This window comes from Molothrus ater, chromosome 9 (genome assembly GCF_012460135.2).
Source record: "Molothrus ater isolate BHLD 08-10-18 breed brown headed cowbird chromosome 9, BPBGC_Mater_1.1, whole genome shotgun sequence".
Lineage (NCBI taxonomy): Eukaryota > Metazoa > Chordata > Aves > Passeriformes > Icteridae > Molothrus > Molothrus ater.
In genome coordinates this window covers 19966086-20077555 of record NC_050486.2, presented here as the reverse complement: position 1 = coordinate 20077555, position 111470 = coordinate 19966086, and the positions used below count along the sequence as shown (strand labels likewise).

General features: G+C 50.1%; 10 protein-coding genes across 14 annotated transcripts; 4 read left to right on the top strand and 6 right to left on the bottom strand.

Annotated features, from left to right (window-relative positions):
- The first annotated feature begins 9271 nt into the window (after positions 1-9271).
- Positions 9272-23332, top strand: ELOVL1 (ELOVL fatty acid elongase 1). Of its 4 annotated transcripts, none has more exons than XM_036388210.2 (8): positions 9272-9296; positions 19571-19632; positions 20068-20258; positions 20418-20498; positions 20705-20761; positions 21089-21194; positions 21347-21483; positions 21888-23332. In XM_036388210.2, exons 2-8 carry the CDS (start codon positions 19587-19589, stop codon positions 22140-22142), a joined length of 873 nt encoding a protein of 290 aa, XP_036244103.1. In that variant the 5' UTR covers positions 9272-9296; positions 19571-19586; the 3' UTR covers positions 22143-23332. The 4 variants fall into 4 exon arrangements, with proteins under 4 accessions (XP_036244103.1, XP_036244104.1, XP_036244102.1 ...); XM_036388211.2 differs by having other exon boundaries at positions 9290-9308; XM_036388209.2 differs by lacking the exon at positions 9272-9296 and adding an exon at positions 12976-13070.
- A 3210-nt stretch (positions 23333-26542) lies between these two features.
- Positions 26543-31424, bottom strand: CDC20 (cell division cycle 20). Its single transcript, XM_036387816.2, has 10 exons — positions 31232-31424; positions 30539-30684; positions 29811-29907; positions 29144-29272; positions 28607-28803; positions 28185-28279; positions 27608-27839; positions 27373-27498; positions 27084-27201; positions 26543-26786 (listed from the first exon to the last, which is right to left on the bottom strand). The coding sequence occupies exons 1-10, from the start codon at positions 31422-31424 to the stop codon at positions 26608-26610; spliced, it is 1512 nt and encodes a 503-aa protein (XP_036243709.1). The 3' UTR covers positions 26543-26607.
- A 638-nt stretch (positions 31425-32062) lies between these two features.
- Positions 32063-37763, bottom strand: MPL (MPL proto-oncogene, thrombopoietin receptor). The gene is made up of 12 exons (XM_054515844.1): positions 37511-37763; positions 35303-35423; positions 34784-34959; positions 34304-34557; positions 34071-34227; positions 33795-33924; positions 33380-33552; positions 33134-33276; positions 32820-32991; positions 32572-32746; positions 32352-32439; positions 32063-32266 (listed from the first exon to the last, which is right to left on the bottom strand). The coding sequence occupies exons 1-12, from the start codon at positions 37761-37763 to the stop codon at positions 32063-32065; spliced, it is 2046 nt and encodes a 681-aa protein (XP_054371819.1).
- A 1190-nt stretch (positions 37764-38953) lies between these two features.
- TIE1 (tyrosine kinase with immunoglobulin like and EGF like domains 1) lies at positions 38954-51961 on the bottom strand. Its single transcript, XM_036388164.2, is given in 24 exon segments — positions 38954-39536; positions 39696-39795; positions 40050-40146; positions 40269-40309; positions 40561-40631; positions 40796-40909; positions 41036-41226; positions 41333-41443; positions 41596-41806; positions 42028-42221; positions 42752-43042; positions 44034-44324; positions 44436-44573; positions 44737-44895; positions 45139-45219; positions 45222-45282; positions 45426-45571; positions 45953-46081; positions 46286-46426; positions 46707-46838; positions 46929-47084; positions 47192-47302; positions 50588-50875; positions 51341-51961. Coding segments are annotated over 24 exon segments (3372 nt in total). The 5' UTR covers positions 51387-51961; the 3' UTR covers positions 38954-39464.
- A 5093-nt stretch (positions 51962-57054) lies between these two features.
- Positions 57055-59014, top strand: C9H1orf210 (chromosome 9 C1orf210 homolog). Its single transcript, XM_036387367.2, has 3 exons — positions 57055-57534; positions 58182-58328; positions 58665-59014. Exons 1-3 carry the CDS (start codon positions 57123-57125, stop codon positions 59012-59014), a joined length of 909 nt encoding a protein of 302 aa, XP_036243260.1. The 5' UTR covers positions 57055-57122.
- TMEM125 (transmembrane protein 125) lies at positions 58935-65246 on the bottom strand. Of its 2 annotated transcripts, XR_004980689.2 has the most exons (3): positions 65088-65246; positions 63759-64978; positions 58935-58972 (listed from the first exon to the last, which is right to left on the bottom strand). XR_004980689.2 is itself a non-coding variant. In XM_036388350.2 (2 exons), exon 2 carries the CDS (start codon positions 64670-64672, stop codon positions 64010-64012), a length of 663 nt encoding a protein of 220 aa, XP_036244243.1. In that variant the 5' UTR covers positions 64673-64978; positions 65088-65246; the 3' UTR covers positions 62157-64009. The 2 variants fall into 2 exon arrangements, 1 of the variants encoding a protein (XP_036244243.1); XM_036388350.2 differs by lacking the exon at positions 58935-58972 and having other exon boundaries at positions 62157-64978.
- Positions 65247-73723: 8477 nt separating this feature from the next.
- CFAP57 (cilia and flagella associated protein 57) lies at positions 73724-96152 on the bottom strand. Its single transcript, XM_036387366.2, has 22 exons — positions 95993-96152; positions 95596-95912; positions 94017-94297; positions 93681-93846; positions 92577-92729; positions 91367-91506; positions 90532-90697; positions 90021-90134; positions 89306-89518; positions 88500-88673; positions 87119-87280; positions 86536-86691; positions 84375-84468; positions 83525-83715; positions 82959-83132; positions 81500-81658; positions 80968-81111; positions 79753-79869; positions 78569-78703; positions 78342-78485; positions 74442-74568; positions 73724-74157 (listed from the first exon to the last, which is right to left on the bottom strand). The coding sequence occupies exons 1-22, from the start codon at positions 96150-96152 to the stop codon at positions 73979-73981; spliced, it is 3666 nt and encodes a 1221-aa protein (XP_036243259.1). The 3' UTR covers positions 73724-73978.
- A 92-nt stretch (positions 96153-96244) lies between these two features.
- On the top strand, positions 96245-101183 carry EBNA1BP2 (EBNA1 binding protein 2). The gene is given in 10 exon segments (XM_036388171.1): positions 96245-96328; positions 96412-96495; positions 96738-96895; positions 97887-98010; positions 99160-99249; positions 99477-99552; positions 99807-99842; positions 99845-99896; positions 100198-100387; positions 100736-101183. Coding segments are annotated over 10 exon segments (942 nt in total). The 5' UTR covers positions 96245-96247; the 3' UTR covers positions 100787-101183.
- A 66-nt stretch (positions 101184-101249) lies between these two features.
- Positions 101250-104765, bottom strand: CFAP144 (cilia and flagella associated protein 144). Its single transcript, XM_036388173.2, has 4 exons — positions 104631-104765; positions 103864-103923; positions 102535-102638; positions 101250-101517 (listed from the first exon to the last, which is right to left on the bottom strand). The coding sequence occupies exons 1-4, from the start codon at positions 104758-104760 to the stop codon at positions 101395-101397; spliced, it is 417 nt and encodes a 138-aa protein (XP_036244066.1). The 5' UTR covers positions 104761-104765; the 3' UTR covers positions 101250-101394.
- Positions 104766-104928: 163 nt separating this feature from the next.
- PIF1 (PIF1 5'-to-3' DNA helicase) lies at positions 104929-110914 on the top strand. The gene is made up of 11 exons (XM_036388017.1): positions 104929-105408; positions 105485-105791; positions 105889-106042; positions 106581-106695; positions 106771-106877; positions 107277-107416; positions 107784-107890; positions 108682-108769; positions 109303-109448; positions 110350-110541; positions 110858-110914. The coding sequence occupies exons 1-11, from the start codon at positions 104935-104937 to the stop codon at positions 110912-110914; spliced, it is 1887 nt and encodes a 628-aa protein (XP_036243910.1). The 5' UTR covers positions 104929-104934.
- Positions 110915-111470: the final 556 nt, after the last annotated feature.

Sequence of the window (111470 nt, the reverse complement as noted above, 5' to 3'; positions counted from 1 at the left end):
TTGGCAGGGAGGAAGCTCAGCCATGGCATGGCAGGTGCTGCTGGGCTGTCCAGGGCTCCAGTTCAGGTGCAGGAGAGTGATGGAAGATGGGCACAGGTTTGTTCTGGCCCCCCAAACCTCCCCTCAGTACCCGTAACCAGCTTTACCCTGCTGCGAACACGTGCTCAGTACCTGCTCCCAGAGAGGAGCAGCTCCTCTCCTGCCTCACACTTGGCCAGGCCACCATGAGCTGGTTCCTTGACTGCACACACTGCTGTACCAGCTCTCTGATACTGAAGATGTACAGTGCCAAAAAATTTATCATGTTAGTCTGACAGACTTATTGTCTGTAATCCTTGTTGATTGGTATTTACATTTCTCTGCTTTAAGTCTTTATCAATATGATCACATATTTTTTGGTCATTATTTTCCATAGGATGTCTCTTGAATAGACACACCTGTTTACTAGGCCATCCTGTTTACTTTTTTAATATGCTGGCATAACATCAACTTGCTTGTTCTCTGAGCTTCTCCAGGTTTCCTTGTGTTACTAGATCTCAGCATTAATAGTTTGGATGTTTAAAAATGGATGTTATTTTTTTAGATGCAGGATACCCAGACTGAAGAGTTTTCAACATTTGCCTTATGCAACTGTTTTTTAATATCCTCCTGAGTTACTGTTAGAGTGGAAAGTGTTTCACCCTCCTGACAGGAATGCTTCATCTGGCCTTCTCCCAAATGCAGGAGAGAGATATTTATTGCCTTTCCTTCCTGCCCAGCTACCCACAGGCCCACTGTTCCCAGTCTGTATCACACATGCAGCCATGCTGGGTCATGCCCACAGCCTGTCCTGCTGCTGCCCTGGGCTGCATCATCCCTGGGAGACATGAAGCTCAGAGTGATGCCACCACTTCCCTGCACCTCTCTGCATCCAGTGATCAGCACGACAAACACCTGCTGCTTGTTTGTTCTCTTGTCCCGTCCCCAAGCAGCAATGTTCACACAGATGTTTTCTGTTTAAACAAGCAAAACATAACATTTTGTTTCTTTAACTTACAGATCTTTTAAGTGGATGTCATTAAGCCTTTATAGCGGAAGTGAAGTGTGTGAGGTGTGAAGGAAGAAGCAACTGAAAAGATAGGGGGACAGAGGAGTGAGGGGAACCTTTTCGGTTCCATACCACAGGTAAGGCAGGGTTTTGGTGTGCGCTGCAGGGTTGGTTTCCATCCTCCTGCTAGGATAGGATCTTTCTGCCAGAAACATCTGGGACCAAAGAAGAAGTCTTGTGGTGGTTGGGTTGAGAAAGCCAGAGCACTTTTTATGCTAAGAAGCAAGATAATGGGGTGAGTGCTGCCAAAGGGTGTTCAGCCAAGTTTTTAATCTGCATTGTTTCCAAAGCAGCTTCACCTGCAGCTGACTGAGGAGAGACAAACACATGGAAACAGCAGCAGAAGATGCATTTTAACTGACCTATGAAAAGCTCAGAGACTGCTTGGAAGTCAAAGGCACAACCACAGGGTAAGTGGTCAAGTGGTGGATGCAGCTCCCCAGTCTGGGTCTTTGCTTTTCCCCAGGCTCCCTGCATGAGCTTGGTGGCCCCAGGAGAGGCAGAGCCTGTCTGTGTGACAGCTGGTGCCTACGAACGAATACACAGCTGTTTTCAAAAAATCCCACGGATCTCCTCCTTCCACACAAGGGCAATAAATCTTCAACTGTCTTAAACATAAAATGTTACCACTTTGTACCTCACAGAGATGCTGGGGTGGTAAAAGCTCGTGCTCAAGAAATGGGATGTTTGGATGTGTTTGTAATACGTGCCATAAAAACAGTTCAAGCTGATGTGATTCCACAGTTTATTTATTGTTCCTATGATATTGCAGCTCTCTGGCTGGATCCAGGAACACTGCCTTGGTGGAAACCTGCACTTAGAAATTAATGAAAACCTCCTGCAGTTTCCCTAGGGGTAACCCTGTACATAAGTATAATGCAAAGCATGCTGTCTGGCTCCTCTGAAGGAGAAGCCTTTGTCCTTTTTATTTTTTGGTGTGTGTTTTTTAAAAAAAGGAAATCACTGCATGTATATTTCTGACTGAGATGCATATTTTCTAAAGTCAGGGGTTCAAGAGCTGTAGTTCCTGCAGCAGCTATCTTATCACTGCTGCTCAGATTCTGTCATTGATTTACCTCCTGATTCTAAGCCTTCTCCCTTTGCTACCATTGTGTCCAAGCAGTCTCTGCACTGAAATAGCAGTGGGTGCTAAGTCCAGCCTGGTATGGCAGCTGCTTTCCTCTGAGTAAAGGCTGTGCCCCAGGGTACTTTTGCATGAAGTTTTTTATTTGCTGGCCATGCATTGGGGTAAAGGCCATGCTTTGGGGCATTGCTGTCTGTGGGTGTTATTTCAAAGCTGCAGCATTTCCCAGGATGTTCCTCTTTTGAAGGCAGACCTGCCCCCTCTATGCCTGTTTGCCAGGTGGCTTTGGTGGGAGGTGTCTGTCTCCCACTGCCACGTGCCAGTCTTGGGCTCTGCCCACCTTGGCCTGCAGCACAGAGGTGTGCTGCTCCCACGGGAATTTGCCTTTGAAACGTGCAGCGGATGTTTATGTGGAGTTTATTTTTGGTACTGAAGTCGGGGTCCTGCTGTGTGATATGAGAGACAGCTCTTGTCTCCTGCTCTGCTGCAGCAGTGTGGCGGGACTTCAAAGCACTGCCCCAAGAGCCTGTGGCAGTAGATAATACAGGAACGGTTTGCATCCCCTGAGAAACATGTTCTGCATAAGTGGGATTGTGGAACCAATTTTGGCTGTCTTGTTTTTGTGTATTTAGGCTCTCAAGGACATCACAGCAGGAGAAACAGCATCAATCATCATCTTCATCATCATCGTTGTCATGATGGCACAGCCTGTTTTGCTCTGTCAGCAGAACAATGCATCAGGTTGTGACTTGATTTCACATGGGGATGTGAGGGAGCTCCCACGTGTGCAGCCCCCCGCAGCTGGGCAGGGAGCCGGGCAGCCCCGGGGCCGCGGCGGGAGGAGCCGGGCAGTCCTGGCTGCGGAAGCCCCACTGCAGCTGCTGGGGAAGTAATGACTCACAGAATGCTTCTGTGGGTGCAACCACCATCCCTCTTAAATGTTGGGATTCACTCACACAGGGAGTAAAACCAATAGGAAATTACAGGAGTGTTCCAACCCACGTTTTGAGCACGCAGCTCCCTCTCCCTTTGCCTCTGTGTCCTGTGCTCTCTGGTATGTCTTGCTGGAGCTCAGGTGTAAGATGCTTGTCCCCTCACACACATTCAGGGAGGCCATCAACAATACTTTTTGGAGAGGTGAGTATACACCTGTTACTGGGAGAAACAGTGCAGCCCCTTGCCATGGGAGCTGCCCTACTCCTACTCTCCCCTTTCCCTGTGCCCCTTGGACCTGCCAGGCAGGTGCAGTGGGCCGTGGCAGACCTGCCACAAGTTTTCTTATCCCTCAATTTCCTTTTTCTCCCTACCCACTTTGGGTCTCACGGCATGTACTTGTGCTGCCGACTGTGTCAGTGGACAACCTCAGAAGCAGAGAAGATGCCAGGCAGGCCAGAGAGGAGAGTATCCCCTGCCAGCCTGCAGCCCAGACAGGCAGGCAAAGCCCAGCCCTGGCTGGAGCTAAACATGGCCTCATTTCATGGCAAAACAATTCTCTTTGTGCAGCCTGTTCTCCCAGAACAATCCTCTGCTCTGACAATATCCTTCTATGGCTTAGTCCCTGTGGAGTGACCAGCAGTGTGCTCAGCCTGACGCCTGGCAGCTCACACCCCGCTGCCCCATGGCCGAGGTGCAGCACCTGCAACCCCTGCCCTGGGCAGCCTCTGCTGAGACTCTGTGACTACTTAAGGTCAAGGCAAAATCTTCTCAGGAAAGTCCCCAGCAGAGCCTGAAGCACTTGGGGGGTCTTTTCTTCTACCTTTGGTCACTCCATGGAGCTGCATGGCACCGCTGTTCCACAAGTTAGGAGGACAGTCCTGGAACACAGCTGTGGAGCGTGACATATGGGTGTCGAGTCACCAAATCTGACTGTGATTCCCACTGCCCGAGTGAAGAAGTCACCCAGCTTCACCAAGCTGCTCCCTCAGGCTCCAGGCAGTCTGGGACAGGTTGCCAGAGATGATCAGCTCCTGTGGGCTTTAAATCACAGAGGTAGTATGAAGTTACTTCGTATGGAAAGGGGACTCTGGGGATGAGCAGGACCATGGCTTTCTCATCACCTGCTTTTTCTCTCTTCAGGAGCATGTGCCCATGTGCCCAGCCTTGAAAGGTCCCTGAGAAGGGGCAGTTTTCATGTCCCTACAAGAGACAGAGCTCCCAGAGTCCCTGTGGTCATCCGCCAAGCTGTGGCCTGTGGCCAGGCACCAATACTTGTATAGTAACCAAGGACTCCTGTTGAGCTGCATGTCCTGAAACCTGCCGACCTCCTGACCCTTTCCAGCCTCCTGCCAGTGCACTCTGGGCCTTGAGATGGTCCTGCCATGCCTGCTGCCATGCAGAGACACTGAAGAATGGGCTTCTCCAGGCTTTTAGGATCCTCTGACACCTTGCTGTGGCTGTGGCTTGTCTTCTTTCCCTCCCCCTGCCCCATGATTTCATGGATTTGAAACAAGCACCTTTATTCCATAAGACTATCTTCTAGGCCACAGGAACAAGTAAGGATGCTTTAACAGGTTCAGAGTGGGCTGAGACTTCTGGCACATCTGTGGAGGACCCCAGGGTGCCCTGTATTGCTGGAGTAATGCTGCCAGCCCATGGAGGTGGGTGGCAGGGCTCACGCTGGAGAGGCTGCTATGCAGCTGACAAAGAATTCTTGTCCCAGTGGGAAACAACAGTCATGTGTGCTGCCCACCCCAGCTGGCAGGCAAAGTCCAGCAATTAAACACACCAGGGTGAAAGTCTGCTGTCAAAGCTCCAGGGCACCACCACAGTGCCAGCAAGATCCCAGGTGATGCTCACACTGCCCTTTCCATCTCAGGGAGTGCCTTTTTGCAGGTGACATTTTAATGTAAATTTTAAGTGTCATGTTACAACAGGGGTTTCAGCAGGGTCATTTCATGCCTGTTGGCTAGAGAAATGTTGTGAGTTGGTTGCTTGCAGCTTGAGGGGCTTATAAGGACCTCAGATTCCAGGAATGCAAGCATTTCTTTTGGCTTAAGGGAAGAGGGCAACAGTGATGGGGTATTTGGCCTTTACTGCCACTACAATGTAATCAGCACAAATAACAAAAATTTTTCACAAGTGGTGAGTCACTTAATCGTGATATCAGCCGTGAAGGAGGCAACACATCAGCCTGAACACATGCCCAGGCATGGCCTACCTGCCCACCTCCACTTACTGAAATGGCAGAGTGACATGATGGCATTTAATGGGCCTTCAGGTGCTGAGAGGTGTCATCTCACCACTTTTAGTGGCCATGAAAACCCTTTTTGATTCTCTCAGTATAGACAGAGGTGTTGTAGGAGCATTTCTTGGATGTGTTGAGATTGTGAGCAAATTCAACTTACCTTTTTTTTCCATGGAGCCACAGAGAAAGTGTGCAGCAATAATTTGTGGTTGATACTACTTTAGAGCCCAACCTCAGGGAAAGGGAGAAGAGTAAAACAACATTAGAGAGCCAATTTACATTCACTGTTTTTATCTGATCAAATGCAAAATTTTTGGTTTTTCAGAATTAAATAGAAAAGGATGGGAGGATCTGTAAATCATCTTCTCACTCCTCAAGTGTATTAAGGTGTGTAAATTTACTAACTATATGTGTCAAGTACATTACTGAAAAATTACAGGGCCAATTGTTTATGTGCTTAATTTCACTGAATTCATTTGAAATTTTTATTTTCTTTTAGATTTTTTTCAAGTTGAATAATGTTAATGTTTTTGCCAAATAAAACTCTCACCATTCAATTGATCAGTATTTAAAAAAATAAATTTATAGCTATAAATTCATTGAACAAGAGAATACAAATTTGCTATATAAACCAGGTATGATAAAAAGGATATTTTAGATTTTTAGAATCTCTAAATTGTCAGAAAACTGAGAAACTTGACACCTGAAGAGACTGAAACGTCCCTTTTCCTACCCAGGTGCATGATGAGGCTAAAACCAGTCTTCAAGACTGGCACCAGGAAAGGTGCAACACTGCACCAGCATCTCTCCTTACAAGCAGAAAAAATGATCATTACTAATCCCTGAGGTCATAACCTCTCAATGAACTTCATTCCTTTTTCATTGCTTAGTTCTTACAGACCTTCCCATCTGATAGTCTGGTAATTGTCTGCACTGAGGATGGCTTCAGTATTTGTGCCTTCAGCAAGTTACATTAGCCTACGCCTGCTTTTTGCACCAGGGCAGAGCTGTGAGGGGAGAGAGAGGCGCCCTTGGGTCTGCAAGGAGCAAGGAGAAAGCAGGAGACAAGGAGCAGTGGAGGGAACAGTGCTAGGGAGGAATGCAGAGGCTCCCACTCACCTCCATCTGACTGGATCCCCACATGAAGAAGGACTGGCAAGACCCTCACTAAAGCTAAAATGAAAATTATTGTTGTTCTCCAGGATAAGAAATGGAGGAAGGAGCTTAAGCTTTTCCAGACTGGGGTCTGGTGCAGCCCAGGCTGCTGGGCTGCAGGTTGTTTCTTGAATTGCAGGTGAAGAATTAATGACTTGTAGGGCTGTGCCAGCTGCAGGAGTGGCTAAAGCAGGCAGGACTCCCTCGTGCAGGCATGTGACAGGATCATCTCTGGTCTGGTGGTCCAGACTGTAGTCAGGGTGACACGCTTGGCTGCCTGCAAACAGCTTCTCTCCCCAGATTTCAGGTCAGATGGGCAGGATTCAAGATGGAAGCAGAAGATTACTCATCTATGAGAGATTCTGTCCCAAGACACCTTGGGAAGATCAGGCTGTACACAACAGGTCACATCACTTGTGTCCCCCACCTCCCTTATTTTTGAGGGATTTTCTTTGCTATGTGTTCTTGTGCTACCTGGCTTCCAAAGAAGCTGGAAGGCAGAAACCCAGATCCACAACATGTACCACATTAATCAAGTCCTTGCTGGAGGCCTGTCCCCAGGGGCTAGGAGGGGTCCCTGCATCACCCCTTGGAGAGCAAAGCACCAAATCTGTGTCCCTGCAGCCAGGGTGCTCCTGCAGCCCAGGGTCCCTGCTCCAGCTGGAGCTCCTGCCCAGGCTGCTGCAGCACTGCCAACGGTGTGGGAAGGGTGAGCACCAAGGAACACAGACACCTGCTGAGCATGGGAAGTAAACAAAGGCCAATGTGCAGACAAAGGGAACCCCTCAAAGCTAGTGAGTGTGAAAAGAAGAACAAACTGATGGAGGAGAAGTAAAATGGTGAAATCTACTAAATGTGCTGGAGAATTAAGGAGTGAAACAGAAGGTGCAGTAGAAATGAAAAAAACTAATGAGCAAATACCATACAGAAATAATGGTGGAGGTGGCAGACACAACAGGGAAGTAGAGTCCAGGACCAAGACAGGAGAAATAAATTGCATTCAGAGCAGAAGAAAAGACAGTGACCTGGAAATTAATTCCAATAGCAGGAAGAGACTGGGCTGTGCAATTTGGGGCTCATTGTTAGAGCCTGACAAGCCTGCCAGCAAGGGTGGATCCAGAGGAGAGAGGAATGCTTGGAGAAAGCTATGTGATGCAGGATACAAGGTGGAAAATAATCCAGTATGAGAGAGTGTGAAGGAATCCACTGATCTCTAATTTCATGACAAACTTTGTAGCAAGGTTTCCATTGAATTGGAACACAAATCAACTAAAAATAATGTTGCAAAATAAAAGAACAAAAAAGAAAAACAGTGAAGAGTAACAAACAAGGCTGATGCCTATACTTAACAAGGAAGAAAAAGTGATCTAGACTGCTTCGGCTCTGCTAGTCTGGTGTTAACAGTATCCAGTTAAAGAGTAACACAGCACACAGGCACGAAATAGAGGATAAAATAAAATTTATTATGTCAACTAACTTGATAGCTTAAAAAAACTTCTTTCTATAAAGCTATAGGCCCTGTGTGTCCTCCAGGGAAGCAGCTCTGAACCTTGGGACCAATTAGGAACCATGTGGTGTTGTAGGTGTTGGGGCAGAAACAAGCACAGGAATTCCATGTGGGAAGGAGTGGTTCGGGTCAAGACAAAAGCAAAGACTGAGGAAAGGGAGCATATCAGGACACACAGATTACTACTGAGGTACTTTGTGGATATTTTTATAAATTATTTTCCTTAAGGACTGGCATAAATATTAGGTGTAATCTGATGAAATCAGAATGTTGTAGTGCATTCACAATGTAGGGTAAAGTAAATGAATGCTGTACCACCAAAAAAGGGCAAGAAAGTCACCAGAAGAGACATTGACCTGCCTCTGCAAATGCAGCCCTGCCTGTGTCCAGGTGGGAAACTCTCACTAGGTGAGCACAAGTCTGTAACTGCTCCTGGTCACCCATCTTCAGGAGAGGAAATGTGAACAGCAGTACAGCAAAAAGAGCTACCATGGCATTAGGTGCAGGAACAGGCAGACTAGTAAGAAAATGCTGGAAGAACTTGTTTAGTCTTCCCTGTAATGGCTGAGAGGGAGATGATTGCAGTCTACAAACACACTGTAGCACGAACACCAAGGCAGGACCGTGGTGAGATAAATTACAACGCTGGCACAGGAACAAGTGTTTATTAACCAGCCGTGCATCAAATTAAGCTGGAAATGAGAAGATGATTCCTAACAATTAGAATAGTGAGTTCTGAAAACGCCTTCAGAGCAGGCGAGCGCGACTCAAGTCCCGGCCACTTTTTAGGATGCAGATTGCCCTGGATGTGGAGGCGCCACAGGACGGAAACACTCTGGAAACTGCCCGCCGTCCGGGCCGGCGTCCCAGGGCTCTGTCCGGTGTCTCCGAAAGCTCGCGGTGCCTGTTGCGGTGTCACGAGGGGGTAAGAGCCCTTGAGCCGCAGGTTTACGGACCTGTACGGGTCTCCCTCATGCCGTCACCACCACCCTCGAGCCAGCCCTCCGCACCGCTCGCTGACCCTGCCGCAAGCCGCATCCGTTCCCAGCCATTTTCCACCCTCCCCTCACACCGCTCGACTCCACAGGCAGAGCCCGCCCGGGCCCTCAAGCACGACCGTGGTGGGCGTGACCATGGAACGGGCGGGACGCGGCGGGCGCGCTGATTGGCAGCGACTCTCCTGAGGGTGTGACTTTGCACTTTCTGCCAATCGGCAGCGATGAAGGGGCGGGGCTTCCCGCTTTAATGGCGGGGGCGGCCGTGGCGGCGGCAGAACGGGGTGCGGCTGGTGGTGAGTGCGGGTGGCCGTGGGGTGGAGGGTGTGGGGCTCGTTCTGGCCTGGCGGGGGCCGGGCTGGGGATGTCTAGTCTGTTCTAGCGGTCGTTTGGGGTGTTTGCGAGGGAGAGTTTGGGTGGAGGTGTCCGAGGTTAGCGGTGGGTCGAGGTGGGTCGTTGGGATGTGCTGAGGGGGCTTCGGAAGGTGGTTGCCGAGCCGGAGGATGCTGAGAAGGCCTTAGCAGGGTTTAGCTGCTTTGGGGAGTTAAGCTTTGCTGCCGGGAATGGTGGGTCCTGCCCCGGGGAAGCCATGTGCTGCTTGGCACCTGTTAACTCGCCTGCTGGAGGAGGCTCGTGTGTGTATGTGTCCATTTTCCCCTCACCTGGGATGCTCACGGTCATGGGAGGAGGTGTGTGGTGTCTCCTCAGCACAGGGGTGGGGAGGCCGTGGCCTGATGGGTGGGATGGGTGTTGTGGTACTGTGACGTGCACTTGGCGGGTGATCACGCTGGGTGCGGCTGTAGAGGCTGTCACCCCTCCGGAAAAGGGGGGCACCCGTAGTACCGTGTGGTAAATCCACCGGTGTGCAAACCTGCCCGTGTCAGACGGAGAGACAGAAGTGGAGTCCGAGTTGAGCTGTTGAAGTGGTTTTTGGGTTTGTGGTTTTTTTTCTCAAAAGCAACAGGGTCCTGTGAGGAGCTGTAGTGCTCCTTGGCTCACAGCCTGGTGCCGCTGTCTCAGCGCACCCATGGTGCCAGGGAAGGGCGCAATTCCCTTCCGCAGTCGGCCGCTCTCCATCGGGGCAGAGCCGGCCCCTCCGTGCGAGGCTGGGATGCCTTCCCGGCCGGCCGAGGGCAAGGACTGTTCCTCCACGCTGTGTTCCGTGGCACAAACACCGGCCTCTGCCAGAGGCCTCGCTGGGTCCCGGCCGTGACGGGGCTGCCTCCCCGCTGCTGGCCGGTGGCCCGAGCCCAGGTTACGCCTGCTTCCCGGCTCAGGGACCGCCGGCTGCGCAGCCTCAGGAGCGAGGTCGCCATCGCCCTGTTGGCGCTTTGGCGGGATTGTCCCAGCTCCACAGGCAGCGGAGTAGCCCCGCGGGCTCGCTGGAAGGTGGCTGAACCCGCACACATCGCGGCGGCGGCGCGGGGCCTCTGTGGGCCCGCTGCGGCCCTTCCCAGCCACGCAGGCCCCGCTTCCGGGCCCGTCCGCGCCACACCCGAGCCGGGCCGGGAACCGCCCGGGCGGGGGGACCCGGCGCTCACTCCGGCGGCAGCGGGGCCGGGGCCTTTGCCAGAGGGACTGGCAGGGATGGCAGCAAGGCTGAGCGGGAAACTGCCCGGCTCCTGCCGTGGGCACCGGGCTGAGCCGCGGGTCCGCTGAGCAGCCAAGGGCTGTGGTCTCCTGGGGCTTCTCTGCAGCGGGACGCGAGCAGCCCCCGGCGGCCGGGCAGCTTTCTTTTACCCAGCCGTCGGCATCAATGTAACCATTCAGAAGGCTCTTCCCTCCTCCCCCGGGCAGGGTGGCAGTACCAGGCCTCCCCCGCTGCTGCGACACAATGTCAGCTTTGAGTGCCGGCTCGTGTAGGTGCTTGGCCTCCCGCTGGCCCTCGCTCTGGAACGCGGCGGCAGCAGGAGGAGGAGGTCACTGTCAGCCCCCTGGTAGCAGCAGGAGGAGGAGGTCACTGTCAGCCCCCTGGTAGCAGCAGGAGGAGGAGGTCACTGTCAGCCCCCTGGTAGCAGCAGTTGCCTGGCCTCGGGCTGGCCTGGCATTGGTGTGGTCGTTCACAGCGGTCTGTGCTTCCTTGACCACTGTGGGCTCGATAACCACTGGCAGTTCAGGGCATGGTGTGTAGATCTCTTTCCGTGGGCCTGCTCCTCTGTTGTAGCGAAGGGGAAGCTGGGAAAGCTACTTATTTTTACGTTGTAACAGACTAAATGAGGCAGCATAAATAGGCATTGCAACAAGAGGCTAAGCTTTGGGGGTGGCAGTCTATGCCTCAGTGCCTGGGCTGCTGCCTGTAGAGGGGCTGTCAGGTGCTTTCCCTGTGACTGATCGTGTTGGTTCTGCCGTCTGAAAGGCAGGGAGGGAAAAGTGGGGTGAATACTCCTTCCTATACTCAGTGGGCAGCATGGAATAACACTGGATGCTTTACCTGCTAGTGCATTTCCTCTGAGCATCTCTTCCCATCCTGGAGGCCAGGATTGTCTGTGCAGCAGTGCATCCATCCTGCTGTGCTGTCCCAAACTGACCACCTTCTCTTCTACCAGAATGCAGCCAGGGCAGATTCCTAGCTGGATGGAGCTGACCTTCCCACCAGACCTGCTGGGCAGCTTCTTGAGGGTAGTTTAGAGTCAAACAGCTGGCTGAGTCCTTGGGGCTTGGCTGAGACTGCTGTGCCTTATCTCTTTCCTAGGAAGCCCCTCTAGCTCATGGGTGTGAGCTGCTGCTAATAGCCAGTTCCTATGAGAAACAGCAAGGTGCCAGTTGTTGCAGCATCTACTTGCTACATCTTGCTGTGGGGATTAAGCTGTGCCACCCACACAGCCTGGGCCTCTGTGGTCCTGCCTTATGTTGTGTTCTTATTTTTGTTTCCTGAAAGCCAGTTGGGGGGGGATTATGTGGTCCTTCAGGGAGGAAGTGTAATATGAAAGTACTGTTAAAACTGAGACTAAGGAGTAAAAGCTCACTCTGACCTAGAGGTGTCTCTTACCATATGTAAGAGACAAGTAAGGGAGCTTATCGAAGTTGGATAGTGTCTCCTTTCTCTCCTGGTGGAGAAAAGCTTTGCATCCTGAGGGACCTCTGAAGCTGGTCTCAGGGGCAGGTGCTTTGCTAGGTGCTGTCCTTGAATGTTACAGGTGAATGCTTTCTTCTTTTCTGCTGGGGGTTACAGCACAGTGAACACTCAGCCTGAGATGCTTATGAGGGACACTGGGAGTGGTGCCTGTGATGGCCCAAGAGATGCTCTGTGTTTCTGTGCTTTTGTATTGGAGTTCTGGTAGTTGTGCCCTGCTGCCTGTCAGATGGTGGGAGTACTTGGGCTGGAAAGTCTGGTTCTTGCCAGTCAAACAGGTGAGGCAGCTTGGGCTCTTACAGGGAGGAGACGGTCCCCAGGAGCCAGGACTCTTCCCTGCAGGAGTTGTGGGGCTGCTGTTGCTCAGAGATGACAAGTTGCAGCTGCCACAGCCTCTTCCCCACCATCAGGCTGTTGTCTGCATTCTGAGCCTTTAGTGGCTTGAGGGTGGTAGAGGTGGTAACTGGGTCTGATGTTTCTTGATTTCATGTGTCATAGGATCGATTCTTTGCTCTGGGATGGGTTGGGGTGGTGAGCTGTCACTGGCAGCAAGTTCTCCAGCTTTGTGGCAAGGAGCTCTCTTACCCTGTGGATCAGACCAGCTAGCTTGCTCTCATAGTTAGTTAAGATTTGCTCTGTGCACACACAGATTTTATAACTCATGCTGCTTCTGTTTAACCCTAAGAGGCTTTCCATGTCTGTACAGCTGTAGAAGCAAGTGCACTGACTTTGAGTGGTCAATCTACACCTGTGTTGAGATAGTCAGGTTTCATACTTCACGTTCTTTGTGCTTGGAAGGCTGTGAACCTCCTCGAATGTAGTAACCATTAAGCCTCAGGCATGTTGGGTTCTAGGTGCATATACTGTGCTACTGGACTATGACATCTTCATACTGTCAGAGAACGTCCTGCTCTCTTGTTAGAAGATTGTGTGACTGCACTGCCTTCTTGGTGTGGAGGGTGCAGGACCCAAAGCTGGTACCATGGTAAGTTCCAGGCAGTGGCCCCTTGTCTTGTTGAGAAGTGTCTCTGGGTTCATACCTGGTCTTCTTGAATAGTCAAAATAAAGCTGTTGGGGGGAATTTGTGAGTCTTTCCTTTCTGCATCTTGCCTTGTAGATTTTAATGTCCATCTTGTCTTGCTGTACCTGTCTAATTAATGTGCTGGCCTGAGTGGGGCAGAGCACACTAATCATTACTGTGTCATGATTACAGCCAGGGCTGTGAGAACAGAGGTGAAACTTTGTATTGGGGCATTTGCATAGTGATTAAAACCAGAGATGAGTGCTGTGGTACAGCCTGTCCCACCTCCAGATAGAGGTACTCTGTTTCTTTGCTAGGTGGCTTTAGAAGGCTGACCTGATTTTGGATGCAGGTGTTAGAAGTTGGCCTAGCTCTGTCCTTCCTGAGCGTGCTCTGTGCACTCTGGGGGGCTGCTGGGTGCTTTCACTTCAGAGAGGGAGCTTAGCCATCCCTACCTTCCCCCTTCACTTGGTACTGTATGAGGGAGTGACAGAGATCAATATGGTTATTCAGAAAGGAAATACCTTTTTTTCCCCATTTCTGTTGGTATCTCATACTGTTTCTTTTTTCCTTCACTTCTTTACTCCTTTGTTCCTTGCTATGTCAGATTTTCTTTCTAATGTTGCCTTTTCTGTTTTTTTTTTTCTCATCTCATCTGCTCTCATCTCTACTGATATTGGTTCTCTGAATATGCAGCCACTGGCTTTGAATGTGATAAGGAGTAAACTTACTCTTTACAGCTTGAGGAGGTGCTGCCCCTGCAAAAAGTATGCTGTGCATATTAAACCTCTTACTGCTCTTGGTGTGCTCTTGTGGGACCTTGAAGTCTGAGATTATCTGCCTTGATTTTTGTACAAGGTTACCAAACCCTATTGCAATGGATGTCCCCCTTTCCCTGAAAACTTGTGAGGTGCCACACTGTCAGTCAGAGCTCTCCTGCTAATGTGGGAGTCTCCTCTTGCTTTCCCTGCTTCCAGTGAGTATGGGAAGGAGAGAGCTTAATCTGTTTGTAGGATGCTATCCAAAGGCCTCAGGGTTTTACAGCCACTGCGTGAGAGAGTGGTAGGGTATTAACACACACTTGGTGAGGATGAGGAAACTGCTCAATGTCAGGCAGGGCACTTCCTGCCACTTGGGTCCTATGTGCCAGGAGCAGCACCCAGCCAGTGTGATTCCCTCACCGGTTGCAATGGCAGCTCTTGCAAGAGCTGTTACATATCACAACTTTGAGAGTTGGCATCCCTTATGTCTCACAGTACCTCCTGTACTGACTTCAGAATATGCTGGTGTAGAGCATACGGTACCAGATTGTCGACCATGTCCTTTGACACTCAGCATGAAGCATGTGAGCCAGAGGAAGTGACTAATGGATAGGATTCAAATGGGAAAACTTATCTGGTGCTGCTAGCATAAAGTTTCCTTGAAATCTTTGTAGTTAAGTTGTGACTGGAGTTCTGGGAGTGGTTGTTCTCAAATTCCAATCAGAGTTTGCCCCAAGTCCTCAAGAGCTGAGGTGCCAGGCTAGCAGAGCTGCTTTACTGCCCATATCTGTTGGTGTGACTTTCCACACTTAAAACATAGAAGCTCTGGTTGTCCTGCCAGACTTGTCTTCTGTGGCTGGTGAGCTGGTGACAGGCATGTCTTTATACTGATTTCTTTTGAGAAAAAACATTACTTTGGAAGCATGTGGACAATGCTATCTTAACTTGAGTCTTCAGTGAATGGCTGAAATTATTAGCAGGAATGCAAGTGTACTTGAATACAGCTCTCCTGTTGAGTGGCCTCTGCTGCATGTGTTTGAGCTGGTGTTAGGAGATGTTGTGTGTGAAATAAGTGTGTACTGCCTGGTTACAAGCCCCTCTCCCTTTCACTGAGCACAGAGCAGCAGACAGTGGGGATCCAAATTCAGTTTTCTGTGCTTCACTGTACACTTGAGTCTTGGAGTGATCCCACTACAGAGTTGATAGAGAACAGGGGTTTGCAGCTTATTGCTGGCTGGGCTCCTTCTCTCTCTTGTCTTGCTCTGACTGCCTTGCTGCCTGTGTGTTGTTTGGGGCAGATAAATTTGCATGTTGCTCATCTTGCTGGATTCGCTTGTGCATAAGCTCAGGAAAGCTGCTGGAGCTGTGGCTGTCAGCCCTTGGTGGTGATGTTTTGTGGTGCCAGCCTTGTGTGTGCAGTACACACCCCTGTCTGTGGCTGGCTTGATCAGTTCCACTCTTCTGCAGGGGAATATAGTCCATGGGCACATGGGGCTGTGTGCAGCCTTTGCTGAACCCCATGGTAACTTTCTGGAATGCCAGGCAATTGGGTAGGTGCCATGGTGGGGAGCTGAGGGAGGAAGATGCCTCTCCTGAGAGGTGGTGGAGCTCAAAGCTGCATCAGGCAGCCAGCCTTGTTGCCAGCCTGTAGGTCAGGGATGTGAGTTAGTTTCACATCTGGCCAACTGATTATCTCCTGACCTTTGAGGGCTGCTACTCCCTGGGAAGCCCTACAGGGCCAGGCCTGCTTCAGCCAGTTCAGCAAGGGCCCTTTGCCAGCTCTCCCTGGGGTGGCAGCTCTGTGGCCACCTAGCAGATGGTTTTGGTGCTGCCTTTAATTAAACTAGTGGGGAGATGAGGGTGTTTGCTTTTGCACTTATTACAGGACTGATTTCTGACCTGAATGCTGAGGAGTAGGAGTGTTCAATGTCTGGGGCAGAGTCTGTTGCTTGCAGATAGTTGTGTGGGGAGATGTGTGCCCTGAAAGGCTGTTAACAAAACTAACTCTGGTCTCTGTCAGTGTCATGGTTCTGACAGTGCTGTGGCCTGACTGGGGCTGGTCATAAAAGACCTTGCTGTTGCTGCTGAAGTTGCATTAATTAGCTCTATAGCTTGCTGGAAATATGCAGTCTACACATTGCTTGGTGTAAGCAAGTATTTAATCCTTGATGTTGGTTACTGGAGCAGATTGTGGCCTGATACCCTAGTTTGCAAATAGTGGGAACTTTTTGTCTGACATGGGGAAGCGACTCCCTGTTGCTGAGAGATAGGAGATGTGTTGCAAGGTTTCTCTGTATCATCTAGGGTGTGTTTGGGCCCCTAGGGTTCCTGCTCATTTGGAATGCTTGGACCTATTTGCTTGATTTCTCTTCAGATGTTCAAGGCTCAGTTTTGGATTCTGCATCTGTTCCCAACTCCTTGCTTAAGAAGGTCAGGATTTAGGAGGAGTTAAAGTGTCCCCCATGTGCAGAGAGGACAGATCCAACCACTGAGCTGTGAACAGCTGCAGTGTGTGATGTGGAGTGCAGTAAGAGCCGATGCCTGTCTGGATGATGAACCCCTCTCAAAGTGTTGAAGGGTGCTGTGCACAGAGGAGAGTTCAGGTTCCTGGACAGTTGGTGCTCTGTGCTGGAAAACCCCTGCCTGCAGCAGAAAGGCTGGCATGGAGCAGTCATGGTTTAGGCAGGCAAGTGCACTTCACACCCCCCTGCCTAGTGAAGGTAACTCTTGAGTGTGCCCTGCAACTCCCACTTTGCTGCTCAACTGTCAACACCCCAAGGTCAGTGGCTGCCCCCTGAGGGGCAGAGGAGGAGGGAAAGACATACCTGCATCTGCTCACTGAGCATAGGCATACTTTGGCTACTTTGATGTAGGATGATGTAGCATGCCAGTGGGGACAGATGCCAGGTCTCCCAAAGACCTGAAGACCTCAGGGGTTTCTCTGGAGATGTGGTTGCTCTGTTAGCTTAATTTAGGAGGATGTTGTTCTGCCTAGAGAAACCAAGGAAAACTTACAGGTCCTTTCCATAAGGGCCTATAATTCTACTAGTAGCATAATTCTATTATTTTTGTCTTGGTAGACATCTTGGTGCTTGCCCAGAGCCTGTGTTCAGGACAAGTCCAATGCCTCCAACTTTCTGTGGCATGTGTGGCTGTAGGAGTGTCAGAGGTGCTTCACAAAACAGCAATAAGACAGACTTGTTACTGTTCACGCTGGTGGGCACTTCTGTGCCAGTCCTGGTTTGAAATGGGCTTCTCCCACTACTTGGGGGAATAGCTGTCATGGACCCTGAATTGTTTTGAGCTGGGGTCCTAGTTGGCCAGTGGTACTGGAGACTGTGGCCCAGGGTAAGGGAAGTGATCCATAGTGTCTGAGCTGAAGTGTGTTCCTGCAGTGTGAGATGTAGCTCTGAGCTCAAAGACAGCCGACACTCTCTTCTCATCCTAGCCTGCTCAAGAGAGGCAAGTACTCGGCAGGACTTTTGTCTCTGCCCTGGACCTGTAGTAAGGCTGACTCATTCACCTTGATAAGATAAACACAGACCTTGAATAGTCAGGTGCCTCTGCTGGGAACTGACTCTTGAGGGCTCCTCAATCTAGCAAATAAAGGTGTAGCTGGATGTAGTGGTTGAAAGCTAAAACTAGACAGACAAGTTTGGAGCTTGCTCTTAGCCATTAGAGCAACATAAAGCTCAGCAGCTTTCCAGACTTGTGCTTACTGTGTTTCCCACAGCTGAGCCTTGAGTGTCTCTTAAGGATGCAATAGTTCCTGCTACACTTTCAGCTGGCCTTTGCTGCACATGGTGAGTGGATTATCTTGGCAGTACCCAGAATTTTAAATATTACTTTGCATCACGGTGATACTACAAGTGAGTATTACTTGCTATTAAACCCTTTGAAACCTTGCTTGGGAGGGTGAACAGGTGTTTTGCTGCTGAGGTGCCCCTGATATGTGGGGGCATCAGTCCTAAATGGGCTTTGCCCTGTTGCTCTATCTGCCTCCAAGATGGCACAAGGAACCACCTTCTCTGCTTTCTGAAACACAGCAAAACTTCTTGGGCTCTGTCCTTGGGCTGCATGGCTTTGCAGAGTGCTCTGGAGCCTTGCTTGGGGGAATGGGTGTTTTGGAGGATCGCGGTGAAGGAGGAGACCTCTTCCTGCCTGCTGCCCTTGCAAAGAGGTTAGGTGGCACTCCCCAGTCTGGAGGAATGCAGAAGGGATGACTGGGCAGGCACAGAGCCAGCACCACTGCTGCACCAAACTGATTTGCAGGGAATGGTGAGCCAGAATGGTGTGTGCCAGGCCCCCCTGAAGATTACTGCTGGCAAAGCCTGCCATGGAGGTGCCTGGTAGCTCTGCACAGGAAGTGTCAGCTGCCACCCTGCCTACAGCAAAGATGGCAGTGAGTTCTTCCTCTTGCTGTGAAGCTGAAGGAGCAGTGCTGGTGTTGGCTGGTGAGGGCTTGAGGTGGCAGTGGCTGCCAAGTACTCAGGGACCTTACTCAGAAGAGGGGTACTCTGGCTTCAGCTTCCTGGCTGCTGGTCTGGAAGAGGCCATGTGCTTCCTGGTGGTGGCAGCAATATACCTCCTGGGAAGACTGGGCTGGGGACCCATTTCCCCAGGCCATGCATGGGCTGTGACTCCAGTGCACCTTCTTGGAGGGAAGGGGTAGGTGGAGTGTCTGGTAGCAGCTGTGGGGAATGCCTCCCTTGCAGATGGATGAGTCAGATGAGGCTGGGCCTATGCTCTGCCTCCCTTCCTGCTGCTCTGGTGTTCTGTGGGCTGGGGAGAGGTTGGGGAGCACAGGGAATGGGTGAGGGTGTTTAAAACTTACCTGCAGCAGTAGAACCCTTCCTGATTTTTCTGGAGAGCATCTGCCCAGATCACTTTCTAGTGTGTGTTCATACTGAGGATCAGCAAGTGTGGGGAGTGCCAGTCCTTCTCTCTGCAGCCTTAGGGCTTTCTCTTGTCTGGAAGGGGAGTGGAAATGCCATTGCCAAGCAGGATGCACCTGGCCTCTGAGGTACTAGGTTATGTGGTAGTAGTTTCTTGTCCAGAGGGTTTTGTGCAAGGATGTGAAACCAGGAACTTTGACATCAGAAAGTGATGTTTGTTTCTGAACCTATGGATTTCCTTCCTCATGTAATGGGCCTGCCAGTGGTGATGTGCTGCTTCTGTGGTGGGAATGAGTTGGCAGGAGCCCAAAGCTGACCATAAAGGCACTGTGCTGTGGAGAGTGGGCCAGCCCTGCATCTCTGCTCCAGGGTCAGACAGAGAAGTGTGCTGAGTGGTATGGCTGCCAATGCTGCTGGCAATGTCATAGTGCTTGTGGATGATAATGCTTGAGCTTGTACAGCAGGAGCAAGATTAAGGGGCTGGAGATACAGTGCTGAGGTTGGAAGCTTTCCTAGCTGGCTTGAAATGTGGGGCTCTTGCCTTGAGTGAAGGGAAGGACTGCTGGCATTTGATGATGGGATTCCCAGCAGAGCTGGGGAAACAGAGCCAGGCTCTGTGAGAAGTGAGGAGGCCTGTAGCTCAGCTGGAAAGTGGATTCTGGTGTGTGATCAGCTGAAAGCAACACTGGCCAGATACATGACTGTTTCTCTGAAATTGGGCTTGGAGTTTACTGATCTGCAGGGCTGTGCTCTGTAGGCTGCTGTCCTGGGAAAACAGCTGCTTGATCTTCCCTGCCTCTTTCCACAGAGACACTGCCACCACCATGGAGGGGATTGTGACTATGTATCAGGACTTCATGAAGAAAGCAGGTCAGTGTTTGGCTCTGCCCAGCTATCAGACAGGTAGCACTACATGCTTTAGTGCCAGAGGCTCTGGGGGGTGGTCTGTCATCCCTGAAGCAGCCCTTGGTGTAACTGCATCCTGCCTTTGCCCTTACACAGATGCAACTCTGGGGGTTTTGTACTGCCTGTTATGAGGCTGTCTTGCATCAGTGCCTGTGTAAATTGTTTTGGGGCACATGTGTTCTCCTGGGCAGATGATCTCCAGGCTGCCCTGCAGCATGGCTTCAGGCTATACTGTGCTGAGTCTGACTTCACCAGCCTCTGCTCCCAGCCTGCTTCCCTACTTGCACTCGTGTCCTAGAGCAGGATTGCTGTGCCCGTGCCTCTGCTGTGGCAGTAGCAGTGCTGGCAGCAGGCTGGGGTGAGGATGCTAACTGCTCTGCACTGTGGCTCTCTCTGCAGACCCCCGCATCGCTGATTATCCACTGATGCAGTCCCCATTCCTTGTGATGGGCATCCTTCTGGGATATGTCTACTTTGTCCTATCCTTGGGTCCCCGGCTAATGGCCAACAGGAAGCCTCTAAACCTGAAGAAGTTCATGGTGCTATACAACTTCTTTCTGGTGGGACTCTCCCTTTACATAGTCTATGAGGTGAGTTATTGGTAGCTTGGTCAGGCATGTGTAAAGCAGCATGTGCAGGCTGTGGGTGATGGGGAACCCTTTTCCTGGCTGTTCCCTGCCCTTCTGTGCAGAACTTGATGTGCAGTGGGTGATGTGTTTGGCCTCACCCTGATGATGCTCTTGTTGCAGTTCCTGATGGCAGGGTGGCTCACTGGGTACACCTGGCGATGCGACCCTGTGGACTTCTCACAGGACCCCAAGGCCCTCAGGGTGAGTTCTCATCCCTCTCCCGATAAGTGGGAGGGCCTTTAGTGCTTCTGTTTGGATGGCAGGGTCACAGCTCCTGCCTTTCCTGAGGCAGATGATGTGTAGTCTCTGGGCCTTGGTTTCATGCCGGGGTAACTGTATGAAGCCCTTCACTCACTGGGCTTGTTCAGGCTGAGGCAGGTCTCTGATGTTAACCTGTTCTGTTACAGATGGTCAGTGTTGCTTGGCTCTTTGTTTTCTCCAAGTTCATCGAACTGACAGACACGGTGAGTTACTGAGAAGGCCTTTTCACCACTTGCTGGGCAGGGAGCTGAGCCCAGTGTATTTGGGGTAGGTGCTTTTGCAGCCCTTCCAGTATGACCTGGTAGTGCTTCTGTCTGGCATCACTGCCAAGGAGGCCACCCTGGATTGTTGGTGCTGAGGCGACTCTTTACATGCTTCAGCTCTGGAAGCTGTGGGGTGACCTAATGGGTGATGACAATGAGTGGGGAGGGAGTAAAGCATCATTGAGAGCACACACTGGATTAGTGGCCCAGCCTGCTCTAGCTGCTCCCAGGCTGCAGGTTCTTAATGCTGTTGGGCTTTCATTGCAGGTGATCTTTGTCCTGCGGAAGAAGAATGAGCAAGTCACATTCCTGCACCTTTTCCACCACTCTGTTCTGCCATGGAGCTGGTGGTGGGGAGCCAAGTTTGGTCCAGGTAAGATGGCAACTGCCTGGGTGCAGGGATTGGGTAGGGTTACCCCAGCATGCTGAGAAGGGGTTTTTGGCCCTGTTGTGCTCTTAGCAGCTCTGTGTAGTGCTGATTGCTGTGGAGTATTGACTTACACTATGGAAAATCTATCCTAACAGGGGGAATGGGCTCATTCCATGCCATGATCAATTCCATGGTGCATGTTGTCATGTATTTCTACTATGGGCTCTCAGCAGCAGGACCTGCCTTTCAGAAGTACCTGTGGTGGAAGAAGCACATCACAGCCATCCAGCTGGTGAGTCTGTATGGTAGAGCAGAGCATGTGCCTGATGTGAAGGGCAGGCCAGCCCTTGTACCTTTGAAAGGTGCAGCCCCAGCAGCAGTTGTCCCCTCTGTAGCGTATTGCTCTGAGTTTTGAGTGGCTCTGCCCCACTGTGGGCCTCTGATAGCCCTACCAGCCTGGTTGGGGTGTGGGTGCTGTTCAGCTCCTGGGCTGTAGCTGTGCTGGGAGGGTGAGAGGCACATGCTGCTCTGAGACTTGTGCCTGCCTCTTCCAGCTGCCGCTGAATGCCTCACCATAAGGAACTCTGCTTTAGACTAGGAAAGGAGTCTAGGTGTTGCCTTTAAAAATAAGGTCTCTAGTGGGTTCCCTGGCCCTGCTCCCATTAATAACTTGTTCTTACTCTGCCTTGCTCCCAGGCACAGTTTGTGATTGTCTCCGTCCACATCTCCCAGTATTACTTCATGCCAAACTGCCAATACCAGTTCCCCATCTTCATTCACCTTATCTGGATTTATGGGACCATCTTCTTCATCCTCTTCTCCAACTTTTGGTACCAGTCCTACACCAAGGGCAAGCGGTTGCCCAGGGTGGCTCAACAAGCAGCCCAGCACAACGGTAGCAGCATCCATGAAAATGGCACTGTCACCAATGGCAAGGTCAAAGCCAACTAGAGGGTAAAGTGCTCCCAGAGCCAATGAGAGCCCCGGGGCAGAGGCAGCTGGGACCTGTCCCTCTGCTCCTGGGTGCTACTAGCCAAGTAAAGTGCCTACAGACTGTTGTACCCTTGTGCCCAGTCCTGCTGTCCCCTGTCTGCATGCTCAGCCCCTCTGCTCTGAGCAGCCATGGGCCACTTCTGCTCCTGGGAGGGCTTGTGCTGTTTCTCAGTGTTGCTGAGCAGAGAGGCAGCTGCCTGCATCACAGCTGTGGGGCTGCAGTCCCATTCCAGTGTTTCCAAAGGAACTTTCCCCAAGTGCCTACATCTGGCTCTTCTGCCTAGGGGCCATTTCCTTCTGAGTAGGACCAAAAGAAGAGACCGCTTCCTGTCCTGGTGCCCTCTCCTCTTCCCTGGCTCACAAGAGCTTGTATGGATGAGCAGATTCATCCCTGGCTGCTTGTTACTGCCAGGCTCATGTGTGAGTGCTCCTGCTCTACGATGCCTTGTGCCACTTTGTTCCATGCCACAGTGCTGCATGTCCCTTCTGGTCCCTGTGTGCCCAGCTTGGGAGTCCTGCCCTGGCATATCTGTGCCCAGGTGTCAGTGGAGAACGTAGGGGCAGTACTTATGGGACTTAAGGGCCCAGACCTGCCCAGTACGGTACCCATGCCCTGTGCCTAGTATACAGCAGGGGCTGTGACAGCCTGAAAGGCTTCCCCCTTGTGATAAGCCCAGGTTGCCTTGCTGTCCTTGTGCCTGGGCTGGGTGCTCAGTGTGTGCTTAAGCCACACTTACCTGATCCTCTAAGGCAGCTGGTGGCTTGCTCCATAGTGGGGGAAGACCAAGCTCAGCCTAGTCTTGGACCACTTCCATTCTTGTAAATTCAAGACTTGAGCAATAACTGCCCCTAAAATCAGCTCCTGGGCTCTCCTGCTTGGGTCCAGCCCTGCTCTGGCCTAGCCTGAGCATAGTAGAGGGTGGTTTTAAGTGAGCACCTCTTGCCTTTGTGGATCTGACTGGGCCTGTGTGAAGACGTGCTCTGTACTTCAGCAAGGCAGTGCAGCAGCTCTCCTGGCCTGGTGCCCGACACCTGCTCTGATTGTAACCAAAACATGCTGATGGCCTCGAGGACGAGGTGAAGGAGCCAGGCCCTGTCAGATTGGGCTGCTCTTCTATCACAAATAAACAAACAGAAGGAGAAATGGCTCTGTTCTCTTGTTTTCTTGGCTCACTATAAGCAAAAGCTCTTCCAGGTGCTTGGTCCTGCCCAGCGTGGTTGAAGGCAGGGCTGGGAGAAACAGCTGGTGTAGCAGGTTTGTGCTGGGGGAAGAGGGTGATAGTTGTGTGCTGATGAAGCAGATGGCAGATTGTTTCCAACTGTTTTGGTAGAGCAGTGCTCAGGGCTGGATGTGTGTCAAGGCTTCTGTTGTGAAAGTGACTCCACCCTGTCAAAAAATGGCTGGGGTGGAGTGTGGGTGTGGGCTGGGCCCTGGGCCACCTGCCCAGGAAGAACTGCTGCTTTTCAGAAATTATGGGGATTTGAGGTATGGCAGAGCAGGGAATAGAGACTTTGGAAACCTGAGTTTGTTGCTTTCTGAATCTGTCAAAGCAAAAACTGCTCCTATCTGTAAATGCCCCTGCAGCATGGTTCTGTGCACAATGTAGCTCAGGCTGGTCAGAGGAATGTTAATGTTGCTGTCTGCTTTTGCTGCAGAAGTGCATCTTTGCCTGGCTGGGCTTTGTTATTTTTCCAACTGTCTCATTCTGGTATCCCTTTGGTACTGTTGGGGGTGTAGGGCTGCCTTCCCCATCACCCTATGACTGGGGCCCTCTTGAGCAGAAGGCAGCCTGGGTGCTGACTCAAGCCTGGGAAGAAGAGTGGGGAGCTAGCTGGGCAGCATGTGGCTGGGAGGAATGTGTTAGATCAGCAGCCTCCAGATGCTGAGTTTCACTGTAGGGTTGGGTTGTGGGGTGGGAGGGCTTTGGTGGATGCCCAGCTAAAGCCCTGGAGCAGAGCTTGGTGTGAGAGAGCTCTGCTCATCTGACCTGGACTGCTGTACACCTCAAGGCCATGCTCTGAAATGTAGGAAAGCATCTTGAAGTGCCCTGAACTGGTGTGGCTAATATGCCTAAACAGCACACAGCCATCACCCTCTTCTACAGCACTGAATGTCCTTGTATGTAAGAAGTCAGGCAGTATTTTTGCAGTTGTTGATGCTTCTCTGGGAGTAAAGACTTGGATGAGAATTTGTTCTTGTCCATGCTGAAGTGGTGTGTAATGTTAGGTCAGTGCTCAGAAGTCACCACTTCAGGAGCTGTAGGTTGATGGTCCAGCTGACATGGACCTTTTCCTGTCAAGCCTCCTTCTCCCCTCCCGCTGGCTCTTGCTAAGGACAGGATTGTCTTTGCTTTTGCCCAAAATAGTAACAATGCTTTAAACTACTTATGCTTGGTATTTTAGAATGGGCTGTTCCCTGCATGTGTTCTGCTCTCCCTTCCTCCAATTGTTCCTGTTAGCTGTGCTCTTCTATGGGCTGGCCATGGCACTTGGTAATTAATATGCTGTCATGCTGTGAACTGAATTCACACCTTATAGGGCTGTGTTTACTGGGCCTGCTGGATCAGTGCCCACTTCCTTCCTCTGCTCTTACTCCAGGACTGTAAGAGACCAGCATGGGGTCAAAGACCCTGCATTATCATTACCCTCTAGTAATGCTCAGAGGTCCACTAAGGGCTATGTAATGCACAGCATCTGGCTGTGGGGCATGTGCTAAGGAGAAAGAGTCTGTGAGAGAAAGCTGAGCTGCTCTTACATGGGACTGAAAAAATGACAGTAACTTTTTGGCATATAAAACTTTCCTTCCAGGTCAGGGACCAGGGAAGGCCTAATCAGCTGTGGCCTTACAGGGCAAGTCTGTGCTAACTCCTAGCACCAAGTGCAGGGGTGTGGGGCAGGGCTCCTACAACAGCAGCACAGCTCTGTGGAAGAGCCCAACCTTGCATCTGAGTTCCTGCCTGCTTCCCCTTTAGAGGCAGCTGTGGTCCTAGGATTTGTGTCTGAGGGAGAGCTCCTTGTTTGGACCTCCTGTGATCTTTCCCAAGTGGCCAAGTGGGGATGCACCAGCAGCACAGCACTTCTGGGAAGGTGCTGGGCTCAGTGGTTGTTTTTTGAGACTGTGCCCCCCATATCAGCTTTGTGTGTGTGTGGGGGGGGGGGGGGGGGTGCTCTGGTGGGTGTGGTTACACACTCACTGGCCTTGGCAGAGCACAAGTTGGAACCTTTGAAGGTTCCAGCTGGTGTAAGGCTCAGGAGGCAGAGCTGGTGCTAGGCACAGTGTGGTACTGTGCTAAGGGAAAGGTGAAAACAGTTAATAATCCACCCTCAGCTAATCACTGAGGGCTGATGGGAGGCACAGGCTTGGTGGAGCTGCTTTGCACAAGTCAAGGTGCTTATCAGCTGTGCAGTGTCCCCAGCAGCCCCTGGCAGTGCTGGTGCAGCTGAAGGACAGGCTTGATGGGTCTGGTGCAGCCCCACAACCTCAGACACCATGGCTCCACCATGCAGAGCAGCATGCCTGAGCTGGCTGTTGGTCAGGTAAGGGCTCAAATATGTTTCCTGCCACTTGCCCCTGCACAGTTCAGCATGGAAAAAAGGCATTTTTCCAAGTGTAGGGGAGTCAAGCTCCAATAAATGTCAGCTGAGCCCTGGTGCCTGCTCCCCTGCATGAAGCCTCAGCAAGGCACCAGGGCTTCATGTCAGCAGGAGGGGAAGAGAGATCAGAGTTGTTGGAAGAATACATGACTGAAGGCTGAGTACAGGGTTGGTGGTGCTTTGTGTGGCTCTTGCATGACATCCAGGCTGGCTGTGGCAGTGTAAGCTAACCTTTTGTTTTGTATCAGGCTTTATGCCAGTGCCAGCCCCTTTCCAGCCTTTGGGGTGATTACAGCTGTTGCTGTATGTTTCCCCCCCTCCTTTTTTTTTCCAATAGCTATTCTACTCCAGAGCACCATAAGCAGGCAGTGACGGCTGCCTGTAGCTAACAAGACAAACTGAGATCTGCCTGCAGAGCCACAGTAAGGTCTGTGGTTGTGAGATAGGCCAGGACAACACTAACTGAGGCCACAGCCATGCTGTGCTTTCAGTTGAGCCTGTGGTGGAGCTGCTGTGCTTGTAGTCAGCATCTAGATGGGGCAGGCGACATATCTGTCTTCGCTAGGACAGAAACAGAAGTACAGCCCTTGCACAGCCTCCTTCAGCGCTGTGCAAGGCTCAAGGGCCTGTCAACTAGCCCTTAAGACCTAGGTCTCCACCCCTTGCCCAGATCCCCAGCCTCAGGGAGAAGGACTTGGGTTTAGGAGCCATGGCTTTTTCTTCCATCAGCCTCCATTAAGAAAAAGTCAAGTTAAGCAGTTTATTAACATTTAAAATACTGTACAGTGTGTAAACCAAATATCCCCCTCCCCACAACAACCCTGTGCTCTCAGCGGATGCTCTGGTGAATAATACTGCTTTTGGCACTGTTTGCCTTCTCTTTCTCCTTCTTCTTTATGGGGTCCATCTCAAAACAGCGCCAGAGCCGCAGTGTTTCATCAGCAGCTGCTGAGGCCACTGTTGTACCATCAGGGCTCATGGTCAGGTTCAAGATTCTAGCAGTATGCCCTGAGGAGGAGAAGGAGTGTGCAGTCAGGGCTGAGCTGATCAGCACATGCTCCTGTATGCTCCCATGAGCCCTGCCTGCTTGCATAGCTGTCCCCCCACTGGCTGTGCATGATTTCAGACCCCAAGCATACACTTGGAGCAATGGTATCTCTTCCACAGCCCCGTGGGCATGCTTTACTCCTAGCAGCATGGCCCTGGATACTGTCCTGCATCAGAGATGCTGCAGGCTCAAACCAAGGAGTGCAGCTGTCTTCAACCTCTAACAGGCCCCCCCCCACTTAGGCTCTGTCCACCTACCTTGCAGCTCTGCAACCTTGGTCATTGTTGGATACTTCCATATAACCAGCTGATTCTGTGCAAAGCCATGGCCTGAAATGAACTCCTTGTAGTTTGTTGACCACAGGATAGAACAGACCTGCAAAGAGGCAGTAACACAGGTGAGACAAGATGCTTGTGCTGATGCTCACCACTTGGAGGCGAGCATGGTCCCCTTCCTTCCCTGTGCCTCTGGGCCTGAGGAGCCAGCAGCTCTGTGTAGGTGTGCTGCCAGAAGGTGTTTGTCTCCAGGCTGATGTTCATCTCTCACCTGGGAATGGGCATCAACAGTACTGAGGCAGGCGCCAGAACACACGTTCCAGATGCGGATATGTCTGTCACTAGTGCCACCTCCAGTGGCTAGAACATTCATCTGCCATGGGCACCACGCCACAGCCTGAGAGAGGAGAGTTCATTTCAAGACATACAAGAGGCAACCTGCACCCAGCCAGTGCTGCATGCCTGCCTTGCACACACATATCTGCCCGTGGCAGCTCTGTGCTCACCTTGACAGCACCCTGGTGCTGAGTGAAGGTCTGTACAGGAGCAAAGTCTCCACCCCCACCTTGGGTGCACGGCCAGACGTTCACCAGATTGTCATTGCCACCACTGGCCAGGTAGCGGCCATCTAGAGACCATTTGAGTCCGCACACCTCCTGTGTGTGGCCAGCAAGGGTGGCCACGTGATGCTCAGCCACTCGGACATCATGGTGATGGATGTGCCCAGTCCGTGCACCACTGCAGAGAGAAGAGAAGGCTTGCAGGGTCAAGCTGCCTATTTTCACCCAAATAAATCCATTTTTGTTGTTGCAAGACTGCTATACCTGCCACTGGGTTTCAACCAGTGTTACCAGCAACACTGGTCTGTTGGTGTGAGTGAAACACCCACACAAGCTCTTTACAACTTCAGCACAAATTGCAATACAGGAAAGAGGCCTTCTCCTCACAGCCCCAACAGATAAGGCTGAGTAAGAATCCCAAGCCAGGACAAACTTCTCTCTGCCATCCCTAACCCATGCCACACATAGATTGAGGGATAGGAGTTTGCAACAACTGGAAACTGCCCTTGACTCTCTACTTTACCTGGAGAGGATGTAGCTGTTCCAGCTGAGGGTTCCCACACGGGCACAATGGCTGGTCATGTTTCGGAGACGTTTCTGCTGCTGAATGTCCCATAGCTAGAGAGGCAAAGCAAAAAGTTCTTCAGAAGAAACCAAATCCTGTTTCTATGCCCTAGGAACCTCACTGCACAGGCTCTGGCATTCAGCTTTCTCAGTAAGGGAACAGAGAAAATGTGTATCTCATGACTATAGCACAGAAGGTAATGCTATGTATCAGAAAACCCCCAAACCAAACCCTGCCTTGCACACTGGGCAGTTCCACCCAATACCAGGGAAGACAAGTCAGGTGCATGGCATCCTTCCTTTGCCAGCCAAGGTTTTGTCCTCAGGCCCCACAGTTCTGTCAATCCTTAGAAAACACCTCCAGTTTTCTCCTGCATTCACCTGAACCTCAGCATTACTTGTGCCAACAGCAAGGTAGTTTCCTTCTTTAATCCATGACACAGAGGAAATGTAAACATCTGGATTCTCCATCTGCAGCAGCTGGATAATCTCCCCAGTAGCGTGATTCCACAGATAAACAGAGTTGTCCAGAGCCACCGCCAGGAAGTTCTGGGAGCTCCAGTCTATGAGATTCAGATCTACAATTTGAAAGAGCAATGCAGGTCACACCATGCTCAGCTAGAGAGCCCTGCCCTTCACCCATGCTGATGCAGCAGGTGTGGGTGCACATGTGCACACACACACATACAGGTGAGGGGCAGCCCTCTGAGTGTCACTATGCCCAGCTGCTGGGGCCAGGTACCCTGCTCCAAGGCATCTACACAGTGCCCTGTAAGGCTCATAGGGACACTTCAGAAGTGGTCTGTGCTAGCCTGGGTACATAAAATAATACAGGCAGCCCAGTTACACTGTCCTAGGAACAGCAATCCAGTGCAGAATGTTCTGGATGCCCAGCACTCAACCCTGTAGCCTACTTACAGTAGTCATTGCGGATCTCTGGTGCATCCAAGATCCGGTCTGGCATTGAAGGAATATATCTGCTATTCTTCCTGCTGGATCCAGGTGTCATTTTCTGACTGTAGAGCACTTTCAGGTTATTCTGATAGCCTGTGTGCAGAGGAACAGGTTTGTTAACCTGAGTTAGTTTCCTCCCAGCTGAGTGCTGCTCACCCAACTAGGAATCCCTTGGAGTGAAAATAAAGTCCTAAGAGAAACGCTCACAAGAGTACAGTGCGCTAAAATCACTGGCAGTACGAACTGCTGAACAGGGGTGAGCTACAATTTCCTCATTCATAGAAACAAATTTAACAAATACTTGGGTTTTTGAATCCCATTATATTTAGTTGCAGTTTAAGCTAGAAAGTGCACAGCAGAAAGTTTGATGCTCTTACAGACTTCATGAAGGTTTGGAACCTGCAGTACAACTGCAGTGACCAACTGGCAGTCATAGCAACTTTCCTAAATAAATTCACTGTAACTGTTATGCCCTCCCTTGACCTCAGGAATCTTAAGAAAGGAGACTCCAGGCCTGCACAGCTCTCAGAAACCAGTTGATTTCTCCTGTGATCACACAGAGCCTCTGTGTTGCTGTTTCCCTGACCTGATCTCTCCTGCTGATTCAGCTCACACAGACCCTGTATCATACCTTCTGGAGCATTTTGTGGTTTTCCACTGAGGCGGAGGATCTTTGCCTCTTCTACATCAAAACCATTCAGATTCACTGCCCAGGCTTTCTGTTGCTCCTACGGAGACAAATCACCCTCAGTGCAATGCATTTAAAACAACTCCCACACTGCAATTTAAATAGACACCTAAGTCCCCTTCTCTTAGAATCCAAAGATGTTTGACTGTGCTGCAAGGGTCAGTCACACACAGCCAGGTCAAAGCAGTTTTTCCTCAGACTTTCATGCATTGTCTGCTCACATTTTCACACAATGGCAAATTCAGTGTCATTGACAGTGGGAAAAGCCACAGCCACAAAGCGACCAAATGCTTCATAAACAGATTTTCAGAGCACAGTGTAAAACATTCCAGAAGTGTTCCCTGTGGAGACATTGTCCTAGAATAGCTACCACCAGCAGTTTCACTTTGCATAGGCTCACAGCTTTGTGTTTTTGTTGCCTGCTACATTTTAAAGCCTCATTAGTCAAAAGCTAAATTTTGCTACCAGAAGCAGCATAGGCTTAGAGTGCATGGCAGTCTCTACAGCTTCAATCTCATCCTAGGCTCCTGAAGCCCAGAGCTGCAAGTAGTGATGGCTGGGACTTGTCAGTCTCATGTGTCCACTCGATAGAACCTATAGTTAACTGCTCTGTAAAGGGGCAGGAAGGAGTAGTGGTTGTTGAAGTAATTGTAACTTAGCAACACGCTCACCTTCTTGGTAGGGGAATCCTCAGCAGGATCATTCTCTTTGGTTAGGAGGAAATTTGCCATCTCCATCTGCATAGTGCTGCGGTTGGGAATGTAGCGATCACCCCCAGCCTTTGTGGGGGTGCTTTGAATTTTGGATCCAGATTTACCTGCATTCGCATATGAAAATATTGTCTTACAGCTATTTAACAGCCTGTATTAGAGCTTTCACGAGAGCAAACCCAGCACTCTTTCATATCACACCCACCAGACAAGTAGGACTCTGAGATCTCATGCCACCCAGTCACAACTAACTTATATTTTCCTCCCTGCCACCAAGTTGGTTAGGGACTGTGCGGAGCAACTCCTTGGGTCTAGTGCAACAATTCCAGAGTCCAGAGATAAGGGGAAGATACAAAAACGCTTACAGGATGTAAAGCTGTCAGCTGACAGTCCCGCCCACACTCGTCCCAGCATGCAGCTGTGCCAGCAAGGCTCAGCTGGGCGATCAGCAGCTCGCCAGCCCCAGCGCTCAGAGCTCTGCCCCTCCTGCTGGGAAGGAGGTGGGTGGCTGTCAGGAGCACAGCCCACCTCCTCCTGCCTGAGCAGCATGCCGGTAGGGCAGCGTGGCAGGGAGCCCAGAGCCCCATGGCTACAGACAAGCAGCCTGGGCGAGGCTCCCGCACTCAACCTCTGCCGCTGGTAGCCGGCGCTCACCGGGTGTCTTGGACGGCGTCTTGCTGGAGCTGTGGGAGCGATTGGCCGGCTTCATGGGCGACACGCCGACGGGGCTGGGCCCGGGGCCGCTCTCCTTGGCCTTGCGCTGCCATCGCGCAGGCGGCGCGTTCGGGATCGGCGTGTCCAGCTTCAGCAGCCCGTGCAGGTCCGCCTCGAACAGGAACTGCGCCATGGTCCTGCGGGCGGGCGGCGTTAGCCGTGCCCACCGGCCGGACTGAGCTTGCTCCGATAGGCCCCGCCGGCCTCCCCACCACCGGACCTTGCAAGCGCTCCGGCCGCTCCTCCCCACCAGCGGACACCCCCCACTCTCCCCAACCGCTCCTCGGGACGCTTTCCATCAGCCGACACGCCCTCTCTCCGCTCCTCGGGGGTCCTTTCTAGCAGCCGACACCCCTTCAAGCAGCTCTTTGGGGCTCTCTCCGATAAGCGACATTCTCCCTTTACCCTCGCCCGCCTCACCACAGCCTCCCCCGTTCGGGACTGCGCCTCCAGGCCGCCTCCCCGGCCCCGTGGCACGCTCACCTCCGCCGCGCCGCCGCCGCTCGCCCACCCCGCCTGCGCCGCAGCATTTTAAACGGCGCGCGGACGGGGCCCCGGTTGGCCGCTTCAAACCCAACGGCCGCGCGCTGCCAGGCGACGGCCGCGCGACGCAACGCGATTGGCTGAGTCGCGGGACGGGGCGGGGCGCTCGGCGCGTGCGGCGAGGGGGCGGGATCGGGGGCGGGGCGTTCTTGCTAGGGCGGGGCTATCCGGGCTGGGGGCGGGGCGAAGAAGGAGGGACCAGGCGGGTGCTCGGGGAGGGAGCAGAGTTTATGGAGGGATGGGGGCGGTTGTGGCTGCCCGCGGCTCCCAGCCGCTCATGAGCAGGTAGGACTGGTTGGCGATGTCGGTGCTGGACAGGCGGCCCCCAGCATGCTCCGGCGGCGGGCCCGCCTCGCGCCGCGGGCCGGGCAGCACCTCCAGCAGGCAGGGCAGGACGGCCTCCTCCGGCGGCTGCTTGTCGAAGGCGCTGGCCTGGGGGGACACGGAGTGGACGCGGTAGGGGCTGCCCTTCGAGCTGCCCCCGGGAGCTGCTGAGCCGCCCTGCCCGCCCCCTCACCTGGCCGTGCTTGCTGCTTTCCTGGAGGAAGCTGCCCAGAGCACGGTGCAGGTCAGGAACGGGCGGCCAGAGTTTCTGTTTCACGTTGCTGGGTACGGAGGAAGGGGCATCGAATTTACCTTCAGACTTGAGGTGCCCTAATGCCCCGTGCAAGGTGCCCAGACTTGGTGCTGGACCCCCCCCCCCCCCCCCCCCGCCTGCCCCCGGCACAGCCTTTTACCTGTAGAGGGAGGGGAAGGTGCAGCGCAGCCCCAGGAGCACTGCTGAGAAGAGCAGCGGCACCACCGTAACACTGGGGATGAGCCAGCCTGCATCTGCATCGGAGGAGGAACGCTGGAACTGTAGCCCTTCCCAGCCCCACCACCTCTGAGCCCCTCGCAGCCCCCTGCCCCGTGCTCCCCACCCCATTTCCAGCACTCTCGGCCTCTTGCTGTCAGCCGTGTGGCTCCTGTGGCCTCAGCCTCCAGCCCTGCCCCTTACCCACATCAGCCACGGCATCAACCACAACAGGTTTGGACCAGGCGCTCCAGCTACCCTGGTACCACGGCCCGCTGGGCTGGGCCCGCACCTGCGCGTGGTAGCGGGACCCTGGCCGCAGGTCCAGGACCTCTTTCCTAGCTGCTCGTGGAACCTGCAGGACCTGCGGGGCAGAGCCGAGCTGGAGGCATGGCTGCTGGGGGGTGGCACCAAGAGGCGGGTCCCGCTTTACCCGACCCCGTGCCTGCCATGTGTCAGCAGCGGAGGTGGGCAGCGCTGCTCGGGGTATCCTGGGCAGGCCTTACCTTCCAGTCATGGCTGTTCTCCGTGGCATAGCGGACCTGGTAGTCCAGCTGCTCTGCCAGCAGCTCCAGGGGCGGCAGCCACTGCAGGCTCAGCCGGCCCTGCGACACTGTTGCCTGCACAAGCTGTGGGGCATCTGTGAGCACTGTTGGTGTTGGGGACAGGCATGTGTCGCTCCTGTGAAAAGGAGCATGGGACACTGTGTCCCCTGTGAGCCAGGCAGGGGCTGTGATGGCACTGGGACTCACCAGCCTGATGCAGCCAAAAGGGCTCCTTGAAGTAGCTCAGTGTGGGCAGCATGTGGGTCCTGGTGACATTCACCAGGACGGAGATGGCACTGCCAGCCTTGGGCTGGAAGGTGCAGGCATAGGTGCCCTGTGCCCCCTTGCTCACCTCCTCACACTGTTGCCATGCATGTTCCCTGTGGGAAGAGTGGGGAGCCAGTCAGTCCCACCAAAGCATACCCACAGTCAGCATTCCTCCTGCACTTGCCCAGGAAAGCTACTGCTGCTTGTAGTCGGAGGTGCAATGTGGTGAGGAGGTATGAGGTTGGTGGTGGAAGGGCAGGACAGAGCAGGGTATGGGGCCCACTGTGGGATATTGGGACACAGTGGTCCCTGGGATGTGGCTGCCTGAGTGCCATCTGCCTGCCATGCCCCTTACCTTGTGCCAGCCCCACTTGGAGGTGGCCGGTAGAAGAGCTGGTGGGAGCTGTGGGTCTCTGCAGGGTCCCAGCTCCACTCGCAGCGCACGTGCCGCAGGTCAGGGGTACTGCAGCACAGCCCGATGTCTCCTGGGCAGGGGACAGCCAGGACAGGGAGGGGGCTGCTTCCCCTTGGCCCCCAAAACTTGGGAGTCGCACCTCGCGACTGCAGCCCCAGGCGTGGGTGCCTCCCTGCTGTTCCTGCCAGCACCCCTGCAGAGGGGATGGCTGCTCACCAGAGGAGTGGGGTGTCTCAGCAGCCAGAGCCTGCGACCAGGGCCCCCAGACGCCGTCCATGGAGGTACCGTCAGGCTTGCTGCGCACCTGGATGTGGTACCTCACCCCTGGCTGCAGGTCCCGGAGCACCACCCAAGTGTTGGCCTGGACCAGCCTCTGCAGGAGAGGGGCCAAGCTGAGGAGCAACTGCAGGCCCCAAACCCTCCTGCCAATCCCTGACCCCTCTATGTACCTGCCCCAGTGCCAGGGAGGCTGCCCTGGGCGTGTGGGTGCTGACAGTTGACTGCATGGAGAGGTCCCCAGGGTGCTGCCCACCGGGGTTCAATGTGGTGCTGCAGGGCATCCCTGGGGAGCTGGCAGGGCAGCACTGCACCTCGTAGAGGAAGAAGTTCGGGAAGTCAGCAAGTGGTGGCTGCCACGACACGCAGAGCTGCCCTGCAGCCCCAGCCCAGTGGGCAGTGATGTCCAGTGGGGGAGCAATGAGACCTGCAGAGAACATGCCAGGGTGTTTGTCCTCCTGCAGCAGCCCCAGTCTGGGCAATGCCTGGTCCTGCTGGGGGACGCATGCAAGTCTCCTCCCAGGCTGCCTCTGTGCATGCAGGGCTCAGGGTGTTGCCAGCCCCCGTGGCAGGCAGCAGGTCAGGGGACCCAGATCCCCAGATCTGGGGACTGTCCTGTTGTCACAGAGCATTGCCCAGTGAAAGGGACTCACCCACTGCATCCACGCTGAGCTCCCGCCAGTACTTTGTGTGGTTTGTGGTGGCATCCAGGACGCGGAGGTGGAGCTGGGTGAAGAGCCGCACGTCCTGGCTGGGGAAGACGCAGACATGTCGCTTCCCACCAGCCCCACGGGGCCATGTGGAGACCACGCACACTGTGGGCACATCCCTGAGGAATGGAGAGTGGGGTCTTGCAGCACCTCATGCCTCCTGCCTCAAGCCAGACTGGAGGAGAGGCAATGTGGGGCACAGCACCGAGACCTCGGTGTCACCAGCTCCTTTCCCGTGCCATAATCCACTGCAAGGCACCATCCCCATGGGACTGAGGGACAGCCAGGCCCCAGCCCTGCTGCAGGGTGTGCAGCAGCTGCTGTATAGCTTCTGTGGGCTCTCCATCTCTCCTTGCAGCTTGGAGCCACTGGGATAGTCCAGATTGCTGAGACACCCTGACCCCACTGTTCTCTGTCCAGAAAGGAGGAGGCTGTGTCCCCACCATGTCCTACCTGCTGTACCAATAGTAGAAGTGGCACATCCCAGTTGTTGTCTCCTCCTCGTCCCAGAAGCAGGTGAGGTCCTCAAAGGAGCGGGAGAAACAGAGGATGTCCTCGGACACGCCTGCTAGCAGTGCAGCGTCTGGGGGAGTGTGGCCATGAAGGAGCCCCTGGGCACAAACCCATCCCCATCTCACCTGCTTCCACCTCAGGCACGTGGGGCAGCCTGAGCATGGCCGTGGCACGGGTGCTCTCCACCAGCTTGGCACACTGGGGAGGGACAGGGCACCCATGCTGGCTGCTGGCTTGCACCGGGGTCCTGGCTGGTGCAGGGCTCCCCCCGGCCCCACCACGCCCCCTCCTCAGTACACGAGGTCCTTGAGGACAAACAAACATCCCGAAATAGCCCTGTGGTCGGGGGGGGGGGGGAGCTCAGGGCCCAGCGATCAGGGGGAAGCACCCCTGCCCTGCTCATGCCGGAAGGTGCACGGAAGTGAGATAAGGAGGAGCAGCACCCCAGGGAAAGGGAAAGGGCCTGGGGGGCTGGTGTGGGGGCATGTGGTCCTGAGCAGGGGGGATGCCCAAACCCCCTGGGGTTTGTCTGTCCCCTTCAGTAAGCTGTGCTCCCTGTCATTACATGGACAAACTGCAGCATCACACCCTGCAGGATCTCTATCTGAAGCACTGGTAGCTCTGCTAACATATGGGTGTCTGCCCCTGTTGTCGTGGAAGAGGGACAGCCCCAAGATGCAGGTGTGTGATGCACAGGGGTGGTCTTGCTGTCCCCAGCATTGCTCCAGCAGTCCCTACTCCCCCCACTCCCTCTGCCCTGTGACCTGCTCCAGCCCTCTTCCTCCTCCTCTTCCTACCGGCATTTGCTGCCTTCCCCAGGGGTTGCCCCCAGCTTTGGAATCCCACAAGCCCACTGCCAATGTCTGCTGCATTTGCTGAGTAAATCCATTCTCTGCTACACACCCCTGCACTGCCAGTTGAGCCCACCCTGGGCAAAGATTAAGTCACAGCTCCCAAGTATTCTTGGTGTCCTGCTCACCCTGTCCCTTCTCTTGCCTTGACCCCCCCCCAGCCCTGTTCCTCACTTCCCAGCCCTGTGTTGCCTTCTTCCCCATGTCCATTGTCCCATCTCTGCCACAGCCCCCCCACCTGTTCTTCTCTTTTTGCCCCTATTATCCCACCCCAGGCCTCATGCTGGCTCCATGGCCTCATCCATCTCTGAGCACCAGGAGATGAAGTGGCCAGGTCCCAGCAGCTCTGTGGCACAGGGACCCATGGCATCAGTGGGAGCCCACCCTGGTCCTGTGGGCCATCAGAGCATCTTTGCTGAGCACAGCCCATTTCTTAGGAGGGGCAGCTGCCCAGCTCTGCAGCCCCCACCAGCCATGCTTGGGCAGTGCTGCCAAGCCAGTGGAGAGCTCAAGGCACAAAGCCCTTTTGCAGAGGCTGTGGGCAGAATCCAACCCTGACCCTTGTCCCACTGCCCCTTTGGGGGTGACTAAAAATGTGCTCCCAGGTCTGTCCTGGCCAGAGACCTGGGGTGGGGCTGGAGACACAAGCAGGAGATCAACAGGGTTTTATTCAATTAATGCTTTTTATGGTATTACAGAAACTTCTAAAGGGGCTAAAGAGGCGCCTAAAGAATGCATGATTTCATTCTGAAATGAGACAAAGTTGGGGAGTGGCTCTGGCAGGTGCAGTGAGCCAGACTGGGGCCAGCTATCAGCTAAGATGAGGATGTCCAGCAGGACAGTAAGATCATGACAGCAAGGCTGGTGCAGGAGCCCTGGGGTTAGCCTGGCAGTGCCACTGCATTGCCCATGGTGCAGAGCTGTGCCATCAGATGTTAACTTGAGTCTTGTTCAAACCCTCATCACATCATAACTCTGAGAACTTCTGATGAGTGAGGAGCCCCTCTGCTACTGGAGCAGGACTGGGAGCACCAGGCTGCCATCCTCAGGGGCAGCCCATGGGCAGCCAAGCTCTGCTTGCAGAGAGCATAGATGTTCCTTTACTCCAAGCATCTCAGGGTGTCCCACTGGTGAGAAGTGCACTCCATTGCTCACCCTCCTGGAACACTCCCTGCACACCCTCCTGGAATGCCCCTTTCCCAATCCCATAGATTTTGGCTGCTGTGAGGTGCTCGCTGCCCACACCTGACATTCTAGCTGCTCTCTGGCCCATCCTTTGGGGGAGAAAATAGCCCCAAGGACCTACCTTGGGATGTCACTGGCTCAGGGGCTGACGGTGGGCTGCGGAGGCTGAGCAGAATGGCAGGGAGCAGTGAGAGCTGCCAGCCCTGGCACAGGCAGGCTGCCATCCTGCAACCTGTGTGCCGGAGCCACGCGTGCTGCACTCGTCCCTTCCCGGTATCCTGGGAGCTGCTGCGGCTCCTCCAGGCGATACCTTTATCTGGGAAGTGGTGGCTGTGCAGCTCAGGAAGCCTGGCTGGGGGCTCCCCCCACCCCATCACCAGCACTTCCCTGTGCCTGAAACCACAAGGCCACAGCCCCTCTGCCGCCGGCCGCAGTGCCAAGAGAGACTGCTCCTATCAGATAGGCGGCATGTTCCTGCCCTTGTGGCTACTGGCATGCTGGGAGGATGGGGTAGGAAGAAAAACAACCCCCAAGAAACTAGGGAGGCCCCTGTGTGGGGCAGGGCAGGCTGTTGGGGCTGCTGCCACATGGGAGCACAGGATGTGGCACAGCTGATCTGCCTCCATGGTGTCCTGTGCCACCTGGCACCGGTGTACTCCAGGTCTGCTCTGCCAGCAGCACTGTCTCTGTGGCTGTGCTGGGAGCAGAGCTGCAGGCACAGGGGGCAAAGCCCTCAGAGGTGCTAGTGCTGGTGGTGCAGGAGCAGGGCCACAGTCATGCTCAACCAGTGCATTACTTCTGGTGCTGGAGCGTCTCCCACCCTGCCAGGGCACAGCTCTATTGCACAGCCCAGGGAGCACCAGCCAGGGCACAAGGAGCCACTTGCACGTGTCCCCTGTGCACCAAGGCCAGGTTTGCTTCTCCAAGCCCAGCAGCTGAGGACAACACTAGAGGCACTGAGGGAAGAGCAGCGCCAGCCCAAACTTGCCACAGACAAATTTTGTCAAAAAAAGAAGACCTAGGTGTAAGCAGGACTGGTGACACTGCCCCAGACACTGTCCCCAGCTGGGAGCAGAGAGGGTGCAGAAGTGGTATGTATCAGGCTGTTTGTGAGGGCCAGTCCCCATCACTGATTCACTGGGGACCTCAGGGATGGGGCAGAGCTGCAGTTCACACCAAAGAGCACAGGACCCAGCTGGAGGAGCAGGGCCATCCTTTAAAGACCAACCAGCTGAGGGGAAGCTGCAGGAACAATTTTTAAGCATGCAAGAGGCAGCTGTGCATAGGAAGGACATAGTCTGTTCTCCATATCCGTTTGGGGACAAGACCAAGTCTTAAATTGTGTGTGTGCGAAAAGATCCCAGTTGGATCCTAAGAAAACCCATCTCCATACCATGATGAGACCCGGGACTTGTCTGGGAATGCTTGGACATTCCTGGAGATTATCACAGGACCCCAGTGGGAACAGGATTCTGAGGAGTGCCCACCACAGCAGCAGATCCTGTTCCCCAGTGCTGTCAGTGGGGCAGAGGTGGGTCCCCACCAACACTCCTCTGGACCCAGCTGTTGCATGATCTTTATTGTCCATAAGGCAGAGCTGACATCTCCAAAGGGCCACTGCAGAGCTGGATGCTGTGCACAGCCATCATTGTCTTTTTGCACCCAGCAGGGTGGCCCCATCCCATGCCAGCAGCGCTGCTCACAACCCCTGGCACCATTTCAGGCTCAGAGCATGCTGAGGGCTGCAGCTGTATTGCTGCTTCCTCCTCTCACCCAGAGCTTGAGCATTTGTGTCCGTGGGCTTAGGCAGTACCCTGGCTTCTGAGGAAGGCCCTCTCCTGCCTGCTCTGCTGCCAGCACCCTGCTGCTGCTTGTCCTTGGGGGCCACCCCAGCATGTCCCAACAGTGTGGGGCTCTTAGTGGCTGGCACCATGCCAGGGAGGGGACAGCACAGTCCTGCTGCAGGGAAGGCACTCTTGAGAAGGGGCACTGCCATTTGGCTGCTTGGCCCTGGAGAGGATGAGCAGCCCCTTGTCCCCACAGCACTGTTCCAGCAGGCTGGGGCCAGCGCAGCCTCACGCCTCCTCGGCGGTGGCATCAATCCCCGCGTAGGTGAAGTTCTCGAACAGGGCCATGTTCACGTAGGCCTGTGGGGGAACCCCAGTTAGGAGCCGGTTGTGAGCATATCCACATCTATCTCCTGTCCCCACTAGCATGCTCACGGGCACTGTGCCCTGTTGTCTCCCTACACCCAAAAAGTGATGGTGGAGTTAATCCCCATACATGGTTCTGCTGCCACCACTCACCTTCCTGGCCTCCAGCATGCGGATGAGCTGCATGGAGATCTGGGCGAAGGGAGGGCGCTCGTAGGGGCGGTCCCGCCAGCACTGCCGCATCAGCTCGTACCTGGGGGCGGAGAGTCGTGGGCGGCTCAGTGAGCACAGGAGGAGACGGGACGGAAAAGCTCCTTGTGGGAGATGGGGGAAGCAGGCGGGAAACTAAAGCCGAGGAAAGGTGTTTGGGTGTGGGACCCCAGCCCATTCCTCAGCCACAATGCAGAGGCAACCAGGCAGAAGCTACTGGAAGGTGGTGCGAGCCCTGTGGGGCAGTGGGGTTAGGTTACGTGGGTGCCACCACCAGCCCAGGCTCTGTCCACTTACACCTCGTCGTCGCAGTTACGCGGCTTCTCCATGCGGTATCCCTGCGGCAGCTTCTCATAGAGCTCGGCACACGTCATCCCGCAGTACGGTGTCCCCCCTGCAGCCAGAGACACCCAGAGCCTGAGGAGGTGACAGTCCCTAGGGTGTTCCCCCCAGGGCCCCAGGATAACCAGACCTACAGGGACCTGAGTGAAGGCAGGGGACAGGGAAGAGCCTTACCCAAGCTGACAATCTCCCAGAGCAGGACACCGAATGACCACCTGAAAGGAGAGGAGCCAAGGCTGTGACAGAGTGCCCAGCTGTGCCTCGCTGATGAGCACAGGGCAAAGCCCAGGGTGGAACAGGCAGCCAGGGCTTGGGCTGAGCCAGCAGCTCCTCAGGAAGATGCACCAGCATCACCTCCTGCCCTTGCAGCATCCAGAGCAACAGCATTGCCTCTGTGACTGTACCAGAGGGGGTGGAGGCGGCCACAGCCATGCCCCAGCCTGGTGCCCCTGCCTGCAGCACTTACACATCGCTCTTGGTGGTGTACACGCTGTAGTTGAGGGACTCGATGGCCATCCAGCGAACTGGCAAACGGCCCTGGGGAAAGAGAGAGCCACCATCAGGGCTGGAGGAGTGCCTCCTGGGGAGAAGACAGCTGTGATCCAGCCAGTTCTACCATGGTGGGTCGGTCACACCAATGGTGGGCATCCTGCCCACCACACTGGTGCAGGCCCCATGGGGATGTTTCACTCCTGGCTCACCATTGTCTTCTTCACATAGACCTCCTCCCCTCTGGAGAGGCCAAAGTCGGCAATTTTGGAGGCCAGGTTTTCTCCCACCAGAATGTTTCTTGCTGCCAGGTCCCTGTGAATGAACTGAAAAGGAAGAGCAGTTAGCAGGAGCTACATGCTCCCTCCTGCTGGTCCCAGGGACCTCATGCCTCGGTGGGGAACCCCCAGGCCTCAAGGAGAGGGTGATCTGAGGGGCTTGCTGGGATGTACCTGCTTCTCACTCAGGTACTGCATCCCCTTGGCCACATCTGAAGCAAACTGGAGGAGCTGCTGGGATGTGAGGGTGGAGGCAGTGCCATGCTCCTTGGCAAAGGCTGGGTCTGTCTCCAAGACTCGGCTTTTGCGCAGGAAGTCGAGGAGGTTTCCATATGGAGCATACTCAATGGCAATGTACAGATAGCCTGGGGGGCAGGAGGAGGTCAGGCTACTGGGGCTCTCCCCAGCAGAAAGGAATAGAGGAGTCAAGGGCAGAGGTTGTGGGGCAGGGTAGAATGGGACAGCTCTCACCCTTGTTCTCACAGGCACCCAGCAAGTTGATGATGTTGGGGTGATGGCCCAGTTTGCACAGCACCTCCAGCTCCCCAGCAAAGTCCCGATGGTCATTCTCTGAAGCAAACTCTGGAAGCAAAGAAGGGATGAACACCTCAGGCTACAACAGGAGCCTTTCCTCTGCTTCTGTGCAAAAGAGTCCTGATGCTCCCCAGCACAAGCATGGCCCAGGACACAGCTGCAGCAGTCAGCCCACCCTGCCTCCTTCCCCCAACACTCACCTTTGAGCATCTTGATGGCTGCATTCATTTTCAGGCCGTCTTTTTTGATCATGGCCCTGATTACCTGCCCAAAATTGCCCTCCCCGATCATGTCCTCAAACTTGATGTCTTCCCACTCCAGGATGGGGTAGCTGAGGGGCTCAGGCTGCGGCTTGGGCCGGCGTGTGAGGGTCAGGGTCCCTGAGTTGAACTGTAGGATGGTCTCTTCCCCCTGGCAGATGGAAGCAGGTGAGGTTAGAGGCACCGGGCACCTGCCCGCCCATGCGGCAGTCCCAGCAGGACAGGAGTCATGGGCAAGGGTGGGCTCCGCACCCTCTCCATGTGGAAGTGAGGTCTGGCTGCATCCGGGCTGGAGGCTATGGAACGTGACCTGGATCGGGCTGGGACCTGGGGAGCAGGGGACACGGTCCTGGCGGGGCAGGCGGCACTCACCGAGCCAGACTGGTACGTAAAGGTGCGGCGCCGGTGGAAAAAGTTCTTCTTGATGAGGAAAAGTGCCAGGAGAGCAAAGAGGATGGTGAAGCAAGTGACGGACACAGAGCCAACAATGGCCAAGAGTAGCTGCTGGTCTGTTCCCGCCTGCTCAGTGCCCTGGCTGCCCAGGCTGGGCGGGACGCTCAGCACTCCTGCCAAAAGGAGGGATGGAGGGTTGTGGGCCATGGTCAAGCCCTGCCTGGCCTGCACTAGTGGCCAACCACCATGACAGCAGCCCTCTCCCAGCACCAAGATCCCCAATGAAGACACTATAACCACATCCAGAGCTCTTGGTGCCACAGTGGCACAGAGGGGGAAGTGTCACCGCCCAGCTCCTGACACTGAACCACTGGTTTCTGGACCTCCAACCAGCTTTGGGTCAAGCCATGATCTCCTCCCATGCTGGCTCTGCTCTGCTCCCCCAGCCCCTTGATTCACATCCCCCGCTGCCCAAGGCAGAGTCACTCTGTAGGAGCCATGATGTCATCATGCCACCCCTGCCCCTGTAGAACTAGGAGGAGCAGGTTTTCTTAAGACACCAAGAGTTTTGATCTTGGGCTGCTGCTTCAGAGCCACGCTCAAAGGTTGCCACAAGCACCCCAATCATTCTTTGCTGATCAGAATCTGAGCCCAAGCTGCAGCAGAGCTGTGAGCCCTCTGCCTGCTGGGACACCCCTCTCACCATCCCCGAGGGTCTTGGCTTTCATGGGCAGGCTCCATTCCCCTGGCACATGGGAGTTGGCACGGACACGAAACTGGTAGCTGGTGCTGGAATTGAGGCCCCCAATGATCTTGGTGGTCTCGGCGCCACTGTCGGTGTCAATCCACTGCGGTTCACTGGTGCCTCCCACCTGCTGCAGCTCCACGATGTACTTGGTGATGCCCCCATTGGGGTACTCGGGCACCTGCCAGGAGAGCCTGACCGCGGTGTCAGACACGGGCTCTGCTGAGAGCAGCTGCGGGGAGGAGGGCCCTGGGACCAAGAGAGAAGAGTGTCAGGCCCAGAATGGGGCTCCTCGTGCTGCTGGGGCTCAGTGCTGCTGCTAGGATTGGACCCTGTGGATGGCAATGGCAACCAGAGCCAGGTCAGCTTTGAGGGATCTTCAGGGATCCCTGGCCCCTGCTTGGAGGAGGTGGAGGTGCTCTCCATGTACCACAGTGAAGCAAGACTGTACTCCCAAATGTTCCAGCCACACCATCTGAGGTCTAAATGCCTGTGTATTGACTAGCTCTTGTGACATTTTATTTCTTTAGGCCTCCATCACATACTGCCTACCCACCACCTCCTCTGAGCCCCCCCTCCTGCCTGCCCACATCCCTAACCCCAAATTTCAAAATCATACAAAGCTCATACAAGCAGAGAGCAGAGGAAACCTGTCATCCCTCAAGCCTGATGCCTATCAGTCCTCTCAATGTGTACTGTACGGTGCTAAGCCCTCCCAAAGGCCTCATGCATGCCTTCCTTGGTTGCCAGAAAGCTTGGTCAGGCTGGTGTTCCATCTCTGCATGGTCTTCCACCTACTCCAGGAGCTCTGTGTGTGTGTGCCCATAGGTGGGACTGCAGGGCTCCCCAAGCCCTAGTGACCACAGCAAAATTACCTGGCAGCAGGGTTAAAGCAAACCAAAAGGGAAATATTTTTTTCATGCAGAGTATAATGATATAGAGGAACTAGTTGCTACAGGGTATTGTAAAGGCTGCAAGTATAGACAGGTTTGAGCAGGGTGTAGAGAACAGATCTGTTTGTGAGCATCACTCATGATGACCTGAATGTCACATTCAGCTTAGGATGTTTCTCAGCTCCTTGGTGCTGGAGACTGCAGGGTCTAGTGGGGAAAGGAGGGCCCATTTTCCCCAAACAGCTGGGATAAGAAGCAGCCAGACCTGGGGATGGTTGCTGTTACAATTATAACTGATTTATCATTGCAATTCCCTGTTACAGTTCCCAGCATTCCACTGGACTCACCTTTACTGTTGATCATGACCTTATAGGAGTCAGAGGGTGGCCCCAGGCTGGTGCAGTGATACACCAGCACCTCCAGCCTGTACTCCTTGTTAAACTCCAAGCCCCCGATGCGGGCAGAGAGCACAGAGATGGATGTGATGTTTTTCTCAGAGACCAACCGCCTTGCAGAATCAAAGAGGTGGACAATGAACCCATGTGCTGGCTCATGGTTGCTTGGCAACTTCCAGTTGACATGAAGCATATTTTTCTCTTCTACTGACCAGCCTTCAATCACAGGTTTGACTGTGGGCTCTGTAAACAAAAAGGCAGCAAAATCTCACGGCACATCAGCTGTGAGACCTTTCAGGCTCTGTGCTGTGCAGGGTCAGGGTCAGGGTCAGGGCCAAGGAGATGGAGGCTCACCGAGGCAGTCAGTCACCATGATGGCTTCGGGACCCTTGCTGCCCTCCCCACCAGCCCCTGGCCGGCTCAGCTGCGCCTTGACGATGTAGGCGGTGACTGGCCGGAGGTTCATGAGGGTGATGTTCTCGCTGTTGTCGACTGTTGGTCAAGAAAACATATTAAAACCATGCCCATCATCCACAGCCTGCCCTGACACCGGCATCCTCCTCAGCATCACCACAGGGGGCCTGGTATGGAGACATCTGCCCACCCCAGATCTCACCCTCCCACACACAGGTTCCCCAGCCCTGTAGGCACATACCCACAATGGATGACCATGCTGAATTGTCATCCTTGGGCTTGTAGAAGAGCTTGATGGAGGTGATGGGTCCATCACCAGAGAAGCTGTCCACAGGTGACACCACGAGCTGGCGACTCTGCTTGGCCAACAGCCGGGGGGCGCTCAAGGGCACTGGTGGCACTTGGGGGGAAGAAGGGAATGACACTGGTGGGACTGGGAGCAACAAGGAGCAGAGCATGGATACATCTGCCACCTCTTGGCTCCTTCCAGCTTTGTCAGGAGAGTCTTTTATAATCACCCAAACCTGTCTGCTGGCACTGTAGCCGACGATGGGAGGCGCAGGGGTTGTTATCACCACACCATGCTGACAGCCACCTGCAGCAACCCTGGCTTGTCCTGCTCATGCCACCACACTTTCCTCACCTCGGATATTGACCTTGACTTTGCGGCTGTCCTGGCCCCCCGTTGTGGAGACCCGGCACTCCCAGAGCCCCGTGTCTGCTTTGTCAGGTGCCGCACCTCAAACTCGCAGGTGATCTGCTTTGGCTCGATGATGGTTTTGATGACCTGTGGCACAGAGGGTGCTGTCAGTCCCTCCACTCTGCCCCTGGCTCAGCCCCCATGAGTCTCAAGCTGCCCAGCAGCTGCAGGTACTCTTGAGGGAGCTGTGAACATGGAGATGGTGGTGGGGCAAGGGCATGGGGCAGTACCTTGAGCACAGTGCCGTCAGCCTTGCGCAGCTCCACGCTGTCCCTGGTGGGCAGTGGGTTGCCAATGGCCACGCAGCTGATGATGGGCTCTGAGCCCAGGTTGAACTCCAGCTCTGAGGCCAGCTGGATGATCTGGGGGAACCGGTCTGGTACACAGAAATCAACATTAGGGCTGGCCCTGCTCCTCCCCTACAAGAAAACCTGGCACCTTTTCTTGGACCCAGATGCGGCCAGACTGTGGTGCCAAGGGAAAGGTGATGGATGCTGTGGTGCAGCCCTGATCCCCACCCCACATGCTGGGCTCAGCAACACTCTCAGCACAGATAATGCTGGGATCCAGACCAGATGTTGCCCTTGCAATGTCCTGGTTTCTACAGACTTGGAGTCTAATTCCACAGCCAAGGGGTCCTGCTGAACCAGCTGGCGAGACCAATAGCCAGCGGCCCTCCCAGCCACTGATGAGGAAAGAGCCAGCACCCACTAGAGGGTGGGGGATGGAAACCTGCCACAGCCCCTGCCAATCTCACCTGACTTCTCACAGTGCTGCCCATGCCAGCCTGCAGGGCAGACACAGCCACTGAAGCGGTTACAGCTGCCTCCATTTTGGCAGGTGCACTCCAGGGCACAGTCAGGGCCGTAGAATCCTGCGGGACAGGCTGTGGGAAAAGAAGAGCTCACTGCTACCCCTGGCCATGGCACAGGACCACAGAGACAGCAAGCAGCTGATGCAGGCAGCTGTACTGCTCAGCCTGTGTTGACCCTCAGATGTGGAGAGGGTTGCAGAGGTGCTGCTGGAGAGCAGCCAGGCCCTGGAGGAAGCCCAGCTGGGTGAGAGCTGGTGGACACCCATGTCCCTGTACCTTGGTCGCAGCGGGAGCCACTCCAGCCCGAGGCACAGGAGCAGCCATAGGGGTCGAGAAGGCAGAAGCTCAGCCCCCGGCAGCCCTGGGCTCTCTGGCACGTCTCCTGGCAGTTGCGGCCAAACTGGCCTTCCTGGCAGGCTGGAAAAAGAAGCATGGTCTGCTCTCACCCACCATTCATCCATGCACTTACTGCCTGTGGGTGGCACAGAGATGGCTCAGGGTGCCCCAAGCCCCGTATCACTACCTCGAGGAGACAGGGGACCCATGTGGCTGGGCCAGCCACAGAGGGCACTGAGGGTGGGGAGGAGCTGGGGATGAACAGGGCATTTCTAGACACAGTGCTCAGATCTAGGCGTGCAAGAGATTCCCCCACATATGCCCTGGGCACAGCACCCAGTGCTGGGCAGGCGGAACCCACCTCTCTCACAGCGGGTGCCCATGAACCCTGGAGGGCAGATGCATTCTCCAACGTGGTCATGGCAGATGCCGCCGTTCAGACAGTCGGGACAGTCCTTGTCACAGGATGGTCCCCATTTCTTCGCAGGGCAGGCTGCAGAGAGAGCAGAGAGGGCCAGGGTGCCACCTGCCACAGGGCAGGGTACGGCTGTCCCCAGTCCCAGGCAGCCAGGGCCCTGCTCACCTCTCACGATGAGGCGGTAGAAGGCACTCCACAGAGGGCTGTCCCCCATGAATGTGGCACTGTAGACACCGTTTTCGCTGACACTGACATTGGGGAGTGTCAGGACGACGTGGTCATCCTGCACCTCGCCCCGGTCCGTGGTTTGGTAGTAGGTGCCTGCAAGGGGACAGAGGGTTATCTGTGACGTCCCATGCCCACAGGGCCAGTGCCAGGCACCAGCTGGGAGCAGCTCCAGCCCTGTGTCTGCTCTTGGAACTACTTGCCGTTTCTTTTCCACATAACATCTGTCTCCTTCCTCTTGAGGATCCTGGCAGAAAAGGTGGCCACCTCAGCAACATTCACAGACTGTGTGGCCTTCACTGGGAAGAGGTGGGCTGCAGAGGAGGAGGAGGCACAGATTGCACAGCAGTCACCCCCTGAGGGCACTCACACCCGAGGGCAGTGCTGACACCTGGTCACACCAGGACACACCCTGGCATGTTTCTGCTGGAATGTGATGACACATCTCCCTGTCCACTCCATGTTGGACCCAGGACCCCCCAAGTCTCTGCAGGAACTGGGCTCCCTCACAGCCTCTTCAGGCATATACTAAGGAATGGGATTTGGCACCCTGCCCTCTGACCAGCCCGCCATCTGCACAGGATGCTGGTGGCAGCAGTCTGGGGAGGTGACATCTGAACAAGTGTGCATGGTGCACCCCACCTGCTGGTGAGGTGTGGAGTGCTGCAGGCAGGGAAAGCAGGGCAGGGGAGGGGAATTAAGTGTGCAGGAGGCTGCACTCCAGCCCCCAGGACCAGCAGCCCCATCATGGCTGTTTTCCTGATTCCCCAGGTGCTGGGGTGTGCAGCAGCAATGAACTCCTGGAGTATTAATGTGAGTCAGCCAGACCCCAGCCTGAGCACAAACAGAGCTATAAATACCTTAAGGCCTGGGAAACCAAGCCCTGGGCGTGCCAGGACAGACACAAAGGAGGACACAGGCGGCTGCTGATTTTTGGAGCCTGGCAGTACTCCAGCTTGCATACAGTAAAAGGAGCCACGCCAGGCTGGAGCTAAAACACATCCAGCCCTGTGTCCTGCCCCTCTGAGGCCAAGGACCAGGAGGAAGCAGCACACACTGCAGACGCCCAGGGAAGGGCACCGCAGGTCACACTTGGCAGTCATTTCCCAGAATCGCCTCCCCATGTATCCCTCTAGTTGGGATCTTTCTTCCATGGACTTTGAAGCCCTCAGTGGTGGGCTCACAGATTTGGCACTCACTCTGTTTCAATCCACCTCACACCCTGGAATGAAAGGCAACAGTTCCCTGGGGACCCCCAAACACAACACTTTGCATTTGTGCACACAGATTTACCTGTCACCCCATCACTGAAGCCCTTCCAGGCTGCATCTCTCCCCTCTCTCCCACTCCATAGTGCATCCACCATCTCCCCAGGCAGCTCAGGGACAGCAGGCAGCATGGCTGCTTGTTCAGCTCTGCACCCACAGCTGGTGACACAGGTCCATGCAAAGACCTTGTGCCATGCCAGTGGGAACTCCCTCGTGTGACAAGAACCACTCCTATTCCTACTCTCCCTTTTTTTAGTCAGTTATTTACCCATGCAAAGATCACTCCTGCCACCCCCTGGGTGCAAAGTTTGTCTCAAAGAACCTCTGAAAGGGATTTTTCCCAGTTTTCTCCAGGAATTTGAGCAGACAGTATCAATTTGGTCTTTCACAGCATCCTCACTGCAGCCACCCCAGAGACCCTACCACTGCAAACTCTTTCTCAGGGACCATACCACCATATATTCTGCTCTTTATTACAGTTTGTGCTCTTTTTCCAGGTTCTGACTTGAGTTTTCAGGCTGTAACTCCCTACCCAGAAGTTTTAGGAAAGTCTGGTTTCCCAAGGGCAGCAAGACAGCCTAGCTCACCACACACCCAGCCTGGCGATGTCATGCTGCTCCATTCTGCTATTTATCACCTGTCTCTTGCTAACAACAGTGGCATTTTAGACAGATCCTCCAGCAAATTTTCCCAACCTTTCTGTTGTACACACAGATACAAAAATTTTTAAAATGTTGGTTTTCTGCAGTTGTTTTTCTGGGTGTCTTTCTGCTCTGGAAAGTGTAAAAGATTGTTTATTGACAGATTTAAACACTTCTGAAATTGCTTCTCAGGATCTCTTTGGTTTGCTTTACTTTGTTTTTTCAGTAATGCTTCCAAAATTTATCAAACTTCCTAAGTTCTTCTCATGCATGACCTTTTGAGAGCTGCCAGCTTTCCTCTAACAGCATTCCCCACCCACTGTTTAATCACCCTGGCCTGCTTTGGTGTTCTCTCAGGCTAAACAGGAGAGATGGCACACACCAAGCCACTTCAGTGAGTTCTGTATCCAGCTCTCCTGCAAACATGCAAATTTTTTGCTTACTAATTCCTTTATTTTTTTACCTTCTCCTCAAAACAGAGCAATAGAAGCTTCTTAGAAACTTGTGAAAGAGACACATTTTTGGCACTTGTAACTCCCAGAGGGGCTCCTCCAAAGCACTATTTTAGCCTGGCTAAGTGGACCCAGGAGTGGGGGCTGACTGAGAACACCCCACTGTCCCAAGGATGGAGCCCCAGAGTCATCATCTCCATCTATGATTTATGAACAAGAACATCTGGGGGTGCAGAAATTCCTCTGTGCTCCTCACCCCATGCTGCTGGTCATGTCTCCCACACTGTCTCCATTGGCCTCTGCTCCATTCCTCAGTGCCACCCTGCTTGCTCAGACAATCTAGCTCTGTTTCCAACAGCACCACTGCCATTTTTCAGCTTGAGCCTCTTTACAAGGACAAAAGCTGAGTCCTGCTCTCTGGGGGATGCTTAGGCCACACCAGCAGCCCTGTGCCCCAGCTTGGAGACACTCAATCTCCTTGCTGAAGCTGTCTTAACACAGGCAGGGAAAATTGTATCCTCTCCTCTTATTCTGAGCAAAAGGACAGCTGTTTTAGCTAGACTTTCTAAAAACGAACAAGAAAGCATCCTGAGGCAAATATCACAGAAAATTTCAGTCCTAATAGGAGTGTGCTGCCCCAGGTGGTGTCCCTGCTGCTGGTCAGCCCAGGGAGGCCCTTTGGATTCTTATGGCCCAAAATAGGAGCAGGAGACGAGCCCAGCACTGCCCTTGGCTATAGTGCAGTCTGGCAGTGCCTCTCAGCAAGCCCCACTGCTGGAAGGGTGATGTGCTGCCCCGGGATGGTGTTTGTCCAGCACCTGGGGAGGCTGCCAAAGATCTGTCCCAGCACTACCTCCTCCCCTTGAGCCTGTGGTGGGGGCATGGGCTGGCACAGCTCCGAAGGGCTACCCCCTGCTCTGGTTAATGATTTCCAGACCCCACAACCTCCTCCAAGGGCACTCAACTTCCTCTTGGACCTTGCCCTTCTCCCAAGCCCCATTATAAATACAGATTGCTCCTCTACGGAGCTCGACCATGCTCTTCTAGCTGAACATCCCTTCCACCTCCCTTCCATCTCCCCACCAGCAGGGCTGGTGGACCCCAAACATAGCTTACGGGTCACCACTGTCCCCTCACCCCCCTGCCTGGTGCTGGGATTGTGAAGCACAGGGCAGGCAGGTCCCCTGTGCACCCGACTGGCAGGCAGGGGCCTCCTGCTGCCCCCAGAAGGCACTCACCATTGTGGCTGTTGTGCACATAGACCACCTGGGCCTGCTCGGTTGGGGTGCGCCCCAGGCAGTAGAGGATCCCCACCAGGTCAGACTTGGAGAAGCCCCTGGCCTGGACTTGGTTGCTGCGGTTGCGGTAGTTTTGGAAGCCCATTTTGGGGTGAGTCATCACGATCTTGTTCTCCCGCTCGATCTGCAGGTAGCTCACATCGTGCTCCCCCATGACACAGGAGAGGAAGAAGTCAGAGTGGGACAGGCTCTGCACGTTGGCAACCAGGGTGATGTCCAGGATGGCCCCTGGGGAGAGGGAGCACAAGAGCACATCACAGCTGGGCAAGAGCATGGCCGCACCAGCCCTGCCTCGGGGCCAGATCCTGTCACCCCGATGTCCCCCCCTTTCTAGGACATTTTTGCCACCCCTAGCCCAGAAGGCACAGCCAAGGCAAAGCAAGGTGCATTGCAGACACATTAGGATGACACAGTCCACATTTCTGCTCTCCTTTTGGAGACCCCAGCTGGATCAGCTTCCCAGCATGAGCCAAGCATGTATCAGAATGGAGGTCTTGGGGTACCTCTCCTCCCATGTCAGAGAGAGACAGCCAGGGGCCTCTGAGAGCTCCAAATGGCTGATCACAAAGGGACATTTCCTCCCTCCCAACCCTGCTCCGATGGCGCCACTGAGCTTCCACAGCTGCCTCTTCCCACCAAGCCACCCTGAGGCAGGGGCTGCTCACTTAAGTCAGATGAAAAGGAGCAATTTACCTGCCAGATGTGGGAAGAGAAGTAGAAGATAAAGCTGGAGTCCCATGTCCTTGGAGCTTGTTCCAAATCTGGCAGAGGTCAGAAAATCCCCAGCATTTCCTGGCTACGGGGCTCAGAGCTGGAGGCTGTGGCTGCCTAGGAGCTCCACGTGAGCAGCAGCTCAGGTCCGCTGCTCCCTGCCCATGTCCCCCATCTCTTCTCCGTGCTGTTGCTTGACTTCCAGGGCAGCTGGGACCACCTCCTGTGGTGCATAGCCTGGACACGGACTGAGAGATGCCCCCGTTTCTCTGGCTCTGTGGCCAGCCAGCTCCTCAGGAGCAGGGCTTGCTGGCCAAGGGGGCCCCGGGATCCCCTGCCTGGTGGCAGCTCTTCCAGGGAAAGGCAGCCGCCCACCCCTCCAGGGCTAGGGCTGCGTGCTCAGGGTTCCCTGAGCCATGCTGAGCTCCTAGCCCAGGCAGGAGGTGCCCTGACCCTGCTTTTCGTCCAATGTTCAGAGCGCCTCATGCCCCAGCCCGCCCAGGCAGTGGCATCCCCATCCCCGCGGTGCAGCCCCGTGGCTGATGGCTGTGGGAAGGGCTCTCTGGAGCAGGGAAAGGAAAGGGGCCAAGGGGCCGTGGCTGGCGGCGGCGGCGGAGCCAAATCCTGTTTCCCATGCGGCGTTTCCTGCTCTCCACCCATTGTTTGGAGACGGCCCTGACTCCAGGAGCCGTCGGGAGCAGCCCTGCACAGGCTGTCCCCCGGGGAGCGGCGTGCGGCGGGGCTGAGGCCGCGCACACCTCGGGGCGCCTCAGCCTCCCGCCGCCACGAGCCGGGGTGCGAGGCACGGCCCGCCCGGGCTCCGGGGTGCGAGGCACGGCCCGCCCGGGCTCCGGGGTGCGAGGCACGGCCCGCCCGGGCTCCGTGCACTGCCAGGGCTTGACTCGTCCTGCAGGGGCCCATCGGGGGGGACACTGTCCAGCTTCAAAGGGGCTGAGTGGGAGCACGGGCAGGGCGCCAACGAGCTGCCCAGCTCACACGGGAGCGTGGCCCCTGCCCGAGGAGAAAACCCTGTGGTTTGTGGTAAACATGTCTGGGGGGAAGGGGAAGCAGGAGAAAGCCTGGCTTTCCCTGAGCACTTTCCCATGCACAGTGCTGGCATGGGCACAGCACAGCATGGCCTTGCTACAGCCCAGCCCCAGAGTGTCTCCCTCTCAGCATGGAGGCTGTGCCAGCCACCAGCAGGCTCCAGGCTCTTTGCCTGGCAAACGAAAAGTGTTCCTCATGAAATCGCCATAAGCTTCACGCACCAAACCTCACACTGCTTCACAAATCAAACTGTTCCCATGTGAAAAGCCAGGGCTGCCAGGGAGTGAGTCTCATGTTTTGATGTGTCCTGGGCCCATGCTGTATCCGGCCAAAAATCTAAAGTACACATGGAGAGGAAAGGGAAATCCATTCATCGCTTCCGACTATTTACAGAGTGCTCTGGGGCCGCACGGTGCCCATGGCATGCTGAGGAAGGGATGGCAGTGAGCAGGGGCTCCCACAGTGCAGCTGCCTGGCCACCCCATGGCAGGAGCGGGGAGAGGATCTGAAAAAGGTAGATACCAGGTGCAGCTGCCCTCATTTGCTTGGAAAATGAAGCTGGCTGTAGGGGCCAGTCAGGTTAAGAACTGCATGCTTACATGTGCAACTCATTCTGTGCTTCCCTGGCAGCTGTGGGGGAGTGCATCACACAGAGCCTGAGTTAGAGTGCATTCAGTGAAATGCCCTATTTTGGGAGGATCCATTTGAGGATGGGATTATTCATGCAGAATTTTTGTGGAATGGGAGCTATATGGGGTCATTCTCTGCATCAGGCCATACCCAGGAGATCTCAGGGATCCATTGAGGAATCTGACCCAATGTGATTTGTTGTCTTGTGTTTTTTTCTAGGAGCACCTGGATAAGAGCTGTGCTGTCTATATGTGTAGATTCCTTTGGCTGGAGGTAGGGTAGGAAACCTTAGTGGGGAGTTTTGTGGCCAGCTAGGACCTTACAGCTCCAGTTTAAGTTTATCTGTCTCCAGGGGAGGCACCAGAGAGATAGGCACAGCTGAGCACAGCCGAAGCAGCTCTCCACACTTGCTCTCCTGCCACATGGAAAGCTCCAAGTTGCCCAATCCATAGGACACTCCAAGCACCTGAATATCTGCTGATTTCATGATCCTCAGCTTTTTTGCTGAATCACAACATACTAAAAAAAACCCCAAAAACAAAAAAACCCCAAAGACTGAAAAAATTACCACTTTTTGTTTTCATTTGCACATTCTAATGCATGGCACCACATGCCAGAAACCATAACGCACAGATACACTTCCTGATAGGAAATGCAACCCCCCTGCAGATCCACCAGTGGACTGGGCTGCCTCAGCAACACTTTCTAGCCCTGCTTCTCTGGATACTTGTTTTGTTTTATGTGCTCAGTGTGTCCTAGGGAGGCCCTGCAAAGTTGGGCTAAGGACTCATCCTACCAGGCAAAGGAGCATCCTGAAAGTGGGGTATATTGAGTGGGGTATCCCCAGCCTGCCTGGGCAGCTGGGAAGCAGGAGCTGCCTGCTGCCTTGGCATCCAGCACATGCCCACAGGATGAAGGACAGGCTGCTGGGAAGCCCTTTCCCTGAGGAAAGGGTGGATGTGCGGCTGTGGAGGGGCCCTTTGGCAGCTGGGGGAGGAGGGGCCATCCTGTCCCAGCTGCCGACAGTTCCGAAGTGCTCTTGCTGGCAATCGGCTTCCTGTCGATGAGCAGGCACGGGACCAGGGAATGGGGAGCAGGGAAGAGAGTTTGGGGCTCCCCCTGCTTCAGAGGCAAAGCCAGGAGCAGGTGCAGCCAGCACTTTCCCTGCCTGGCCTGTGGCTCTGCCAGCCTTGCCCACTCACCTGCCCCATCACCTGTGGGCACAGCAGCAGGTCTGGCGTGCCAGCAAACACCCATGAGATGCTGCTTTGACGTGATTTCTCAGACTGTCACTGACTCCATGGCAGGATTGGAAGGGAGAACTACTGTTAAGTGGCAGGTCTGCATGGGGGGTGCCGAAGGTGGTGGGGCACTCCCGTCCTCTGGGACCTTCATGAACAGGTGCTGTTCACTGAGCTGCTGCTGCTGGCCCCAGGGACCTGCCAGTTTGCTGCATGCTTTAAACACCTTTCTGCTGGAATTCCAGCAAGACCTTTGTTTTCCTGTAGGATACTTTCCTGCTGCCTCAGCCCCAGCTTCCCCCGACGGGGCTGGCTGTGTGCCCCTGTCCCAGGTGTGTGGACCAACATCTGGACCAGGCTCAGGCTGCTCTCCTCCAGTGCAGCATCTCAGGGCAGATGCCACAGCCGTGCCCCCTCCTCCCTCTGGAGGCTCCCCAGCCCTCCCAGGGTCCTGCTGCCACCTCGGCAGCCCCCACGGCACCCACAGCCCAGCCGGCAGTCCTGCTCAGCGATCACGGGCGGCCACACGGCTGGGAGGTGATGGGGCGCGGCTGTTAATGTGTAACTGGCACCGCCACCTTTCACCAGCTCGGGAGGAGCGGGGCCGCGGCGCAGCGGGGCCGGGGCGGCAGCCAGGCCGGGTCCCGGGCGCTGCTGAGTGCGGGGCCGGCCTGTGAGGACTCGGTGGCGGCCCAGAACCGTGCGGCCGCGGCCACACCTCGCCCGGCAGGGCCGGCTCTGCCGGCTTCCCAGCTTTCCCCGAGACTTGTTTTTCTGGCCGGAAGTTTCCTGGAGCCAAATGGCTCCTACCTGCCTGCTCTGCTGGGTCTGCAGCCTCCTCTGCGCCTGGTCAGTGGTGATGGGACACCCCTGCAGCCTTGACCACCAGGTAGGGGGGCCGTGGGGGCTGCGGCGCGGGCAGCACTGGGGGTGGGCAGGGCCGGCTCCTGGGCCTGCAGGACCGCTGGGGTGTCACGGGCAGCGGGGCCTGGCAGGCAGCTCCTGCTCTGCACGGCTCAAGAGAAGACGAGTGATGAAAACCCACGGGAGGCAGCAGAGTTAATTGGGAGATGTGCTGTGCCAGTGGCCACCAGCCACAGGGGTGGTTTGCTCATGCCCAGAGCCCGGCTGTCCTGCTCCCAGCCTTGGGCTGAACGTGTCATGTTATCCAGCCTGTTCACAGAGCACGGCCTGGGAGAGCATTGTCTGGGTCACTGCATTTCTGACTGTGGGGGTCTCTTGGCTGCAGGTGTAACACAGCTGCCCATAAGGGGTGCATGGCAAGCAGCCATGAGTCACATCCCTGAGGAGGTCCCAACCCCTCATTCCCTTCCCCAGTGCATGATGATGCAGTGACTGGAGCCAGGGTGATTGGCAAGCATGGGGGCAGGATCCCTAAACACCTGGCAAGGAGCAGGAAACACTGCTAAGCCACTGGGACAAGCACTGCAGCCAGCAGCTTGGCTGCATCAGGCAGGAGCTGAGAGAATGAAGGAAAGTGGCTGTCAGAGGCCGCTGACCTTTCCACTGAACTCTCAGTTATTCCACCCAAAAGTTTGCATTGTTTTCCAAAGCCTCCCTGAGCCCAGCTGTGTTTGAGCTGGAAACAGGGCCCGTGTGGTGCCCCTGAGGCTTGGCCCAATTATAACCCAGTCCTCAGCACCTGAGGTTTTTAAAGGCATATCTGTTCCTCTACCAAGCAGGAACAGCAGGGTCTGATAGGAGATTTAGGAGGATGAAAAGACAGGTGAAGGAAACTGAAAGCTCAGCTAGCTGGAATGTAGCCAACACAGAAATCCAGGACTATGGACCACAGTAAACTTAAATCACAGCATCTCTGCTTGCAAGGTCCAAACACAGTACTTAGCAGGAGTTTGTGCCTGCCAAACCAAACTTAAATTGCTGACCTGCTCTCTGGCAGCTTCGGTGTGGACACTTGACCCCCTCCCACTAAAAGCCCAGGCAAGAGTAACCCATGCTGTGGATTGCTCCCCAGAACTATTTGAGTTGGGGCACCCTGTTTTACTGGGAAAAAATAAATCCATCCATGTGGGTTGACATCCATCCTGCTCTGCTGGTCTTTTGGGACAGTGAATGGTCCTTGGCCTCAGGTTTCCTGATACTAACACAGCCAGCCAGCAGTAAGCCACAGCTACCTACTGTGTATCCTCAGGAAGGTGGCATAGATGGAAGCATTGGTGCATTGTCCTGCACAGGCCCCAGGGAGCTGCTCCAGGCACAGGTGACTGGTACAGGTGCCTATAGCTCTGCAGGCTGGTCAGCTTCTTGCCTGCCCTTGCAACAGGCAAGGCTTGCCTGCTTCCCTGCTCCAGCTGGGAGGATGCCCCTGTGTCACACAAGAGCTCCCAGGGGGCTGGAGGTGGGGATCCAGGGGAGGAAAAGGAAGGCCCTCTGCAAACTGACCCTGTATGACAACTGCCCTCTATGGAAGGACAGGGAGGTGACAACCTGCTGCCTTTTCACTCATCCATTTGGGTTTTTCCTCCAGCCCTGCATGCTCCTTCTTTACTGTTTCAGTCAGCTGCTCTCAGTCCTGGGCTGTCCTGCTCATCTTTCTCCATTTATCTAGGCCCACTCAGCCTGGTAGCTCATATGTTTTTTAAATATGTGTGTGTCTTTGCTTTTTTAAACTCTGCAAGAGTAATTAAGACATTGAACCTTTGAGCAGTCTCTCTATGGAGACACTCCCCATCATGGATAGCCCATCTCAACAGTAGCTCTTTTCCCAGGGGTGGGCCAACTGCAGTGGGAAGAACCTTCAGCACGCTCCAAGTTCCCTTCCAAGAAACATCAGCAGTTTGGACCTCTCCTTCAACTCCTTGGTCATGCCCCATCACAGGACTCTCTTGAAGCACTTCCCTTCCCTGCAGTCTCTCAACCTCTCCAGCAATGCCAAGCTCATGCTGAGCCCAGCAGTCTTCTCCAACCTCGGGGCGCTGCGTCTGCTGGACTTGAGCAGCTGCAGCATCACCCACATCCACGACGACACTTTCAAGGGCCTGGGAAACTTGCACACCCTGCTTCTAAGAAACAACAGCTTGCAAGAGCTTGATGTCCCTTTCCTTTTGCCGCTGAAGGCTCTTTTCCACCTGGACCTGCAGCACAACGCGCTGGTCTCTGTGGACGCTTGGAGCCTGCAGCTGTTGGAGATGGTCCCACAAGTCCATCTGGAAGGGAACCCCTGGGCCTGCGACTGCAGCGCGCACCCTCTGCAGCAGTGGCTGCGGCGCAGGCGAGGTGAGTGGAGGGCATGGGTGGCAGGGAGTGTGTCAGGCATGCAGAACCCTGAGTGCAGGAGTCTTGCTTGATCCATTTGCTTCAATCCCTGGACAAGGTCTGAGATGGCTCTCTGTCCTACCCTGTTGAGGGACAGCAAACCGAAATGTGATGTGTCTGTTCCTTGCTTACAGTTACACAGGATACCAAGGATTTCTAAGAATGTCAGCAGGATGATTTGGCTACTCTTCTGTGAAATGGGTTGCGTGCACACTTTGGCCTTTAAATCCATCTTTATGTGACTTTGTGAAGTGACCACATTTTCATTGTTGAGGAGTTGGCAGCTCCCTCTCTGGAGCCAGGTCAGGCTCCAACCATTTGAGCTCAGGTCCAAGTAAGAGCAGTGGGGTTTCTGTGGGTATCCATGAATTTGTCTGTATCCAGTTTAAAGGAGCTGCTAATCAGAGTCACACACAGTTCCTTGGTCAGGGGATTTTCCCTTTGGTTGTTTCCTACAATATGCTGAGGGTCAGCGAGTCTGTAAGGCAGAGCCAGGAGCACCTTGCAATGCAACCCCTCAACCCAGGAGCAAACGGGGATCATCTTCTCTAAACTGGAGAGGGGATGGGTGCAGACCCCCATCTCACCTTAGCCCATTTGTCTCCCAGCTGTGCAGGTGACCTGCGTGTCCCCCCCAGAGCTGAGGGGCCAGGAGATCACAGCTCTGGATTCTCAGGACCTGGGCTGCCAGGTTAAGCAGCGGTTTGCTCGTGAGCTCACCACACCACAGAATATCACAGTGACTGAGAACAACAGTAAGTTGTGCAGAGGTGTCCATAAGGTCTAGCACCTTCCTGTCCTCTGTCATACTGGGTGGGGCTGTAGGTGGAGACCCCCCGCTCTGCCCCACAGTCCCAGAGGCTCAGGCTGCTGGGCCACGCTCATGCAGTGGCTTGGTGGGAGGGTGGCCAACTCCTGGAGGTGTTTGCTGGCTTTGTGACAGGAAAGTTAACAGGTCCACGAAGCCACATGGAGCACAGACTCCACAGTGATGGGCAGCAGTACCAGCCAGCTCTCAGGCAGTTTTGCCCCCAGTGTTCACACCCCCTGGGTGTGTTACAGGCTGACCATGTGCCTTTCCTGTGTCACAGGCACTGCACTGCCTGCTGGGAAGGGGGGAAGGAGCTGGCCATACCTGGTGGGATTCCTGGTGACAGCGATTGGCATCTCCATCCTGATTGCACTGGCTGCCAAGTGCAAGCTTGCCCACAAGAACTTCGCCAGCTACCGCCACCGGCCGCTGCCTGAAATCAGCTCCATCGGACGCAGCCCCATGGAGGATAGCAGCAGCTGGGACAGGGGCTCCTGTGGGAGCCATTCCATAACTGATGCCGCTGACCTGCAAGCTGAGGATGATGATGGCTTCATCGAGGACAACTACATCCAGCCCAGTGAGCAGCTGCCAACAAAAGAGGAGCGGGAGTTGCATCGCTCCATCTGAGCTTACAAGCTTACAGCTCAGCCACCACTGCTGTGGCCTCTTGCTGTCTCCCTGGCTCCACCCCTTTCCCACCAGTCCTTGGCTTTGGGCCCCACATGTTTGGGGCAGGAGGAAGGGAGCAGGGAGGAGGGGAGGGAGGGATGGGCTAGGAATGATGATGGAGGCTGAAGGCAGCTGGTCGCAGAGTGTCCCAGCATGACACCACTAGGCTGCACTGCAGAGGGACACCAAAGCAGGTGCTGCTTTCCCAGCCTTGCTCAGATGCTGAAGATGAAGGAGATGGTGCCTATCGTGCCCGGGAAGCCAGGTGAAGTGGGAAGAGGAGCCTGCCCTGGTGCTGCCATGGGGTCCTGGCCCCACTGCCCCATGGCACCAGAATCAGCCCTGCTCTGTCCCTCAATGCATTGTCACTCTGAGGTGTGATTAAAGCATGATTTAGCCCTCCCTCTGCCTGCAGTAGTTTGGTGGGACTCTCCCAGTGGCAGTGCTGGGAGGAGACTCCCAGCCCCACAGCTGGGGTGCAGCTTTTTTTGCATGTGCTTTCAAGGACCATAAATACATTACTCTAACTGTGGCAATGAAAGACCACATCTGTGGCACAGTGAGTGCTCTTGTCCAAACAAATATTTCACCTGCTCTGGTGTAGGCCCTAGTGCACCATCACAGGGTTTCTGTGCATGTCTCTTCAGCCACAGCCCTTCTTTCTTTTCTCTCTTTCCTCTCCAGGAAGACAAGCTAAAAGACACCTTTCCCCTGTCAGCTCTGCAGAGCTGAGCAAACTTATTAGTGCTGCTAGTTGCAGTGCCAGGCCCATGCACTGGGGCGAGGTGACCCTCTCCCCCAGCACCCATTACAGAGTTCCATGTGTCTCTTCAGCTGTGGACTTGTACAAATGCAATAATTTTTACATTCCTGTCATCTTTGTGGTATGATGAACAGCACATGAGACACAGGTAACTGTGAGCTATTTCTGCTGGAGTTGGTCGTGCCTTCATGGGTTACTCTGGAGTTAAAAACAGGGAGCAGGAGTGGCATTCACCTTTAGTAAGTGATTCATAAGGCTGGTACCAACTGATTGGGAAGATTTTCCGTCATGCTCCAGAGCATGAGATAACACAGGACAGCATTTCTCAAAGCTCTGCCACACAGCTAATTCCCCCACCTCCTTTAAACCTCTATTTCACTGCTAACTGCCTTTCTATTTCTCCATTCATTAAAACATTTAGTTTATAAAAAAGGTAAATAATACACCTCAGAGAATGCAAACCAAAGGGGGAAAATGGGTCAGGTATTGGATGGATGAGACAGGGTAGAAAGCAAATGTGCCACTTGAAGCCTTAGCAGGATGAAAACCTGTTGGCTTCTTTCAGTGGTCAGCCAGCTTTTGCTCTTAAATACCATATTTCTAAAGTGAGCTTTACTTTTTCAGTTACTGTCTCATAGTCTCATAATTTGCCTTCTGGGCTCATCAGCTACCTATGAAAATACACTATACACTGTATTTTTGTAAATTTCTAATATCTTTTGGGTTAGAGATTTAAATTTGAGGGCTGGAAAAAAGCATTTCAGTTATCTTTTGGAGGGTATTTTCTGGGCTTTTCAACATGCTTTTCAATCACGTGAATTCATGCTTGATGCAGTCTTTTCTTTTTAGTCTCAGTGATGTCTTAAAAGAAGTTAAAAATACAAGCACCCGGGCTTATTTGTCCAGGATCTTACTCACCAGTCCCTCAGCATTGGATGGCTTGTTTACTTTGACCCTGCTCATAAGTCCACTCATTTATTTTTTAGCCAAGCAGACATGGCAGGTTTTTTTTTTTCTGTATGTGTGTGTGTGTGTCCTCAGGCAGCTGCAGTGCAAGTGAGCAGGAACCTGGCAACTCATGTTTGGGGGAAAATACATCTGGCATGCAGAGCTGGGAATACAAAGGGTCAGAGCATGAAAAGGAGGATCCTTCTCCAGGGGTCCACCCAGGAAGCTGCCATGAGGGCCTGGCTGAGGCTGGCTGGGACCAGGAGCAGGTATGCAGGCAGACTGGTTCCAGGTGCGAGGCTCAGCCCTGCCACAGGGTGAAACAGCTTCTCTGTAAACAAGCTAGCCAGCACTGACATATTCAGAGGCTTTGTGTGCTCCATGTGAGCATCTTTCAGGGGCATAGTGAGGTCTCATGTTCACAGAGCAGTGGTAAGGGGATCTGGATACATCTGGGTTCTTAAGCAGAGAGATTAATATGGATCTGGAGGTGGGAATCACCTGGAGGTGGAGGTGTATCACAAAAGAAGTACATGCATTTTTGGGGCTGTGGTGGCATTGCCACACTAGCTGGTGATCCAAAACCACAGCCACACGAGGGACCCTGGGCTGCTGTGATTACTGCCCTGGGCTGAGGCCAGCCCTGACACCTCTGCTCTGCAGAGAGGCCTGCACTCAAGTATCAGCCTTCAACACAATCAACTTCTGTAACACTTTATTATGTATGTCCACACACAACGCAGGAACCAAAACCAAACCACACCTGTGCTGCAGAGGGGAGTCAGTGATTGGGCAGCACAGGCTGTCCCTCTGGGCAGCTGGACAGCCAGCCACCATCTTCAGGCACAGCCTGTTCTTAGCCATTATCTCCTTGGGTTGCTGGCCCACAGTCAATCACCCTTTCCTGGCACAAGTCACAGGCACTTGGGGCACATTTTGAAGGGGCTGTGGAGGGGACAGGATTCACATTGACATGCAGGCAGCACGGAGCTGCGAGCTGGGCACAGTCACGCCTCTTCACAGAAATGCCCAGATGTGCAAAACAGCTGGTGTGCAGGCAGCTGTGGCCTGCCAGCACGTGCAGGCTGCTGGAGCTGGCAGTCACTGCTGGACCTCTGGTGCTGGCAGAGGGGGTGCAGCCGGGCATAACTGCACATGCATTGTCAAAGGCCTGCAGAGCAGCAGTAATGGTGATGGTGGTGCAAGATGCAAGACCATTCAGCTCTGGCCTATCCCCTCCTGTGTAAGCACAGGGGTCCCTGGTGGACCTGAGGCCAAACAGCCTAGAGGGGAAGAACAACTCAGCTTTCAAGAGATTTAGCACAAGAGGATCTGAGCTCACCACCACCTTCTGAGCTCCTGGGCAGATTAAGGGAGGAGATGCAGAGAGAAGAGGAAACAGCAGTTTAATAAAATCTACAGATGATGTGAAAGTGGCAGAGGAAAATGTAGAAATAACAGAGATACAGAGAGAAAAGCTCAAATTATGTACCTTTACATTGGGGAAAACAATCCAAGGCTTCAAGCAGAGGAAAGTCAGCAAGAGCAGGTGAATACAGATGTGGTTTCATGAGATCTCACTGCATTGGGAATGGTTGGTCTGGAGCTGTGAAGGGGTGAAGCCCTCAGTGACCAGCTGATGGTAAGCTCTGACACTGCCTCCAGGTGTAACATGGACAGTGATTTGTGCTGTTAGCAAGGGAATCAGCTACCATCCTCTTCCAAATGATTTTGCTATCAGGCACCAAAAAACAATAGCTCAGTCTTGTTCCATTGCAGAGGACACTTGGCAAATAATGAGCAAAACCAACATCTGGAGCAGAGCAACTCAGGTGAAGGAAAGATGGGAGCAGACAAGATGAAGAATCACAGAACAGTCTGAGCTGGAAAGGGTCCAGAAGGATCACAAAGTCCAGCTCTGAAGAAAATGACCCACGTGGGGTTCAAACCCATGACCTTGGTGTTATTAGCACCATGCTCTGGCCAACTGGCTCAGAGGAAGAGGTCATGCAGGAGCATCTCCAGCAGGAGGTTGGGATCTATTTCTATGAAAAGGGCAGTGAAATGGTTAGTGAGTCTATGAGGGAAATGAGAATTTTGTCAGGTAAATTAGACTTAAGTCACAGGAAAAGTTCCTGGGGTGAATTGTTAGTCTGCCTCTGGTAGAGAGACCTTGGTGATAAAACAAGACACCTTGTAAAGATAAAACACCAAAAAAACTCCAGGTAAGGCCCAAGTGACAGTAGAGGAACTTTTCTGCCCTGCAGCAGCTGCAGCACTTGGGAGACAGAAACAGCATGGAAACAAGCAGGGACTGGGATGGGCTGCTGGGCTCCTGCCTCTGCCTGGGAAACTCCTGTGGGAGGGCACAGCGCTCTCCCCTGGCACAGCTTCTGCAAAGGGCAGCCTCAGCCCCAGGGTTTGGGCATCTCATCACCATCCCCCAGCAACTGCACCTTGCTGTTTGTGGCTCATGTAGCTGGAGCATCCTGGCATGATAACACAGCCCCAACACTGAGTCCAGTACAGATAGCCCATCAGGGCCTTGACACCAACGTGGCTTGATCACCCCTTTGATAAACCACAGGCGATGGTGGGCTGCAGAAATGTAACACTAGAACAGATCCTGGCATTGCAAACACAAACAGCATTTCATGTGAGGTCCAGCCATGCTGTGGCTCTGGCACACACAATCCTATGCAAATCCCACACTCATTCCCACAGACACCGGTGACTTTTGGGAGCAGCCCCTGCAGCCATACCTCCCACCAGGCTCCCTCGTGCCTGCTGACACGCAAAGTTTCTCCTGCCATTCACCAGCTGCTAGAGGCTCTACTTCACTCAAGAGCTGGAGGCTCTGCCCAGAGCACAGGTTGGTTTTATACCACCCACAATTACAGCCTCTCCTGCCAGGAGAGTGTATGACACAGTTCCAGGAACTGCAGGAACCAAACAAGTACTGGGGTTCCCAGGGGTACAGGACAGGCTCACCTTCACTCTGTAATATGGTCACAGCCAGGCAGGCAGCAGCTGACACAGGAGGCTTTGTGGAGATAAAATGCCAGCCAGGTCAGAGCCCATCCACGTGCCCTGAGTCTGTGCTGTGCCACCAGCCTGGGGCAAAGCAAATGCCAGTCATCTCCACCAGAAACACAGGGCACACTGCAGCTCTCGCCCTTCCTTGGGGAAAGGCCATCACTGACAGGTTGTATCCACTAAGGCTCACACAGAGGTGTCCTGGGTCAGATCAGGTTGGCCATGCTGGAGGTGGGGGGGAGCCGCCTGTTTCCAGCGAGGCGGCCGGAGATGGTGAAGACGCGGATGTCGCCGGCCTCCAGGCTCCGGGGAGCCGCCCGGCGGCAGGAGGTGCACAGCAGGTACAGCAGCAGGCAGAGGAGGATGGCACTGCCGGCAGTCAGGAGGATGACCCCGCTGGTGAACATGCTGGCCAGCGGCCGTGCGGGGCTGAGCTGCATGGTGGTGGTGGAGAGGATGGTGAGCACCACCCCGCAGACCAGCAGCACCAGGGCGCTCAGCAGCAGCACCAGGCAGTCCGAGAAGCCTCCGCTCTTGAGGAGCTCGATCTGATCCCGGCTGCGGATGCAGTTCATGTCCTGGATTGCAGAGCTCAGCAGCTGCTTCAGCAGCACGAGCAGGGCCAGCAGGCAGAGTGTGGTGCCCACGGCGAGCCGCCACTCTCCGGACCGGCTGCTGGTGCTGTACAGCAGGATGATGCCCCCAATCCCGCAGGCCAGGATCAGCACCACGGCCATCCCATAGCACAGGATGGACTTCTTGGGGTCCTGGAACCACCAGAGCTCCACATGCTCTTCCAAGATATTCCTCTGGATGTGGTCCGCATCCGCAGGGGTGCGGGGGCTGCTCAGCTCTGCCAGCTCTGGCATGGTGGGCAGCTGGGTGAAGAGGGCACAGAGGTGGCACAGATGAATTTGCACCCTCACAGCAAATGGAGGGTCAATGCAGCAGCAGTGGTGAAGGCAGCTGCATTTCTCCAGCAGTGATGTCTCGGTCTCATTCTTTAGATCCTGATGGAATTTCCTTTTGCAGTAGTGCCACCTGGAGAGCTATGGTCCACATGCTGGGGTTGAGCCCACCACCGAGGCAGGCCTGTGAAACTTGATGGAGCATTCCCAGAGCAGCACCACAGGGGAACTGCCAGGGCTGTCTCCTTCCTTTCCTGTGTCTTTCATCTGAAAAAGTCAAGAAGAGAAGATATCATTAACCAGAGACCCTGCTCCCCTGTACCAAATAATCCTGTGCCAAACCCTGGGCCTTGGTTGCTCAGGCTGGCCTGCAGACCTTGCTGTGCCTGCCTCACAGGAGCCCTGTGTGCTTCAGCTGCATGTCTTCGTGGGAGACCTCTGTGTGCTGTGGGGGAACCCCAGCCTGCCCCAAGTTCGAGTCTCCTGCCTCCCCAGTGCTGTGTGCCCTGCTCAGAGGCTGCTGGCACATTGCTGCCTGAAGGACTCTGCCTGCAGCTGGTGCTGGCAGCAGGGCAGGGACAGAGCAGAGGCAGGTCCCTTCTGGGATAAAGCCCCATTCACAGCTCTGGCTTCACATGCTCCCTCATCAGCATCAGCCTCTTGTCACCAACTGGCTCTGCTGCGCAGAAGGGGAGGTGGGGGTCAGGACCAGGGTTTAACCCTTCCACTCCAGTGGCTGGAAGAGTGAGATCTGCCATAGCTGCACGTTCTCAGCCCTGTCCCCATCCCTGCACTGCCAGTGGTTTCCCCTCAGAAATTCCCTACAGAAATATGGTAGCTACATGTCCAGTGATCTCAGCACTTCCCTGGAAAGAGCCCTTAGCTGTGGCCTGGCACCCTGAGATTTTGCTCTCCTTGCTACTGGTCTGTGAAGCATTTTGCCACTGGAGGGGAGCAGAGGAAGGGCAGCACTGGCTCCGAGGTGCTGTGCTTAGCTGGGCTCCCCTGGGCACAGCACCTTGTCTCAGCCCACCACTCCTGGTTCCCAGGCTTGTGTCCCTGCTGTCCTGGCCCCCCTTGATGCTTCTTTGGGTACAGTTTTAGACCAAGAGTGGAAACCACTTGCATTTCTCTTACATAATGTTCCTCCCTGGCATGTGAGTGCTCCAGCTGGTCTCACAGCACCACAGGGACCCTCTAGGCCAGCTAGTACCCAAACCATGGAGAGGTGCTGGAGAGGACAGCACAGGAGCATGTCAGCAATGGCTGAGCCTGGGAGACATGGGGCAGCCCTGGAGACGCAGAACAGCCTCTCTGGTCACCTCCTAGACAGGATAATGCACCCTTGACCACACAGGCACACACATGAACTGCTCTGAGTCCTACAGGAGCCCATGGCAGGGACAGGAACTGACTCACGTCCCTTGTGTCAGAGCTGTGTCACTTCTGGGCGGGGGGACAGCCACCCTGCCTGCTAGAAATGGCTCTCAGGAGCCCATCAGGCCACGTCAAACACACTCTGTTTGTACCCTGCTCTGCTCAGCACTGGGCTCAGGGCTCATTACACACAGGCAGGGACAATTTATGACCCCCACACGTGGCAGCTCTGCACACACCAGGGATCTTTCCTCCCATCGCTCTCCCTGTCTCTGCTCTCCACAGACCGCATCCCTTATGGCAATGCCTTTGATGCCAGCAAACACCTCAGACCCCTCTGTCGGGGCCCAGCCAACACGGCCGGGGGGAGAGGGAGGACAACTGTGCGGGGAGTGCCGAACCAGACACCGCCTGACAGTGTCAGGCCAGGCTCCTCCTGAGTCACTCCCCGGCTGCGATGGAGCATGAGGTCACTGTGGCCTGGCTCCGGGCCTGCTGCCAGCGGCTGCACGGGTGCGGGTGCGGGTGCGTGTGCGGGCAGCCCGGGTGCGGGTGCGGTGCGGATGCGGGTGCGTATGCGGGCAGCCCGGGTGCGGGTGCGGTGCGGGTGCGTGTGCGGGCAGCCCGGGTGCGGGTGCGGGTGCGGTGCGGGTGCGTATGCGGGCAGCCCGGGTGCGGGTGCGGTGCGGGCAGCCCGGGTGCGGGTGCGGGTGCGTGTGCGGGCAGCCCGGGTGCGGGTGCGGGCAGCCCGGGCGCGGCGCACGGCGGGTCCCGCACGGGGCTGGTCCTGCTCGGGGAGCCGGGCAGCGCTGGCTGCGGCACAGACCCCCAGGACACAGAGGAGACACCCTTGCTGGAAGAACCGTGGGAGACATACAGCTCCTGGCTGGAGCCACAGCCACCAGAAAGCAGCAGTTAGAGAGAGAAAAGAGCTGTGGCTGAGCGTGGTTTGTGCCTGCTGGGCGCGTTGGTTTGTGCCTGCTGGGATGCACTTTGATTTTGCATGAGGCAGCAGATACCTTGTGTGTGCCCAGGACACAAGTCCCCAGGAAGGTGAGGATGTCACGGGGCACTATTCAAGTAGAGAGAGGCAAGGAGACATTGAGTCTGGAGTTGTTCCCTTAGCCGATGCAAATCAGCTTGGTTCTAAACATTGCTCTCTCTTGTGCCTTATCTCCTCCTTACCAGTGAATGGGTGAGTCTAGTAGGTAGCATGTTTGTAGATTAGATTGAGATTTCAAGAGGACATAAAGCTTGGAGAAGTGCAAAGTCTGTGTCCTTCTGCTGCTTGACCTAAGTTACACGAGTCAAACAGTAAACAAGGAAACCACAACAGCATGAACCACAATGAGGGAAAATGTGATCAAAAATCAAGATGCAGCACTGCATTCTTGTGTTACTTTTTAAAATTTAACCATTTGAGTTTTTTATTTGCTCAGAAGAAGGGCAAGGGAGCAAAATAAAACCATAGGAGCATCTGGCTGAGGAACAAAATTAGGTATCACCTCTACAAGCACGTATTTCCCAGTGTTATATTAACCTCTATTAAGCAGATTATTTGGAGAGTTTCCCAGTGTTGCATTAACCTCTATTAAACAAATGATTTGGAGAGGCAAAGGCTTCCACTGGAGTGTGCTTTCATGTTTCCTTGCGTCTGTTTGAAAATGTTCTGGGAATATAATCTTTTGCTCTAAAACCATTCACACTTGCTTCTCTAGACCCTGAGGGCTTTTGCTGCTAATAACAGTATTTTTACTCCTAGAATCACAGAATAATTAAGGTGGGATGGGACCTTGTGAAGGCACCTGCTTAAAGAAGAGTTCACCTAAAAGTCAGACTGAGCACGTCAGGGCCCCATTCATTTACATGCCCCATTCATTTACATGCCAAGGATCTGTAGCCCCTCAGGGATCATTCCAGCGTTAAATCACCCTCATCATGAAAACATTCCTCCTTAAATCTAGCTACAGTTTCTCATTCCTCAGGCTGGGTGCATTGCCTCCCACCCTCTTCAGAAAACCCTTTCTATGTTAAACCAAAGCAGCCCTATCCTGGACTGTCCTTGAAGAAGGGATGAACTTTGATCTCACAGCAGCTTTGCTGATCTGCTTTCTTGGCCCTGTGCAGCACATCACTTTGCCCAGATTAGACTGAGAGAAGGGAAGGAATATAGATGCCTGCTCTGCCATGAGGGAGGACAGCCACCCAAAGCTGTTGTCCCTTCTTTTGGTGTTCTTTGGGCTACCTGGTCTCACTGGTCTGGGACAGACCATAACAAGCCAGTGGCCCATCAGATTGGTGTATTTGATAGTGTGGATCACAGGTCATTAATCTCTACATTTACTCACTACTGAAGTCAGCACCTTCTGTGCTTCTATCACTGTATGCAAGAGAAAAAGGAGGCGAGCACCAGCACAGCCGCACAATGCTTTAAGTCCAAACAGCACATTTCAGGAAAAAAATGACATGCTGTCCTTCCCCACTGCTGGCTGGCAGCTGTGGAGGAAGAGCAGGAAAGCACTAGGAATGCAGGAAAACAAAAATATTCATGTTTTTCCTTTTCCATTGTGTTGGTTGTTTTTTTCTTTCCCTGCTCTGACAACATTTAAGTGGAAATTGAGGGTCATCATCAATGTGCTCCTGGCCACTCCTGGCTGCAGGTGTGGGAGATGTACCCTGGCTGAACGCCTCGGAGTGATACATGCATATATTTAGTAACTTATAAACTTTTTGTGCCTGACAGACTGATAACTGGCAGACAGGCCATGGACTGTACATTAATTAACAATTCAATTTCAGAACCACATGCAATTCAGCTCTTGAAATATTTCTCACTTCCCTCCTCTTCTCAAACCCAGGGTACCCCTCGAAACAATGCTTACCCACAGGGTTTAGGAGGGGAAGTCTGGGGATGAGACAGGCTCCTGCAGTATTTCCTTGTACTTCCAGCCTTGGAAGGGTTTCATGCAGCTTTTATGTGGACGTTGTAAGCATCATGGAGACTGGGAGAGTCCAACAAGATTTCCTATAAAATAACAATACATAAAATTATTTACCTGAGCAGTGTGGATGAGAGCCAACAGAGTTTCACAATCTCAAGCAAATCCAAGCCATCTCAGCCCTCTGTTTCCCCAGTCCATCACAGCTTATTTGCTTCTTCACCTGATCTGTCCATAGCCTGTTTGGGATGGACCTGCCACCACTCAGTGCCTCACAAAAATCTTTAGTCCAGAATAGGCATAAACATTTTCCCATAATTTCATGTAATTTTTTCAACCTCCAATGCTTTAGGAAACATTTCTTTAGCAAGAGAGTCAGCTCTGAATTGTTGTATGTCCCTTCCAACTGAAACAGTACATTCTATTCTGTCTATTGTGTTCTAGTTTGTCTATTCTAGCCTATTGTGTTGTCTATTCTATTGTATTTCAATGGAAAAGGACCTAAAATGATCATCTAGTCCAACTGCCTGACCAATTCAGGGCTGACCAAATTAAAGAATGTGTTTTAGGGCATTGGCCAGAAGCCTCTTCAATACTGACAGGTTTGGGGTATCAATCAATTCTCTAGGAAGTGTCTTCCAGTCTTTGACCACCTTTTCAGTAAAGAAATGCTTCCTAAGCATATCTGATTCTGTCCTAACTCCCTATAAGCTCAAAGAGAATACAGCTCATGTATCTTGTTTTATGACTGAATTATTGTCGGTGCACAAACCAGAAGCTCTGAGTGCCATGGTGCTTGAGGCCTGTCTGTGCACCTGGGAGCATGTGGGAAGATTCTCTCTCTGAGAACTCAGGACTGGGAATAGAGGAACATGCAAGGAATGGGTGTAATGGGCCTTTTATGTGGCATCTATCTGTCTTGCCCAAAATCCTAGCTCGAGAGCCACACTCCTTTGCCTGCCACACCAACCACCAATTCCCAATGCTCCTCCTTTCCTGGGCTGCTCAGGATCCATGCAAACCTGTGCAGTTTGTTCTGCACCTCTGGGGAGAGCCCACCCTCTCTCCCCTGACAGATGGATAATGCTGTCCCAGCAGTGAGCATCTGTCCCAGCAGTGCTCCTGCCATGAGACCCCGTTTGGGAAGCCCCAGGGAACCCTGGCTGATGGTGGATTGTCCCTTCCTTTCCCCAAGCCTAGGGGTTCTGCTCTTAGGGATGGTGGAGGGCTTCTTGTAACAGGGTCAGTGCACAGCTGCCTTTTACACAGATCTAGACCGTTTTGGCACGCTCCATTGTGAAATGTCACGTTCCCCTTCCTCTTTGTACGCTCAACAGGCATCCATTATCCTGACCCCACAGAGCCTGTCCTGATACACCTCTGCCAAGGGTGGCCTGGGAGTTCCAAGGGAACAAGAAACTCCCAAGCCTGACGTGGTGAGAGCAAACAATAGCACAAGGAAGAAATGAATTGGAGGCAAGAAGCAGGGTCTCTTAAGAAGTGAGTCTGAAGCAGCCTCGAACCTGCCAGCAGCTACTGCGCAGCTCCCAGGGAGGAAGGGATCACTCACCTGCCGCAGACACTGCCCACATGCGACAGCCCGGCACACTTCCCTGCTCCAGGCTGGCAGCAATGGTTTTTCCTGGCTTTCCTTCCACTGGATCCAGCTAACGAGGGAGCCTACGGGGAAAATCTCTTCCCTTCCTCTCGCAAGTGCCTGCCAGGAGCCAGGCGAGGCTCCCCTTCCCGGTGCCGCGGCAGCACCGCGGTCCGGCGGCCGCCCTCGCCTCCTGCCCGGGCAGGTGCATTCCCCAGCTGGGTGGCGTCTCAGCAAAGCTGCTGCTGCTCTTGGAGCCGCGCCGGTGTGCAGGTGCTACTCCTCCCTCCTCGGGCAGGATCTGGCCTCTGGCCACACACCGATCCTGGAAGGTGGCTCATTTCCTCCCAGCTGGAGGTGAAGTGGTGCCAGAGCAGCTCCCAGGCAGTAAGGAGTAGTGCTAGGGGACATTTGACACACTCAGCAAGTATTTGGTATTAAATAAGGTAGCTCCTGCTTTACTTTATAGGTTAGGGCCATCCAGTCATATCAGGACTGCTTCTTTCTGTGTCAGAAGTTCAGGCAAACACTCAAGTCAGAAAAGATGTTACTGTCACATCTTCCCAACAAAAGGCAGCTGCACAACCCCCTCCCTGGGAGACATCAGCACCAGCAGAGTTTACTAAGCTGCAGAAGAGCTGATTTCCTGGTAATCCAGAGGGGAAAAAAGTGTAACTATTTTGAGAGGAATCAGGGAAACAGAAAAACATTCATTTAAGAGCTGAAGAATAACAAAAGGGAGTAGCAGGAATGTTGAATTCAGTAGGGGAATGGGATTCCCAGACTGATCAATGTCCCCTCCTTCCTGGCTAGGTTTCATGATGGCAGAAGGGATCATTACCGTTAGTCTGAGCAGCTGGAAAATCACCAGGGAAATGCAGGAAGGAGAGAATAGGACTGAACAACAGCTCTTGCTTAGCTAATGGATAGGGAGGCTTGGTTATTAAGTCACATGCTACTTTTTTATCAGGCTCTGAGAAGGGAAGCTTAGGATATGCTAATCAAATAGAAACCAAGTAGTGTGACAGGTTCAGGAATTTGTCTGAGAAAAATCTGATACGTCTTTGGAGACTTGTGAAACATCATCAGTCCAAAGGATGTTGTCCTACACATAAAAAACAAATGGTATGTGATAGGTTTTCCTCTACAAACACCTTTGAACAATGAGCGTGACCCTATCCAGAAGAACCTGGTTTTTAGTTGGCCCAGTTAGCAAAAAAAGCATCTAAGGGGAAACCTTATTCAGATAGCCATGTAGTCATTTTAAAAAGTGGGCTGTAGCTTTATAAGAGCATGAAATCCTTACCAGCTCCTTTAGGGAGATACCAGTAGGAGAAACAGAACAATGAAGGTCAAGAGAGGATGAAAGCAGAAAATGATTTTGCACCCTGAGAGAATTCAGAAGACCATTAGCACACAAAACCATAATCCAGTTACAGATTAGTTCTAAAACATTTATAGAGTTTGTGTGTGGGAGTTTGACCTTGGTCTGCTTTTCCCAGTATAAAAGGGGCTTGTACATCTACTTTGCTTCCAGCAGGTCTGTTGAAGTTTAGTTGTAACACTCTGCTGTGCCTGATGTTTAATGCTCCCCTATACAAACAGTGTTTTAGCTGCCCCTTAGCCACTAAGTTCAAAATCCTCCTCAGCCTAAGTCTGGCAGCTGAAGCTACCTAGGCTTCATCTGACTGGCTGAGTATTGCCTTTAAAATTTGCTAACAAGGGTGACATAGGGATATATTTTTAAGCATATCAGTCACCATTTAGAAATAATTCACTATCTGTATAGGGATATTAGGAAAAGATTCTTCTTATTTAGACAAGTTGATTGCATTTCTCTAAACCACAACTATTAAAGCAGTGTGGTGTATGATTCTAGCACTCAATTTGTCCTGACAGAGAGGAGAAAATTATACCACACGAGAGCCTAGCAAATTAAGATGGGTGTGTCCTGAAAATTTTAGAGGGAACTAGTTTCTAAAATATTTACTAATTACATTAATTACATCCTCTTTCTGTACAGGAAGTATCAAGATGATTATATGAGGAGGAGGAAGAAAAGGTGTTACACTAGCCCATTAACTTCTTCCTTTTGCTCCTGTGAAACCTATGATCTGTACAAGGTTAAAGATGCAAAATGGAAAAAAAAAATAGACCAAAGAAAGTTAATTTCACATTGATGGACAAAGCACTCAGCTAAGTCTCCAAAATCATTGGAGCTCATGGAACCATCTATTTTGCCATGGTATTGCCCTGGAAATGAGTCTAGTATTCCTGATGGTAATGCAGCTTACATGTTACCCAGCCCTGGCACCACCTTCTGTATAATATTAGGAGTATATTAAAAGCACTCAGCACTTTTCCACAACTCAGGATAGGAAATGAAACAGAAATATACTGGCTGTTGTAATGCCATATAGTTCCATGCTCAACCAGTAGCTCAAACTTCTGATAGATGTGAAATACTCCTCAGTGCCACAGTGTGTCATGCACTGACAACAAAAGATGAAAAATTTAGGTTTTTTTCCCCCCTCATTATTAAAGAAATTACTCTCTGCCTTTTTCTGTGTATGAGTACTTTGCAGAGTGACTTATTAGAAGAATTTCACTGAAAAACTGAACTAAAGGGATTGCTGATGTTGAAAAAAAGACAAACAAAATCAGTTTATCAAAGTTATAGGAGTTATGACATAAGGTTTGGACTTTGTTCCAGATTTGGGGAATTTGAAACTGGGCTGCCTTTTTTGTCTTGCTGAAATTATTGTAGCAGAGGAGGCAAGACATCTCTAGACAGAAAGCAGAGGCTTTACCAAGGGCTCTAGCTTGAGTCAAAGGTTGTCCTCACAAGGTAATTGATTGTTAATCTGTGACTGGATACCTGCTTGGAATAACCATGACATTGGTCTTAAGAGCAGCAGTCCTTTGTATGGACATAGGCAACTTAATATTGGAAAATAAAAGGCTGATGTTGAATTTTGCAGCACAATGACACCAAATTAGAATTCTAGCTGAAAAGGCTTACAGTTTGACCAGCTCTTCTGAATTAGGACACATTAGTTTTCAAGAGAAAGATGAATACCTAGTATGAAGACACAAAGGTTAGTCTAACACTAGCATGAATTTATTTTTTTTTTCTTTGGCTTCTAAGTCTCATGAAAAGGGCAGATTTCAGGAAAGTAGAAGTGTTCAGAGCACTGATTGTTTCATAAACGCTCCTAGTGGAAGAGTATAGGATGATGTTAGTCTGCTCTATGCTGTTGCACTTCTGATCTTGCCAGGAGGATATAATAACATAAGGCATCCTTGAACCACAATCAGTGTTGCTGTGTCTTGTGGCTTCTTCCCAGATTCAGGTCAGGAAGATTTCTGACTGAAAGAGACTGAACATGGAGAGTTCAGGGCTTTCCTCATCTCCTGGATTTGATCTCGCAGATATTGAATTTCTAGCTGCTGCATTTCTATGATTTTTTCACTTTCCATCTCTGGATTCAACCTCAGGACAGCTGGGCTGGACGGAAGTTCAGCAGAGGGAGCTAGAAGATAAAACAGAGAGGACATAGTACAGTAACAAAGGTCCAGCTCATACAGTTCTTGGGCATGAACAAAGGAAAGCATCTTTCAGGGCTGAAGGAGTAGATCTAAATAGTAAGAATCTGCAGGATTTAGCAGCTTCTACAATTAACATTAAAATGTACCAGGTACCACCAGGCAGACAAGTTAGAATGAAACACAGACAGTAATAAAATTGTTCACCAAGGACCGAAAGAGCTTCTGCCATGAGTACTGACAATATGGAAAATATACAAGAGCTATTCACCTGTGTCTTGAATTGCCTTTTTGCTCTTGTTTAATCTCAGTGCAGACTCGAGGTTGTGCACCTGCCCGTTGGCCACCCTCAGTTCTTGCCTCAAGTCATTAATTTCCTTAATCAGACTCACATTTTCCTGCAAAAACAACATGCTCTATAAGGAAAGGCACAGGTACTATCTGGCTGAGCAAGATGCATCTTCATATCTTTGAGAAAGACACTGGACAGTACAGAATCAGTATCACAAGCAGGTGCAGGGCAATCAGGATAGTACACAACATTTCAGGTAAGATCACAGTAGATGTGACTCAGAACATGACAGTATTCAAACCATGTTAGCTCAAAAAACTAATATTTGTTTTGCTTTTCTGACAGCAGCTGCATTCCAAGGTATCATCTTCCTTACCAATTCCAAAGGGAAGCTCAGGGCCTTCCTAAATTGATCCAATTAATTCAGAATTAATGCGAAGAATTCCCATCTCTCTCTCCAGTGTGTATTATTTTACTTTTCATTTGTCACTATGTATTTGTTCACTTAAATTATCTTTATCTCTTTGGAATTAGTCAAAGCCCTCTTCATTAGTTCTGACAGATATTACTTTTCCACACTCCTTCCAAATTATTAGGAAATCTATAAAGCATGTGGAGACTTGGGGTACCTACTGCTAACAAGCTGCTATAGGAAAAGTTAGCAAGTTGTTCTTTTTTTTAAAGTCCATTTTCAGCCCACAAAAGTTCAATCCTCTAATTTTTTAGTAGCCTACCATGAAGCATCTTCCTGAAGGAGCTGCGAAAGTGCCAGTAAATGTAATTTACCCATTGTTGCAACAGATTCAAAGACTTCAGCCAAACCAGTATGGTTAATACTATTTAAGGATGATAACACTGCTGCTCATGATTTAGAAACAGGAGCACCATTAACTAAATATTTCTTTTCTGTATTCAAGAGAGTGAAGTACAATTGTATATTTGTCTCTTACAAGGACAGTGAAATAACACATCAGTAACTAGGGAAAATGTTAAACAGCTGCCATCATACTTGAACCAAAAATAGCAACTATTTCAGCTACCTGAGGTGTGTTTTTTAGAACTTTTGGAACACAGTGGCAATATTTAAGAAAGATAGATGGCAAAAGGCATGTTTAGAGTACCTCACAATACCAGTCTCAAGCAGCAGGGAACCCACTAAAACAGCAGGAGATAAGAACAAGGATAAATGAAATTTTCCCATGAAAATGGAGTCTTCAAATCTTGTTTTCTACTTTTGTTTTAATGATAATTTTGGTTGATAGAGATAATTATGTTGCCACAAAAGATTGTGCAAAGCATACAACTCAGTTCCTTCGAGTATACTTATAAAAGTTGTGTGGGCACCACACAACTGCAGGCTGGTCAGAAGTGAAGTACAAAGCCCACTGCACCTCTCAGTACGTGCCTGCACTCAAGGACTTCAAGCTGGCAGCAGTAGCTCAGGGCATGTGTGTGGCAAGATTATCAAGACTTCACACTAAGACAAGCAGAGCAGCTGTGCTTTAGCTTCTCCTCAGCTGAGAATCACTGACTGGAAGAAGAGTGTGGGATTCATTAAGTTCTGAACTTGTTGGGCAAGCAGAGCTGCTCTTGTAGTGCTTATGCTGGACTATAAATGCAGCAGGAGCTGGTGTGCTCAGGCAGCTCTGGAACTCTAATATTTTGCTGAGTCTGACTTGTCTAATGCAAGCCTTTAAATACAGATGAAATTTGACTCTATGCAGTTATTCCAGAGCTGGATCCTGAAAGAGCTCATGAAGAAGGTAACTTCTAATAATCAGTCAAGGTAATTTTCTTTTGACTAGCTTTCAGGGTCGGGTCATAACATTTGCCTTTAGGTGTACTTCAGTCATGAGCACCTTCGTATGTTCATTCTAAGTGACTACCTGCTGTGTTCAAGTGAAGTTCTTGCTTTTGGTCTATCAGAAATTATAATACAGAGTCTTTTGATGAAGCAATTTGGGTTGTGTAAAAATGTCTTGTTTGGTTTGCTTGGTGCTAAAAGACTGTTGGTTGACACTGCTAATATTTTCCTGAAGAGGCCTTTTCTCCAGAGAGATTAGCCTTTAATTCAATATTTACATTCTGACAGAATGCTTGCACTGCAATGCAACGTCACAGAATGGATAAATAAAACAAATATTCATGGGAAAACTCATTGTCATGGGAGGTTGTGTCAAAGAACCAATTGTTTCAGAAAAGGGACTGATCAAATTCATGGATAATGAGGCCATCAGGTACAATGACATGTCATATGGATGCAAACTACAGTCTAGGAAGTCCCTACAGTGCTGCCTGTCAGAGACAGGTAGGACATATAGAAAATTTCATCCTATATGGGCTTCAGTTTAAGCAGCACTACTTCAAGGTTATTCAGTGTCTCTGTTTTTATGAATCCAAAGAAACTATTACAAATACAGAAGGCTGGAGGAAAAACTAATAGCTGAATAACAGGCAACTTGTCAACTGGTAAGAATAACTAAAATTATCTTGACAGTTCTAACTATCTGTTGCAGCAGTCACTAGTGGAGTGTACCTATGAATAATCTCTCAAAGAGGAGGGCATAGCTCTGAAAATGTAACTGCAACTGAGGAATAATAGAAATACAGAGCTAGAAGACTGTCAAGATGTCATTTGCTTTTTCAAAGCAAATCCTCACAGAAGTTTGTCTAAACTAGTCTTAAAAGCCCCTGTGAAAGACTGGAAGGCCATGATAATTCCTGCTGGTTATAAAATCTCATTAATCTACTGGACTTCAGAGAACTGCTTTTTCTTTGAAGAAACCAGGCTGGTTAGAATCTTTGATATCTTCATCTTCCAGATGTTTTATTAATTTGGATTTAATCATCATTTCATTTTAGGCTTACTGATCCAAGACATCAAGTATTATCATTATGAACACCATCTGTCACCCTATTCCAGTAAGAAAATTCTTCAGGTTATTTTCTGAACCCATCTCCTTTTGCACCAAGGGAAACATCTATCTCACAGAAAGAGTAAAAAAAAAATTAAAATAGCATCAGGGAAGAAGATTGCTGCTGTCTAGCCCTGAAGAAGCAAATTATGAATAAATAGCAAACAACAGATGACTTAGGAGGGGATGAGATTTAATGATCTAGAGGAAGCATAATAAAGTAACAATGTAGAAAGGGCTACTGAGGGGAAAAGGAAATGCTGACTGAGCAGAAGGAGAGCATGTTAAGAAGAGACTAGAAAAGCTGTCCTCCTAGGATGCCTGGTGTGGAGCTCTAGGTCCTCCCACTCCAGATAAAAACAAATTGGATCTTTGACCCCAGCAGTCACGAGTTTACTTTGCCTTGTAAGAAACAAGGATTCTGAGCAAGAAATCTTTGTACAAATAGACATATTCCCCATCTATTTCTGAACTTCCTTGAAAATTTTGGATGTGAAAAGCAAAAAGTTCTTCTCAATTCACACCAGTAGGGATGGACTATGTGGACAAAGAAGGGTTTTTTTTTCCTTTTCTTCCTCCAAAATTACTTCCTAAACATTACTACATAGCAGATATAGCTTGGCATCCAAGCAAGGGCAAATTGACTATCATGGCAATTATAAATAATGTTTGAAATAAAAAGTAGGTACATTAATTTCCTTTAAAACATCCATGCAACAGAAGTTCCCTATCTCCTTTTAGGGCATGGGAGATAAACAAAAGCCATTTCTGACTTTCGAGATCTTACTCTTTTTGTTCAGAAAAGTTAAAGGAAGCACTTGAAAAATGTAGGAATTTCTGGCAAGAAAGTCAACCAAAACTATTTCAAAGTCCTAAGAAGCCATAACAGAAAGGTCAATAAAGTCTCTTTTGTGCAGGCATTTCCTTTGTTCCTACTCCACAGCACAAGGAAAAGGCTGATTACCTGCATGATGCGCATGTAAGCAGTGTGCTGCATTTCCTTATCCTTCATCACCTTCTTCCTCAAAACTGCCAAATTCCTCTCGTTATACTCTTGCTGTTTCTTGTACTGCTGCTGCAAATCAGCATCTTCTGCTTGAGCCTCCACCTGAGAGGGCACAGCATGTTGTCTCAGTAATGACACTACTAGACACAGTCATGGGCAGGGAGAAGGCAAAGGTCCTGACTCACCACGTCTGGTTGATGCACATACTTGGTGTAGAGCTCACGGATACCATCTTTCATTTTTTTGGAATCATTAATGAATCTCACACAATTATGAAGATCTGCCTTAAATCGTTTGATGAGGGTTTCCATATTTTGCCTCTGCAAGAATGATGTAGTCACATTATTATTTGGTTCATCAGAACACTCCATTGTGCAATTTTCTAGAAAGTCTAGTGGAACTGGTGAAAACTCTCATATACTTTCTTCCACTTCATTAAAAAAAAATTAATTAACAACTCACTGGGAATGTAAGCATTACGTGTTGAACAGCAGTCATAGATTTTAGGAATAATAATAAGCCAAAATACTTTTATTAGGTCATATCAGTGACAACCTGCAAAGATGACAACTGAAAAACAGTGGCTCATCATGCTGTTGCCCACTGTCCTTTCCTAAACCCAGAATCACAGAATATGTTGAGTTGGGAGAGACCCACCAGGATCATTGAGTCCAACTCAGCCCTGCACAGGACATGCCCAGGAGCCACATCATGTGCCTGAGAGCATTGTCCAAATGCTCTCCTACCTTCTTATTTAGAAACAACACACCAACAGTTAAGGAGAGAAGGCAAGGGACAAAACATATCAGACACATGCACAGCTTGCTGATTTCACATCAAGACTGCCTTCTCATTCTCTCTTGGTTTCTGCTAGGCCTCCCTACCTGCTTCCTCACGGATGCACTCATGCTTGCTAAGCTCCTCCACCTTCACCTGCAGTCCCTTTTCCTCCCTCATGTCTGATACGCTGCCAAACAAGGGGTCCTTGACTCCTCCATTAATGAAACCTTCGTTTCTGCTATCCTACTAATGCCTAGGTGGTATCCTACATGCTGCTCCTGTTTAGGCCAAGTGTCCCCAGATTTCAGGCTTGGGCAGGAACATGTACTTCAGCATTCACCTCATTGTTTTCTTAAACTCAGGACAATATGTGTTGACTCATAAATAACTGGATTTTTAAAAAATATGAATGCTCTAAGCTGGTTGCAGGCTTGGAAGTTTTGTGTCTTTGTCCCCCCTGAGCAGAGACTCTCCTGGTCCTTGGACACAGCATCCCTGCAGTAACTGTTTGCTCAGATTAGTGTTTCCCCAGTGTTGTGTCCCCACCAATGCCATTCTGGGGGACCTGCAGGGTGGGGGTACCCCATACCTTTTCCATCTCTCTGTGCACCTCTCCAGCAGTTGCCTTCTGTTTCTGCTGCAGTTGGGTGATGTTCAGCTTCAGCTCTACGCTCTGCTTGCGGAATTGTTCCAGCTCCTCCTCCATCTGAAAGGAAGCGGGAGGAGGAAATCAGGGCTAAAAGGAGACGTGAAAAAATAACACATAACAGGAAAACCAGAGGCTAGAAATACAGACTTGAGGGAATAGGTCCCCCTTCAGGTTGAATGACAACATGAGAAACGTCAATTTTGTAACAACACTGCCCTCTGTCAGAATATACAGAAACCACACAAATGAACGCGCAAATCCCTGCTGAGTCACATTAATTTAAATTATGTGATACCCCTTAAATTCCTTGAGCTGAATGGGAGCTCTACCGTTCCATCTGAACAAAAAATGGATGAGGGCGAAATGGACAGTCTGGAAAGAGTAAGGGCAACAATAACTAGATCCTGATACTGAAAAGAAACAAATGGATTGAAAACTGTGGGTACATATGCAGAACACACAGGAAAAAACAATAAGGGTACTACAGAATTTACTTATGGCACAAGATGGTGACCAGAAAAGCCAACAGGGATTTAATCTTGCTAGTCTGAAGTACATACAAATTGTTGATTAGTTTGCATTTTATTTAAAAGACTATGTCACCATAGTCCTAGTTTGGTTGAGCTAAGGATACACCTATGCAGAGATCAGAGTAAGCTTCTATCATAAATAAGTTCCCTCAATGAATTTGCTGCATGCTAAGTATGAATACATTCAAATTTCCGATGTAACAATTGATGAATACAATTTGTCCATGTACCTAACCCCTAGCAGAGTTATGTTTGCATAAATCTGCAACATTTCTGAGAGAAGAAATTTACTCTTTTCTGCCAGGTCAGTTAAAGCAGTGTCTTGCAAATACTGTAGGGCACGTGGAGGGCAACCACATAAGGATAAGATCAATTTTTAAGCAAAATTTAGACTTACACACAGGAACTTAAATAACTATGTGGATCACTGGTAACATGTGATAGAAAATTAATTAGCTATTGCCTACAGATATTTTTATTAGCTGCACAGATATTGAATCAGTGCTATGTATCCTTGAAAGAAGTCAAAGAACAACCAGTGTGGAATCTTTCATGGACTTGTTGGGTCATGTTTGTATTTAGACAATGGGCTTAGTAGCAGAGGCCAAATGAGAGTGTTACTCACCTCACTGATCTGTTTCTTCATTGTCTCAATATCATTTTCACGTGACTCTATTTGCTTCTTAGACTCCTCTATTTTGTAACTCAGTACAAACTTGAAATTTTGCAGTTCCTGATTTTTCATTTTTAGATCATATACATACTTCTCCTGGAAGAAATGAGTACAGAGAGCTGAATCAGAGCCAGTATTCACACACAGATCCCTAGGACAAGACACAAATATGGAAGAGACAAAACCAGCAGTCACAGATCTTGTGGAAGATTGAACTCCAGGTTAGATGGGAAGGGGCAAATAATGCTGAGCCATCTACAGATCCCAGAACAGGGGATGAGAAAGTCAACATCCTGAACTTGAGCTCCCCAAGAAAAGCTTAGAATGCCAACTAAAAACCAAAATCCCAAACTGGAGATCACAAATTCCTTAAGTTGAAACTGACTTTTCAGTCATGTGATATTATCATAATAAATACTATTAAAATAAATATCTCTAATTAAGGGAGGTGATTTTGACCTCATCCAACTGTCCATTTTCTCACCTTCTCTAGGATAGTTTCAGTTCTCTCTTTAACATCTGTCTTTAGTGCCAAGATATCCTTTTCCAGTGATTTAATGATGTCTTGCAGCTTCTGCTGTTCCAGTCTCATTTCTTCAATATCCCTGTTTCGGTCCTTGAGCTCTTTCTGTAGGCTGTTCAACTAGAGAGGCAAACTAGTAAGACCTTACCAGTCTCCAAAAGCTGTGCACAGCTTGGTCCTCCTATTCTGTAGGATACCTTGTAGACAGTGTGGGATAAAGGACATCAAATTAAGATATGAGGAAAGAGCAGCTCACCAGTTAAATGCCTCTAACTCAAAAGGGGGTTGAGTATCCATTTTTGCTTTTTCTGTATGTTCTGACAAGAATACCTGCTGCACAGGAAGGAAGGAAGGAAGGAAGGAAGGAAGGAAGGAAGGAAGGAAGGAAGGAAGGAAGGAAGGAAGGAAGGAAGGAAGGAAGGAAGGAAGGAAGGAAGGAAGGAAGGAAGGAAGGAAGGAAGGAAGGAAGGAAGGAAGGAAGGAAGGAAGGAAGGAAGGAAGGAAGGAAGGAAGGAAGGAAGGAAGGAAGGAAGGAAGGAAGGAAGGAAATTGCATGCAGCAGCAAGAAGGGTATGGATATTATACCTAAGCATCAGCTGCAGCTAACACTCAATCCATGGAATATTCTCATAAGGTGAAGGCAATACATCTCTAAAGATGGAACATTGGAAGGGTGCCCAGTTCATAGCTCTTGGGTACCCTCAAAATCCCTGCCTCGGTACTAAGATCTGCAAAACCAAGAAAGTTGGAACCAATGAATGACACTGGACAAACTGTAAGGACACATGAAGAAAACCTTGAGGTCTAAAAGACAAAGAAATTAAAAAGACAGTACCATGATGGTAGAGGGTATGAAAAGAACCTCTCTGTCTCCAGATAGATACTGGAGAAAGCAAAAAAGAAAAAATGTCTCTCCAACATCCTTAGGCAAATGTAATACCCAGACCTAAAAGAGGTAAAATATTTTATGTCTCCTTAAAAACCCCAGTAAAGCCAATAAAAATGATGATGCAAAGAAAACACAGGGATTATTGCATCGAATTAAGCAGTAGAAGTATTTTACTAATAAAGCAAAGTATTCAATGATAGAAAAATTAAGAGTTCATTTCTTTCCTGTCATAGGATGAACAATATTATTTATAGTTCAAAACTATGCAGATCAGAGAAAGTGTACTAATAAAAACATACCTCCTTTATCATCTGTCTCTAATCATATCAGCAATACAATCAGCAGACAGCTTCTTCTGCCCAATACTCTAAACATGCAAACTAACCTAAGAATGGGCTACTGCTCTCATATGAAATGCCACATTTTTACAGACTAGATGAATGGACTAAACTGACATGCCATTAATCACATTCAATCCTCAGTTCTAGGTCTTCTTGTGCAGGTCTGATACTAGCAGAGAATAAAAGATACCCTTTTATTCATGACTCCTATTTCTCCTTTCAGTTGGATGTTGGACTCCTTTTCCTCCAAGAGCTGTTTCTCATACTTGTCTTTGAGTTCTAAGATTTCTTTGTCTCCATCTTCATAAATTTGTTTCTCCATTTCTTCATGTGCTTCAATCTGCTTCCTCATATTCTCCTTTGTCTGCAGTTAAGGAAAACAAACATTAGAGAAGTGTAAGAGACCAATAAAGGAGAGAAATAAAAGGTTATTTGTAACTGTGTTTCTCCTGGGAGAATCTATGTTTAGTGAAATATTGAGTTGCAGCAATATCATCTAAGATAAGTTTTTAGTGGATTAAAGCAACTTTAGAAACTGATAACATACACATTGAGGTTCTTTTTTTTTTTTTTTTAATTTAATAATTCTTAAGACTTGAAAGCTTCAAGTTAGGAGTCTGGCCAAATACTAACATCAGCAAACTTGTTCTGCAAGAAATCACAAACCAGTATCACTTAGGATCTTTTAAAATTGCTGGTTTTGATGCAATTAGAATTGCTGTTTCTTCCAGGCTGTGTGCAAATCAAGCTTCCTACCTCCTCCAGCAGAACAGATTTATGTTTAAGTTTTTTCTCATAATGTTCTTTTAGCTCTGCCAAAGCCTTGGTTTTGCTTTCCTCCAAATTGTGCAATTGTTTCTCGTATTCCTCCTCCATCTTCTGGGATTTCACCTGAAGCTCCTGGTATTTCTCATTTTCCAGTGAGAGTTTCTGATTACTGTCAGATTCTGTTAACAGGAAACATATGGAATGGATAAAACTAATAGAAAAGAAGACTGATTCCTATCCTTCTGCAGCTATCACTGCCTTATTATTTACTGTCTTTTTGGCAGCTAGTTGCAATAAATTACAAGTAGAAGTATTTAATCACTTTCTTCATTAGATATACAGGGGCTTTAGGCTCTGTAGCCATGCAAAATTGACAACTAATTTAGGCACTTCCTTGGGATGACAACCATGGCAGAGCTGTATGAGCTCAACTGCTACAAAGTAGGCAATGGAGTCATTTATGGAGGGGCTCCTTGGTACTAATTTGCAGTATTTTTGTCTTGATTACAAATCTGGAGTCTAAGTATTTCCAGGCTGTGTGCACCTCCTTGCTGAATTGAATGACTGCACTGTTCTTGCACAGTGAGCTGTGCATAAAATTAATGAAGAAATTACTAATCTCAAGTACCAAACCTCTAAGACACAGGGTCCATGTGCATGTTCTCATCATAAGCACATATGTGGTGCAGTTTGGACACCCATTTGGTCTGCACCAAATACCTACATGACATACATCCATTTTTCTTTGTACCTCTGCTCTAGTAATCCCTCCCTGTCACTTGCTGTCAATACAGCATTTCCCCCAGTTTCCAGTTACAAACATTTGTAACAGTCTAACCTAGCTGTTGCACCTCCTTGGCCTGTTTATCCATCAGCTCAGACAGTTGAACCTCGTGTTGCAGCTTCTGTTTTTCTTTCTCTTCCTGTAAAATCTGGGATAAAAAATAAGAAAAATACATTTTAAGTTGAAACTAGACAAAGCAACGTCCAAATTGTTTGCACTATTGCCCCTGGTGAGGAATACATACAAAACAGAAATAGGTTTGAAATCTCTCACCAAAACTGAGATGCCATGTGTCACTGAAACAAGTTTTCCCACATTTTAGTTTGTTTTGACAAGTTAAGCTAAGGAAAAGCAGCAGACAGTGTTCATATAATACAAGTTACTGATCCTAATCTAAAAAGAAAAGTTTGTGAGCTACAAAAGCCTCCACTCCTTTATGTGTGCCTGCCTGAGGAGAATTTGCAGTTCCATAATTTATTGTCCAGATATTAAAGTTCAAGCTGCTTCCTGTCTCACTTGAAGCAACTTTGAGGTCCTAAAATGCTGACATTTGCATACTATGACATAAGCCTAAGCAAGAGAATTTTAAATGCCATTTGCTTGAAATGTCAGCCTGCCACTGTAAATTACTTAATCTTCTAAAAAAGCACAAAGAACTGGAGCAAGAAAACAGCTGAGAAATTCCCCAGAGATGCTAGAAATTGTACCATAGTTACAATATTTTCACCTTTTTCTTGCAACAACTTCATGGGTGTTTCATAAACAAAAATATTCCATTTGTCTGATGGATACAACTAGAAAATTTAGCCCTTTCAGTCTAAAGCTGTCATTCAGTTTAATCTTAACTTGTACTGATACTTGGACAGGAAGTACAACTTGCCTGCCTAGAGAATTATATTCACCTTCAAAGGTATTTGTTTACAAGCCTATAATCAACAAGTCTAGACAATTTTCAGTGTAGCTGAGATTATTATAAATATATAGCCAAGCACTACTTATCAAAAGACCTGAAGAACCACAGAAAAAAACCCAGGAGAGATAAACAGAGGTAGAGGAATCCACAGAGGAATTTAAATGGTTTTCTTGTACAAGGTTAGGTTCTACAAAAGAGAGAAAAATAGAAAGGTTTAAACTCAAGTTATTTAGACCAAAAAACCCACAATGAGACAAGCCAAAGAATCTGAAAAAATACTTGAAGAAAACATTAAAATGAATAATTAAACCTCCTCAAAAAATGAATATCAAAGACCTACTGGAACAATTGTAGGGCCAAAAGACAAGAGAGGTATAAAGAGAGCACTTGGAAATTACAAACCTGTAAAATACTACAACTAATAAGTCACCTGACAAGCTTTCATACTGAGCTCCTTTATGTGGAGTCAAACAGAAATACTGCTTGAAGGTACTATGTACTCGAAGGTACTCGACAAAATCAGCAGTAACAAATCACCAGAACAGGACAATATTCACCCAAAAGCTCAAAAAGAACATGAGGCTGACAGGATTGAATCATGTGATATATAATCCCTTACTCTGAGTACTGCAAAGAAATTATTACTGGATCCCTTGCCTTCTACATCTAAAAGAAGTCCAGAAATATAACAAATTACAGGTCAGAAATCCAGTGTGTGCACGAGTCAGATGGACAGAATAGCATTATCAGACACACATAAATAAGACACTGGGAAGAATTATCATAGCCTTTGCTTTTCAGGGGAGTCCTGCTTCATGACCACAGAGAAATCAATAAGCACACAAACAGAAGACATGCAGGGAATATATTTTACTTTTATTTTCAAAAAACATACAAGAAACCTCAGCAGATGTTCTTAAAAATCTAAGCAGACAGGACATAAAGAAGGCAGCATTAAGGAAAATAACTGTTAGATCCTGCAGCAGCTGCAGCCTTATATAGAAAGGAGCTTTTAAGGCACAGTGCCATTTCTACTACTGATCCTCAGGCTCAGGCAGTATTTTTTGTGCTGGTTTTATGTGAAAATACTTACAGGGTACCTAGGAGAACTTTGCATCCCCTTGTACCTATGAGATACTTAACTCAAAGATAGTTTCATGCTTTATAAATATCAAGAACATCTTAAACTGGAAAGGAATGATTTCAGATGCTGTATGGCATTTCTACATATGTAATGCAAGCTTGAATTCAACTCTTCAGTGAAAGATTTCTTAGTATTTGGTTCTGCAACATGAATCATACCTGGTGTTTAGTTTTAAGGGAGTCTATTTCCTGAGTGAAATTCTCTTCCAATGCTTTTATTTTTCCTTCACAGTAAATGTCCTTGAGACGTAGCTCGTACTCACTTTCTGTCTGTAGATCTCTCACACAATTCTGCAGGTCTAGTATTGCCTGAGTCTGTTAGGACATGGATGAGAAAACAGTTTTGAGAGAGAATATTTGCTGTTAACAACAGCTTGTTAAGGATGTTTTATTTACATGCACATATTTATGAACAACAGCCTTCACAGAGAACCTTCGGACAGATGACCAAGAAGTCCTAGAACTAAAGTTCCTTTGCTGTCTTAGAAGATAGTTTATAGCAATGCATCTTCTGACTTCTCTACTCCATTAGAACTGCTTTCAAGAGATTGAGGAAAATATTAGAGAAAAATCTAATGCATGCTTGCTGTTTGTACAATGCTGTTTGCATATTGACAAGCCACTGCAGCAACTTGCTGCAACCTCTTTGACCAAAGCCATAGAGGACTGGCTGGTAGCAAGCATTATGCAAGTGCAATTGACAGAAATCCTATGGTTTATGTTCACAAGTTGCTCCTCCTACCTTCTCATCTATATCTGATCTCATGATCAACACTTCCTCAGCATAGTCAAGTTCCTGCTCTCCTTTCACTTCCCCACCTTCTTTATCATGCACTTTCCAGATAAATACACAGCCATCCTCTGAGGCAGTCAGTAGAAATTGGTCATCACTTGTTACTGTCATCTTAGAAGAGATAACAAAATAATAGATGAGACATGGAAGAATGGAGATACAGTTTTATTTTACACCACATTTTTCTCCCCACCCCCATACTCTCTTCATCTCTACCCCAGAAATTCAACAGTGGAAATAATAACACAGTTCCACTACCAACATTTTGATTATGTCTCCTATTCCTGTTCCACTCCAATTGAAAGAACAAAGGGAAGGGAAAGAATATGTGTAGGTACTGGATCTGCTTCTGGTCTCAAAGCCACAGCAAGATTTTAAAAACCTGAAGCAGAAAAGACCTTCTAGACTATTATAGCACAGACAGGCCATTTATATGACAACTCCAAAGGTCTCTAGTGTTTCTCTTCGAGAAGTTGCATGACCAACAGATGACTAAATGCTTTCTTTTGAAACTACAACTAAGTTCACCAAGAACTATGTAGTAGTAACTGCTGCCACCTCCTCCAGACCTCCTGTGGCTGCCTGATCTGGCAGAGAGTACCTGGAAGTTGATACAGCTTACAATGAGGTGAAAGTAGAGTTACAGTAATTGAAGTTCATATTCTAATGTTGGACTGTGTGAGGATAAGTCAAGGTGCTGTAGTTGACAGTGGTACTTAAAATACCAAAATTACAACCAGTTTTAACAACACAGAACATGTGGCTTCCTGGAGAATGGGGACCTACCAAAGCACACTGAGGGAGCTGGCACAAGTGCTCACTGAGCCCTTTCAGTCATTTGGCAGCAGTACTGGCTCACTAGAGAAGTCTTAGCCCTCTGGAAATGGGTGAATGTGATGCCCCTCTACAAGAGAAAGTGGCACAGGAACCATCCTTGGAGATATTTAAGAGATGTGTGGGTGTGGTGCTCGAGGACATGGTTTACTGTAGACTTGGCAGTGCTGGATTAACAGTTGAACTTGATGACCTAAAAGCTCTTTTCCAACCTAAAAGATTCTATGACAAAATTACCTTCCTCTTTTCAGAAGGAGCTGTATCAAAGTTCTCCATCCAATATGCCATGTTTTGTGGTGCAAGCCACTTTTTAGTCACCAGCTTATTCCCTGACATACCTAGAGACAGGACTCCTATGAATGCTGTGATATTCATTCTCCATGTGCAGACTCAGCCTTAATTTTAACATATTATGCTATGAATTGAGAAGGAAAATCAGCCCTAAAGGATCTGTGTGCAGCTGGCATTACAGGGAAAAGAAAGAACTCTGTGCTACCTTTGTAACAGCACCTGCATGGGCCTGGTACTCGCTGAAATCCTTCTTCAGAGTTAATGGGTACTTCATAGCTCGAATTGTCCCCAGGGAGGTGCCAACAAATATCAGGCGCCCGGAACGCGAGACAGCGACAGTGGTGTAAACAACGTCACGGGCAGGCACTTCGTGCTGGATCTACACATCAACCAACAGCACAAACCACCACACAAACCTCACATTACAGCAAATATTTGATTGCATACTGCATGAGCAATTGTTATACCTCTGCCTGCAGCACATAGTGCAGTTAAGAGAATCTATATGCCTATAGAAGTATAGTCTCAACAGTAATTACTACTAACTTTTATATATTTTTAAAAAATTAGATTTAAAAGAAATATTTAGATATAAAATCTCTATATTTGTTATAGTAGTATTAAAATTTCAAGCCAGGCTGATATGTGGTCTCAAAGATGTAATGGTTATCACATACAATTTACTACTTTTCTGGAAAAAATGCATGTAGATACAGTGGTAGATGAGATACTCTTGTATTTCAGCAGAACTGTTGATACAATATTGCCTAGCTAGTTTGTTACTTGGATTAGAAGATTTCTAGGTAAATGCAAGTAAAATGACAAAAATATAAAACTACAACAAAATCTCAGGTCGCATTGTAAAAGACATAAGAACACAAAACTGGCAGTAAATACCACAGCTTTCAAAACCAGACTGATTCCTATTTACCAAATAGATGGTAAGGAAAGCAAAGCACCAGTACCCTCCCCAGAGAATGTAGCAATATCCAGGAATGTTTGTTAGCTCACCGAAGACTCTGAAATTTCTTTGAGAGTTTGGTCAGATCCAACAGCAAAGATAATTTTGGCATCATAAGTCAGGGAAATGCTGCTGTAGATGCAGGTCTTGAGAACACACTCTGACTCCTTTTTACCTGTCAACAAATTCCACTCATACACAGCACCATGTGTGTCACAGGAGACAAGTTTAGTGTCATCTGAACTCCATTTAATAGCATGTACCTGGCAAAAGCAAAACACACCAAGGAGCTTGATGTTAGATTACAGACATACAGCATGGAGTCATTGTACTGCTAAAGCCATGACAACTTCAGAATCATACTTCTAAGTCTTACTGAAAAGCCTCTAAATGTTTCTCAACCAATTCTATTTTAGCATTAGAAAAAAAAACAAACCCAGTAAGAACTACTTTGTGGACACGCTATCAGGAAAAAGTACATTTCAATATGGAGTAGTAGATTTTATTTTTATAATGTATTACTGGGATATTTTACTTTGTCCAGCCAGCTGCCAACTGTTCACTTTCAATTTAAGGGCAGACTTTTCAGGTGTATCTAGTGCATGAACATTTTGCCTTCTGACCAATGAAAACTAAGTTTTCTATTTCTGTTTTTACTTTCTGGGGCCATCTCAAGATCCAAAATTGTACTTTACCTCTTCAAAATGCATCTTATCAACTGGTTATATGTTAATAAGTTGTACTGTATAAGATTTGTTTACTTACCTTCCCAGTATGTCCTTTCAGATTAGTAACATTCTCAAAGGTGATGCTGGAATAAATTTGAATCACATTTCCATTAACTATAGCAAAAAGATGGCCTCCATTACTGAATGAGCACTACAAAAAGAACATAACCACCCATTACTGTAGATGGAATGGATAAAAACATTCATGCATTGAATTTCAATTACATCCTTTAATATCAAATTGTTGCAAGAAAAGAAAACTCCATTACATAATTAGCCACTTACAGTTTTCTTAATCAATGCTTTCCCCTGTAAAATTCAGTTCTGGAGTATTTCTGAGCAAATTATCCCTTCTGCTGCTTCCCAGGCCCACACTTACACATCAGCCTCTGGGCCTGTTCTCCAATAGTCAGAATCAATTTCTGTAAGCTTTGATATAGGACATCATATATAGTACTAGGATGTATTGGAGAAGTTTTTATTTTCTGTCATTCTTCAGCATTCTGTTCCACATAACTCCCCAGTTTCATTTTTGCACCACTCCTTACCTCTCTACACTTTTTCACAGCAAACTCCTTGAAAACACGCATGTCCTCATACAGGAGACTTATAAATCGTAGTTTGTCAGAAAACCCAACCAAACAGAAAAGGCCAGTGGGATGAAGGGATACTGTGTATGCTTCCTCCTGATATTCCTTGCACAGCTCCAAAGTGCTGAAAGAGAAAACCATTGAGCAGTATGGAATAGGACAAACTCCCCATTGCACACTTGACAGGATATTATCTGGCCCAGCAAGGATGCCTGCAGCTAAAATCTGACTCTGCCTTGTCCTTGAGGAAGTGTGTTGTTGTTCAGTTAAGTAATGATCACAGAGATGTTACAGGAAACAAAAGGAAATTTGACTTTCTGGTTCACAGAGAACGTGTGGGAGGTGCAAGAGCAAATCCTTGTGTAGTGTAATATAATGAAGAAGGCAAATGAATTGCTGATTGCAATCCTACACAAGCATCTCTTGAGATTTGCTTTTCCCTCCAGGGAACCTCAAGAGTTGGAGTCATTTTGCTTAAGATCTATGCCTAAGAAGCAGGATATGGGGCAACAGTATCTTAAGACAAAGCTGAATGAAAGAGTTTTTTCCAAAACACAAGAAGTCTGACACAAAAATAGCTAAATAGAAAAGGCTTTGTATTCTTTTGGCACCAGTTTTAAAGGCACTGCATATTCACACTCCCCAAATCATGTCAGTAATACCATTTACATGCCACACCACACAAGAATTTTACCAGAACAACACTCTCATTCATATGAAATTGCTGCTGTTGCCTCCTAAATACAATATACAAAAAAGCAAGGTGTAATAACAAATACAAACAACTCTTTACTTTTTCTTGTAATTCCAGATGCGAACAGATCTATCCAGGGAACACGTAGCAAGGATGGGTTTCCAAATACACATGTCCAGACCAGTGATTGAATTAGAATGCAATGGGAAATTCATATATGCAAAATAAGATATCTTCTCCTGAGAAGGAATGAGAACATTAAGAAATCACAAATATTTCATTGCAGGCAGTAAGGCAGATAAAAAAAATCTATCATGGGTTTTTGCATACAGTTGTAGAATAGATTTGAGGGAACCACTTAATCATTTCACTGCACTGGTCTGAACATAACAATGCTAAAAGTCTGACAATGTTAGTTTTAAGTTCATAATTAATAATCAAGAAAAGTGATGCAGGGCAGAGCAGTGAGAGCAGAACATAATTGTAGGTATATTAAAAAAAAGGCAAGTTAGATAAATAAATAAAACCGGACCTGCAAGAATTCAGTTAATACCATCTGATCAGGCAGATACTTAAAAAAAGTCAAGTGCTGAGTGATAGAAAACTTCACTAGGATGTCCAGTTACCACATGCTGGAAGTGAAGCACCAATAAAATGTTAGGCTGCATGTGGAAACAGAACCCCTAACTACAACCCCTCTTCCTGTAAAGATCTTTCCATATGCCTGTACACAGGTTAGGAACTCAATTCCATAGAAGTCTGTTTAATGATAATACATTTTTCACTTATCTTTGTATTATTTAATTCCTTCAGAGTAGGGAAGGTTTTTCATTATGTTTGTATTTCACAGAGAGGTTCTACTTCTAGCTAAGACTTCACCAAGTCTTAGCTAGAAGACTAAGACTCAGACTCTTTTAGAGTAGAATGCGATTCCCATGGCTGTTCCAGCTTTATCATTGCAATAAAATTTCTGCCTATTACAGTGGAGCATGAACCACAGAGTTACAAGGAGGATATCTCAGTTAAAGCCTTAGTGAAGTGGTTCAGCAGTAACAGGCACTCTTTAATGGTCTTAAGTGTTCTCTGTCCTTCTGCTGAATAGCATCAGGTATTCACAGGGAGGGAGCCTTGAGCAAGGGGTTACAAAAATACTGCCCCCAGAGAAGCACACTGAGCACATCAGATCTTGAGCTTTAAGGGTTCATTTGAAGGATTTAATGAGAATGCATCACAGAAAACAACTCTGACTACCCTGTATCATTGCAATTCTGGACATGAAAGCTGTGCAATGTGACTGAACTGCACTTACCCTTATAAGTTTGGTGGAGAACATAGTAAACATGTAGAGCTGATTTTTATTTGTGCTAATGACCATCATTTCCTCAGAGGGGCTGAAGCATATACATGTTATGTCCTGTCTGCTTGACTTTTTTGGCTCAGTGCTGAACAGGTCCTGAGGCAGCTGCACAAGAAAGGCATCCTGTGGGATGTGCCAGGTTTCCATGTTTTGGTAGTGGGCATGCACACACACAAACTTCTGTTGTAATGCTCCTCTAATAAGCACATACATAATATCAGCAAGACAATCTGGATATTTAATAGCACATAACTACTGCAAGGCATGGAATAGAGGACAAGAGGACAATAGTGGTATTCATAACATTACAGATGAAATAAAGTATCAGGGGACATCTCAGCAGTAATACGAAGTACTGCACTAAACAATAATTGAAATGGTAGTAGAAAAATATCAAGGAAAAAAAAAACTAGCAAGTGTCAGAATGAGAACTGCCTAAAAATTGTGATTAGAACAACAGTTCTTTGTAATGTATCATTAAGGTACATAAGTATTATTACAGGATCTCATGCATAGGGAAGATCTGACCCTTTAGAATGAGAGTATGAAGTCTTGACCAGTTCATTAGAGTTAAATGTTCTTATCCAGAGATTTCAGTAGGTCAATGCATACAGTTTGCTATAGAACAGTTAGAAGGATTATTAAAAGTGCACAGGTCTCACGACAGATCTAATAAATACCTGAGGGGAGAAAAGCTTCTCCTTGGAAAAAAAAAAGGAGCCAAGTTCTTCAAAACTGATGTAAACTATCTCTTAGTCCTAAAAGTCTCCACAAATAAAAGTTTCTTAAAGGTTTCCAGAAGTTTAGCAGCCTCAAAGCACATTTTATATGTGGTAAGGAAACATACAGAACTTCCATGCAGAAGGTCATCAGGCACTGACTTTCAGTGTGACCTTTGGCAACTCCATTTGACATCACCAGCACAGTTAGCTAATCCTTACAATTCAGTTTAGCAGTGTGCTAAAAATTATTATTAATAACTAAATCAGAAACACTCACAGTTCTCCAAACAGGGCTCTGCTGCATAATTGCTTATAAAAGCTTTTTCCTCCTTACCCAGACTTCTTGTCTCTCCTCGTAGGCCTCCTTTTCACAGGTCTTCTCGAACAGAAGAACAACTCCTGGGCTAGGTGAACATGCAAAGCCTTTGGAATATGCTGCAACTGCAGATATTTGAGGCAAAGAATGCTGTTGTAAACCAGTATCTTCAAAGGCCACTCCACTAGAAACACCAGAAATGCAATTAGGAAATGCATAAAGATGCTTAAAAATAAAGAAGCACAAATCAAAAAATGTTAAGCAGCAACTGACAACATAAACTGGACAGGAAGGAAGGAACTAATCTGCCTGCAAAAGCATGGAACTATTATTAATAACTTTGAACAGATTTACCTCTCATATTCATTTGTTGTATCTTCTTGTTTCCTGGGTGGTTTTCTGTACTCCAAACTTTTCTCCCAGTGCAGCTCTCCAGTCTCAAACAAGCTAAGTTTGCCTGTGTCAGTGCCACATATAACTTCCTCCTCAGACAGCCAGGCATGGCACAAGTAATTTTCTGGCTCTCCCCTTTGTAAATTCATCTGCTTTAAATATCCTTCACTGTACTTGAAAAGTTTAAAAAAGCCATTTCCAGTGATACAAACCTGGGTACTGTCTTGAGGATTAAAGCTCACCTATGGAACAAAAAAGAGGAAGTTTTTTCTCCGACTATGTTCACAAATAAACAAATATTATACCTGTTCTGAGACTTTCTATACCAGATACAGGAAAACAAACAAGGGAAGATGGTTCATAGAAACATACAGGAATGCCAAGAAGAGTAAGAATTACCCATCATAACTACTACTGCAGTTTTCCCCCTTTCAAAAGTGTGTCTATTAAAATTAAATTACAAAAGTAAGGCCAAAATACCTCTTTACTACTGATTAACAAATTTTTTTCCAGTAGCAAGCTTCCTGAAAAGCGGGACCATTTGTTCTCAAAAGTCCAGGAATAAGTTCTGTATTCCTGTGTTTCAAGCTAACACTATGTACATGAATTCACATAATTAGGTGTTCATTTGTGAAAATGATGGAATAGCCATCTCAATATTCAACATGGATAGGAAGGGTAGTTTGAGTTAATTTTTATGCTTTATGGGACCTTACACAGCCAGAGTCTTTACACTCCCCTCTCTTTAGGAATTGAGCTCATGAATTCACTAGTTGAGCCAACCTCTGCTTGTAGCTGTACCCCAGAAAAAATGTCAACCAACACATGGACTGAAAGTGTCAGAACTCCCTACATGAACGAATCTAAAAAGGGGCACCCAGACCTGGATGCAGAAATCATTTGTGTGCCATCAGCCTGCTCCTAGCCATTCTTCTCCTCTGCTCTGAACACAGAAAACTGCAGGAAGGAAAAGGTGCACTGAGAGCTTCCAAAAGTGTGTTACTACTACTGGGGACAGCCCATCTATTTAGTGTGTGCTTTTACAGGGACACAAGGGACACATTGCACATTCACTGCCTGTTATACTGGCCTCATAACATAGATCTCATGTGGTGTAAGAGAATCTCATGTGATATAACAGCTACAGACACGAGAATGTCTATTATGGGTCAGTGCAAAACTTTATTTAGCCTAGTGTCCTATTGCTGAGGGAGGCCAACAGCAGATGTCAAGAAAGGTCAGAGAAAGTGTATGAAATCTACTGGTGTGGAGCCCTCTCCTCTTGCCGTGGATAAAAAGCCATGTGGCCAGGGGAAAACGCACTGTGCACACGTCCTGAAGGATGAACGCATGTCCAGCCTCGCACCTGCTACTTGTTGAACTAAAGTTTGATCGTTTTATCCACCTTTTTGAAAAGTGGAGTATGCTCCCGAAGAACCAGTCAGCTGCGAACGGGAGTGTTAATAGCGAGCGGCAGGGACGCAGGTACAGCTCGGGCTCGGCAGCTTTGGGAGCCGCCGGGGCCGGAGCCCTCCCTTACCTGGCAGGGGCCGTCGCCCGCGGCCTGGACGCGGACGGCCGTCGCCAGCTGCTGCTTCTCCCAGAGCCAGCAGGTGAGGCGGCCCTCGGGGGGGGCCGTGGCGGCCGCCAGGAGCCGGCTGTCGGGGGAGAAGGCGAGGGACACCGCCTGCCGCGCCGGCAGCTCCTCGGCGGCCAGCACCTTGCGCCGCCGCGCCCGCTCCGCCGACAGCTCATAGACCGCCAGCACCGGCCGCTCCCCCGCCGCCTCCGACAGCGCCAGGAACCGCCGGTCGGGGCTGACGGCCAGCGCCTGCACGCCCCGGCTCTTCTCCGTGCCTGCGGGGAGCAGAGCGGTCAGGGCGGGCCGCAGTCGGGACCGGCACAGGGGTTAGGGTCGGGAGCGGGGTCGGGACCACCTGGGATGAAGTTGTGCCACTTGTGCTCGAGGTGCAGCCGCAGGCAGCCCGCCCCCGCGGCGTGCAGCACCACCTTCTCCTCCAGGAAGCAGACACCGCCGGCCACCCGCGGCCGGCAGCCGAACACGGCCACGGGCAGCACGGCCGCCGCCGCTGCCATGCTGCCGCTGCCGCCGTCGCCGTGGTGACCGCGGCCCCGGCGGCCCCGGAAGCGGCGGCGCACGCGGCAGGAAGCGGCGCGCGGGGGCGGCAGCGATGGCGGCGGCGGTGGCGCGGCGTGGCTCCTTCTCGGACTCCGGCTCGGACTCGGAGGATTCCTCGCTCTCGGACTCGGAGGTGAGCCCGTGGCCGCCGTGGCGATCCCGGTAGGGAAGGGCCGCCCGGTGCCGGCGGCGCGGACTGACCGAAATCTCTCACAGCTCCAGGAGGCCTTCGCGAAGGGCGCGCTGAAGCCGGGGCTCAACGTGGTGCTGGAGGAGCGGCCGAAGCGGCGCAATGACACGGTGAGCGGGAACGCGGGGACCGGGAAAAGCCCGGCCAGGGCCGCGGCCCCAGCGCCGGGAGCAGCGTGCGGGAGGCTCGGCGGGGCCGCGGGCCGGGCTTCGGCGCTCTGCGCTGCGGGGCGGGCTGCGGATGTGCCCCGGCGGCCCCGAGGAGCAGCCCGCAGTATCACTCGGTCACTGAGCCGGGCCAGGCGTGCGGATCGGTCGGTGCGCTGCTGTGCTGAGCTGGGCTCCTTTCACAGGACGGCCTGAAGCAGTGCCTGGCCGAATTCAGGCAGCAGCTCGCCTGGGTGGAAAGGCTGGACGTAACTCTGGGCCCGGTCGTGGACCCCGTTTCTCAGAATGCTTCTACGTCTGATGCCGTTGACCCTGAGAATGATTTCCAGAGAGAGATGAGTTTGTAAGTGTCAAAAAGACATTTCATGCAGTGTCTCACTGTGTTGCTGCGTTTTTGGAGTTATGTTTCTTTCACCAGTATGCTACAGACTGCTGCAGACTGCTACACTGGCTGTCACTGTGATACTCTTGGCCATGTTATTTTACATTCGATGGCTCTGAATGTTTTCCAAAACAACTACAAATCAGTGCTAGTATATTCAGCTCCTGTGTGACTTAAAATGAATAATTTCTCTCTTTATAACAGACTTCATCCTTTGCTGAGTTTATTTTAAAAGCTCCTTGATAGCAGGACTAACACTTTAACACAAGATACTGATTTCTTTGTGGGTTTGTTTTGGTGCTCTTACAGTTCTCTTGTTTTGCTTTGCCTTTTATATTCCAACAAAACCCCCTGATAACTGGAAATAAGATAAATGTATATGTGCAAGGCATAAATGTTAATGTTGTGCTGGCACCTAAGCTGCTTTCAGTAGCACTGAATGTTTGCTAGACCAGACCAATGCTTGCTAGATCCCAGTATCAGCCTGCTTGTGTGAGCAGTTTGTGTCAGCACTCTGAGGTGCCCAACAGGCAGTGACAGGGCCGGGGCAGTGACAGGGCCGGGGCAGGACAGAGCGGGTGCAGTGACAGGGCCGGTGCAGTGACAGGGCCGGGGCAGTGACAGGGCTGGGGCAGTGACAGAGTGCGTGCAGTGACAGGGCTGGGGCAGTGACAGAGTGCGTGCAGTGACAGGGCCGGTGCAGTGACAGGGCCGGGGCAGTGACAGGGCCGGGGCAGTGACAGGGCCGGGGCAGTGACAGGGCTGGGGCAGTGACAGAGTGCGTGCAGTGACAGGGCCGGGGCAGTGACAGGGCTGGTGCAGTGACAGAGTGCGTGCAGTGACAGGGCCGGGGCAGTGACAGAGCCGAGGCAGTGACAGGGCCGGGGCAGTGACAGGGCCGGGGCAGTGACAGGGCTGAGGCAGTGACAGCTCATGCTGTGCTCTCTCCCAGCTACCGGCAGGCTCAGGCAGCTGTCCTGGAAGCCCTCCCTAGGCTGCGTAAGCTCCAAGTTCCCACGAGGAGGCCGGATGATTACTTTGCAGAGATGGCCAAATCAGACCAACAGATGCAGAAGGTATGTGCAGGGAATGGTTTTCTTTCCAGTGTAATGTGTGTGTTTTTGCATGGGGTTGGGATTAAATTTAAGGTGTGATATGTAAGTATTGACCCTCATTGCTTTTCTGATTCCTGTGACAATGATTGGGATTGAAACTTTGTGACAGGAGATTTCTTTTTCTTTAGGTTTTTGGTGCAATGTAGGGATTTTTATAACAGGTTGGATGATAAAGTAGAAAAACATGATTTATACTTTGTCCTGAATGTGTTTAATATTAAAAAGGGAGAATTTTTATTAGTATGTGCATTAGTGGATGTAAAGTTACCTGTGTTTTTGCTCTTTGTCATAAAACTTGCAGTTGACTGTGGCTTTAATGCAATCCTTTTCTTCCTATTTAAGTATCACCTTCTGTTTATTGTCAGTGTGTTCTGGTTTTCTGTTATTTTAAATTGTATGTTATTGAATGAATCTGTTTTGGATCGGAAATTAGATTAGTGTAGGAAATAAGTCTTTCACACATTTCCTTCTTGACTGTAGTCTTTTGTTCAAAATTGAACTCTATTTTTTGGTTTAGATTTTGAAAAAAGACTACATTGTATAAATTAAAGAAACATGAGCTGGAGTCTAGTTGGAAGGTTCATGTAGCATTGGGTCACTGTTCTGCTTTCTGATGGAACCTTTCTAGATAAGCTGAAGAACGATAACTAGCTGGTACTAAGGCTTAAGTCAATCCTGCACATTACTGTTCTCTTCTGTTGCTGATTTCATTTGAAGAACAGTTTTTATCTCGTACTGGAGTCACTAGACTGAATCACTAAGATCTGTGTTGAAATCTTTGTAATTCTCCATAAGGCAGCATCCTTATAAAAATGTTTGTGAACAAGGAGGGAACAGAAAAAATGTTTTCTACAGGACTGTTGTCTTCTCTTCAGTGCTTTACTTTTAATAATGACAAGAAAGAAACTATTAAGTCTTTTTGATGCACCCAAATAGACTGATATGATACTCTCAGTTCCATTAGAGCCCATTATAAGGCTTTTTCTTCTCTCTTGTGTGAATTTTGTCTTTTTTAGCCAGATTTTGGCTATAATCAGTACAGAAATTATAAAATTCTTTTTTTTTTCTTTTGTGTTGCTGATAAATTCTGTTTTTCTATTCCCTAATTAGATTCGACAGAAACTTAAGAGTAAACAGGAAGCAATGGAAAGGTCTGAGAAAGCAAAACAACTCCGTGCAATGAGAAAATATGGCAAGAAGGTGAGGAGCTACAAAAGGGACATGTGCAAAAGGATCTGTGACAAGAATTTGGAGCCTGAGTGGGGGCCTGGAAAAATGCAGCCACAGGAGTCTGGCTAAAACACACAGAACCTGTCTAGTCTCCTGTCTAGCTGCTCTGAAGGAAAACAGAACAAAAGATAGGATACCTTAAAAAAAAGTATGGGACGCTGCAAGGAACAACACTAACATTCTGCTTTTAATCTCAGGTGCAAGTTGAGGTTCTGCAGAGGAGACAGAAGGAGAAGAAAAATATGTTGAATGCAGTCAAGAAATACCAGAAAGGTAAAGTCAACTTGTCTAAGAGAACAAATGTGTAGCGGCAATAGTGGTGTGTGAGCAGTATAGAGCAGTGTGATGTGGTCACTGTGTCTGTAGTTCTGGGCCTTGAGGTTGGAAAGCTGCTGCTGTGCAGAATTGTGTGCCAGTGGCAGTGAAAAACCTCCCAAGCAGCTGTTCTTCAGTGAGGGTGACCTTACTTGCTTAGACTGAAAATTTGTACTTTCTGAGGTGTAGCTGTGATGTCTTCACTCTTGTAGGTCTCTCTGACAAGCTGGACTTTCTAGATGAAGAGCAGACGTCATCTCAAGGAATAAAAAAGGCAATGCAAGTCAACGGACAAAGAAGGGGTGAGACCAGAAACAAGAGAGTTAATCACAGAATGTCTGATTTTTTAGTCTTTTTAGGGGATAATTTTGGGGAACAAGAAAACTGTTCTGTTTAGTGTTAAAATAAATCCAAGGTGGCTTTCTCTCCCTAAAGAAAACTATGGCCAAAATGGAGCAGAGACTGAAATGTGATTTCTGCGTCTTTGTTAAGAGGGGAAAAGTTTATGGTGGTTGATGGGATACCATGAGCATATTTATGTGTGTCTTGAGAGCTTTCTGAAACAAGGAATGTAGGCAGTGATGCTGGTTGGTTGTTTTTCAGACCAAATGCCAAAAGACGATACAAAAATCAGAAGTTTGGTTTTGGTGGGAAGAAGAAGGGCTCCAAGTGGAACACAAAGGAGAGTTTTAATGACGTATCCAGCTTCCAGTCAAAAGTGGCTCACAACAAAGGCCCAGGAAAAGGAGGAAGAGGAGGAAAAGGAGGAAAAGGAGGGAAAAAAGCCCTTAATGTAAGTAAAATGTTGCATGAAATCGATCCTGGTTGGCTTGGAAGCCAGTCCATGTCTGGCAGGGAGAGATGAGTGCATGATATGTGCCTCCAGCATCAGGAAGTGATGCCTGTCTTTGGGAGCTAAGCATAATTCAGTTACTAACAGAGCTGGGAACAGTGGTTTGGTATCAGCAGGAAAATCAGAAAGGGAGTTAAAAAGTGCTGTTTGCTACCTGTGTGCCAAAACCTTCTTCTCCAGACGTTCTGACAAATACCCTCTCTTTGGTATCCTCCCCAAGCTATAGAGCTAAAACAAAGATGGAGAACATGAAAATAAAAATCTGAATCTATCTTTTTTTTTTTGCAGAAGAGACCTGGAAAGAGAGCAAGGCAGAAAATGAAGAACCGAGCCCGCTAAGAGAACTGTGCTCCCCAGAGGGGTTCCTGTGTTTTTTTGTGTTGCAAGATGTGTTTCTGCTGTCATCAAGCAGTTAACTGTGGAGCAAGCTGGATGCTTTGAAGTGGCAAGGAAAAAAAGCCAGTGGAAACAGTGCCTTATCACTCAATTTTTTTCTTACTGTGTTTTGTTGAAGGATTGTTTTCTACTTAAACCCGTTTTGTGTGAATGCATTAAGTGGTTTGCACAGAACTATGTGTAACTCATGTTTAGCTGTTCAATGAATGGTGGCTGAAGTCTGCCCTTTGTTCCCTTCATTCTGACAGCTTTTTCCACCACTACTGTTAAGATGAAGTTGGTGACCTTGAGTTCTGGGTCATGTTGCCAATGTCAAAGTAAGAAGTCTGAAGCTTTTTGAGATGTTAGAGTGGTTTTTTAGATTATCTGTGTAGATGGGTATAGGAACAGCAATGAGACAAATACAGAGCCTTACAGATAGGTTTATTTGTGACACTGTTGTCAGGTTGTAAATCTGGACAGATTAAAGCTCTCTTTTCTATCATCTCTCACTAGAAATCTGCCAGACTTGCTAGATAACAAGCAGGACCTAACACATTAGATGTCAACATCTATCTGTAGCTTTCCTCCTGGTCTTTAGACTTCTGTCCCCGTGGTGCAGGGTAGCCATGGATGGTGATCTCAGTTGTCTGGCGTGGGAAGTAGAATCTGGTATCACTGCGGTCAAAAGGAACCTGGGAAACAAGAATGACAAACAGTCATGTGCTCTTACTAAAATCAGTAGTAGGAGTCCCTCCTGGGGGAGTGATGCATGGTGTTCCACTGCTGAGAAATGTCCAAATGACAGAAGAGCAGGGTACCACTGTATTGTTCTCTGCTTTGTTATGGTCAAACCTGCTGAATAAGGAAAACTTAACAAATTAAACAACATCATTACTTCTGACTCTAAGAATCAAACTTGCTTCCCTACACACAAGTTTAGTTGCCTCCACCCTGCCAGACTAATCCTACCAGCAGTTCCTTAATACCACAGAGCCCAGCTGGGATGTCTGTCTCTACTCTTGTCATTACTAACTAGTTTACTTGATATATAATATGAAAAGTCAATGAAGACTGTCTTATTTTCTTATTTATCTTAGTTTTCTTTATAACAGGCCAAAATTTGCCTTTCCCAAAACGCTAATTGCTCTACATTATCACAGCTGTTTGCCAGATATGATTGATGTCTCAGCTTGTTAATCATATTTCTTCTCCTGTTTATTCACACTTCCCCAGATGAATCCTCACTGTGGTATCTGCTTTGGGTATACTTAGATGATTATTAATTTTATGGTTCTGCTTGCAATGACTTTGAAAGATGCTGTGCAGCAGCACGTTTCTTTTCACAGTACTTCAGTACATCACTTTGCATTGCTCACTATGCCATTTCTCATGGCTGAATGCTTTAATAAACAGCCCTGAGTACACCTGTGGCATTTGGCAGTGTGCTGTCACTGTCTCTGTAGATGTTTTGCAGTCAGGTTTCTCAGGGGAAGTGTACTGCTTCTCTGTTCACGAGTCTCTGCTAGTGTGAAGAGTCCTCTTAGGTGTAAATTTAAAAAACATTTTCTGTGAAGAGCTCTGCTCATTCCCTGTAATTCTTGTTTTCCTTGCTTGTCACAAATTGTTTTCCCGCTTGAGTATTTTTCAGTGTGGCAGGCTTAACATCTCTGAATCCTGTAAAGGGCTGAGTATTTAAGCATCCTACTCACCAAAGGTTTTGTATGCCAGCCAATTTCTTGGCTTTCAGATTGTGGCTCTGAGTATTTCTCTCTTGGCACCACTGCTGCACGGTGAAGAAGTTTCAGGAATTCATCTGTTGTTTAAAAAACGAGACACAAATACAAATGAAAGTGTGTTTAAAAACAGCCCCTGTGCTTCTGTGAATCATACTGTCAGAATGCATGGTGACATTTCTACTCAAGTATTTCCCAAGGAAGTTTCAAGATTTGCCTGACAGTACTGTCCTGTAATTCTGTATCCCTGACTACTGTACTGCAGCATCTTGCTTTTCCTACACCACATCTAGTACAAACCAGTGCTCCATGACAGCTCTCGACTTTCTCGGTTGCCTGAGACCTGCAGCCTTCCCCTGGTTTGGTTTGCCACCCTCCCCAGTCCTTGAATAGAGCAGGCCAAACTTACCTGACCCATTAAGGTTTCTAGACAAAACTGGCATGTTAAAAATAAGGGAGCAGCTGCTCTAAGGGCTCTTATCAGTTTTCTAAAGTAAGACTGGACAGTAATTTCAGCAGTTTAGTTGGGTAGAATCTGCAGTGGCAGACAACATGCTTCTAGGTATTTTTGTTTTCCTGAGAGGTTTAGATTCTCCAAACCAAAATTTTATAGTGTCGCAGACATCTTTTTATGAAAATCCTTTTCTTAGGATTTTTTCCTGTTGAGAAGCTGAGGTTTCAGCAACAAAATGTAAACAATGGTTATCTGCTGCTGTGGAATATATCAGGTGTGTCTGTGACTGGCCCATCTTGGATGTTTACAATTAATGGCCAACCACAGCCCAGTTAGCTTGGACTCTCTGTCTGAGACACAGACCTTTCTTATTCATTCCATTCTATTCTTAGCTTAGCTAGCCTTCTGAGATGAAACTTTTTCCTTCTATTCTTTTTAGTATAGTTAAAATGTAATATATATGTCATAAAATAACAAATCAAGCCTTCTGAAATATGGAGTCAGACCTACGTCTCTTCCCTCATCCTGAAAACCCCTGTGGACACTGTCACATTATAGTATGAATATAAGGAATTTTATCTATTTTACAGTTGCTCCATATTTTAATTAAAAACAAAAATAAGACCATAATTGCATGGATGCAAACTTGTGCTGAAAATGGAAAGCAATAGGAAAGGGCCTTAAAGTGGGCAAAACCTGCTTTACAAACAAAAATCATTTATTGAGATTAACTTATATGGTCACAGAGGTGTGTCCGCATACATGCTATTTTAGACTGGTTACAATTACTAAATCTTATGTGTTAATAATTTTCTTATGTAGTTACCACAAGCTTTTCAGAGACTTCTTACCATCTATCGGCTCCTGTATGTTCTCGTGCCAAGACATTGGCTTCCTAGAAACCATGTGGACTGGAGAGAAATGAGAGGTGAATGACTTTAATGTGAATTTGGCATCACAGCCAGGTATAGAATATGTATTATTGAACTGCTTGTGCATAGAAGAAAATGAGTTAGAAATACAGATTAATGGCAACTTCTAGGAAGGGAAGGGCATTAACTGTGCTAAAGACCTTTCAATAGGATGCTGCCTGTGCTTACCATATCAGAGTCCCACCCCAGCCAAGGGATAGCCTGCAGAGTGCCAAGTCTCAGGAAATCATTTATCTTTGTTGTTTTATTGAAGAACTTAGACCTGAAAGAATCTACTTACATCACCTGCCTGTGCTAGCACAGACTGTGAATTAGCAGGTAGAAAGTGATCAGGACCTGAAGGAACAGGGTGTAGTGTTGGGGCCCTCTACCCCATCTTGGCTCTGTATTTACACTGAATTTGTAAATTCCTCACCCTAAATAGTTGCCTCACTTCTACGTGGTTACGGAAGGCACCATCTAGGCAAGCGGGTCACGTCTGTGTTCTGTCTCTGAGTGTGCAAAAGGGAAGTGCACCAGTTGCCCTTTCCAGCTTTACCCTCTCGCTGGCCGCTCTGGGCTGCGGCTGTTCGTCCCTGAGTGCAGCTGAGCGCTGCGGGCCTGCCCCGGCCCCCCCACTCCCCTCACCGCTTGTTTTGCCCCCGGGGCTTTACGCCGGTTCCCCGTGGTTGGCCGGGAGGCCTCACCGGGATGGATGGGGTTCACAGTATACTGGGTGAAGAGCAGCTGCCAGCGGCGCTCCTTCCTGGCCCGCTCTGCCTGGAGGCGGTTCTGCCGCGCGTCCGGCGGGTCCCGCTCCCCGCGGCGAGCGCCCATGCCCGCGCGGCTGCCCTAGCAACGCCCGCGTGCTGCCGCCGGGGCCGCTGATTGGCCCGCGCGGCACTCCGCCTCGCGCCCCACCCTTCCCGCCTCCTATTGGCCGCCGAGTTAAAGCCCCCGGCGCTGATTGGCGGCGGCGCACGCGGCGCGTTTGAACGGCTGGTGGGGCTGATGGAGGCAGCGGAGCTGCGCTGCACGGCGGCCGTGGAGCAGCCGCTGCCGGGGGGCCTCGCCCCGCGCCGCCGCCTGATGCGGAACGCGACCGTGCTGCTGGGCCGCAACGAGCTGCGGCAGCCCGTGCTGCGGGTGGCCGGCGGCAGCGGCGCGGCGGCGGCGGTGCTGAGCTTCGTGCTGGCCGGTGACGCCGTGAGGCTCTTCACGCGGTTCGCGGGCGAGGGGCGGGCGGCGGTGCGGGTGGGACCGGACGGCGCCCAGGTGCTGCTGTCCGACTGCCCCCCGGACGCGCTGCGCCGCTTCCTCCGCCTCCTGCGCCTCAAGGTGGCCGCCGGGCCGCGGGACGCGCCGCGCCGCCCCCGCCTGCTGGAGCGGCCGCCGCCGTCCTTCTCCGTCATCAGCCCGGTGCAGGAGCGGGACCTGCTGGGCGGCCCCGGCCGCCGCCAAGAGCGGGGGCAGCGCCCGGCGGAGGTGAGTCCCGGGGCAAGGGCGCGGCCCCGGGGAGCGGCCCTGCCCAGCCTCACAGCGCGCCCCTCCTGTCCCGCAGGTGCCCCGCGCGGAGAGGCGGCCCCCGGCGAGGCTCTCGGCGGAGCAGGAGGCGGTGCTGGGCGCCGTGCGGAGCGGGAAGAGCATCTTCTTCACCGGCTCCGCAGGTGAGCGGTCCCGGCCACTCTCATCGGCTCCCCGGGGAAAGTCCTGGCCATTGACCTGTTGCTTCTCTCTCGAAGGGACTGGGAAGTCGTTCCTGCTGAAGAGGATCTTGGGCTCCCTCCCTCCCAACATCACCTACGCTACAGCCAGCACGGGAGTGGCGGCTTGTCACATCGGTGGCACAACTCTCCACGCCTTTGCAGGTGATGGCCTGCCCGACAGTGAGGGGCTGGGAGCTCTTACTCCCTTCCCAAAGAATCAGGAGCATCCTAAAGCATTGCTTCTTTTGTCCTGTGACAGGGATCGGCTCTGGGAAGGCACCGCTGGAACAGTGCATTCAGCTGGCAGAGAGGCCGGGGGTGCGCCAGCACTGGCTGGCCTGCCAGCACTTAATTATTGATGAGATCTCAATGGTGGACGGCAAGTTCTTTGACAAGCTGGAAGCAGTGGCAAGGTGAGCAATTGTCAGGTCTAGCAGCAATGAATTTCTCTAAACTTCCAGTCTGCTTCCTTTTTTTCATTTTGTGAATGGATACAAGCAGCTGCTTCGACAGGATGGTAAGGAGGCATGAAATCGTAGCATCTGGGTCGATCTTTACTATGAGATAGGTTTTGGTCATGTCCACTCCTCACTCACAGCTGTGGCTGTTTGGGTTGTTCTCTCCTGAGTTAATTGGTGTCTATAGAGCTGAGTCCAGAATGTACAGCTCTGCCCAAAAGCTCTCTCTTGGCAGAGAGAAGTAGCTGTAGTATAACAGCCACTAAAGAATCAAGACCAGTATTGACCTCTGGGCTAGGTAAGCAAAGAAAATTTAATGTCTTGTACTCACACTGCTTAATTATTTGAGCTCTTCTGAGGCAGCTGGGGATAAATATCTTTCACTGCAGGTTGTCTAGGTTTGAATATACTGACAGATTTAGAAGCAACTTCTGGGACCTGACTATATCTAGATTCTGGAGGACATTCAAAACTTCTCTTCTATCCCTTTCAGGGCTGTCAGAAAACGGGATGAGCCTTTTGGAGGAATTCAGCTAATTATCTGTGGGGATTTCTTACAGCTACCCCCAGTCTGCAAGGCTAATGAAGAAACCAAGTTCTGCTTCCAGGTACAAAACTGTTCCTAAATTCATTCTCATACCTCAAGTCTTTCTCTTTCTTAACAAGACAATGATTTTTTCCAGGCAAAAAGCTGGAGGAAATGCATCCACATAAACATGGAGCTGACTGAAGTGCGGAGACAGACTGACAAGACCTTTGTCTCAATCCTGAGTGCAATCCGTTTAGGCAGGTGAGGAGAAACTCACCTCTCTTTGTAATCCCTGCTCCCCACACGTGGAGCAGAGTAAAGAGCAGTTTTTCACTTTTCTGTACCCTGTCAGGAATGTGTGGCTGTGGGCAAAAGCTATAAATGCTTTAGTTAACATAGACAGGTTTCATATATGCTGCTCTGGTAAGGAAGGGTCTTCCTAGGGTCCCTGTGCAATTTCTGTGAATTAATTCAAAGGATCCTGAGCTGGCAGGGCTGGGGCACACACTGGCTCTGCTCTCTCACTTTATGCAGGGATCCTTCTCTGTCCTCTCTGGAGGCCTGTAGCTTGCACAGACTGATCTAGCTGTGTGGAGGTTACTGCTGCTCAAACCTGTCCCTGATCACTTTAAAGAAGAATTCCCTTTTCCTGGCTACCAGGTGCACAGAGGAGGTTACCAGACAGCTGATGCAGACAGCTGCTCACAAGTCTGAGCGTGATGGGATCCTGGCTACGAGGCTGTGCACCCATAAAGATGATGTAGAAATAACCAACGAGAGACGCTTGCAACAGCTTCCAGGTGAACTCGGTGGAGGAAACTACTGGCTCTTTTTTGTCTCCCTTGCTGGCCCTTGGATTCTTTGTTAGTCTGCTTTGGAGATCTGGTGTTGGTAGTGAGTGAAACTGCTCAAAATGCTGTCTACTCAGTTCTTATTTACTGCTGACCTTTCATTCCTGTGCCTTTTCATGCTCTGGAAGTTAGATAGGGAAGAGAGGCAATAGTGAGCTCTCTGCTGTTAGATGTGACTAGGTTTGTGTGAGGATATCCTAGCAGCAGAGCAGAATGGATATTAAAAGAGGAATTGCTGTTAGAAATAAATGCTGAACGTCCTGAAATGCTGTGTAGAGTATGTTCAACAGTTGTAAGTTCTGTCTTTCCTTAACAGGAGAAGTGCATGTGTTTGAGGCTTTGGACAGTGACCCAATGCTAGTGAAGTTAATTGATGCTCAGTGTCCTGTGGGTGGTAGAGTTGAGCTAAAGCTTGGAGCTCAGGTAAGTGTGTGTACACACGTGTGATAGACCAGAACAGATGGCATAAGAAAAATGGAGGAATATCAGAGAAATGTATAGAGTAGATTAATAAATAGAATGCAAATTCAGTCTAGAATGACAATGCCAGGCCAACAGAAGATGATCCCAATCTCCTGTATCTTTTTTGCTTAGAGTCTTATCCACACAGAAGATGAGCTCAGGTCCATGTCTTGAGGACAGTGGTGATTGCTGTGACTTTGACAGACATGTCCAGTCATATTTAGAAGCTTTCCAGTAGCAGAGAGCATAAGCAGTCCTTGCCTGCAGTCTCAGCTCCAGGTACAGCAGCCCTCCCCTACCTGTAAAGGTAGGGCACAGCTTGCCATATTTGCTGGACCAGGCACCTAGCTCTGAGCTGGGGCTGTCAGAATGGAAAGGATGTGGGATTGTACTTAGTAGTAGCACTGTTTGCTTTGGAAACTTGTTCCTTTGCTATTCCCAGAATCTGTATTCACATAGGCTGGTGATGCCTGGTGAAGGGGAAACTGCTCCCTGGATCTGAGCTCACAGCTGTGGACAGAAATAGCTCAAGTAAAGTGTTCAATGCTGTAAAATGATGTAGTTAGGAATCCTAGGAAGGAAAGGCTATGAAATAATTCCAATCAAATGGGAGATGGTGCTGCAATAGGCAGGATAGGACAATTTGGCCAAATCAGCCTGATGTGCTCATGCTTCCTGGCAAGAAATTTAGCTGCAGGTAGCTGAACAGGCTGTAGAAGCAGTGCATTGAAGATATTTCTTTTTCTCTGTAGGTGATGTTAGCAAAGAACCTTGATGTGTCTCAAGGGCTGGTGAATGGGGCACGAGGTGTCGTTGTAGGGTTTGAAAGTGAACAGAAGGGTAAGCAAGCCTTTTGATCTTTTGTTGAAGGAAGTGGGGAAAATAGCAAAACAGTGTGTCATTGGTGGCTGATGACTTCTTTATTTGTTTACAGCTTGGTAATAATTTGAGAGAAAGCAGAGAGATCTCTGCAAGCTTGGGGCTCTCACGAGCTGTGATGTCATGCACTGCATCAGCTACAGCTATCTGTAGGCCTCTTGTGTTCTGTATTCTGTATGCAAATGTGTATGCTCATTTGAATTTCCTGTTTGCTCTGCTGAAGCAAGTTTTGATTAATTTTTGTTTGTTTTTGTCAAAGAATAATCTTCTGCTACCTGCAAAATGTATTTTTCTCTGCATCTCGACTGGTAAAATACCTGCCTTTAATTCTTCTGCTTAAGTAGATGTCAAACATCATTTCAGGACATGCTATTAACTGTCTGTGGATTTAGGTTTGGTTTAGGCAGAAAAAAGCTGTTCTTTAGCTGCTGACATCCTGGCTGTTGAATGTCAGGAATACATTCCTGTTTTTTTTCCTGCTCCCATTCCTACAGGGCTGCCTAAGGTGAGGTTTCTCTGTGGGGTCACACAGCTCATAAAAATGGAGAAATGGGTCATCAAAGGACCATCAGGAGTTCATCTGAGTCGTCAGCAATTACCTTTAAAATTGGCATGGGCCATTTCCATTCACAAGAGTCAGGTGGGTGTTCTTGTACAGCTGTCTATAAACTTTTACACCAGTATAAACCTTATTTCCTGGGTGAGCTTGTATTGCTGGTGAAACAGGAGGGGAAGCTGAAAGGCCCTTGCTGGGGGGGAAGGCCAGAATATGTGTCTAGCTGCAGAGAGTGGGGCTCTCAGTACTGCTGGGGTTTCCCTAAGGGCACTGCCATCTGCAGAGTTGGAGTTGGGCTATACAGCAGCATTATTTATCACTGTGGGCTGATGAGGGTAGTGCTCTCCTGAGAGCACTGGGGACCTGAGCTCTGCAGTGTCACTGAGGAGGCTGCTGGAGCCACAGCTGTGCTCTTTGGGCTGGTCTCGCCCTTTTGGTGTTGCAGAGTGGGGATTTTTTCAATATAACTTTCAAGGTGACAATGTAATATTTTAAAAGTTCCTTTCTTTCCAGAAGACTTCATATTTGATAAATACTGGTCTTGGAGACCTGTGACCTATGAGTTTATAGTTTAAACTAGGCCATGCTGTAAATTCTGCTGCACCTGGGACAACCCATGGGGCAGGGCTGGCCAGGCCTTACCCAAACTCTCTCTCAGGTCTCCCTGAGGACTGCTTGAGAATGGTGCCTGCTCCAGTTAACTACTAAGAGTGAAACCAGCAGGATTTCTTCCCCTGCTATCTTGATTAGATGGAATTTATGGAGTTTCACACAACAAGAACCTCACTGGAGTTAGTGGATCCTACTGTCTGCTAGAAATTTCCTGACAGTGGAAAAATGTCTTTGCTTTCTACTGATTCCCTTTTTTTTAAAATCAAAACCTTTTCCCAAAGATGGTACCTTGGACAGACTCACAAGACAGGTTAGTGCTGATACATCCCAATGTTTGTTTGCTGTGTAACCCAGCCCTCTGTGCCTTTGGCAGGGCATGTCTCTGGACTGTGTGGAGATCTCCCTGGCCAGAGTCTTTGAGAGTGGCCAGGCCTACGTAGCCCTGTCCCGAGCCCGAAGCCTGGCGGGGCTCCGTGTCCTGGATTTTGACCCCAAAGCAGTGAGAGCTGATCCTGCTGTGCTGCACTTCTACAGGCACCTGAGGCATCACCAGCTTCTAGCCCAGGTAAAGGAAAATCCCACTCTAGCAAAGCTGCCCTGTGCCACCAGGATGAGAGATGTGGTCACCAAGATGTTTCTTTTACTTCCTAAGCAAGATCAACACTTGAGGCAGGAGAGATGAAACTGCAGAGAGGGCATGTAGCAGGGCAGCTCTTGGTGGCAAAATACCCCTGTAGAGTTGGGGTTGTGTAACACTACCTGATCCTCTGGGTGAAAGGATGGGTTGGGATTCTTTGAGCCTCCTCTTGCAGTAAGGATTGAGGAAGCAGTGGGCACAAAAGAAATTTCTGGTATGTTTTTTCTTTTTCTTTCTCCTCAAGGATTCACTACACACCCATTCAGATGCTGATGAGAAGGAGAACTGGAAATGCAACTGAGAATGCTCTTCTAGTCTCTGTGAGGTGTCAGCTCAGCCTGCTGAGATGCAGCAATCTTGCTGTGTATATTAAATAAACACAGACAAAGTCAAAGGAGATTTTTTTGATGTTTGCTTCATTCAGCTGACTCTGGATATGTAGAACTATCCCCATCTCACATCTCTGCAATTTGGAAGGCTTCTGCAGACCCCTTTGAGCCCCCAGCCTTGAGTACTCCTGTGTCACAAATGCAACTCTAGCAAACAAAATGACTGAACAAGGATGTACCTGAGGGACATTTCTACAGTTTTATGCTGTCTGAGGTACCTTCCTACCATTCTCTCCTGCCTGCTCATTGTATTTTATTATCTGCACATATAGACTGAGACCTGTGTGCCTTTCTTCAAGTATACCACCGTGGAGAGACAGAAAGTGTGTCCTCTTTGCTTGGATGGATTGCTCACAGGAGCTGCTGACACAAGGGAAAGCAGTGCTAAACATCTGGAATACTTGATTTACCTGCAAGAGAAGAGCTGTTCTTGCTGCCTGACTCCAGGAGTCTGCATAACTTCTTCCA

Coding starts and splice junctions, on each gene's coding strand:
- CDC20 (XM_036387816.2), bottom strand. CDS start 31,424: ATGGCGCAGTTCCTGTTCGAGGCGGACCTGCACGGGCTGCTGAAGCTG. Junction 28,280..28,606: donor CAAGTAATGCTGAGGTTCAG/GTGAATGCAGGA, acceptor TTGCCTCTCTAG/CTATGGGACATTCAGCAGCA. Junction 27,499..27,607: donor AGCACCAGGGTGCTGTCAAG/GTGAGCACAGAG, acceptor CTCCTCTCTCAG/GCTGTGGCGTGGTGCCCATG.
- MPL (XM_054515844.1), bottom strand. CDS start 37,763: ATGGGGTGGGGGGAGCCCCCAGCCAGGCTTCCTGAGCTGCACAGCCAC. Junction 34,228..34,303: donor CCTCCCTGGCACTGGGGCAG/GTACATAGAGGG, acceptor CCTCTCCTGCAG/AGGCTGGTCCAGGCCAACAC. Junction 32,992..33,133: donor AGAACAGCCATGACTGGAAG/GTAAGGCCTGCC, acceptor TCTGCCCCGCAG/GTCCTGCAGGTTCCACGAGC.
- CFAP144 (XM_036388173.2), bottom strand. CDS start 104,760: ATGGGCGCTCGCCGCGGGGAGCGGGACCCGCCGGACGCGCGGCAGAAC. Junction 103,924..104,630: donor TGTGAACCCCATCCATCCCG/GTGAGGCCTCCC, acceptor ATTTCTCTCCAG/TCCACATGGTTTCTAGGAAG. Junction 101,518..102,534: donor GCTGGCATACAAAACCTTTG/GTGAGTAGGATG, acceptor CTTGTTTCCCAG/GTTCCTTTTGACCGCAGTGA.
- C9H1orf210 (XM_036387367.2), top strand. CDS start 57,123: ATGCCCCATCACAGGACTCTCTTGAAGCACTTCCCTTCCCTGCAGTCT. Junction 57,535..58,181: donor GTGGCTGCGGCGCAGGCGAG/GTGAGTGGAGGG, acceptor TTTGTCTCCCAG/CTGTGCAGGTGACCTGCGTG. Junction 58,329..58,664: donor CACAGTGACTGAGAACAACA/GTAAGTTGTGCA, acceptor CCTGTGTCACAG/GCACTGCACTGCCTGCTGGG.
- ELOVL1 (XM_036388210.2), top strand. CDS start 19,587: ATGGAGGGGATTGTGACTATGTATCAGGACTTCATGAAGAAAGCAG. Junction 20,259..20,417: donor CCCTTTACATAGTCTATGAG/GTGAGTTATTGG, acceptor CTCTTGTTGCAG/TTCCTGATGGCAGGGTGGCT. Junction 21,195..21,346: donor GGGAGCCAAGTTTGGTCCAG/GTAAGATGGCAA, acceptor CTATCCTAACAG/GGGGAATGGGCTCATTCCAT.
- CFAP57 (XM_036387366.2), bottom strand. CDS start 96,152: ATGGCAGCGGCGGCGGCCGTGCTGCCCGTGGCCGTGTTCGGCTGCCGG. Junction 93,847..94,016: donor ACAACAAATGAATATGAGAG/GTAAATCTGTTC, acceptor TGGTGTTTCTAG/TGGAGTGGCCTTTGAAGATA. Junction 87,281..88,499: donor ATGCAGGTGCTGTTACAAAG/GTAGCACAGAGT, acceptor ATCTCTTCTAAG/ATGACAGTAACAAGTGATGA.
- TMEM125 (XM_036388350.2), bottom strand. CDS start 64,672: ATGCCAGAGCTGGCAGAGCTGAGCAGCCCCCGCACCCCTGCGGATGCG.
- PIF1 (XM_036388017.1), top strand. CDS start 104,935: ATGGAGGCAGCGGAGCTGCGCTGCACGGCGGCCGTGGAGCAGCCGCTG. Junction 106,878..107,276: donor AGTGCAATCCGTTTAGGCAG/GTGAGGAGAAAC, acceptor CCTGGCTACCAG/GTGCACAGAGGAGGTTACCA. Junction 107,891..108,681: donor AGCTAAAGCTTGGAGCTCAG/GTAAGTGTGTGT, acceptor TTTTCTCTGTAG/GTGATGTTAGCAAAGAACCT.